The 144,179-nt window shown below is 36.0% G+C and overlaps 1 protein-coding gene across 1 annotated transcript; it reads left to right on the forward strand.

Annotated features, from left to right (window-relative positions):
* The first annotated feature begins 8,099 nt into the window (after positions 1-8,099).
* On the forward strand, positions 8,100-109,256 carry LOC149568461 (uncharacterized). Its single transcript, XM_089821388.1, has 7 exons — positions 8,100-8,301; positions 8,447-8,762; positions 17,698-17,750; positions 17,884-17,933; positions 107,098-107,416; positions 107,545-107,849; positions 108,030-109,256. The coding sequence occupies exons 1-7, from the start codon at positions 8,239-8,241 to the stop codon at positions 108,331-108,333; spliced, it is 1,410 nt and encodes a 469-aa protein (XP_089677514.1). The 5' UTR covers positions 8,100-8,238; the 3' UTR covers positions 108,334-109,256.
* The last annotated feature ends 34,923 nt before the right edge of the window (positions 109,257-144,179 follow it).

A 144,179-nucleotide genomic window follows, 5' to 3' on the forward strand; every position in this document is an offset into this window, starting at 1 on the left:
CATAGCAATGTGACTCATCATGATTGGGATTATTACAATAAGAACACTTTGGTCTATCTAGCTTTGGTTTATCCCCCTTAGGAAGAGGTGGGCCTGATGAGATGTGAGGGGTAGAATCAATATTAGACTTTGTAGGATGTGACTTTTGTTTCTTCTCCTTCTTTCTAGAAGATGTCTGACCTACTAATGCATAAGGTTGTGAGCTTGTAAGAGAATCCAACTGAGAGAGCTTAGCTTTCTCTCAATTCAAACGATCACAAAAAACCTCAAAGGATGGCATGGTAAATATATTACTAAAAGCATCCATGATGACATGGAAGGTAGAAGAAAAAATCTAAAAGTTTCCACAAAGCTTAGAAAGAATTAGGTAAATGCACTTAGTGTCAATCTTAGTTTTCCCACAACCTTGCAATAAAGACATCTATTGTTTTAAATTCATCAAGAAGTCCTTAATGGAAGGAAAATAATTTGGTATACGAGAGGTAAGCTCTACCTTAATATGAAATGTCATGAACTCATTCACTGTACCAAACAAGCCATGAAGCTTGGTCCACATAGCTAGAGGGGTATTGCACCCATAAGGATGAAATTGTAGACTATTGAATACCTGTAAAGCAATCAAACCCATTGCCTCATCCATCTTGTCCCTATACTGCATAACCTTAAAAGACCTCTGTAAAACTAGATGCACTACATCTAAACAAGACCATAACCCCTTTGACCAAAGAAGTCATGTCATCAGGGATTTCCATGTGTGATAGTTATGAAGGCTCAAAAGTTTTAGACAAGAAGAGTTCTCATCCATTGGTTTAAGAAATTATTTTAATTTTTTTGATATACAAATATTGTATAGAAAATAATTGAAAAAACACCCCTTACAATGCAAAAATTTGAACCTTAGCTACTAGAAGGACTGCGTATACAAGAAAAGATAAAAAACACATCAATTTGAGAATTACATGTACCTTTGAAAAATACTAATGAAAATAACAATGAATCTAGATAGTGCTCAAGAATATCTTTCTAGCACTTCTTTTAGATTGGAAAACAAATCTAAAATAAGCAAGTTATGCCCATTGGAAGATAGAAAGCATCATCTAACTTCAAGCAAACAAACAAGTACCAAACTGAAAAAAATTCAAATAATACCTTCACCAACATGTTTGTCTTGAAATCAACTTTCTGAGAATATTTCATTTTTCACAAAACAATACCGTATGCTCAAGTTAGAGCCAAAAAATCGACAGGGCCTCTGGAAGTGCAATAAAAAAATAGATACCCCTGAAAAATCAAAGGGGCTTAAATTTTTGGTCCCTATCCCCCCACGTGACCGTAGGTTGGGTGGTGGTGAGCCAACAGTTGCTCATAGTGGAGGAGTGGTGGTGAGTGGTGGTGACACCGATGGAAGAGGCAAGTTTGGTGGTGCAACATGAGCGAAGGTCGGGTTGCAATGGTTGGAGGGCAGTGTAGTCTATGAACCACCGATAGTGACCTCTGCAACTACTAGTGACATGGTCTGATCCCTGCACGGTTAGTTAACCACAACGATGGGTAAAGACCATCGTGTGGTTTAATAAATCATAACGAATTTTCTAGCTACATTTTTAAAAAAATTAAAAAATGTCACAATCGCCTCTTAGATTATGTGCCAAGGTCATACAACCCTGGTATGCATTTTTTTGCCTCCTAGGTCAACATTGTCCAAAATTGACAAATTTAATATGAAAATAAGGGTTTTGATGTCCACTAAATCCATCTGTGAGGTCTATTTGCCTGAAAGTGCTCCAAGATTCAGAGAACCCCCTAGTTTCACAAAAAAAAAAACTTCAAAACAACCAGATCTGATCCAAAAAACCCTCATTCTTGCTTTCTTCAAAAACTTAACAAGCTACACCAAATCTGTCTCTGATACCATGAAGGATTTGAGCAATACAAGTCCACAAAATCCGAAGAACACCTCAATGTAAGAACCTATTATAGAGAAGAAAAGACAAAGAGAAGGCAAGGGTTTGGCTATGAAAATATGAAAGAATATATTATTAGACTGAAGGAATGAATGAAATTTACAATTGATCAATCCTTATAGAAGGAGATCGTAAAACCTAAAAGGGAAACCCCAAGAGGTAAATGAAATTTAATAATTAATATTTAATTATTAAATGGAAATGCATGTACATGAAGTGAAATTTTAAGAAAGGAGTAAAGGTAATTTAATAAATTAAATTAAATTAACCCTTTACTCAAACATATTGTTTAGTCACAATTATTTCATTCCCAACCATTGTGATCCACTCACATGTATTTTGTGGTGAGAACCAATTCTGTTGTGTAAGCTCATGTTGTGATTTTCGTGATATAACCCTTGAGGGTTGATCATTTATCTATGGTGCTTTTCAGTTGCTCATATAGGATTCATGTGGTTATTGTGATTTTTGTGAGATATTATGTTATGATCTTAGGGTAGGTTATCTTTGTTTATGTTAGGAAGTGGCTTGCAATGGAGGTTGAAGCCCTAAAGAGGCTTCTTAGGTTACCCATTGTAAGTTGTATTAATAAGTGATAATATTTCATTAATGGGGTTAAAATGAATTTACAAAAGTCACTATGTTACCTTGCCCATGCCTTGAGTGCTAGTACATGCTAGGATGGGAGTAGAGTGGATGGTTGGTTGTGACCTTGCCTCATTAACATGCTTTGTCTATAAGAAAGGATATCAATGCCACATAGAGTCACTAGGGGGTTAGAGTCCAGACATACTATTATGGTAACCTTAGAGTTGACTCACATGATGAAAATTATCCACATGCATATTAGATTCCCTACGTGTCTTTGTTGCCTCTGGGATTATATATTACTTCTGTACTCAGTACGTTTAAGACAGATTGCTATCAAGATTCCTTGCCTAGATTTTTTTTATGACTTTTTGATTGTTATCTATTTGAGACTTGAGATTATCTCCTCAACATGATGGGAGTGGGCCATTTAGGTTCCATGAGGTTGGGTGGTAGTGTTTCTTATACCATTGAGATCCAATAGTTGGATACCAATGTTGGATGTACCTTATGCAATTATTCTATTCTTTTGATCTTGTGATTATGTTCTATGGTCATATTCTAGTATATTCTACTTTGAATATTTGAGATCCTATGAGATGTTGTATTTTATCATGATATATATTCTTTTAGCATTTCATACCCTGTGACTTGTATAGAGGATGATTATGCATTTTGGTTATGCCATGTAGCATCTTAGGTACTTGTATATTATTTCATGTGATTTTGTACTTATGGTTATTCGATGACATGGACTTGGTTACTTATCAGATTAAATCTTATTTAAAACTTATGTGTGTGATTCAACATTATGGAACCTTGGAGAGATGTAATTGTTATTGTATTGCTTATGCATGCATATGAGTTATTGATTTTGCTATGTTGTCTCTTTTTTGTTTTAATCTTTAAAAAAAATGTTTAGCAAACTTAGTGACATTATAGGTTAATTTCTCTTGGGTTCCATGGCGGGACATTGCAACCCCTATCTCTACATAATGTCATCCTTCATATAGGGGAGTTATGTGTTTGCTATTGGGTAAGGGATAAAATTTTCAATCAAATTAAAAATAATGGACCAAGGAACACTGATATTAATTTTATAATATGCTTTGTACTTCAACTTCTATTATGAATCAAAGATGCATATGAACTTAGATGTGAAGTTTTACCCCTTTAGATTGAGATTGTAGATTTATGTGGATGGGAAAATCATGCTTTGTACCATGAGATTCATGATATTTATCTTACATGATGAATATTTAAAATCATCATCAAGCCAATATTAAATATCAAGAATCTCTCTCTCTCTCTCTCTCTCTCTCTCTCTCTCTCTCTCTCTCTCTCTCTCTCTCTCTCTCTCTCTCTCTCTCTCTCTCTCTGTGATGATCTCAATCTAAAGTTTATGAAATTGCATAAAGGAGAATCTAAAATTAGTAATCACAAGGTCCCTCTCAAGGAATGGTTGATTGCTACTCTTAAGTTTGATTACACTACCACATTCATAGTACATCGAATCATTTCATCTTTCATGTTATTGCACACATATTATGGGGTACCTACATTAATTGGCACGAAGTTTTCTCTATTAATTAAAGCTCAAAAAGCTCTTCTTGGAAATGTAGAGTTATTACAAGTGCATCCATGGTTGAAAACATGAAAGTATTCTATATATTATTTGACAATGTGTTGCCAACATTTTGAATAATAGTATTTTTTATCGTACCCAATTTTGGAATGACTATTAAGTACTACATTGTTAATAATTGTGATACATTATGTCAAAATTTGTTTAAATAATTATTAAGTATTGAATTATTAGATGATGCTCATAGTTTTTTTCACTATTGCTTCAGTGCGTACCAATTGTTTGACAATAGAATGTATAATTTTTCTTTAACTACTATAACATTAAATGATTGTCTATATGATTTCAAAATTTCCTTCAATAACTTATTTTTTCCTTTAATGCATAGTTTTAATTACTTATTGTAATGACTATCCAATTTTAGTTTGACTTAGTTTCTTTATTTTATAAATATTGGCCTTAATTTTTTCTTGTTCAACAAATCATTTTATATATGGATATTTTAGAGAATGAATCATAAATCACAATTACAAGCCCAAATGACTTTAACTCAAGTGGTTCTCTTGAAACACATATTAATGAATATGAAAGATCTATTTTGGAGTATTGCCACAAAATCCTCCAAGATCTAGAAAGTAGAATCAAATTGATTGATTATGTTGAAGAGATGGAAATATTGAGAATGAAAAATGTTGTCAAAAAGGTTAAAGTGACATATACAAAAGTGGTTGCATTTCCAAGTTTTATGAAAGAAGTACATCATGATCACATAGACAATGAAGCTCACAATACCATTCTCATCATTGATGAATATTGCATGTATTTACATCATTACAATAAAGGATTTTTTTTAAAACTTTGAGATTATTAATTCTAAAACATATTTTATAGCTTGTACATACCATTTATAAAGTTTTATATTTTGACATTGTTTGTTCGAAACCCCTTTTATGATTTTTGATATAAACTATAAAGTGTAATTCCCAATAATTTGAATGAAAAACATATATTTTTATTGTATTAATTGTCACTTATGTGGTCATACAATTTTTTATATTTTCAAAGAGTTTTGGTTGCACTATACATATTTTTGAAGAGAACACATAAAGTATATAAAAAATCATATATGTGGTAAATGATGTATTAAATATTATATTTATTATAATTCCCTCTATGACCTTTGCCCTATGTTTTATTTAACCTTAACAATCAAACTTATATATTTGACACTACAAACGAAAACTCCAATTTCAACCTTAAATTGAATTCTAATTATCTAACTCCAAAATATATATTTTAATGAGATTATTTAACATAAAAATAAAAAATATATATTAAAAATAATAATAATTAAAATTTACCATTATAAATTAACTATAACAAAAATAATATTATTTTTCATTTTTCATTGCGACTACCAAGGGACATCCTTCTCAAGACACCTATTTTCATGAATTATCCTAGTGCAAAATGCATAGGAGAAGGATATAGTTTAAATGCTATATTAAATTTTATACCAAATGAGATTTCATAGTATCAACTTTCTACCCAATCATTACAAACTTACAGTGTATTCTAACCTAATACATTCTAGTCTACATTTTCTTTTGATGGAGGACTCAGACATGTGAGGCAACCCAGTGAGGGACGAAGCTTGCCAGCTACCAACCAGTGAAGGCCACCACATAGACTTTTTGGGGACATGATATGGCCCACTCATGCCTGAAACCTATTCAACTTAGAGCCAAGGACCGAGGGGCATCCATGCCATCAAAATCACTTGGGGCATGTTCCCGACCTCATTCCTTATGATGTTAGAACCCATCACTTAACAAAACTCGATCCCTGGTGGGCTCTTTGTGAGCCATTCACTTCACCAGTAGACCAAGGGCCCAGTGACCTAGCCTACATTATTTATGAATGGATACTTGGCAAATATATATTTAAAATAACAAATGAGGATTCCAAACAAACTTGGACAATTCTAATATACAAAAATTTAAATATTTTATATATATAAAAAGATAAATACTAAATATTTTAAATATGTTTATATACAAAAAGTTAAATAAAAATTATATATCTCATTTGTACATCCTCTTGTCTTAGCTACTTGAGGGTGTTCTCCCTTGCCCTTTCTAAATTGATTTCTCCTTTCGAATTTGGCCCATATGACTTGGGGCTTTGCCCACTTGACTTGCAAGAAGTTACTTTTCTTCCAATTTTCATTCTAAGTATATGTACACTGATACTTTTTTTCATTGCTAAAAGGCTAATGCCCTATTTTATTATTTTTCAAAATAATTTTTTTACAATTTTACAAATTTACCCCGTTTTAGTACAAGTACTGAGGGAAAAAAATAGAGAAGAAAATCCTCAGTGTAGCCGAGGACAAAAGTCCTATTCGAAAAGTGCAAATTCCCCATCTAAATCACGGGGTCTTTAGAAGGCATACCTTCTAATTATAAATACAAATAATTATTATTTAATATTATATCCTTGCTAGGAGTTTTAGAAGATTTCCTTCTTTACATAGGCATTTGGGAAATGTTTACAAGTACTATCGCCCCATTGAAACCATGGGTCTTAAGGAGGCTTTCCTTCATTTACAATATCTATATCTATTAATAGGTTTATATGGTCTTCCTCCCTTGCACAACTTTTGTGGTTTTAAGTTGTCTATTTGTTTTATGCCCTGGTTCTTCTAGTCAAAGCTACACACTCATGATAAAGGGTTAGCATGATAAATGGATTCTTAATAAATATTAATTCTAAAATTGGGAGGTTACTTTGGGACATAGGATATGAATTTAACATTATTATATCGAAGAAGGTAAGTGAAAACATCAAAGTTGAGAAATATCTTATTTTTAAGAGAAAAGAAACAAACCTTGCTAATATGGATTGTAGAACGTGTGAAATATTTTTTTACACTCTCAATAATGATTATCAATTTCAGTTAGGATGTTTGCTAAAGAGGTCATCAAATTGAGTTTAAAATTTACTTCACTATAATTTGCATTAATGTTTGTATATAAAGTCTCGAATTTCCCATATACTAAAGTGGACATCCATAATTGATCTTTTTACATTATTCAATTATTATTTAAACTTGTTTATAGTCCAATATGTTATTTAAATAAGATATTAATACTACTATTATGATCCTTTCTCTATAAATATGTGAAAATTATGTTTACCTTGAATATAAGTCATTTCCTAAATCATCTAGGGACAACACAACTTATAGAATTTTGAGTTAGCAAATGAAAGTCTAAAAGACCTTGAATGAAATTGTTGCCATTTCTACCACATATGATTCACAAAGGGATAGGGTGTGTCAATAGTTCTCAAGGTTAACATATCCATCAAAGGTCATCAAGTAAGGATTAATCGTTCTTCTGTGAGAGTGTAACTATATGCGATGACCGAAAATAGGGGCATCCAAAGACTATAAATAGAGGAGAATCTTAGAAGACTTCATGTTCAAAAATGTTTAATCAAAGTAAAGTAATTCAATAATTTTTTTAACAAGGCAGATACAATTAATCCACATGATTTATCATTATAGCAACCATATTAGTGATTTCCTCAAAGACAATTACATATGAAAGAAAACCTTAATGATTCTAAATTCACAAAATTTACATATTGATTTATTAAACCATATTCTTATATACATTGATAATTAAGTTAATTTAATTTAATGAATAATTTTATTTATAACTATCATACTTTCGAATATTTTAACTAATACATAATTTTCTATCAACTTCATCCTTGCACCTCCTGAACTGAAAACACTACTTGTTTACTAGGCGTTTTAAGCTCTCCATAAAACCCTACTCTAATGTTGGATACAATCGGTTTGAGCCAAATCAGTGACGCGAGATTCATCTAATAATACGTGTTAGGTGTATTCACCCAAGGTTAAGTAATCCCTTAAATCCCTTGCGAGGTAAGTCGTAGGCTGGATACTTCAAACTCACAGCCACATACCAGCAAAACTTAGCAGAGCCCCTGCTCAAAACATTGAAAACATACAAATTGATTGCTCTCACAGAACAGAGAGTATGCTCTAGCTTCTGCATCAAATAGAGTATGATAAAAACTGCGACTGTCTCTGGCTATGCATTTCGTGTCAATTACTCATGCTTTCCTCAGGTATTCTACTTATTTTACGTTCATCCTTAATAAAAATAAATTACACATTTGCATTAGTCGTTTTGTTCTCCTAATTCTAGGCTGTTTCTTGTGTGAAGAGTAATACTATTCGACTGCTATAAATCTTTAATGTGAGTTTGTGCAGCTGCAAACAGTTGCAATGTTCATTACTCCACCTTTTGGAAACTTTACTCACCTCAAGAAAAGTAAACTGTGTTTCCAATGGAAGCAAGTTTCAAAAGTAGACAGACATTCTCTTGCAGCGATCCAGACCGCTACCGGGCTATCTGAAACTACCTTTGAAGAGCAAAATTTGGGACGCGATGTGCAGGATGACTGTGGGTATGGTTACAGTGAGGATGAGAAAGAACTTGACCCAAAGGAGGCTCAAAGGAGAATGAGAATTGGTAAAGCCAACAAGGGAAATGTGCCTTGGAACAAGGGCAGGAAGCATAGTCCAGGTATTTCATAATGAGAATGGTTCCCTCTTTTTTAAATTTCGTTGATAGGCAATATTTTAGCAGGGATTAGGGCAAGCGTTTTGTGCTTCATTTCACAAGTTTTTTAATCCACGAACAATTTGGAGTGAATACATACTGCGTCCCGTTAAGGCTTCTGTAGTCATGGATATCTGACAAACACTTATTGGCAGGTGCTGGTAATATAAAAGAAGCCTCGCTTCGTTGGACTGCTTCCTCAAAACACATTCAATTCTTAGACCTATGTGAATCTGGAAACTGACTCTGACATCTCACCGAATCTACGGCATTAAAAGAATTGAATGTGTTTTGAGGAGGCAGTCCAACGAAGCGGGGATACTTTTAATATTACCAGCACCTGCCAGTAAGCCTTTTGCTGTATATATTTAATTATTTGTTAAATTATCCAAATCACGCGTAATGTCCATATGTGGTAAAAATTTGGCAATGCGATTGCAAAAGAGTGCATGGCTGAAAAAGAATGCAATGATAATTAATACTACGTTTCTAACTAAAGAATATGAAGCTCTTGAAGAAATAAGATTCAAAGAAACAAAAACATGGAGTAGCAATGCTTTCCGAACCTGTGTGAAGCAACTGTTCTCGCACTGTTCAAGTCCAGAAAAAATTGATGACAGGCTTCATATGGATCCTTCAAAGTGCAGCTGAGATGGGCAGTTTTTGTGAAAATTTCTATTGCAGTCACTGATTATTAATCTCCTATCGTAAATGATTATTAAACTGCTGAAAATAAATTCCCAACTAATATCGAAAAATAACACAACTGCAACTTCACTTATAAAATACGGAAAAAAATTCACAACACAAAGAACACAATGTTTTTGGACAAATCGTTCCTGGAGAAACCCTTAAGGGAAAACCAGTTCTACAAATGAGGAAATTATATTAACTTCAGCAAATCAAGAGATACAAAATTCCTTGCCTCTCACTGGCAAAACTCAGACAACCTCCTAATTTTTCCTGCTGATATTCCTCCGCTGTTATCCCCAACGCAATCACTACGCCCTTGCTAACACTGCAAGACTGTTTACTATCACTGCAAACTCATTTGCTAACACTGCAAATGCTTTCACAAACTTCTTGTTCTCCAAATGCCCCCCAACCCCCTTTTATACTACTCCTGTTGGAAAACCAACAGCCGAGATTGATTCTCAATCGATGGTCGAGATTAAAACAACTTAACAGCCCTAACAGAGTTGGTTTCTAGTTGCTTCCAAAAGTGGTCAATTAATTAACAAATATTTGTCTCTAATCTAACCAATTAGTTAGCAAAACAATTACCTGCTAAATAATAGCATATGGACGAACAATTGTCCAAAGCTAACTAAACTAACACTCCCTCTTAGCAAGGAAGCTGTTTTGCATGACACCTAACTTATCTTTGAAGAAGATGAATTTTGCCTTCTCCAATGCCTTAATCAGAATGTCTGGTATTTGCTCCTCTGTAGGTATGTACTGTAGTTGAACAACCCCTCGTTGTACACAATCTTTGATGAAGTCATATATGATGTCTATATGATTAGACCTATCATGAAATACTGGATTCTCAAACAACTTAATGCAACTTTGATTATCGTAGTGTATCACAATAGTCTCAATCTTTTGACCAAACAAGGCTACTGACAACTTTCAAAGCCATATAGCTTCACATGTTGCCATGCTAGCTGATATGTATTCCGCTTCTGCTGAACTCAAAGCCACAAACTTTTGCTTCCTGTTGAACCAAGATATAACTCCTGATCCCAAATTGAAACAACACCTTGAAGTGCTCCTTTTGTCTATTGTACTTCCTGCCCAATCTGCATCAGTATAGCCTATCAATCTGATACCTTCACCTCGAACATATTTGATCCGATACTTAATTGTACCACGCAAGTAATACAATATATGCTTGGCTGCTGTCCAATGCACTGTCTTTGGTTCAACCATGAATTGATTAAGTGAGTTCACTACAAAAGCAATATTTGGCCTGCTGTTGACCAAGTACATAAGTGAACCAATCAACTGCCTATATAAAGTGGGATCTATATCCTCCTCCTTAGATGTATCTACCCTCCTCTAATTCGTGATCATGGGTGTAGACATGGCTTTGCAATCCTCCATCTTAAATCTCTTCAAGATTTCAATGCAATATTTCCTTTGACCAAAGAAAATCTCTCCATCTATTTGCCACACCTCCATGCCTAGAAAGTAGTACATAAGTCCTAAATCCTTCATCTCAAACTCTTTTGCAAGGTCCCTATTGCAATCCTCTATGAGCCCTAGTGCACTTGTAAGAAATAGGTCGTCCACATAAAGAAAAAGAATGAGAACTTCACCCCCAAGCATCAAGTAGTAGAGGTTAGCATCCACTTCACTCTTCAGAAAGCCCATTTCCTGCAAGTATGTATCAATGCGCTCATTCCACGTTATGGGAGCTTGCTTGAGTCTTTATAAGGCTTTCTTCAATCTGTACACGTGGGTCTCCTTATTGTGTGCTACAAAGCCTTCTAGTTGCTCTATGTATACCTCCTTTAACTCACCATTGAGGAAGGCTGTCTTGACATCCATCTGATGGATCTGCCATCCCGTCTGTGCTGCAAATGAGATCACAGCTCGTATAGAAGTATACCTGGCCACTGGTGCAAATGTCTCCACATAGTCTATTCCCTCCTTCTGAGAGAACCCCTTGGCCACGAACTTTGCCTTGTATTTCTCGATGCTACCATTTGCACCGTGCTTTATCTTATAGATCTAGCGTGATCCAACTACTGCTCTATCTATTGGTTTAGGCACTACTCCCCACACATCATTCTGCATAATTGAGTTATACTCCTCAACCATAGCATCCTGCCATACTTGATGTCGTGCAACCTCCTGATAGTTGGAAGGTTCACTATCTACCAATTGACTAACTAATGCCACATAGTCATTGAACTTCGTTGGTTATCTACGCTCTCTAGTACTCTTCCTAGGAGCTCCCACAAATTCTTGAGTATCCCTTTGTGTCTCTTGAACCTCACGGTTCCTGCTGCCAACTGTAGAGGATGAAATATCAACCTCTAAGTCTTCTAGATGCATTTCTTGTTGTACCTGTTGCTCCATGCTCTGTGAAACTTCACCACCTAAGCTTACACTTGTATTGGTAACTGTACTTGTGCTTTTTGGCCCTTGACTAGGCCTTGGAGCTTCTGTTGGTTGCTCACTCTAATCATCTATTGGCAAATCTCTGGACCTTCTACATGCCTTGTCCTCCATGAACTTAACATCATGTTTGACAATAATTCTTTTGGTCCCGGAAATAAAAATCCAATATGCCTTTGAGGTTTCACTGCACCCAACAAAGTACCCCCTCTTTGCAGTCTCATCTAACTTGGTACGTATATCTCTTGGAATATGACAATATGTCAAACTCCCAAATATTTTGAAGTGACCAACATCTGGCTTCTTTCCTTTGAAAGCTTCTTTTTTTGTCATCTTCCCTAGTACCTTGTTTGGAACCCTATTCTGAATGTAGACTGCTATACTACATGCCTTTGCTATAAATAGTGGGGCATGCCTTGGTCATGCAGCATAGCTCTTGCCGCCTTCGATATAAAATGATTCTTCCTCTCAGCAACTGCATTCTGCTGTGGATTGTAAGGAACAATCCACTCTCTCTTGATTCCTTCTCTTGTATAGAACTCTTGGAAGTTATTTCCTTTGTATTTGCCTCCATTGTGTGACCAAAGAACCTTTATCTTCCTTCTTGTCAAGTTCTCCACAAGAACCTTGAACTCTTGGAACTAACTAAAAACCTCATCCTTTGTCTTCAAGAAGTATATCCAGATCTTTCTGGAGAAATCATCGATAAAAGTAACATAGTACTCATATCCTCTAAGAGATTATGTTGACATCGGTCAACAAACATTTGAATGTACTAGATCAGAACACCTTCAAATTTGGTGTCACACCTTGGAAAAGATGCTTTCACAAACTTCCCCAACACATATCCCTTACACATCATCATGCTCTGTACTCACTTTTGGAACACCTGTCACTGTCTCACGAAGCAATTTGAGTGCTCCATGATGAATATGGCCCATCCTCCTATGCCATAGCTCTCCAAGATCTCTAGGATTATTGCTGCTCATGAGTGCCTTAGGAGTATCAAACTACAACCTATAAAGGCGACCACTCCTAACTCCAATAGTTATGGTTGATTTCCAATCCTTGTGCTTAATCAACACTTGTGTCCCTCGAAAGAGTACATTATACTGCCTATCCTAAAGAACAAATACAGAAATCAAATTCATACCTATGCGTGGCACACGCAACACATCATGAAGTGGAATTATCTTTCCATTCTCCCTCTAAAACTGAACAGTCCCTTTCCCAATTGGGTTGAGTTTGGACAAGTTTCCCATAAAAATCTGGATATTGGTGTCCTCCTCCTTATAACTGGAGAAGTACTCTCTAACTCCTGTCATATGAAATGACGCCCCACTATCTATATACCAGATAGTCTGTGAGGTTGAGCTCACCATACAAACTGTAAGTGCAAACTCATCTTCCATTCTACTGGAGAGTTCTTCTGCACTTGCTGAAGCTGCCGCTTGCTTCCTTTCTGGGCAATCACTGACACAGTGACCATACTCATGACAACCAAAGCACTTGACCTTAGAAAGGTCCTTCTTCTTTTCACTTCGTGAATTTGATCCTTTGCTAGACACCTTCATTGCTGGACCCCTTCTAGGGCAACGTTTTCCTGTTCCACCACACTTTTCTGACTCTTGTTGGTCCCATTGACAAGTCATAGTCTAAACTCCTCCTAAGTGAAATTAGTCCATAGTTGATCCCAACTTGGTAAGAGGATTGCCAACTTGAACAAAGACACTCCATTGTTTAGTAAACCCATTTAGGGCTATTCTCACTAGCTCGTCATCACTAGGGCTATCTCCAACAACTTCTAACTCATCCTTGACAAGTCTAAGCCCGGTTAACAAGATTCAAGAAGAGTTGGCAGATTAACGGATTTCCGAATGATTCATTGATTAACAGAGGAACAAATGTGTTCCTTATAAAGAATTACAAGGACGTTGTTTCTAAAAGAAACAACGTAGACTGAAGACGAAATTAGAAACAAAACTAGAGACAGGATAGGAAACATTCCTATCTGGACTGAAGAAAAAAGAGACGAGATAGGAAACATTCCTATCTAGACTGAAAGACGGACTACAAACAAGTAGTTGACTATTATAGAAAGTATAAGATATTATCTTAATAATCTCCAACAACTTCTAACTCATCCTTGACAAGTCTAAGCCCGGTGAGGTAACTTGTGACGTCTTCTCCTTGGTTATCTGGGTATTCTTCATCGTCTCTCTGAGAATCATCTTCCTATTGGTGGTAGCATTTTGGTACAGATTCAGAATGACGTCCCACATCTTCTTCACTATATCTAACTCGGAGATATGTGGAACAATATGATCCTTGACACCATCAAGCATTATCATCCTCGCCTTGGCATCTTCCTTCTTGTATGTTGCAAGCTGTGTAGCATCTGTAGGTATAGCTATACTAGTGGTAGCATAATCTTTGATACCATTCTCTTCCAACAATAAAGAAAGTTGGGCCTTCTAGACACCAAAATTCGAGGCACCATTGAATCTGCCCTGATCTCTCAAACCAACTGAAGCCATCTCAAGGGATCAAAACAATAATAAATCTAAAGAGATTAATCTAGGTTTCATAAACCCTGAATTGCTTTCCCAGGGAAAAACTCTTCTACCCTCAACACCGCTTTGATACCATGTGAAAATTCCTATTGCAGTCACTGATTATTAATCTCCTATTGTAAACGATTATTAAACTGCCGACAATAAATTCCCAGCTAATATCGAAAAATAACACAACCACAACTTCACTTATAAAATATGGAAAGAAATTCACAACAGAAAGAACACAATGTTTTTGGACAAATCGTCCTTGGAAAAACCCCCAAGGGAAAACTAGTTCTACAGATGAGGAAATTATATTAACTTCAGCAAATCAAGAGATACAAAATTCCTTGCCTCTCATTGGCAGAACTCAGACAACCTCCTAATTTCTCATGCTGATATTCCTCCGCTGTTATCTCCAACGCTATCATTGCAAGACTGTTTGCTATCATTGTAAATGCTTCTACAAACTTCTTGTTCTCCAAATGCCCCCCCCCGACCCCTTTTTATACTACTTTTGTTGGAAAACCAACGGCCGAGATTGATTCTCAATTGACGGTCGAGATTAAAACAACTTAACAACCCTAACCTAGTTGGTTTCTAGTTGCTTCCAAAAGTGGTCAATTAATTAACAAATATTTGTCTCTAATCTAACCAATTAGTTAGCAAAACAATTGCTTGCTAAATTATAGCATATGGACGAACAGCTGTCCAAAGCTAACTAAACTAACAGTTTTTCGCTGATCTTGTATAGGGTGTTTGGTACCAATTTTTTTCATGACTCGAGCCAGCAGAAAGTATGAACTGTAATTTCTACTCTGTTGCTTATACTTTGAGTCTCATAAAATTACAATTAAATAATTTGGGAGGAGACTATCAAAATATTCTAAACTAAATTCAGGCTGTCAGCAATAAAATTTCTCAAGTTAGTGCTGTAAACTTTTAATCCCACTGCCATAGCTGCTGGCAATGCCCCTTCAAACAGTAACCTCTCTGACTTCTGCATTTCCACTTCCAGGATAATCACGTTACGGGGTGATAGCCTCCTCAGTGGTATCAACTTCTATGTCATACAAAAGGTAATGTAAGATTAGTATTCAATAATAAAAACAAACAAATGACAAGATATGATAAATACTTGAATAATAAACATTTAATAAACAGTAAACTATAAATGTGAGTTTAATTGGCATGATTTAATATATCCGATCAAGCAATATCTATCAAACGAATCCAGAATATATTTGATCAAGTTTTTTGCTGTACGTCAAAGCTACTTTAAGGAACATCTGTAAGCAGCGGACTAGGTAAGGTTCAGTCTTTTTATTGCTGTTTTTGCACATTAAACATTTAAAAAGATTTTCGTTTAGCGAGGCTCTAGGCTCAAATGCTAATTCATGCTTTTTAGGATGTCTGAGTGTATACTTTGGCTCCAGAGAACTATCTAGCAGAAGATATGCACTGGTTTCTGGAGGCCAGTGAATCTGTATCAAAAGAAAATTACACATATTTGCTAGAGGAATCTCTCCAGCTCCACAAGTGGTGAAATCCCAACAGTCTTATCTTTGCATACTTGAACATAAAATTTGCCTTCTCCGATTGGTCTTCTGCTTGAACAAGAAGACTTTCCCTGTCAATTGGGCTTCTTCTCAAACAAGAGGATTTTCTCTACCCGGGGGTTGGAAGAGCAAATTTGTTTTGGTTTTACCATTTTTTTTTTTGAACCTTCGTAGTGATTTCTGTTGGAAGATTCTATTAGAGACAAATCCAATTAATTTTGAAGGATGAAAAAATATGTGAAGCCCTAACTGACAAATTCGTATAACTGAGGGATACTTTTAATACAGATTGTTAGAGTAAAATCGAAATGTGGTTTCCCTAGTTGTTTTAAACTTTTAAGTATAAATTGCCTTATCTCAAAAAATGAATCTTATTTGCTAAATGAAACTTTCGAAACATTATAATTTGGTTGTTTACAGTGGCCATATACTTAAAACAATTTATGCTAAATATTTCCGAACAATAGCATAGTAAACAAAACAATATCCTGCTATAAACTTATGCAAAGGCCTTAGGACATGGGTCAAAGTAGATTATTGATTGCATTAGGAACGGGAACTGGAAATCACATAATTTTGTGTGAAGTTTCATCACATCTCTTTTAACTCAGCAAATTCTTTATCATTTCTCCATTAAAAATTTCAATAATAAAAAATAAAGTTAATGAAAATAAACGATGTGGAAGATTGACTTTATTGAGCTGTAGCTAACACTAGCTGACTTTTATAACACAACACTATGCAAAATGGAATTATAATATTATATCAGTCCTGATTCATGAATTTCATTTTTTTAAACCTGTCCTGTACGGTGGCACCCATACTGCTATTTTAGCTATTATAATTTATGTGCATGTTTATTCTAGCCTAAGACTGGGAAGTTGGCAGCAAGGAAGAGCAATTTATGTGCATGTTTATTCAGACCTTGTACATAACCCAAATATTGCTGTCTAAAAGGGGCCGGAAGCTATCAGAACTCACATTCCTGTAATTAATGACTACTCTTCTTTATCCACTTAAGTAGCCTCATTATCTGTAGCATCTTTCCTAGTATAAGTCAAGCCTGGGTTCTGAAATATAACTGTTTACTTCCCATTTTGGCCATCAACATACTTGTTTTTTAAATCCCTATTTTTTATATTTGTTCAACCAAGTCATCATATTTCCAACCATTTCAATCAATCAGCTTTCAAGTATGCATATTAATTTGTATCTCCCGGTGTTAGTGGTGTGTAAAACTTTCATTGGCTGATTACAGTCACTGAAACATTATTATTATTTTTTTTGTACAACCTTTTTTAATATATGCATAAGTTAGGCAAGCTCTACTCAATCTTAACACATAATAATAATTAATCTAAACAAATTATAATAAACAATCTAGACTTCTGCCCATTACCTATCAAAAAAAAAGAAAAGAAAAAAAAAAAAAAAAAATATATATATATATATATATATATGCATAAGTTACTTGAAACCTGACCTGGTCCTAATCCAGGCTCGTGTTGATGAATAGGTTTACATTTATCATTTTGATCACAAGGAGAATTGAAGGTGTATTTTATTCTCATTTTGGTTGTATCAGACACAGCACAGAAAATTTGTAGCTGTAATTTTACGCCATCCAATATAACTGTCTTTCATTTTTCTTATTTGCAGAGACACTTGCACGTATCAAGGAGAGAACCAAACAAGCTATGCAAAACCCCAAGGTGATGTCATGTAAGAACTCGTAGTTGTGCTTGGAAATTGAACAATAATTCCTATTTTCTTAGTTTTAAATGCACAAAGAATTAGACATAAAGTTGACTAAGCTTTGGGTTGAATTGACACTTGAAATTGCAGGTGAGATTGAAGCTTGCAGAAGCACAGCGTTTACGAGCAACATCGGAAACGTAAGCTCCATTTGCTTAACTATCTTGATCTTGTTTAATCTCTCTCTCTCTCTCTCTCTCTCTCTATACATTAGACTGGGTATCTTAGAGTAGCCTATTATTTTGGTCTTATCAATAGTTTGCAAACTCTGGGAGACTGCAAGTACTCTCTGAAATGCTGATTACTTTCTATTTTTTTTGGCTGGGTATGTTTTCACAAATTTAACTCTCGCATTTTTATGGATGCAAAAAAACATGGTTAAAAATGTTGACACTGGTAAATTAACATACGTTTTTTACATCATGTTTTTGCTGTAACTGGTTAACATACATTTTTTACATGCTTTTTCTATAAAGTATAAACTATAAAGCCTTGCATTTTCTTTCTTGGGATGTTGATTTTCTAGTAAAATACATTTTATATTTTAATTTTACAAGAAAGTTATGTTTCCTTAAGAGATTTTAATTTTTAGTACATTCTAACTTGCCCAGTTTTTCCTCAGTTTTTGTCAAGTTTTTCCTCTCTGTGTCTGAGGCTGTGAACTATAGTCTTATCTATCCCATGTTCTTTTGAGCATTTGTCACATGTCCTGATTCTCAATAGAACTCCAGATATGTGACAGTTGGATCATTTTCTAATTTTCGTAAGCTTCTAATATTATGATGTGCCCTTAATTGTTAAACCTAAACAGTTTGTAAATGATGTTCACATACCATAATATTAATATACAACGTAATGATTATTGATTAAAATGGCTATAGGCTAACACGATTTTGGCTTGACCTGACTTAGTGTACAGACCCTTTAAAAAGATAATTTGGAGGATGTCTTACTAAATTGCTTATATGTGGGGATTGCATTTCTCCAAATTGGGAAGACAAATTGCAATCAGATGGATCTGTCTTGGAATTCTGAATTGTTTCACTGTCTTGGATTTTAATGTAAACTCCTTAAGAGCAGATGAAAATTTATGGAGACATCTCCAGTACATCTCAAAATTTTTGCAGCGGTGTATAACAATGCACAGAGTTTGTGGGGGTTTCTTTAATTGGAACTTATCTAATGGGGAAATGACAGGATTTTGTGAAATTTACGACTTCACTTTTAATAGTTTCTGGATGGTTGCAAGGAAATATGGACTTTTGAAGAAACATAAAATGGGTTTACAGGGAAATGACAAAATACAAACGTTGGTGTTCAGAAATACAAAAAATTACTGATTTATATATGAAACTTAATGAGGATGCTTCATACACATTCACCATTACGTTCTGTAGATCAGGAAAATCAGGGGTTAGATATAAGACACAATTGGCCAGCCATGAAAGCTATACAGTTGTGTTAATCAACAATCATGAGACAACCATTAAGACTATTGAAACTAAATTCATAAATTAATGAAAAGCACAAATTGAAACTTTTGCAAACCCTTCATTCCACTCTACTGTTTTTCTTTCTCCTCTAATTGGATGTTGCTCTCTATTTTGACAAATGCTCAAATATGGGGAAAAAAGGGATAATTTTGACGACATAATGGTGAGGATACTAGGAGAATTGTGGTTAGCTAATAAGTAATTGAGAACCCAATTTATAGATTTCCAACTTGAATTAAACGGTCAGGATAAAAACAATGGACTAACAAGATTGCATAAAGACGAGTAGAGGATTCTGATTGGACAAGTGAAAAGGAAGGGCCAAAGGTCAACAATAAAATGAAAATAATAAAACCTACTTATTACTTCCTTCCAAAATGAGAAAAGGACAGGCAAACATTTCTTATTTAATTGTGACAAAAAATGACAAAAGGCATAAATAAATTTCAAGGGGACATGCTAGGACATAGGAGAAGCAATTGAATGATAATTCTCCTAGGGACATTAATGACCTGGATTAAATAATTGTAGAGTTATTAATTAGACAAGCGATAAAATGTGATGACATGATAAAAAATAGATGACAAGATAAAGGAACAATTAATTGATCAAAATTGGTAAAAAATTCAAACAAATGACCAAGACTAGACATACGACACATTGAAAATTAGAGTCATAGATGTTTACCATTTGTAGGTGCCTACATTTTGCCCTTCTTTGAGACAATGCAATTTTTAGCATTGTTTTAAAGAAAAATTGAGAAAAGTTGCATTTAAAAGTTGGCTTGGATACAGGAGGCTATAATAGTAGGAACAATAGGATCATTTAGAAAATAAGATCTCGTGGTTGACACGGAGGAGGAAGACATGGACATGAAGGGATGGAGGGATCTTAAGGATGATGGGTTCTTGTGGTGGACATGAAGATGAAGGGGTGCTTTGATCTTGACTTGGAAGGGGATCATGAGATTCCATTTGAATTGTGTGTAGCTCTTGGTTTCGAATGGAATCATGTGAAAGAATGAAGGGACATCATGATCTTGCTTAGGAAGTGGAAGGTCGATGGCATTTGTGATGCAGAGTGGCAAGTAAAAGGTGATGGATTCCCACAAAACTTGTTCAAACCCACAAGGATCCTATTAGGCTCTAAGACACCTCAAAGGGCAAATCCCCACAAAACACTATCTATTGTCGCCAAATCTTCAAGATTGATTTGAAATAGGTCAAAAAGGTTAATCACATAGGTTTCAAGCAGATTCAACCCTTCAAGCTATGTCACAAGGTTCGTCGAATTTCATTCATGAAATTCGAAATCTTGCGAATTTTTAAAAACCCCAAAAAATTCATTTTCGTTCGCCAAAAATTCGTACATACTGGTCACCGCAACAACTCGATCTGTTGTTAATGGCTTTGGTTCTATCGTTGCCGCCTAAGGGCTTCCGCTCCTGACCTGCAACTCGGAATGTGGTGGACGCACCTTTTTTTTAAATTAGATTTTTTATAAACTTTATTTTTTAGGGTTGTTTATAATGATATAATTTATAATATTTTATTTATTTTGTATTAATGTTGAATATAACCATTTCATTATCAAACATTAATGTTAACATTTCATTATTAAATTTTAATATTTTGTTATATTTCTACACATTAGTTAGTAATATATGAAATTAACAACATTTGAATTTAAATTAAAATAATTATCTAGTCAATTATAAATATATTAAAATTTCTTTAGTTTATTTAATTTTTAAACCGAATTTAATTTAGTAGTTTTATTTTATTCAAAATTATGTTTAATTTTAAATATACTTTAATTAAATATTTGTGATTGCAATTTCTTGTGTGCGTTGTGGTTTATATTTATATTCTTGTATACATGTAATGATTTCTAATCTATTTAGCTATGTTTAATTATTTTAATAATTTAGAAGATATATTATTTATATTTTAAAATAAATAAATTATACAAAGGCGAATTTAATGTCGAATTTTTTTCGAACTTTTTACCTTGTCGAACTTCATCTGAATTTTATATTTCCCGAATTTGAACTCGAACTCGAACCTTGTGACTTAGCCTTCAAGCAACTCCAAGCAATCAATTTCACCTAAACTGCCAATTAGGCCTATGAGCCCCAATTAGCCCTCCAGTGGCTGTTTTCTCCACTTTTCACAAAACTTTTCCAAATGACTTGCAAAACCAATCACCATTCCAAATATCCTTTTGGGAGTTCTATAACATACTCAAAAATCAATATCAACTTCGTTGGAAAATGTGCCTGTAAACTTGACTGTTACTGGTTTTTAAGGGATAAAACATGAGGTTTTACAAAGCAACTATGCCAAATACTTATCCAAACTTCACCAAATTAATGGAATCATCATGTCTTGTGCCCAATTAGACAAATCCTTCATCAATTTCATCCTATGAGGACTTTTGATATGAAACCCCCCAATTCAAGCCTTAAAACCCTCAAAATCTAAGGTATCACCAATCTAGGTCAAGCACATACTTCCAGGATCCAAAACTCAGGATTCACCATCCACTCATCAAGTCTTCAAAGAATATCAAATAAAAAATACACCTTGTTAAGACAGATGTACGGCTGCATAACACCTAGCATTCATTTGGGTACCCAAATTTGTCCTTCCATCACTCAACTTTGGATTTTTTTTCACAATAACCTGCAAATCTTCACTTTCTTGCATTTTCATGGTTAGCTAGACATGTTAGAGCATTTAGGGTCCATCCTATGGATCAGATGTACAAAGATAGGATGGTACCCTCATTTTCTATTGGAAAATCAAAGCAAAACTCACAGTTTCAGTGTGACAGCAGTTGTAAAACTTGTAATAAACTATCAAATGATATGAAACAGACTCAAGATGGATGCAAAACCTCACAATATTGCCTTATCAGCAAAAATGAAAGGTTACACCATCAAATATACTTCAAATAAGCAAGAAAAACTCAGAAATCTTATTCAAATTTTGGCTGTTCGTACAATTCCTGTGTGTTTTTCCGTACAAACACTGTCTCCTCCTTTCATATGGCTGTTGCAAATTATATACACCTATAACTACTCACCCAACTGGCCAAGTTGGTTGGAAATTCTTTATTAAACAAACAAATAGCAATTTCCTTATTTCCCTCCAAAACCCAAGTGACCGTTAGAGTTTAAAATTCAAATTGCAAACTATGGTTTCTATGCATATTCTACCCTTCTAATCTATGCTACTGACTTGGAATTGATCCAATGACCTTATTGAATGCAACAAAACATGAAACTACTCCCAACTATCCCTTATGGCTCATTTGGCCATTTTTTTACATTATGTTGCCCATAGGGCTTTATCAGGACCTTTGACCTTCAATGCACTTTGTCCATTACAATATGCCATTATTGGCCTTAGAATGTTCCAATTGATCTTCAAAGAGGTCCCTGCTCCATTGTCTTCATTTGGTACCAAGGTGTTCTTCATTGTTTTGATAGGTGCCCCTGCACCAATTTGGAATGACATTTTGATTTCAAGATGGAAAGGGCCACCTTGGATAGGATGGACAAGAATGATCGGATTATCATTAAGTTTTGGGAAGATGGGATCTTGGTCAATAATTGGATGGGATTGGTCATTCTTGGGATCTTCATCTTGGTTTGTTTGAAGACTCTTCTCTTTGTGCATTTAGTCATCCTCTTGACATGAGCTATGATTTTGCATATGCATGGAGGATTTTGGTAAGGACTAAAAGTTTTGACATGAGGGAGATGGACTTTGGATGCAACTCTCGGGAGTTATTATGATTGGAAATGGAGGACATGATGGCGGTGGGTCTAGTATTTCTGAAGCATGGAAAGGACTTGGATTAGGTTGAAATTCTTATAGATAGTGCTTGGGCAGTTATATTATTAGATGCATTTTTTGATGGAGATGGTTTTGATTGCTCTTGGGAAACTTTTGGAGACGAAGGAATGATGCAAGATATGGAAACGTTTTGAGGGCCAATTTTTTGTATGAAGTAAATGTGTCATCGTGGTGATTGCTTTAAAATGAGCCATTGCTAGACAAAGGTAAATGATTTTGATCATGCTCCTAGACAATTTCTCTTGTATAACCTAGCCTTTAAAGCAAAGTTTAGAAAGTTTTGTTTCAGGATATTTGTTGTTGGGGTGGTCTTGTTTGTTATGCAACATTGACACTCATGTGTTGCAAGTTATTTGTTGATTGACATTGTGGAATCAGAGGTTACACATTGATTACACTTGGTTGATGGCTAAAGGGTGGTGTGTTTGGGACACCCTTGGTGGTGCATTTGAGGATATAAGATGAGGTTCAGTAGCATATGGTGTCATCTAAAGCAAAACTATTTGGGCAATTGTATGTGACCTTAGGAGAGATTGACTTATTTGTACAATTACTTGCGGTACCAAGCGTTGTGTGGTTTCTTGAGGAACACTAAATTGCTCTGGGACTCAATTGAGTGGGGATTGATCTAGGACTTGGTTGAATGCAAATTGATTTGGGGCTTGGTTGAATGCAGATTGATATGGGATTTGGTTGAATGAGAGTTAATTTGGGATTTGGTTGAACAATGATTGATTTGGGATTGGATTGATATCTGTGTTTGTTGGTTGAATCGGTTTGTCATATTTATTTGTGAGATCTGAAATGGAATGTATATTTTTGAAATGAGAGCTTTTATGTCAATTTGCCCAAGGTTGTAATATCCCCAGCCAAATATTTTCCCCCATTTTCTCGAAGTGCAACACAAATTTTCTCAACAATATTTACGTGCAACAAATATCTTATCATCCAACAAAATACCATAAAATACTCGTATAAAAACAGTCGTAGAAATATTATTGCTTTTCAATCTTCAACAGTACAATAATAGTATCCAACCGTAAATACATAAACTAAAAACAAAGTGGTTAATAAGAAATGAACCTGAAACACAAATTTGAACTTTGTCGCAAATCCATTGCAAAGATGAATTAGGTCTCTGACTAATCCACCAACAAAGCCTAAAGGTTTCCGTCCCCAGGTACCAGAAACGAATGCTAGAAGCTTCCCAATTGTCTCCTAGAGGAATCAGAAATCAAAACATAATCCAAGTATGTTGAAATGAGCTCCTCTTTGTTCTTTCAAGGAGCAACCCTGTGATCCTTCAGTTTCCCATTTTTATCTTTCGTCTTCTTCCTCTTTTGTCACTTTTCCACCTCTTTTAATATTAAATTAACTTTAATCAATTTGCATTGGGCTCCTATAAAGTCATTTATAATATTTTATAAAGTTGGCATTTAAAATTCTAATGTCCCAATAGGTGACAATGCAGTCCTCGCTCCTTGAAATTGCTTGTTTGGAAGAAATCATGGATCTTGTTAGGATCCCATATTAATCTGCAAGCTACTATGTAGCTCATTCTGGAATATCTGAAATAAAAGCGATCATATGCAACTCATTCATCAATTAGATCCCTAGGTCCCATGACAACTTCAAAAACACTACTTCACCGATCCCTTGCACAAATCCGATAATAACAACACTGACTTACACAGAGAAACATCTCATGATGATCCACAAGAATCAAAGTACTTATCTTGTCAATACTTGGATCCCAAACCAATCTAGCCATCCGATCCTTGGAATAGAAATAGATATTTACCATTCTTCCATCTCCCTGTAACAGCCATATAAAGAAGTAGTTCACCCAAAAGATGCCAAAGATATCTCCAATATGCATGAAGATCGACTCATTAGGTCACCAAATGTTGCTAATAAGATATGCTAGCATTCAAAATGATATTGAGGGTGTTAACACACATCTTTCCTGAAAGATAATCAACTCATAAGGAATAATATATCCCTCAAGAAAAAATGTCTCCAATAATTTTACCTGCAACTCAATAACTATGTAGACTATGTCAAATTGAAAAATGGAATGAAAGACCAAGCAGGACAACCACTAACAAGTGAAGTATGGGTGAAGATAAAATCACCAATCAATAACTAAATAACTGCCATATCATAAAAGCTCAGTGACAAATCTCTAGATAGACTATAGAAGCCTTCATTACACATTAAAGATAACTCTGGAACTTCTGATTCATTACCAAGGTCATCAATCAAACCAACCTCTTTACCAAGGAAATGAATGCCATCAAATGGAATTTCAGAACTAGTATCACTTGGTTTATCATCATCCACACGTGGAAAAGTTGTTACCTTGAGATATTGTGAAGGCATGTAACTGCTACTGCAGAAACCAGAATTCTTGAATATAACTTCTATTGCAGAAACCAGAATTCTTGAATATAGTAACTGCTATTGCAGAAACCAGAATTCTTGAATATAACTTCATGCTGGTCCTTTTGATATTCTTTAGCATAATGCGTCTCATTTGAATAGGGAGAGATGGATACTACACTCGCTTTCATTTTCACTTAGGGTATTGATCCTTTCAACAATTTATATGACCTCCTTGGTTTTAGAATTAAGTCCATCTTCCTTGGGAGTGGCTGCCATAGAATTCTGATCTTCAGCTTTGTATAATGAGTAATGTGTCATGCTTAGTTGAAGAGAAAGCTCATTTACCTCCTCTTTATCATCTGCAAACTTGATCGCAATTGCCCTATCTTTGAGCAATTTCAAATAATCTGATTTCATCTTTTCCAATGCCTTTTTAATTACGTGAAGGTATGCACTATTAATTCCACCTGATATTCCCTTTTTCTCTTCCTTAATTTGAACTTCCTAAATAGTTTCTTCAATGTTTTTATGGATATCATCAAAATGTACTAAGGATGCAACAACTATATCCTTTGCGATCTTTAGCTTATCTTTCAGATTACATGCTCCAAGTTCCTCATCTATAAAATTACTGATTGGTCTTTCAAATCAGCCCCTTTAGTGTCATCATCATTGTCTAGCTTACGTGTACAAGTTTGGACAACCCCTTTGTTGGAGGAAATTCCATTATCTGTTGCACTATTTTCAGAAATTTCCTCTAAAATTGCATGGCCTCATTTGCTATTATGCATCATTTTCAAATGATTCATCATCATGGGAAGATTCATTTTCTTCCTTGAAAATAGCTTGAAATGCCAACATGTTCTCATCATTAAATAAAGCATCCTTATCAAAGTGTTTGCCAATAACAACTTCCATATCATTAAATAATAGGCTTGTATATCCCTTATCATTAACCGTAGCTTAATCCGTCTCCTTGCAAGCTTTGGTGTTACTCTGTTGGAGCCAAACTATTGGATTTTTATCTTCTTCAATGCTGGTCTGAATTTCTTTGGCTGCCACTTCTTCCTTGTTGTTGCCAAAAATCTGCTCTCTTCTCATTTGGTTCTTGCTCATTTTCAGAGATACTGCAATTTGTATGCCTACTGATATTAGCTCATTTTCAGTCGTGTGCTTCTTGAACCTTTCAATGTTATGCTCAGTAAATTTGTTTGAGAGCTCATAAGCCATAGGTGAGATTTTTAAGTTCCCCTCTCCAAATGGCCAGCAAATCTGATTGCAACTGCTTGCAGATGTTATCTTCTTCATCTAGAATTTAGGACATGATAGTTTGCATACAAACTCTCACATTGCCTTGATGATGCTTCCTGAATTCACTTAAGAAACATTTGAAGAATCATTTTTTCACATTTGAGATCCAACATGATTATAAAAAATCTGACTTTTCCATATGTTCCAAGTTTTAGCCGTCTTACCAAAGGCAGGGGCTTTGACCTCCCATATTCCACATAGGCTGTTCAGAATTAGTTGTAGAACCTTCTTCAATATGCTATAGTTATAAGGTGCAATACGAGCTGTTATTCTTATTGTTTCACTGTGATAGGAAGCAACTATTAGTTTCACATTTTTACACGGATGCTCCATTAAGTATGCTGGACTAAAGCAACCATTGAGGGCTGCGAAATCCAATTCAAAACCTTCAATCTGCTTGGTCTACTCTAGATAAATGCGAATCCAATTCTGTAATATCCCTGATTTTGGCAGGTTTACACAGTTGATGGAGTTAGCTCATCATAGCGACCCTCGTGAGTTGACAAGGTGTTTTGGGGGTCTCAGTTGTGGACTTGCTATTTTTAGTAAGTCTATTTTCGGAAGTTGCTATTTTTGGTAGTGTAGTGGGTGGCTTTAGCAGTTGGTCGTCCCCTGTAGTTAATAAAGTAATAAATTGCATGAGTTCTTATTTAGTTATTAATCATTGAATTGTATTATTATAATAATGTTTATATTATTATAATAATGACTTTAAGAGATATTTCTTAATGGCAAGTTGGAAAGTTTTTAAGTGTTGAGTTTTTTGGGGAAACTTCCACAATTTTTGAAGTGGAGTTTTAGGGAAACTTTGGCCAACGAAAGCTTATAAATAAAAGCTCATTTCATTGGGAAAAAGCACGCTTGATTATATATCTGATTTTGTGCCTTTGTGGCTTCTTTTTTGGGTTCTTAACTGTATGCCCTTGCTGATGTATAAGGGTTGGAAATTCTGATAATTGCACTTGCAATTTAGCTGCTGAGGTATAGCTAAGATTGCCTAACTTCTCTACTGTTCATCACTGTATCTGAAAAGTGTTTTATTCCACTGTTGAAGTATAGTGGATTTGTCATATTTCTCCTACGGTGTTCACTGTGGCTAAGGAGATGTACTTGCTGGAGATTAATCAATTGTTATTGTTTGGCAATTGAGGTGTGTTCGATTCAGTGGTTTGTGGTAGCTGAATTATATTCTGGAAAATGTGTGGAGTTCTGAATTTTTCTGATTGAATTACGGCTGGCAAGGCCAAGTATACACTTGGGAGTCATGTGAGGAAGCTAGAGCATTTTAATTGACAGCCAACGTCAATTACCTCTGCTGACGTTATTGTTGGGGCCAGAATTCATCCAATATAGCATTGGACGTGGGGAGTTTTGCTGGCTTTAGGAATTGAGAGGTGGCTGCTGCTAAACATTGGATGCCATATAGATGCTTTTGGACATTCTTTGCAGATTGGTGTTTCCTGCATTCACAAACAGCAATCAGGTTCATTTTGGCATTGTAGATTTTGAATAGAAGTTTGTTCAAAGACATTTGATTTCTTTAAAAAAAGGTAAAATCCAGTGTAATATTGGAGTTGTCTTTCATGATCATAGAGTTCTCTGTTGTTAACTTATATTCTGAAATATAGTTTTAAGAAATAAAACAAAGGAAAAGAGGAATTTGTTCATTAAGTTTTGCAGAGGAAAACCAAGGGTTATTTCAAATTATTCCAATGTGGAAAGAAGGCCATCCAGAGATTTCTCAGACTCTAATTGCAATCCAATTATACAACCCATTCCCTATCTCTTTTTCTTCTTGTAAGTCCCTTAGTTGTTAACCATTAAATGTGTCCTTGAACTCCTTCAAGAAAATATAACTTTTCAGATATTCCATTATATAATCCTTAAATTAATATTTGCTAACAATGTTTTCACTGAAAATTTCTCCCTCAATCTTACTTAGAACCCTCTAACAAAAATGTCACTGGAAGAACCCCTGTTCTGAAACTACTTTGAAATTTGGTCAAACTGTTTGCACTGCTTTTGTCAAATTCTGTTATTACAACTTCAGGAATCTTGCCCAAATCTGATGCACACTTCCAGTATAAGATGCTGCTGCCCTGTTCCGGTACTAATTTGTTTATGGAACTTTGACCCGTTCAGCTTGGTGAGCTTTTTGTCAAACAGCTTGCATGATCTCTAAATATGAGAGCTTTCAATAGGGGCGATATTGTTTCAGATTGTAATGGTTTCACATAAATCCAGATTCTTTAATTCAGAACTTGCACTCATAATGAATGTAAAAGTAAATGACAATATTAGAAGATTCAATACAGTTAAGATTCTTGAAGTTATTCAAGTAACAGTTGATGTAAAATTTAGCACCCTTACGTTTCTCAGAAAATCTTCATTGCTACATAGAAATATACAAACATCTCTAGTCAACTATTTCTTGGTCTTTATAAATAGAATGGACGAGAAAAGGCAAACCATCCTCTTAAAGGATAAGTAGGAGATAATTTCCACAGCAAGTCAAACTGTGATATTGCCATCAGGACTTAACTGTGTAGTTTTTGGGTCAAACTCATTGACCCGTGTTTCATGAGTAGTGATTCAACATGAATCCATTTCTCATGAGAATAAATGGAACACTCAGCACTCTTTGGATCTAGGTGATGCTCATAGAGTGAAGCACCAGGACTCCCTGGGAGGTCACCCATCCCAGTACTACTCCAGCTTGAGTGCACTTAACTACGGAGTTTCCTCCATGGTTAATGTTCAATTCCAGCCACAGATCATTCCTCCATAATAGTAACTGTTCCAACCTCAGAAATTCCTAGCAATGAGTTCATTCAACTGGTGGCGTAAGAGGCAAGCATTCTCAATGACACACACATCTCTGTATTACTCTGTTTTGAGGGCTCCAACATCAATGAGAAGACAACATCAAGATTTTAGTTCCTTCAGTGCTTAGATGGGTAAAATTTATGTTCTATCAACGTTAGCAACAGTTTCAGAATGTCAACAGTAAGAGAGCCTCTGACCCAAATTTGTATTCTTTGCAATGGAGAGTCTCCGACCCAGACTTATATATTCTTCAACAAAAAAGAGCCTCTGACCCAGGCTTGTTTTGCAACGATTGAGAAATATGAGCAGAGATTTCCACTGTGTTCATACATAGAGCAATACTTGGTTTGCTCAACTCTCAAATCTCCTGTATTTTCATAGAAATTTATTCACCTGGAGAAGTAGAAGCTGTGAATGGAAATAGTCTTCAAAAACAACTTTTGTATTGAGTTAATGTTTTCTGGAGTTCATGGAAGCCAACATTTCCATATCAATTAATGTTCTCACATTGGGAGGCAACAGTTATTGATGCAGGAGCATCCAGAGGTATAAGGGCAATCTTGTGTCACCCAAAAAATGTACTTAGACTTAGTTTCTATTCCATGTGTTTTCATTTCTGGATACCCATTTGGGTCAAATAAAGGTTCCAACTCTCATAGTTCCACTATCAGTGTTCTAGGATAGAGTATTTGAACACCTTGGGATACGTGTAAATGCCAAAAAAATAGGAGTATGTAATTGGGCCATGATTTTGGTGAACTAGAAGGTGTAAATTGGCCATATGAATGTAATTGTAATTTAGAGCATTCCAGAAAAAGAATCAGGTCAAAAGGCCCCACGGTTTGAAAGTTAATGCAGTTTTTCAGGTTTTGGAGGCCTCCTAAGAGTGCTTCAAAGTCAGGTTAGGGGCATTAAATGACCTAGAAAAGGGCCGAAAAATGGGGGACGAGCAAAGCTGGTCCATAGGGCTATAGAGCGCTTCAAGAGCTTTCCGGAAATGTAAACGGTTCGTCAATCGGAGCTATGGTTCAAAAGTTATGCCTCCCGGAAGTTCGGTTACCGTTTTTGGATTCGTTACCGTTTTTGGATTCTTCTAGATTTGCACCAACTTCTAACGCGGCTTCTGGAGCCTTCTACTAGGTCAATGGATGCCTACTGACACTTTCTAGAATGTACTCCTAGTCCTTAACCCTCCGGGGTCTATTTAAGGACATTTTTGGCATTGTAAAAGGCAGTTCGGAGTGGAGTTTGAGAGGAGGTACTGAAAGGAGAAATTATCTCTAGATTTGTGCTATTGTAAGCCCTTAGGGCATGTTTTGAAGTCTATTTTCTTTGTACTGGATGTATTAGCTTATTTACAAAGTTAATAAAATTTCCCTTTCCTGTTGTGTCCATTATGTGCTTGGGTTGTGTCCCCATCAAGTGGTATCAGAGCTAGTTTTCTTGAGTGTGTAGACAGAGCGCCGACTGTGAGGCAGTTTGCACCAGGACTGTGTGGTTGTGGGTTTGAGTTAAGAAGATGCCTCCACTAAGAGAGCGTGGTGGAAGGGCCGAAGCTGTTAATCCTGAGGAGGTTAGAGCCCTCCAAAGGCAGGTACAAGCATTGCAGGAGGAGCTCCGTAGAGGAACAAATGTTGCCGCAGGTGACAACAGTGAGGATGACAATGAAGAAGAAGAAATTGGACCAGAAGGGGAATTTGACGGGGAAGTTCTGAATCAGGCAGAGGAAAGGCTTTTTAGGGCCATTACTAAGTTTGGAAAAAGACCTACAATTGATGTGGGTGTATTTTCAGGAAATTTGAAACCTGATGAGTTGATCGATTGGATCAATGAACTGGAAGAATACTTTGAGTATGAGGATATCAGGGACCCAGATAGGGTTAAGTTTGCAAAGGCCAAACTGAAAGGCCATGCCAAAATCTGGTGGTAAAAGGTCCAATTGGAAAGAAACAGAAGAGGAAAGGAGAAGATCACAAGGTGGGAACGCATGGTGGACAAATTGAAGAAGCAGTTCATTCTTGTGGACTACGAGCTTGATTTGTTTAAGAAGATGCATGGGCTAAAGCAAGCAGGAAGATTAGTTCAAAAATATATAGAGGAGTTTTACCAACTCTTGATTAGAGCAGGGCATGTAGAAACAAATAAGGAGAAGGTTGCTCGTTATATTAGTGGGTTGCGACCTAGCATCCGGGAGGAATTAAGTCTGGTAAGAATGACCAGCGTTGAAGAGGCATACCAATTTGCCCTACGAGTCGAAGAGAAGCTGAATAAAAGGTTTGAAGGGAGACAAAGAGGGCGTGGTCAAGGAGGAAGGGGAAGCGGTAGGTCATCTGGAGGCCGAAATGAAATCTAAAAGAAAAATGAAGATGTGGGTACTAGCAGGAACCAGAGGAACGAGGGTTTCAACCGCTCTCGTGATCAAGACTTTGGAAATCAGAGAGGAAGAGGTAGAGGACGTGGACAAGGAAGAGGAGGCTTCCGTGGTACCTGTTTCCATTGCAATGAAGAAGGTCATCGTGCCTTTGAATGCCCTCAACGACAAGGAAGGGCAGATAGGAGAGCTGAGGGTCAAGCTAGGGTTGCTCATATGGATGAGGATGCACAGTCATCACATTCAGAGGATGCAGAAAGAGGAGAGACTTTGGTAAATGAAAGGGTCCTACTAAGTGGTGAGATTGAACCAGGACAAAGGAGGAGTTAATTCCGTACCAGGTGCAAATGTGAGGAAAAATGTTGTGATGTGATCATTGATGGCGGTAGCATTGATAACTTGCTATCAGAGGAGATGGTCTCTAAGCTGAAGCTCAAGAGGGAGAAACATCTCCAGCCCTATCGGATTGCTTGGGTGAAAGATGATCATAAGGTCCTGGTAAGTGAACAATGTTTAGTGAAATTCAAAATTGGGAGTTACCATGGTGAAGTTCTCTGTGATGTTATTCCAATGGATGTTTGCCATCTATTGTTGGGTAGACCATGGCAGTTTGATAGACATGCAGTACATGATGGACATGCAAACACATACTCTCTAACAAAGGATGGAGTTCGCCACAAACTGAAGCCCATGAAAAAGGAAGGCGAAAAGGTATGTAGCAGTGCTAGGATTTGTCTTGTTGATGGGAGGAAGTTTTTAGATGGCATGAAACATCAGCATATGTGCTATGCTTTGATTCCTAGGAAAGATAAAGAAAGTAGTAGTGAAATACCACTTGAAGTTTCAGATTTACTAGGTGAGTTTGGAGATATTATCTCTGATAATGTTCCAGAAGGATTGCCACCAGTAAGGCAAATCAGTCATCAGATAGATTTAATCCCAGGAGCTAGTTTGCCTAACAAGGCTGCTCACAGGATGACTCCTACTGAAACTGAGGAGCTAAATAGACAGGTTCAGGAACTGTTGAGGAAGGGCTTGATTCGGGAGAGCCTGAGTCCATGTGCAGTACCTGCAGTACTAGCACCAAAGAAGGATGGAGAGTGGAGGATGTGTACAGACTCTCGAGCTATAAATAGGATAACCATCAAATATCGGTTTCCTTTGCCAAGAATGGATGATCTTATGGACTGCTTGAGTGGAGCTCAGTACTTCACAAAGATAGATCTCAAGAGTGGTTATCACCAGATACGGATTCGAGAAGGAGATGAGTGGAAAACAACCTTCAAGACCAAGGAGGGTCTTTATGAGTGGTTAGTCATGCCCTTTGGATTGACGAGCGCCCCAAGCACCTTTATGCGGCTTATGAATGAGGTACTTAAGAAGTTCTTGGAAAAATTTGTTATTGTCTATTTGGATGATATTTTAATTTTCAGCAAGACTTTGGAAGAACATTTATTGCATATTCGTAGTGTCCTTGAAAGGTTAAGGGAAGAGAAATTGTTAATTAATTTGAAGAAGTGTATCTTTGCAAAAAGGGAGTTAGTCTATTTGGGGTTTGTTATATCACCTGAAGGTCTCAAAATGGATTCAGAGAAGGTAAAAGCCATCTTGGAATGGCCTACTCCAAGGTCTGCTACTGAGGTAAGATCATTTCATGGTTTGGTTAGTTTTTACAGGAAGTTTATTAAGAATTTCAGTGGCATATGTGCACCCCTAACTGACACAATAAGAGGGGATAGAAAAGAGTTCAAATGGATTGCAGCAGCTGCGAGAAGTTTTGAATTGCGGAAGAAGGTGACAGAACAGCCTGTGTTGGCACTTCCAAATTTTAGAAAAATGTTCTAGGTGGATTGTGATGCTAGTGGCAGTGCTATTGGGGTTGTATTAAGCCAATAAGGTAAGCCTATTGTATATTTTAGTGAAAAATTGAATGATGCAAAGAAGAAGTATTCTGTTTATGATTAAGAGTTCTATGCAATAGTTCAGGCCTTAAAGAAATGGAGGCATTATTTATTGCCAAAGGAATTTGTTTTGTATATTGATCACTAGGCATTACAGTACCTAAATAGCCAAGGTAAATTGAATCAGAGGCATATGAAGTGGGTAGAGTTCTTGCAGAGCTATACATTTGTGTTGAAGCATAGAAGTGGAAAATCTAACAGGGTTGCAGATGCACTAAGTAGGAGACAGTTGTTGCTTACAGTAATGCAGGTTGAAGTAGTTGGGTTTAATGAACTCAAGAATCTGTACCCTGATGATCCTGATTTTGCTGAAGCATGGAAAGCTTGTAAAGAGCCTGTTGCTGTAGACAGAACTAAGTGGTTAGACTATCTGATTCAGGATGGTATGGTATTCAAGGGCAGTCAATTGTGCATTCCAAGGAGTTCCATGAGGGAAAATCTGATTAAAGAGAAACACAGTGGAAGGATGGCAGGACATTTTGGTCGAGATAAGACCATTGCCATTCTTAGAGAACATTATTATTGGCCTCAGATTTCACAAGATGTGAAGAAATGTGTACAGAGTTGCCAGGTTTGTCAAGTTGCCAAGGGATTTAGCCACAATACTAGACTATATCAGCCATTGCCTGTTCCATCAAAGCCATGGGAGGACATAAGTATGGATTTTGTTCTTGGATTGCCGAGGATACAAAGGGGTAATGACTCAGTATTTGTGGTGGTTGATAGGTTCTCCAAAATGACACATTTCATTCCATGCCACAAAACTCATGATGCTGTCCATATTGCAGACTTGTTTTTCAGAGAGGTGGTAAGACTACATGGTCTTCCAAGGAGTATAGTTTTTGATAGAGATACTAAATTTGTGGGGTATTTCTGAAGAACATTGTGGAAAAAGTTGAGAACAGACTTGAAATTTAGTTCCACACATCACCCACAGATTGACGACCAAACGGAAGTGGTAAACAGAAGTCTGGGCAATTTGCTGAGATGTTTAGTTGGGGATAAGCTCAAGAGATGGGATTTGATTCTACCACAAGCCGAGTTTGCTTACAATAACTCTGTAAATAGGAGTACAGGTAAATCACCATTCCAAATTGTATATGGAAGTAGCCCAAGGACTGCACCAGAATTGAGGAAGATAGAGCAAGGGGAGAGGACAAGTGCTGAAGCTGAAGAATTTGCTGAACATATCAAGCGTCTACATGAGGAGGTTTAAGCACACATTACCAAAATGAATCAAGAGTATAAAGCTAGGGCTGATCAAAGGAGAAGACATAAGGAATTCCAAGTAGGGGATCTAGTCATGGTGCAGTTACGAAAAGAAAGATTTCCAGCCGGGACTTACAACAAGCTGAAAATGAAGAAATTTGGTCCTTGCAAAATTCTGAAGAAACATGACTCAGGAAATGCATATGAGGTGGAGCTGCCAGATAGTATTCACATTTCTCCTATTTTCAACATTGCAGACTTAACAGAGTATCATGATGATGGTGCAGATGAGGAGCTGGTGTTAGAGCCATGTCCAATTCCTGCTTCTGAGAAGGAGGAGATAGAAGACATTCTAGATCATCGTGTGGGTAGGAGTACCAGAAATAGGCAGTATGAAGAGTATTTGGTCAAGTGGAAAGGACGGCCGATAGAGGACTCAACTTGGATTTCAGCAGCTGAGGTTTCCCATTTGGGATTTCCTCTACCATTCATAAAGTGACAGGGTCACTTTTCAATCTACCCTGGGTGTTTGATGCAGGAGCATCCAGAGGTATAAGGGCAATCCTGTGTCACCCAAGAAATGTACTTAGACTTAGTTTTTATTTCATGTGTTTTCATTTCTGGATACCCATTTGGGTCAAATAAAGGTTCCAACTCTCATAGTTCCACTATCAGTGTTCTAGGATAGAGTATTTGAACACCTTGGGATACGTGTAAATGCCGAAAAAATAGGAGTATGTAATTGGGCCATCATTTTGGTGAACTAGAAGGTGTCAATTGGCTAGATGAATGTAATTGTAATTTAGAGCATTCCAGAAAAAGAATCAGGTCAAAAGGCCCCACGGTTTGAAAGTTAATGTAGTTTTTTCGAGTTTTGGAGGCCTCCTAAGAGTGCTTCAAAGTCAGGTTAGGGGCATTAAATGACCTCGAAAAGGGCCAAAAAATGGGGGACGAGCAAAATTGGTCCATAGGGCTATAGAGCGCTTCGAGAGCTTTTCGGAAATGTAAACGGTTCGTCAATCGGAGCTACGGTTCAAAAGTTATGCCTCCCGAAAGTTCGGTTACCGTTTTTGGATTCTTCTAGATTTGCACCAACTTCTAAGGCGGCTTCTAGAGCTTTCTACTAGGTCAGTGGATGCCTACTGGCACTTTCTAGAATGTACTCCTAGTCCTTAACCCCCCAGGGTCTATTTAAGAACATTTTTGGCATTGTAAAAGACAGTTTGGAGTGGAGTTTGAGAAGAGGTACTGAAAGGAGAAATTATCTCCAGATTTGTGCTATTGTAAGCCTTTAGGGTATGTTTTGAAGTCTATTTTCTCTGTACTAGATGTATTAGCTTATTTGCAAAGTTAATAAAATTTCCCTTTCCTGTTGTGTCCATTTTGTGCTTGGGTTGTGTCCCCATCAGTTATCAACCAGATTATAGCCACAAATTTCCACAATGTTCCTAAAACCATTCAATGGTTAAAATGACTATTGTTTACATCCCAAAATATCTCTCAAGTGCTGCACCCATGAAATTCTGATAACCACAAGCAGAGGCATTATCTTTCCCTTCTAGAATACCCTCTCTTTAGACACGACACTTCACACAACTTGACCCAACTCCATAATGACATAAGTAATGCTCAAGACCTCATCAATAAATGAAACGACAATAATAAGAGTGCCCCCTGTGAAGACTAGCACTCACATTCTCAGTAAGCCTCGCACTTTGAGAAGTTGAAACACATAGGAAATGGGTCTCAACCTTGAATGATGCATACACATAGATTTTGAGTCATATGATGACATATTTCCTCAAAAGCAAAGTATGGCATCTAATATTATTATAAATTTTTCTTGTGCCGATTTCCCTCACAACAATGTATCACCACATAGACTATTCATATTCCTTACGAAATATACTCCTTACTTGACAATGTAAGAAGTAATCAAAGTCTACTTATTTGGCCCCTTGATGCAGCAATATTATTTGTGTTTTGAAAGTTTCTGCAAAAATACGAATCAATTCATGAATAGTTGCTTTAATTTATTAATGACTTAACTAACGTTAGTTGGGGATACGTTTCTAGCAAAATTTGACCTATCCCTGTTTCGGGACATCTTGAAAACTTCCGAAAACCTTTCCCTCGGCTGTCGCATAAAATTAATGTTTGAGTTTTCATAATTTGTTTGATTTCCACTCTCATGTGAATTGCAAAGTTAAATTAGTTAACACAAACATTGTATGTTAAGATTCTATAATTCATATAAGTATGCTTTATTTATGTTTTTATGCGAATATTTAAAATTTTCCTATATATTTGAAAATTTCCCAATTTTTTTTTAGCTATTTCCATTGCTGTCACCTACTCCGAGAAAAAAAATCTGTCCTTTAAACCCAGTGCCCCATCACCTCGTCCCCTTGTCCTAGAAACATGGGGTAAAATAGGACTTAACACAAGTCGATACTAGGTATCTCTTCAAAGTTATATTCGTTAATTGCTTTAATAATCCGCTAAATGAATATAAATTACAAATGTTTTATGTCACTTTAACCGCGACAAGACTTAACACTATTAATTGTCAAATAAAACATTGCCCGAGTCGGCCAATATGCAATCCAAGCTTATAATCTCAAAGCTCCTTTATTTATTCCACTAAATTTTATTTTCCATTATATATATTTTAACTCTGCAAACTCTCTCAACCAACATAGTGATAATTTTGATTACAATTTTTTTTTTGTAAACTTGTCTTTAATGTAACTTCTCGGATTGGCAGGAAAACCAACCTTGATACCACTGTAATATCCCTAACTGAGTATTTTCCTCAACTTCTTTGAAATGTAACACAAAAATTGAACAATATTTGCATGCAATAGATTTCCAATCATCAAGCAAAATACCAGAAAATACTTATATAAAAACCAATCTAACACTAGTTTGGGATACATTGGGACGAGGGGAAAATGGACCTCATTTTTGGGATGGCGAGGGGATGACGGCAAGGGGAGGAAGGGGTAGGGAGGGGTGTTGTATAGTATACATATAGAACTTGAAATACTTGTTATGAAATGATGTAATGTCCCCCACTTAGCCAGTTTGGAGGTATGTTGTCGTTAGCCTATTCTTGTATGGTCCCGATGGCTAACCAGGACTTCAAAAGGGATCCTGAGGTTATTTGGCCTAGTCAAATTTAATTACAGGCCAAACGGAGTTCGTTTGTTGGGTTGTCAGGAAGACTTACTATTTTTAGTAAGCCAATAGGGGGATGCAGTGCCTTCAATTTTCAGTGACAAGATGAGATGCATTTTGTTGGGCTCTTTCTAATGAGCTATTATATGTGGGATTTTGAGTTTATTTGGTATATTATTTTAATGTTTGAAGTTACAACGGTAAAGTGACTATTTAAATTAAATATTATAATGTTTCATAAAGTCACTTTATAAAAATCAAGAGTCCCCCTTTTGAGTACATACATGGACTTAGTAAAAAGAAAAAAAAGAAGTAATATTAAAAGTCATGTATTATCCCACATTGGCAAGACAGAAGCGTGGAGCAAGTGAGGAAGGGATTAAAAGGAAGAGGATAGCTCTCATTTATTCAGGCTTGGAAATATCAAAAAAATTGGAGAATTTTTTGGAGATTATATCTCAATAGTTTGAAGGACAAAATCCCTTCACGCTGGAAATTTTGACGCCATTGAAAGATATGGTCTTGAGATTCAACATGGTAGCAGTCTGAAAAAAACAGATACGAAAAAGCAGCCCGAAAAAAGCGGAACCGAAAAAGCAGGCGGAAAAAGCAGTCCGTAAAAGCAGTTCAAAAAGCGGAACCGAAAAAGCAGGCTGAAAAAGCAGTTCGAAAAAAGCAAAGCAGAAGGGGCAGCATAGAAGGAAATTATTTCAGCCATCTACAATTAGGTTCTTTTGTTAGTATTGTTTTTAGGGTGTTATAAGCTTTCAGCTGTAAGTGTGCATTATACCAGCATTATCATTTTGTAATCCATGTAAATGCCAAAGTCTTGGCCATATTTCATGAGCATTGTAATTTTTCATTGTCATTTAAGCAATTTAATATCATTATTTATCAGCTAGTTAGTTTGCATACCAACTGTTTATAAAAATGCCAGTTGGCTGTAGGTGTTCATTTCTCATGCTTAGATCATATATATGCACTGAATATTGTCAAAATTAGTAGCACACTCATGTTAGGTCATTTGTGTAGTCCATTGTAGTCTTCTAGCACAAGATTTTCATTGATGCAAATTGTAAAAAGGTCATTTGAAGCTAGCTGAAATACTATATCAGTCATACGTCCCTTGCATGTGAATTGTTTGATGAAATTCCTTGAGCTTTCATCAGCATTTTTGAGGGCAGATTTGAGGAGGGTTATTACAGTGGTATTAGAGCTATAAGTCTTGCCATCTCGTGGAGGTCTTATAGGGAATTTGGAACAGCCAGATAGAGGGGAAAGTGTTTGACGAAATGTCAAAACACTAAAATCAGAGCATTTATGTTTGAGCATGCGACAGGGGCCTTATAATTTCCGCAATACCAGAGCAAGACAAAATAGGATTTTAGACCTGCAGAGCAAACAGTCTAGTTCATCCGTGCAGGTGGACATAGAATCCAGTTATACAGACACAGAGGAAATATTCTTTGATCAAGGCGGCAATATGGGAGACAGGAATGCTCGGGATCCTGGAGAGGAAAGATTCTTACAGTTATTAGAGACCTTGGCACAGGGACAACGATTAGCAGAACAGAGGGCACAGGAACAAAATCAGAGAATGGAGCTTATGATGCAGATGATGGCTCGTCAAATGGGGTTGAATGCTAACATGGGTGGAGGAAATAATCAGAATGGTAATAATCAAAATGGTAACAATCAGAATGGGAACAATCAGGATGGGACACATAATGGAGGTGAACAAGTTGGGAACAATTTCGGTCATGCACCCCAGCAAGCTAGGACCGTGAGTTCAAGGCCCATGATTCCCACATTTCCTCCTAGAGCCCCAGAGCAGCCCGTACTAGAGCCCCAAATCACTGATATACAGGACCAGTTGAGAAGAGATTGGGAAGCCGGAGGTCCAGATTTTACTGCTGCAATTACCTTTAGGGAGTATATGGATGTGCAGATGAAACATATGCCACGTGGACATGACAGGAACCAGAGCTATGAGCTACGGAAGAAAGTAGGGAAACTTCAGTTACCATATTATGATGGCTCGGGGAAGTCTACAGCAAGAGCTTGGGTTCAAAAGCTTGATACATACTTTCAATTGAACCCTATGCCTGAGGAAGAAGCTATTAAGTATGCAGCAATTCATCTGGATGGGTTAGCACACGAGTGGTGGTATCATGGTATGGTCACTATGGGTCATGCACACAATACCTCATATCTGGAGTTTACGGAGAGACTGATTGAACGTTTTGATAGGAAGGATCCAGAACTACATTTCAAGGAGTTAGCTCAGCTTAAACAATGGGGATCATTGGAAACATACATTTCAGAATTTCAGAAACTTGCAGTGTTGGTAACAGATGTATCTGAACGAAGAATACTGGTTCTATTTATGGATGGGTTAGCTGATCCGTTGAGAGGGTGGATTAAAGCTCTCAACCCTCCCACTTTGCAGGAAGCCATTAAGAAAGCTCGTGACATGGATTCCTCTTCAGCTTCTAAAAATAAATTCCAGGCAAAGAGTTTCCCTTCGAGGAAAGATAAGGACAGTAAACCTTTCTGTAGAGAGGGTCAGCCACCTAAGGAGAAAGTAAGAGGTTGGACAATGAGACACTTAATGATCTCAGGAAGAAGAAGCTTTGTTTTCATTGCAGGGAGCCTTGGGATTTGTCACATAAGTGTCCATTGAAAGCAAAAGCCAAGCAAATGGAGTACTTTTCAGCCGAAGAGTCAGTGGATGGAGATTCAGAGCAGTCATCAAAATCAGATGGAGATGATAATTCTTCACATGAGGAAGCACACAATGATAGCACGATAGCTCAGTTGTCCAGTATACAGGAGGCCGTCACTTTCAGAGTTAGGGGAATTTTGGATGGACAAAGATTTGTGGCACTCATTGATACAGGGGCAACACATAACTTCATTGATGAGAAGTTTGTGACACGTAGAGGGCTACATACAGAAGAGCATAGGGGATTTAAGGTGATGGTTGCTGACGGCTTCAAAATCGACTGTACCAAGAAAATCTTCAACTTGCAGCTTCGTTTGGGAGATTATGACATGGTGGGAGATTTCTTTGTTGTCAACATTGGTGATTAGGATATGGTGCTTGGGATGAATTGGATGAAATCTCTGGAAGAGTTTACATTTAACCTCCAGAAAATGGAAATGAGGTTTGAGGCAAATGGTAAGAAGATAGTACTCAGAGGTTTGTCAGATGGGAGACTACGAGTGGTGTCACTCAAGCGGATGCAGAGTTTCTTCAGACACGACCAGGTGCAGTGGACAACAGAGTTCAGAGTAATGCCTGAGGTGACAGAGCAACATAAACAGGAGTATCCCCCTGATGTACAAAAAACAATAACCAAACATACTAAGGTGTTTGGTGAGATACCTCCAGGGAGACCCCCGGATAGGGGAATTGAGCATGTTATTGAGTTAGAGGAAGGGGCTAAGCCAGTCATCATCACACCCTACCGCCATCCAAAGAGATATAAAGATGAAATAGAAAAGGTAAACAAGGATTTGATTGACATGGGGCACATACGACCAAGCAAGAGTCCTTTCGCTTCTTCAGTAGTATTGGTGAAGAAGAAGGATGGTACAATGAGGATGTGCATTGATTATAGGGAACTAAACAAGAAGACAATCAAGAACTGATACCCTATTCCGCGCATTGATGAGCTTATTGATGAATTGCACGGTGCCTGCTACTTCTCTAAGATTGATTTGAGATCTGGCTACCACCAAATACGGGTTAGAGAGGTGGATGTGGAGAAGACAACTTTTAGATGCCACTATGGACATTTTGAGTTCTTAGTCATGCCCTTTGGGTTGACTAATGCCCCGGCCACTTTCCCGTCCTGTATGAATAGAGTATTCAGAGATCAGTTGAGAAAGTTTGTGTTGATTTTTTTTGATGATATACTGATATACAGCCGTACTTGGGAGGAACATTTGAAGCATATTGATGCAGTGCTCAACATTCTAGAGAGGGAGTCATTATATGCCAAGATGAGTAAATGCGAGTTCGAGATGACAGAGTTGCTCTATCTAGGGCATATTATTAGTGCAGGAAGTGTTCGGGTTGACCCAGACAAGATCAGGGCCATTCTGGATTGGCCACCGCCGAGGAACATTTCGCAACTCAAGGGATTTCTTGGGCTTTGCGGGTTCTACCGCAGATTTGTGAAGGGATTTTCACAAATAGCAACACCACTTACAGATTTGACACGGAGAGACAGTTTCAAGTGGTCAGAGAAGGCTCAGGATTGTTTTGACAGGTTCAAGGAGCTGATGAGTACATGCCCTGTTTTAGCCATTCCAGATTTCACCAGGCCTTTTGAGTTGCAGTGTGATGCCTCAGGAGAGGGCGTAGGAGCTGTCCTCATGCAGGACAAACATCCCATCGCATATGAGAGCAGGAAATTACGAGGTGTTGAGAGAACTTACAGCATCTATGACAAAGAAATGCTAGCAATCATGCATGCGCTAGCTAAGTTCAGGCAATACTTAGCAGGGAGCCGATTCACAGTAAAAACAGATCATAACAGCTTGAAACATTTCCTTGGACAGAAGGATCTCAATGACAGGCAACAGAAATGGGTGAGTAAGTTACAGGCTTATGATTTTGACATAGTCTATGTCAAAGGGAAGAAAAATAACGTCGCAGATGCTTTATCCAGAAGGCCTCATTTGCTTGCTGTTGGGATAGTCATGGACGATTGGAGAGAGTTGATCTTGGCAGAGTATGCCAAGGATAGTTGGGCATCTAGTTTTATTGAAGGAACTATTCAGGATAGTCGATACACTGTTGTAAATGATTTGATCATCCACAAGGAAATGATTTATTTAGTACCTGGGTCTGGTATGAAGCAGAAGATTCTGAGGGCATTTCATGATTCACCATTGGCAGGACATCCCAGATTCTTTAAGACATATCGGCAGGTGAGAGAGCGCTTCACTTGGAAAGGACTCAAAATAGAGGTGCTTCAGTTTGTTAGGGAGTGCCCAGTATGTCAGCAGAACAAACAAGAACATTCCTTTCTAGGTGGTTTACTACAGCCCCTACCCATACCAGAGAAGAAGTGGGATAGCATTTCCATGGATTTCATTACAGGCCTCCCCAAGGTACAAGGTCGGCATTGTATTTTTGTTGTGGTAGACAGATTGACGAAATTTGCACATTTCTTTGCGATTTCGTCCACATATTCAGCAGTACAAACAACAGAGCTATTCTTTCGAGAGGTATTTAGATTACATGGGATGCCATGGAACATAGTTAGCGATAGGGATAGTAGGTTTATGAGCCACTTTTGGCAGTAGTTGTTCAGGTTGTGTGGAACAGAGCTAACTCCGAGTACCAGTTACCACCCCCAAACTGATGGGCAGACAGAGCTAGTGAATAAATGGGTTGAGGGTTACCTTCGAAACTACATTGCAGGAGAGCAGAAGGCTTGGGTGAAGTGGCTGCATCTAGGGGAGTACTGCTATAATACCTCTTTCCATATGTCTATTCAAATGTCCCCTTTCATGGCACTATACGGGTACGATGCTCCTAATTTTCTGGATTTGTTATTTGGGGACAGTAGGGTGCCTAAGGCCAAGGATATATTGCAGGAGTGTCAGGACATTATGCGATCCTTGAAGGAAAATTTGCAAAGGGCACAAAATCAGCAGAAGCAATATGCTGATTAGCACAAGGTTGAGAGATCTTTCGAAGTAGGAGACATGGTGTACCTCATGTTACAGCCGTATAGACAGTCCTCTCTCAAAAGGAGTGGAGCAGAGAAATTGAAACCACGCTACTATGGACCATTCAAAGTAATCATGAGAGTGGGTGAGGTAGCCTATGAGTTGGAGCTGCCTGCGGACAATAAAGTACATAACGTGTTCCATGTGTCACGCCTTAAGAAGGCATTGGGGTATAATGTGGTGCCTTCAGTAGTATTGCCACCTCTCGATGATGAGGGAAAACTTATCTTGATTCCTGAGGCCATACTTGACTCCAGGGAGAGGGTGCTTCGCAGGCGGACTATCAGGGAGTACCTAGTAAAGTGGAGGAACCTACCAGTTGAGGATGCGACATGGGAGGCAGAGGAGATTATTCAGCATCCTGAGTTGAGATTGCTTGGGGACAAGCAATTTCAAGAGGGGCGGACTGTAATGTCCCCCACTTAGCCAGTTTGGAGGTATGTTGTTGTTAGCCCATTCTTGTATGGTCCCGAGGGCTAACCAGGACTTCAAAAGGGATCCTGAAGTTATTTGGCATAGTCAAATTTAATTACAGGCCAAACAGAGTTCGTTTGTTGGGTTGTCAGGAAGACTTACTATTTTTAGTAAGCCAATAGGGGGATGCAGTGCCTTCAATTTTCAGTGACAGGATGAGATGGGTTTTGTTGGGCTCTTTCTAATGAGCTATTATATGTGGGATCTCGAGTTTATTTGGTATATTATTTTAATGTTTGAAGTTAAAACGGTAAAGTGACTATTTAAATTAAATATTATAATGTTTCATAAAGTCACTTTATAAAAATCAAGAGTCCCCCTTTTGAGTACATACATGGACTTTGTAAAAAGAAAAAAAAGAAGTAATATTAAAAGTCATGTATTATCCCACATTGGCAAGACGGAAGCGTGGAGCAAGTGAGGAAGGGATTAAAAGGAAGAGGATAGCTCTCATTTATTCAGACTTGGAAATATCAAAGAAATTGGAGAATTTTCTGGAGATTATATCTCAATAGTTTGAAGGACGAAATCCCTTCAAGCTGGAAATCTTGACGCCATTGAAAGATATGGTCTTGAGATTCAACATGGTAGCAGTCTGAAAAAAGTAGATACGAAAAAGCAGCCCGAAAAAAGCGGAACCAAAAAAGAAAGCGGAAAAAGCAATCCGTAAAAGCAATTCAAAAAGCGGAACTGAAAAAGCAAGCTGAAAAAGCGGGTACGAAAAAGCAGGCCGAAAAAGCAGTTCGAAAAAAACAAAGCAGAAGGGGCAGCATAGAAGGAAATTATTTCAGCTATCTACAACCAGGTTTTTTTGTTAGTATTTTTTTAGGGTGTTATAAGCTTTCAGCTGTAAGTGTGCATTATACCAGCATTATCATTTTGTAATCCATGTAAATGCCAAAGTCTTGGCTATGTTTCATGAGCATTGCAATTTTTCATTGCAATTAAGAAGATAATAGTTGCTGGTGTCATTTAAGCAATTTAATATCATTATTTATCAGCTAGTTAGTTTGCATACCAACCGTTTGTAAAAATGCCAGTTGGCTGTAGGTGTTCATTTCTCATGCTTAGATCATATATATGCACTGAATATTGTCAAAATTAGTAGCACACTCATGTTAGGTCATTTGTGTAGTCCATTGTAGTCTTCTAGCACAAGATTTCATTTATGCAAATTGTAAAAAAGTCATTTGAAGCTAGCTGAAATACTATATCAGTCATACGTCCCTTGCATGTGAATTGTTTGATGAAATTCCTTGAGCTTTCATCAGCATTTTTGAGGATAGATTTGAGGAGGGTTATTACAAATGATTTTTTAGTAGAATATACCAAATTAAAATATTTTAACATAGTAAAATTGCAACATGAACTAGAACCATTGAACATTCAACATAGTAACATATTACCCAATAGTAACATTCGAAAATCAAAAATAAAAAATAAAATAGAAATCCAAGTCCCCATTTCAGCGGCATATTATTTCTTTTCAATCTTTAGCAGTACAATAACAATATCAAACTGTAAATATAGAAACTACAGCCAGATTGGATACTAAGAAATGAACTTAAAACAAGTGTGAACCATGTTGCAAATCTACCTCATAGTTGAATTGGGTTTCTGTCCAATCCACCAAGAAACTTGAAGGTTTCCATTCTCAAGTTCCAGAAACACACCTATCTAAGAGACTTTAGAAACCAAAACATAATCAAAGTATGCTGAAATGATCTTCCTTATTGTTTTAAGGAGCAGCCCCGTGACCCATTAGTTTCCGTTTTTGTCTTTCCATCTTCTTCCTCTTTTGTCACTTTTCCACTTCTTTTAATATTACATTGACTTCGTCAATTCACATTAGGCTTCCATAAAGTCATTTTTAATATTTTAGAAAGTTGGCATTTAATAATCTACTGTCCCAAAAAGGGGATAGTGCAAAGGTTTGGATTTTGCTCCCAGATCTCTTTTTCTTGAACCAACTTTTCTTTTGGTGATGGTGGTCTTGGATGAACATTACTGCATCTTGCTGCTTTGGCATGAAAATTGGTTCAAGGTTTCAAGGTGGTCCTAGTTGAGCTATACCTCCTAGTTGAGCTATACCAAACTTTGGTTGAATTTTTAGAAACAGGTCAACATTATTTTTGAATCAAAACCTAGTTGTATGATGTAGCCTTGTTGTTGTATTGGATTGAAAGTTGATTGTGTATCACCCATTGAACTATGTGTGGGTTGATGTGACGATTCTTGTTGTCTCTTAGAAGCTCAAGATCTTGTTTTGTCAACCATTTTTGTTGGGCTTCTATGAAATAAAAGGTAATGAAGTGACGAGTATGACTATAAAAAATGGAGAGGATAAGTGAAAACTAAGGGAGATAGGGTGCAGCCTATGTTTTGAATGTTTTGAGAATGTAAGAGAATAGACAATATACCCACAAAAATGTGGCACAAGATACCCACATGAGAACCTTGCCCGAGGGAAAAAACCCAGCCTCCAAAACACCTATCATTATCTATTATTCAAAGATGTGTCATTACAATACATCCATGAATGTCTTCAAAGTCCCAACCATAAACAAGCACTTTATGTCAACATGCAAGCAACCACACATCCCATGCCATGCTTCCAACTTCCACAAATGCTAACTTGGCTAACCTCAACAACTACCCTTGTTGCCTTGTTGTTTCTTTAACAAAAACAAGCTCTCACAAAACCGCCAAGTGGTATCACATAAACCATGCGCTATCTAACCTCTTGATCCCACATTATATTGGGCACTTAATTTATTTCCCCAATATTAAATAATTACATAAATACAAGATTACCATGTTACAATCAACATCCAAGTGGCTCAAAAATTCCAAATGAATCTCTCCATGTAACATGTCTATCAAGGCCGTCTTAGGTGCAATATTTACTTAATAAATAAAATATTACAACAATATGCATTATTATGTAAGGTGTACAATGCCTATATGTCCAAAATTTTCTCACTTGTAGATATTGCATATGAGTCAATAAGTAGCTACAAAGTGAACAAGATAGCAATAACTTTGGCCTGTAGATAGTAAATCAACGTGCGAGTAGTCCTTGATTTGCAGGTCACTTCAAGTTTGTATCCCTGCTAACATATACCATCATGAATCAAAGTGCTTCGCGTGCTCCATGAGGATACCTGCAACAACAAAAGGACCACCATCTCATACATGAATGCTGTAATGCCCTACATGAGAATCCTTGGAAACAAGGATAAAACATACACTAACATATTTTTTCGTTAATTTAAGCATATAAACATGCATACACCAATGATAACGATTGCAAGTGGAAGACTTAACCAACTAATCAAAGATTCCCAAGTGTTCCATTACTTACAAATGCATACATTTTCCATCTAGGTGATTAACATGCAAGGCTCATTCCATTAGCCATAAGTGCATTAGATACGACATTCATTTTCCCAAGTACAAATTCCTAGATGACTAATCATTCAAATTCATTTTCGGCTAAAACACAAGAATAAAGTGACAACTTTCCTAACCATTGCAAAAGTGTCCGATAGTCGATTTGTTTCGGGTTGGAAAGATACAACTTCCAAATGGGTATCCAAAATACCAAATCACAAACTTCGAAAAAGTCTAGAAGAGCTCATTGTCCATGGTGTGATAAAGTCCAAACAATAATGTATGATAAAACTCCATAAAGGGTGCAATAAAGTACTTTATCATCCGAAATGATGCTTCCAAATGGTGAGATATTGCTAGTAAATGGTGCGATCAAAGGCAATTCTACATTTCATTGTGCAATACAATGGCTTACTGCATGTGATGAAATGTTCTAATTGTATGCTATCCAACATTTCATCGTGCCATAATATGCACTTAAAGGGTGTGATACAATACCTTGTCAAACGTGGAAACATGTTTGAAAGCCAAAAACGGAAATAAGCCTCCACACTGGGGAGTGCTAGATATGCACGAATCAGATAAGCACTCAATCACACCTCAATAAATAATACCACATATAATGAGTTATATCATCTATAACTAATTAGATACATGAATATCTAAGTACAAGAGAACAATCCACACCAAGAGTGCAAGTACAAAAGTAAATCAAGAGGAAAAGGGGAGGGTTAAGTCATCCATGTCTCACGTGGAAGATAACCGTCCCCATTTTCCGATCCCCAATAGTGGTATAGGTAGCAAGGCCTCCCAACCATGTAGACCCCGTAGGCCTACCTAGTCATGCTCATGGAGATAATGATCTGACCGTAGTCACAAAAGACAAAGGCATCTAAAGCTTACACACACGCCAAACAATGCAAGACACAAGAACTCAATGATCATGAATGCAATGCAATACATCAGGTCACTAGCTAGACACACTATAGGATAACTATGTAGGACTTTGGTGGAGTTGTTGCTTGTCGCATACTAGCCCATGCTATATAGGGTATGCTCCCTCGAGAGATTACATACCATGTCCTCGAACCAACTTTTGTAGAAGGTTAGCGATCATACATGCACCACATCCTCATGTCGGCTCCCTTAGGGCGCACGATGATCATACAGGTGCATCAATCACATATCTTATATTAAGTTTTATTACCCATTCAATTAAGATTGCTTATCACTTGTTAAAACCTCCCCACATTACCTTGTCAACCATTTTTGGGCCAGGGTACACTTGAAAGGCCACTCGACCCCTCTACCCTACGTACCAATTTTTGCTAGGACAGGTGCCACAAGGCAATGTAAGTTCCCAACCCAAACCCCCAATGAGCAATCGTTCAATTGGCCTAAATCTAGGAGTTGAAGTCTCCCAAGATCCTTCCATAAGCACATGTACGTGCTTGCAGGTAGGCAAAACCAACTTCACGTAATACCATGATAAATCATTGCAAGGGTTGGATTCGAGAAATGCAACAAAAAAACCAAGTGTAAAAGTTCACTCAATTAGGCATCTTGCTCGGAGTACGAATTCGCCAACACATCCAAAACCGACAAAGTAAAACCATAGGATGAATGGAAACATAAAGGACAATCCATTTCCATTATCTAAATATATGCCACAAATTCCCAAAAAAACCTAGGTGGCATGCAAAAGTAAAACGAGGCAAAGATAAATAACACCCAAAATTTCAACTTCTCGGATTTCAATGAAAATGAAAATCCACTTCCAAAATATGGTCAAACTACCAAAAATTCAATAAAATTCCCAATTTCGGCTCACATGCAAAATCCAATTGCATAACATTACCAAAACTTACAAATTAAATTACCAAACCACATAAATACTCTTACTTGACCAACCGGGCTGTGGAAATGCATGAAAATAGAGGGGAATGCTAGTTCTCAACCTCCAAATATAAGAAACAAATTAAATTAAAAGAAACATGAGAGCCCTACCTCTCACCAAATGTTGAAACTGAGAAATGCAACAATAAGACAATGAGGGCACTGGATGTGATAGAAACCTTGACAAAGAAGGAGAATCCTGCTACAAATCCAACGGGTCTATCCTCTTGATGATGCGACGAGCCAATCTCCCACAACAAACACAAGAAGAAATTCTCCGAAAGGGGTTTTGGAGCAAATTCTTTAAAACATCAATTGCAAAGTGAGAAGTGAGTAATAAAACTCACTTTTTCCTAATATAAGCAGTTTCATTAAAGTGACTTATATATTAGATTATTAAATCACTTGATAATATAATTGGCCCCTTTCCCAAATTAAATTAGATAATTCGAGGCACTTTTGGAATCAACTACAACAAATTAGCCAGTTAATAAAATAAATTAAAGCAAATAAAAATTCTTCAAATCAATTAAACCGGCATTTTATTCAACATTTTCTGCGACAACTGTGAAATTCTAAATTCACGGACACGCTCGCAAGTCTAATCACACAATGCATTATGAATCCGGATTTACCGATTACCAAGGAGTTAATTATAACAAATATACACTAAAGGTCACATCTAATCAAAGGGAATGTCTCAGACTTAGACTGACTTATAGAAGGTTGAGTTGCATTCTAGCAACATAGCACACATCAAGGAAAATCAGTTTCCTTCCTCTAGACTCTACGTGTTTATAGCCTTTTCAGACAATGGTGTAGTCTTCCCCTCCAAAAATAACTGAATCTAAGAGTGACTAAAAATTTATGAAGCGATATCTCAATATGACCAAATTGGCAAGAGGCACTTGAACAAATGTACCAGATAAAGTTTTAAACATGATCTGCAGATTTTTTAGCCATGAAGGCATAAAAGGTAGACTTACTGTGCTGAGTGTGATCTGCAACAAGTGCTTGAGGCTATGAACCAGAATTCTTGGCTTGAGCAACAGAGTGTTTACGACACACTAACTTCATATGACCAAACATATTTTTTTTCTTTGGGCCTTATAAAAATTGAGCAGAGGGATTCTATTGAGAAGATTGAGATAATTGATAGTTGCTTTCGGATTCAGCTGAGAAAGCTTGTGTGTTTGAAGAAGAGTTGGTACCATTACCAAATTGTTGTTTTCAGCGATCTTGTTGTAGATGCATTATGCAGAGATCAGAAAACAGAACATCAGAATGAGTGGAAACAATGCTGAGAGTTTCAACAAAGCTCTCATAGGAAGATGGTAAGACTCTCTAGGGTCATCGCTACCATGTCTTCCATTTTGCGTCCAGTGGCTTCCAATTGATCTCGAATGTCCTTGATTTTATTGAGATGATCCTGCAGGGACACCTGGTCATCCATCATAATTATGAAAAGCATGTTCTTTAAGAGGAGCGCATGATTCTTATCAGAGGTTTCATGTAAGCCGTTGAGATGCATCCAAATTTTAGTAGTTGTTTTACTGAAAGTAACTTGTGGAAGCTGATCATCAATGACTGAGAATTTGATGAGCATGAGAACTTCTTGATTTTTCTCATCAAATTTATCCTTCTCTTTGCCTTCATCCTTGGGATTATTAGTCTTGCCCAAAACAATTTTGTCAAGACATCTGTATTAAAAAATCCTCATCGTACACTGCTTGCAGAAATTGTTTTTTTTGCCATTGAATTTCTGACTCCCCTCAAGCAAGATATTTGTCAAAGATGCCACTGTAAACAACTAAGGTCAAAGGTGGTTGACTAAATGGTGACACAAATATTGAGGCAATGTATGTTCAATACGTGAAAATCACTTTGTTCAAAGAGACAGGCAAATTGATTTCAAAACTGAATAGGGATTTCCAGGCATAGATACCAATGCAAATTATCAGAAGACCCAATTTTTTAATACACCTAGAAATCCTCCAAAAAATCCATCAAAAATCTGTAATGAAAATGTGAATCCGACTTAAAAACCAGGTGTTGAAGAAGCCCGAGCTAGTTGATTAGAAGAGGTCCAAAAACTGAGAAAAACGGTGGAAAATGGATGCCCTAGACAGTGAGAGATGAAAAATAGTTGTGTTTGAGCAAAAAACGACCACAGAAAGGGTTGAATTAAACAGAGAGCAAGAACTTAGTAGGAGCCACCTTTAAAAAAAAAAAAATACATGAAAATAAAAGAACAAGTGCAACCTAACATTGCAGAAGAATGGCGTTGGACATCATAGGATCAATCGAAATATGAAACAACTGAAATTACAGGACTTCAGGAGCTGATGTGGGGCATGTAATACTGAAGCAGGCAAAATGACACTTAAAAAGGCAGACATGAGATGGAAATCACGTGAACCAGAAATAGAAGAAAAATGACCAAGAAATGGCCCAAAATCTAACTTGCAGCTGAAAATGACCAGGAGAATGGTTGTCAAGCACAGGCACAGAGAAACAAGTGCTTTTGATCACAAAAAATGCAGAAAGGAAGCAACATGGTGGTTGACAAAAAATCCATGACGGAAAAATAGGGGCAAAGGCATGACATGCAACTGATTTGCGAGACAAAAAAAATTTAACTGCAAAAAAATGACCTCCAAACCAGTCAATGGGATTGAGAAAACCCTCAAATCTTGTTATCCTCAAATTTTTAAAAATGAATAATCTCAAAAACAAAAAATATAATTTTTTTCATAAAAATAATAGTACTTTGATACCATAATAATTTGGTAAAATAATTGATTTATAAATGAATGAGCAAAATGGTCATATATAGTTTACAGAGATGTTATAAGAAACATTCTAATATCGAAAGAGTAAAAAATAAGATATTCAGAGATATTATTCTAATAATTTAAATGAACATCCAAAGACCCTATTGACCAAATTTTTATCAAGCCTCGAATCTATAAATAACACATCATAACACCAAATCCAAACTCTCAGATTTGCAACAAACAACCTATAAAAACCTCATATCTTGCCATGTTTTTCATTCTTTCATGCATGCCATAGGCTCAAGTCCTAGGGTTATAACTCCACAACTATAGCTCTGTTATTTCTTGTAAGCAAATTTGAAGCCAACATATGACAATTTCCGTGTAACTCAAACATAAATCTTACAAATAAGTGCTTAGAATCTACACGCAAGAGAGTAGACACTATACTCACAAAAATGTGATGCAAGATATACCCTAAGAACATGAGGAAAACCCAAACTCGGTATCTATCATGCATGTATTATTCAACAATGCAACTGTAATGTTTCCCCATATAATATCCTAAAAGTATAGGACTAGTTACTTATAATAGACTTCCTTCTATCAGTCCTTGCAAATGTAAAGTTAGTTCCCTTAACAAGATTTAGATAATTGACCCAATTTGTGTAATGATGACGACTCCTGGTTTCAATCAATTTACTAGATTTTACTTGTTGAACCTATATGTATATAGAATGTATTTGCAAGGAATCAATGATACACAAAATATTTCTGCATATGCAATATAATTCTGTCTTTGTGAATCTTATTATGTTGGCAGACGTATATAAATCAATCATTGTTCTTGACATTCTCATTGAAGTATATTTAGAGTACATTCTTCACCCATATGCAAAAATGATCCTTGATAATGCTGATTTATAAGATAATGAATGTATATAGAATGTATTTGCAAGGAATCAGTGATGCACAATATTTCCGAGTATGCAATATGATTTACTCTGTCTCTGTGAATCTTATTAATGTTGGCAGTCATATATTAATCAATCATTATTCTTGACATTCTCATTAAAGTATATTTAGAGTACATTATTGACCCATATGGGGAAACGATCCTTGATAATGCTGATTTATAAGATGATGAAGTGTCCAGGATTACTTTATTTATGAAATTGCTTCCAGTAACCCTGTCGATCTGAATAGGGATCAAATATGAAATTTATAAGGCTCTGAAAGCTAAATCTGGGTTATTGTTCTGATACATCCCTTTATGCATATACCATATGTTTGTTGTATGTTTTATGGGTCTAATGTGAGTCAATTACTTATGCTGAGTTGGATGATCTAACTCTCCAGAAGACAGTGACTGTTTTATTTCTTTCCTTTTATTGGTATCTCCCTTTGAGAGATGGATGCAACTGCATTCTTATATGGTCTTCTGCCAATGAAGGGATACAGTAAATGGGACATGCCTTATTTCCTCATTCACTTTCCTTTTCTAAACATACTTCTCTATAATCCGATTGGTTTTTAGTAGTAGCATGTATTTTAAAGGACAACACTGAATGTGTGTTCAGACGTGACCTCTCTATTAAGGATATGCCACCATTATTAATAGAGTGGATCAACTTGATATTTTGATATCTTTAATTTATCTCTATATAACTTAGATAGGATTTACCACCATTATTACTAAAGTCGATCAACTTGATATCTTGATATCTTTTAATTTATTTCTACATAACTTAGATTTCTGGTTATTGAATTACTAATCAATAAGTTATCTATATTTTTCCCTTGCACTAATATTTTTATCGGCTATGTTATTTGTTCACAGATTATGATTTTTAGTAGTCTTAAATTAATGTATCTCACCGTTACAGTTGAAGGTCACTGTCATTGCTTCCCTTAGTTGTCACCTCATAATTGCTGGTAGATCACAGATATAGGGCACAGATGATCTTATTGTTGACTTAATATAATATCATCATCTCTTGGCTGGTTAGTGTTGGAACCCTTGTTTGGTTGATATCATATGACTTCATACAATGATAATGTTCAAGTATGCCAGAAAAATTGGTAAGTTGGATCCTAGCTCAATTTCCCATTGTATGATATTGACCATTATGCCTGTTAATACATTTAGGAATAAAGAAATATAATTTGTTGTTGTCCTTCATGCCTTATGTTAGAATTTCATAAGTCAACATGTTAATATTTAATATATTTTATGTTATATAATACATGTATTGTTTTGAATGGGTTAAATATAATCTCAAGTATTATTTAGTTTTATATGTATTTTAATTATTATTTATCTTATAATAATTAAGTGAATATGCAATATCCCACCCAGATATTTTTTCCCAAATTTTCTCACAAACAATTTTCAGATTGCAACAAATATCTTTATGCAATAAAATTTTGGATTAACCAGTAAGTGACCAGCAAATGCTTGAAACTACAGAATTCGATATTGCATTATAAACCAACAAAACAACACAATAACATAAATCCAATCTTACAAACAACAACAACAAGAGTCATAATCGAAAATTCATAGAAATGAACCTGTAACTCCCAATGTGAACTCCATCACAGATTCACCTCCAATGTTGAATAGGGTTTGTGTCCAATTCAGCAAGTAGAACCTGAAGTTTTCCGCCCCTAGGGTCTGAACAGGAAATTGAAAATTTCACAGGTTTCCCCAAGAGAAACTCAACCAAAAACCAAATATAGCTGCAAATGAGCTCTTCTTCCATCTTTAAGCTTCACTAGGTAACTCTTCACATTCCTCACTTTGTTCTTTCCCCTTTCGTCACCTTTTAATCTCCTTTTTAATTTTAAAATAACTTTAAATAATCTACCTTAAGCTCCAATTATTTACCTTAAAATATTTTATGCGTTTGGCTTAATTTCTTTGATGTCCCAAAATAGGGACATTGCAATTATCCTTCCTTGAAATCGCTTGCCCTCAAGCAGTCATGAGTCTGTAAACCAATACGATGGTCCCATATTCATCTGCAAAGTGACGCTCTAGCTCATACTGGTAACTATGTGATCAGGATGTGCCAGGTTGTGGAACCAAGAGTTAGGATGCAACTTTTTGATCAGTAAGACCTCTGGATCCCTTGTAAATCTGCCGGTAGCTCTATAGTCTGGAACCACTAAGATAACAATTTGTTATACTGTACAGCAAGGAGTCCAAGTGCAACTTGTCCATCCATACGATCCTTGGATCACAAGTCAACCTGGAAAACACTGCTACACCAATCTGTTGTGCTACTTTGATTACAACTGCTCAAGCCCCAAATTGTATAGCAACTCGTCATAAACCTCAAATGTAAAGCACTCATTCTTTTAACTCCTGGATCCCAAACCAGTCTATCTGTCTGATCTTGGGAGTAAAATAGATGTATATCAACCTACCATCTTCCTATATTAAGCATCTAAATGAGTGATCCACCTAACAAATGCTAAACACACCTCCAATATGCCTGATATCAACTCAATAGGCTGCCAAATGTTGCTTCCATAGGATAGGCTAGCATTGAGTACGAGGCTGAAGGTGTCACTGTTCTCATGTATATGGGAGAAGTTTATTTCATGTGCATTATCTAACACATGGTCGAGTCTCTGCAAATGCTCATGCACCTCAATAACCCCTATAGGCCAAGTCAAATCTGAAAAAGCGACATGTAACCAAGCAGGGTAGCCTCAAATATATAAAAAGGGGGTAAAGATAAACTCTCCAATCGATAAATAGATAACTTCCGTCTCATGAAAACTCAGTGATAAATCTCTAGACAAATTGTGAACCCCTCTATACACATTAAGGACAACTCTTAATTTTCTACTTCACCATAAGTGTTACCAATAAACTCTTCAGCTCCATCAATGAAACGATCAATCATCATATGAAATCTTGGAACTGGAACCACTTATTATATCCTTACCCTCACACATAAATGCTGTTGCTTCACGATAATATGATGGCATACAACTGCTGTTGTAAAAATCAGGATCCTGAAAGCTGACTTCTTGCTGGTCCTTTTGATCATTATTAACATAATATGTCTCCTTTAAATATGGAGAGGTGAGAATGATATGCTCACTTTTATCTTCACAAATGGAGTTGATTCCTTCAACCATTTGTACGATCTCCTTGGTTTTTGAATTAAGACCATCTTCCTTTTGAGTGACTGCCATAGAAATTTGATTTTCAGCCTTGAACAATGAGTATTGTGGCATACTCAATTGAAGACATAGCTTGTATGCCTCTTCTTTATCTTTGAGGAACTTCAAATAATCTGATTTCATCTTAATCAAGACCCCTTTAAGTGTGTGAAGGTATACACTTTTATCTCCACTCACTTTTCCCTTCTTTCTTTCCGCCATTTGTACTTCCCACTTGGTTTCTTCAACGTTTTTATGAGTATTGTCAAAATGCACCAAGGCTGCAATAACCATGTCACCTGAGACCTTAGGCTTGTCTTCCAAATTGTATGCTCCAAATTCCTCATCTAAACAAATATTTTCTGATTGATCATTCAATTCAGTCCCCATAGTGTTATCTTCATCATCTTGTTCATGTATATAAGTTTGGACAGTCCTTTGGTTTGAAGAAATTTCATCACTTGCTGTACTATATTCAGATTCATTAAAAGTACTTTCCTCCACCTCAAAATGCGTAACCTCATCTTCTTTTATGGATCTTCATCGTCTTGTTCATGTACATGAGTTTGGACGGTCCTTTGGTTGGAAGAAATTTCATCACTTGCTGCACTATTTTCATATTCATTAAAAGTACTTTCGTCCACCCCAAAATGTGTAACCTCATCTTCTTTTATGTCTCCATTCTTAAATTGTTCATAATCATAGAAATATCCATTTCCTTCATTTGGAACACCAAAATGCTTGTCAATGACAATTTCTAGAACACCAAGAGGATGGGTAACCCTTACCCTTATCCATAGCTGATTTCAGCTCCTTGCAAGCTTGAGTATCATTTTATTGAAGCAGAATTGTAGGATTCTTAACTTCCTCAACACTGATCGGCTTTCTTGGGCCAAATCTTTTTCCCTGTTATCCTCACAACTGTGACTAAGTGACCAAGTACGCTTGCAAGTAAAGCAAATCTGCTCTTTCCTCATTTGGTTCTTGCTCATGCTGAAGATTCTACAACTAGTATACCCATAGATATCAACTCACTACCCGTCATGTGATCCTGAAACTTTTCAATTTTATGCTCAATTGATTCCTCCACAAGCTTTTAAGCTGAGTGAAATTTTATACTCCCTTCTCCATATAGCCAACAAATTTGATTATAGTAGTTTGCATATGTCATTCTCTAATATCAGTGACATGATTGTATTATTAGTGAAAACCCCCTCCCAAATATCGAAGTACCCGTCCCTGAAATGTCCCCGCACTAGGTACCTGGAGTACTTGAGTACCCCACCTCCGTTATTTTGCAACCCCACCGCAGTTGGGATGGGTACTTTAATTTTTCTATTTGAATTTTGATTTTTGAAAGCTACTATTGGGTATTTACTATATTATTATGTTGAATGTTCAATGGTTCTAGTTTGTGTTGCAATTTTATGTTCAAGTATTTTAATTTGGTATGTTATAATGAAACATCATTTCATAACTAGCATTTCGAGTTTCATATGTATAGTATACACCACCCTATAAACATTCTTTTTTCTTTACTCCCTTATCAGTCATGGTAGGCTATCCTTTGCATAATTCCCCTATAGTGGTAGCTCAAACCAAAATCCAATGCTTTTAGTTCAAACTTTTACTTTTTGTGCAAACTGTATTCCTATTCTGTTTATCAAATACAATGGTTTGAACCTATAACGAACTCACACCGAGGTAATCCTCTTGTGCATCTTATCTGCTCACACAAGGAGTTTGTCTTAAAATAATTCCTGATTTAAAGACCATGACAATTGTAGTAGCTCTTGTGGAATAAGGAAATCAATATTTCTTGAGGTTTCGATGGCTAATACTAGTATTTCATGCCACCATAATATCGTTTACAACTTCCTAATTAACAATGAATTAATCAATGTGTCGAGTTCCTTCTCATGACAATAGATGGTCCTATATTCCTAGTCTTCGATTTCCGACAAATCAATCCAGGACCCAAAATAATAACCACACAATATCTAAATTAGTTTGTTACTTTTGTCCTTTGTTAAACAATGATAGTCATCTATGTCTTTTAGTGACAAACTACTTGAATCTAACAATCCTTATACTGGGCATGCAACATAAGATATTGTTGACCGAATACAATATTAATGTAAGAATGATCAACTCATCTGGAATAGTATTCACGAGCAATATGCACATTTTAAGATTGTCGAGACCTTATTTGTCTATCTGATAGAGGAGCTATTATCATAGACTTCTTGCGTGTTTGGCCGATAAATAGTTATCAAATATTATTCACGACAAATACAATAGTCGCGAATTCTCCATGTATGTCGTTCTTCAAACAATTTTAAAGTTTAATAATATTCATCACCAATAACTTCTATTCCTTCCAGGAATAATCTCTGCCAAGCCCAGAGAATATCTATTCAAAATCCCACTTGTTGCTATATATGAGGGCTCTAATATTCTCAAGATTTTCTCAAAACCTCATATCTTGATGTTTTAATTTTGTTTTCCTTGTTTCATCAAAACAAAGGAATTATCTCAAAATTGAAATATTCAAATTCTGCAAATTGATAACCTTGCATGTAGGCAAGATACACTGCTTTAATACTATTGTAGGATACTTTATCCTAAATTCTCTTAGAAACAATTTTCAGAATGCAAAATATAACTTCATCCAATAAAATTTCAGATTAATCAATAAATGACCAACAAATACGTGTGTTGCCAAATTTCAGTCCTCCCCTTTCAAGCTTCTAACTTGGTCAGTTATAATTGCATATATGTTTGAGTCCTTGTCTAGGTACCCCCTCGGTGGTTCCCTTCTCATCAAGCAATCCTGAGGCTAACTTGTTAAGACTTTTCGGGTTTTCCATGCTTTGCTTCCCTCGAAACCTCTATGCAGGATTCTTGCTTTTTCCTTGCATCAAGGTCTCAGGTGATCTAGGTTTGGGTAGGTTGCTGTTTAAAGCGTCTTCTTGATGAGAATGAAGCCTGTTATTCCTTTGCAATTGACTCCTATTGTTAGCATGGTGTCCCTTTCGAAATCCAACCCTTGTTGTCGAATTCCCATTGCTGGTGCGCCTCCTTAAGTAAGATCCCAAAGAAGCATTGCATATTGACATCTCCAGATAATTTCTAAGGTTGATTCATGAAGAGAAGATCAGAACAACAAGTATCCATAGCCATGGAACCCTAACAATGCCAATCCGAAGTCTGAATTTGGTCGAGGTAGAAAAACAGAGTTTCAACAGTCTGAAGTTCTCTTCCTTTGGAACCTTTGGAAGCAAATGTCTTCAAATTCATTTCCAAAACAGTGTTGGGGAGAGAAAATGAATGACCACCAAATCAATGAAAACACTTCTAGTTGTTCAAACCTTCGGAAAACATATGCCTCGATGACACCTTCCATCTTAAAGGAAAGGATGGAGTTTCTATTCCGGAAGATATAAAAATGTGAAAATATTAAATCTGGATGCAAAAGCATTCTTTGGAAATACCACAATATTGTTCCCGATGAAGTAGTTCGTGAAGTGCGAACTCGATTAAAAAAGATAAGAGTTCAAGCCCTCAAGGTGGAAATTTCATTTCGTAGCTTCTCCAAATAATGAGCTAAAATACAAAGGAAAGCTTTGTGCAGAAAAGAAAGTGATAGGATGACCAAGGCGCCAAAGGAGTATTGCTTGTGCTGCGAACCCGAATTAAAGGAAAAGGCAAGCTTACGGAAAGGTAAGTTTATGCTTCCGTTCCCCACACATAAAGAATAGTAATGCAAACCTTTGTTCTGGATTTCGAAGTGAAAAGGGTAATTTCTAATAAGCCAAAATCAACTGATTCGGTAAGTGACTAATCTCGTTACTAAGGAGATTGAAGTGAATGTTATGTTCATTGGATTTATGAATTATGATATGCGTGGAAGTCAAATGTTTTAAAGAGCCATTAACCTATCTAATTTATTACAAATCCAACCATTACGACCATTAGTTGTGAGTTATTTTGTTCATGTGGCCCCAACATTCGAATTTCCAAGTCTATATGATCGAATTTTCCCCAAGTGGAGTTTACGGCTATTTTATCAAAGCAATTTGTCTCCTCTATTAAAGAATAAGGTAATGGCAATCAAAGCAGTAGGGTATGATCACCTGATTGGATTGGAGAGTGAGTTAAAGAACTATTCTAACACTTCCTTCAAATTTTATGACTTGGGCGATTTGCACAGAAGCCTCAATACCTAGCCTATCTATCCAATTACCCAGAAATCTAACGAGAGTGGATTAGTCAAGGCTGTTGGGTTCCCTATGGCCGTGCAAGTGCCAGAATTGGTAAAGGAGTGTATTGAAAGATACAATCCAGAGACAATGTAGATATTGCTACCTTATCAATCTGTTTTGCTTTTTGTAAACAAAGAATTGGTGCAATCTGCATTCAATATCCCAATAAAAGAAAAATATTGCGACATTGACTTTTCTTCCTCTGCATCGATGTTTAATGAGAAGAAGACTTTGAGGAGAGAGAACATGAAGAAAACTTGGTTTTAGACACCTCGCTCCAAAAAGAGTAAGATGCCAAGGACTCTTTTTGGAACCAATTTAAAGAGAGAAATCGTGGACATCTTAGCACTGTTGCTAAGATTAAAAGGAAGGGAGGAGATCTTAGATTTCTTCGAGCATCACTTCTACTTAGTGCAGGCCATTTGTGCTGAGGGACTGGGTAGTTCTATATGTTGTCATATCTGATATATGCCTTAGCTACACATCATCTCTGGCCGGGTCTTCCTAGTATTGAAGACTGATGAGAACACCAAGGTGTATGAATTCTACCCTCATCTACAATTGCAGAGGAGTTTTGAGGCATATGTAAAGGTAAATAATGCCTTCACAATGAGATTGTGTCGGGAATTGCAAAGATGCCCTGAGCAGAGGTTCTCAGCAAAGGCCATATAAGCAATTAGCCAATTTGGATGCTGTTTCATCCAATTCCCATCTTTCTCCTACCTAAGGGTTGGTGCATTTGATGATTTCCCAAAGAGGCTCCCTAGGTATCCTAAAGACAAGGTTCTTCTTGTTAAGATGTGTAGGCAAATACTAGAGGTGAACACCATGTGTTCCAATGTGAAAAAGACAACCTGGATTCCTTTTCCAATAGGGGTAGGACCTTACTCTTGTGCCTCTAGATTTGATGCTTGAAATCTAGTCAAGGCCTTTGAGAGCAGAATTAAATTGATTGATTATGAGGTAATAAGACCCCAACATGACCCAGTGAACATTGTAAAAGATCATTTGAAGCTAGGGTACGCTCATAGACATGTTCCGAATATTGAAGACTATTGGGCCGGGTGTTATGATGAACACCAAACCAGGGAGAGGTACTGGTCCAGGTTAACAATAGATGAAATTAAGTTGTATAATGATACTGTTAATGTTAGTGATCTTGTAGATGATGGCTCCTACATGCATCTTTTAACTTATGAGCAAATCAAGGACATTCCTATAGTGTCAACTCCGCCTGAAGGTCCTATTATCGACACAATGGAAGTCCTGATGCATGGTATCATCAAGAGGATGAACAAATGGGTGGAGTGGACCAGAGCAAAGCTGAAGAGCACTGGAACTACAAGTTCTACTAATGGAGTAGCTTTTGGGACAGCCCAATCAACTACTGCTACATCCATGACCGCTGCTGCATCAACATCAGCTGGACCAGCACAATCTGTTGGTGGAGGAGGAGACCAACCTCTTGAAAAGAATGTTCAAATCACCCCAATCTGTGGTGGGGGATCTCTGCCAGATACGGGAAAGGTTGGAGATGAAGAGAAAGACAAGGAAAGGAAGAAGGAAAAATCAGTAGCCAAGCCCTCCTCCCTGGTGCCAGTCATCAACCTTGATGGTGACAATAATCCTTTGGATGGTCAAGAACAAGAGGCATCTCAGCAAGGTGACACTCTAGCCCTCTTTGTTACCAAGGCACTGCCTTTCCTATTGGTAGCCAAAGCATAGTAATGTTAAGATTATAGCTACAGTTGGATTGATTTAATCTTAAGATGCAATGATGTTACATATATACACACACACACACACACACACACACACAATATTATAAATATATATTATATCACACACACAATATTATATATATATATATATATATATATATATATATATATATATATATATATATATATATATATATATATATATATATATATATATATATATATATATATATATATATATATATATATATATATGTTATATTGATTTATATTGTTAATATAGATTACCTAATAATGATTAATCATAAAGACATGTCTCTTCATGAGACATGTCTCCTACTCATATTTATAAGAGTTTGGGATCTGCATTTGCAAAATATCAATTATAACGACAATATTATTACATTTGCAGAGATCCTAGAAACCAACATGGTATTAGAGCTAGGCTGCAAATATAAGAACGTAGAAATGGAGACCACATTGAAAAGGGCTAAGACCTGTGTTCGCTGTAGTTCAGATCAAGTTAGCTAAAATATAATCTGGAAAGGAGACTCATGTTATGTATGGGGAACTCAATTGCAATGTTCCGCATTAATCTACGTGAGACCCCTAAGTTATGGTTACTCTATCAATATGAACAAATGTCGCATGGCAGTAACCTTAATGAACAAGAGTTTTCTCAAGTTCTACTTCATATAGACTATAAAATAAGTTATACTTCATAAAAGCATATCGTGCATATACTGCTAGTAATAAATTGAGTCTATGTCACGTAGAAACAACAAATCTATATAACCTCGGATACAAATTGGTTTGTAGAATACGAAAATACGCTTTTGGGCAACAAAAGGCCTGTGCATGAATGGAACAATGGTGTTTGAAAGTCGATGCATAGTGATAGGAAAATTCCTAGAAGAGCAATATGGTGTACAGTTTGTCTGATCCTTTAAACCATAGTAGTTCTTGTAACTGATATCATTGATCTCAAGTTGTCACTATGGGATGGATACCCCTTGTCAATTACAAATGGTCTAACAATATTTACGACAGATATCTTATTAAAACAGAGAATAGTTGTATAATCCTCCACCGAAACTTATATATAGATATAGTTCTTATTTGAAGGCATACATTTTTCAATGTTAGATAATCTACTAGGAAATATTCATAAGTTCCTTGCAACTACGATGGACTTTCGAAACTAAAACATTTTGATTGTTGAGAGGATTTCATCATCAAAAGAATCTAAGAGCAGACCATGATCTATATATATACACTAAAGAGCATAAAAGTCAAAGATTATTTGAAGAGAATATTGTATCAGTCAAGGTTGACACTGGCGTACTACATATACAATTGAATTAAATAACATGATGTCCATAGGACTGTTTAGATGAAGTTTTGCTAAAGTTTTGGCAGAGATTGCAAAAGTAACAAATGCTGAAGGGTCATCGAGTAACAAGGACAGGGGCGACAAGGAGGAAGTTGCAGACCTACACAACAACCACAAAGAACATTGACGGTGGCAAGAAGGAGGGCATCCAGAGGTAGCAAAGGACTACAATCACTGATAGGGCTAAAACAGAAATTGATAGGTATATAAATAGCCACCGATCGATCTCATACAAATTGCATTGCCAATATAGAGGACATAGAAAGAGGACAAATAGTGGTTGAAACAGAGAGAACCAAGAAGATAGAAAAAGTCACTAATACCAAAAGGCAGAAAATAAGAAGGTAGTCATCCAAGGCATGACCATCTCAACACAAACAACGGAGAACAGAACTTAGAAAAGACATATTATATGTGGGATTTGATATGACCAAAGGGGTGAATTATCATCAGCGAGTAATTAAGGACTTAACACCTTATTCTATTCAAGTTTAAGATTTAACTTCACAAGCACCTTGATATATATTAAAGGTGGGAATGAAGCGATACTACCATAACGGGTGAAGGCTTTGGGCATTGACCCATTAAAGATAAGTATTAAGGTATGCTTCATTACTAATGATCAATTATAAATGTCCATTTCTAATTCTAAATAAATATAATATTAGATATATAATTGAGAATATATGTGCAATAAAATATATATATATATATATTCAATCAAAATGATATTTTAATATAGTGTTTCTTAAATACAAAGAGACTTATTATAGGAGTCCTATAAAAGGTAACATTGTGTATTATGTTATCTTATTTGTATTATTGAAAATATAAAATAAAGAGTTATGTTGCAATAATTTATGATATTGTTAGTGATAGGTACGAGTTAGATTACTAACATCCTAATAAATGTTGACATTTTTATTTCTATTTTCAATACGTAATATAAAAGCTACGTGCCTTGATATGTTCTTCCAAGAATGTTCTTGTAGGAAAAGTAGGATTGGTATTAGGTTTAGAAAGAGTCTGACACCTCATCAGAAGCGTCTTTGGATGAGGAGCTCAAAAGATTGAGATTCAGAGGGAGTTTGACATTTTAGGAAACCTTGAAAGAGAGGGAATAGATAAAGGATATGGTTCAACCTTTAGTGATTCGGAGGGAGTAAACCATGTCGAGATGGATTCTCCAGTGATCATTAAGTTTTAGAAGTCGAGAAGATTGTGATTCATGAATATACCTCGTGTGTATGTGTTTTTAATGGGCCTACCCTAGTGTACATCATGAGGAAGTGATGACTTCTAAATGGTGTCACTTGTATTTGTAGAAGTTACTATAAGGAAATTTGAGTTGTTGTGAGATGTTAATGAAGTTTTTAAAAAAAATTCATTTGAACCATCTACGAGTCTCTCGTTGATGAATGAAACTTGATGTATGAGTTGTGTAGTCATTCATGTGGCACAATCATACTCAATCAAGATATTTGTGTATTGTGGACGAGTTTGAGAAAATGGAAGGACATGTTCGCTTCTATTGTTAAGCTAAATGAATGTTTGGACCTTCAATGGACAAAAAGAGAAAGTTGAAACTAAGAAAAAATTTGTCATATTTGATACAAAATTGTTCAACAATATAAGAATGAGTGGAAATTTTACATTTTGAGGAGAATAATAGTCAATGTTCCATTCCCACTTGAACTTTTTTAGAGGGGAGATGTTCCATTCTCAAATAATCTAAGAAGACAATTTTGAATCTTCATGTGCAAGTATTCTTATTTTTTACATTTATCTCTCTCTTATTTGTAGTTCTATACATACTATAAGGGTTATTTGTCTTGATCTTTTCCTTTATGTTTGAGGATATTCTTATAGGAAAAGAAGGTTGGTACTTTACATATGCAACCAAATATTGTGTAGATGCAATCTAATGATAGTAGCTTCAAAGACCCTAATGATCATGATGGATAAAGTGAGTCTCTTGAAGCAAACATCTTTGATGTTTGAGATTATGAGATTCTTCTACATTAAGAGGGAGTTTGACACTTCTTCTAAGGTAATGTAGGAGCTTAGAAGATTGATACTCAGAGGGAGTCTAGAAATACATGTGGGTAACTGCATGATTTTGATGGGCCCACTCCTATGTATGTCATGAGGAAGTGATGACTTATCACCAGAAAATTAGATATCGGATTCAGAGTGAGTCTAACAAGAATCCTTGGGGAAGAGAGCCTCTAAGGTAGTAACTATTGGACCTGACTTCCTAGGATCATTGTTCAGAGGGAGACTTTTTTGAGGTGGAATCCTTTGTGAATGATACCTTCTATGAGGAGAAGTTCTAAGTGAAACTCCTTGTAATGCATTCTTCTCTGTGAGAGAAAGTTAAGGTGAAAGCCTTTGTACCACCCTCTGATTGGGTTTATGGTGGTTACTGTTTCGCATATGATATGTAATGAAAGGTGATGATCTTTCATTGACATATATAAACAGAGGGTAACCATTATAAGATGGCGATCTTATAAATGGTAGACATCTTATCATGACAGACTTCATTAAATTGTTGTCCAAGAGTGCTGGAAATTATGATAATGAACAGACAGAAGGTAACCATTATAAGGTGGCGATATTTTAAATGGTAGATCTGTTATCATGGTTCTTTGGGCCGGATTTTGTCAGACACCATGATAACCAACATGTTATGGTTCTTTGGGCCGGATCTTCTCAGACACCATGACATAGTTACTATTATAGACCACACTTAAGTTGGTGTTTTAAAGTTATGGAAATTGCTTCAATTGTGTGTTATGAAAGGTGACAAATTTAGCCTCATAGTGAATTGAATATCATACTGAGATGATGTTTCTTCATACTCTTGAGAGCATAATGTGTTCTATAAATCCTCCCTAGCTAAGAGGGAGTGTTAAGATTATAGCTATAGTTGGATTGATTTAATCTTAAGATGCAATGCTGTTATATATATATAATAGTATAATTATACTATATACATACATACAATATTATAAATATATATTATATTTTATATATATATATATATATATATATATATATATATATATATATATATATATTATACATATATATAAATCATATGTTATATTGATTTATATTGTTAATATATGTTAACTAATAATGATTAATCATAAAGACATGTTTCTTCATGAGACATGTCTCCTACTCTTATAAGAGTTTGGGATCTGCATTTGGAAAATATCAGTTATAACGATAATATTATTACATTTATAGAGATCCTAGAAACCAACAAGTAACACTTCCAGTTGTGAGGAAGCTCTTTGATCCTACAACCTTGCAGTTAGCAATCAATGTCCATTCAACTGAGTCATGGTTGGAAGAGACTATTGATCAGAAAAAGAGAAGATGTAAGGAAGCTGCTGCATCTAAGGAACTCATTGTGCAAGCAATGTCAGCTTAGCCAACATCAAAGAAGGAAAAGAAGCAAAAGACTATAGCAGCATTGGCCACCGATTCCTCTACTGGTCATATGCTAGTGGAAATTGCAAAACCTCAAAAGGAGGGAAAGTTTCATGAGCTAACTACTAATGATTTTCAGATCAAAACAGTTGACATAGGCATTCCAGTGCATGATTCTATGGTCAACATCTCGAAATCAACACATGAGAAAATTGAGGATAGATTGGAGGAGTTAATGTCTAAAAAAGAGGTACTAAAAGCCCCGAACAAAGAATTGATGGATTACATCAGAGCTACACTTGGAAGTACCTCTACAAACACATTTGACCCAATTGCAAAAGAGAATAAGATTTTGTTACTTAAGTTACAGTAGGAGAGACAATTTGGTCCTGGATTGATGAGATTAAGGCCCAAGGTCCCCCTTTTATTGAGAACCTTGGGAATCTGCTATTAGACACTAACAAATTGAGAGAAGCAGCGTCAAGCCACCAGACTTCGATGCAGAAGGCATCTGACAGCCTAACAAAGCAATTGGCTTTGTTGCAAGAGGTGATTGACATGAAAACTACTGTTGCTATGACCCACAAAATACTCAAAATTGGCCAAGAACCATTGCTTCATTGGAAGCAATCATTAGAATTAAAAATTGAGAGCTTAGTCAAATATGAGCATGAGCTGAAAGATGTCTATGATTTAGTGAAGAAAGTAATGGACAAGATATTCAAACATTTAAAGGTTTTGCACATTGAATCATATGTTACTAGTAATGGCCAGTTGGTAGACATCGAATGAATGAAGACTAAATTCTTGGCATTCGTTGATGAGGATATTGATCCATCAAACTTCCAGGTGGCAAAGAATCCGGAACTCTCAATAGCGGTTTGTGTTCTGAAGCGTGCAACGGAGAAGCTCCAATAAAAAATCTCCAGAGTTGAAGAATTGACAAAAACGCATGAATACTAGATGATTAGAGTTGACAACATTCTCATTCTAGGTGTTCATGAGCTGAAGAGTGTAATTGATGCAATGAAGGCATATAGAGCCAAGGCTGTAACCTCAAAGGAAAATTGATGCTCCGACAAAGGATTACACTCTCCCTGTGAATGTATGACATGTGTCACCTTCTCTCTCTCTCTCTCTCTCTCTCTCTCTCCCCCTCTCCCTCAATCATATTGTAGCCATATTTGGCATTCTCCTCGTAGGATAAAGTTTTGTAATGGATGACTAATGAGTCAATTATATTATTAGGATCATTCAATGATGCTCTGTTGAGTAATTATGAAATGTAATTGGCCAGCTCTAAAGGGGCCTATAAATGTAACTTTTTGAGGAGCAAATAAGATTGACAAAATTTGGATTTGGGCAAACCCCTGTAGCTGGGACTACTGTGCGAGACTTTGCATCCATATTTTAATTCTGCCATTTATATTAGCCTAGCTTTAGTTCTTGTATGGTGGTTGGAACGAAATGTGCTGTTAATAAAACCGTGGGATTGCAAATGAATTCAGTTTTATTTCTTTCTTATCAGTGGTTATAAGCTTTATGTCCCATATTTGTAGTATATCTCAGTTCCTCTGTTCTATACAAGTTAGTTCATTTGCATCTTCATGGCTATGTGAGGAGTTCAGGATTTATTAATCTAGGCTACTGAGTAAGAAGCAAATAGTTGTTGTGAAACCTCAGTAACTTAGGCAATCTAGGCATTGCAAAGTCGATTATCCTTCTTCTTATGTAGTATGCATTATTAGTTAGTCTCGCATTGTTGCATCTTGCATTCATTAGGTTAAATAAGCTCCATTTAGGTATCAAAGGAACTTAAGGTGACTCATATGCATATATGCATTCATAGCTGTGGAGCTTTGTGAGCCATTATCTGAGATTCGCCTAGATTGTTTAACGTTTTGGGCAATTTGGTCATATCTCTTCTGCTCTCTGATTAAGAGCACACCCCTAAATCTTGTTAATCTACTAAAAACAACATTCATTGCAAATCTTTGCATACAAGGGAGCTTTACCTTTCAATTTAGGGGTCCTTGATAGAATGCCTACACTGACCCATTCTGTTGCTAACAACTTTGTCTTTCACCACATTGGGCGTATTAAGAGTCAGGGCATAAACCAAATCAAGGAAGACAAACTGTTCACCAATAACTTGCAATGAATGTGTAACTCCCAATGTGAACTCTGTCACAAATTTACCTCAAATGTTGAACTGGGTTCATGTCTGATTCGCCGGGTAGAGCCTGAAGGTTTTCTTCCTTCGGTTTTGAACATGAAGTTGAAAACTTCACAGATTTCCCTAAGAGAAACTTAAAACCAAATCAATAACCAAGCATAGCTACAAATTGACATAGATATATGGTAGGAGTAAAGATCGAATAAATCCAAATTAAACCTACTAACACCCCAGCTAAGAGTTACTCACGGAAACTTTATTCATATAGATCAACAAAAAACACAAAAGCCATATGCAACAAATCAATAGTGTAATTATTTCACTTCAGATATATAGAAAACATGCCCAACTGTGAGGCCTTTCGAGTTGCAACCTTATACAAAGAAAATTAAAAAACTAGAGTCCAAGCTCGCATCTTCTATCTTCTTCTCTCTAAGATGATGCTTTCCTACATCTAACCAAGCTTTATATATATAGCCAACTAACCCACAAGTCGGTTAGTTAGGCATTTAATTATATCATGGGTCCAGGCTTGGAAGAGTAAACCAAAAGCCAAGCAAAGGGCCACATAAGATCATGCACTCTTAGGAATAGGTCCAAGCACAAGCTAGGAGTCAGGCTCTCAACTGCACAAGACACCATGTCAGCATAGGAAAATGTGCCAGAAGAAACAATGCATCTCGCTGGATGAAAATTGTAGGAAAACAAAAACCGCAAAGAACAATGCATAACTCGAAGAATATGAAACATCATAATATGCACACTTAGGACAAGGATCTAGGATAGGTCCTTGACATGATATCAACTGCGCACACTATGAAACCAAAAGCAACAACAACTACTTTGTGAACAATAGACTAGTACAAAAAAACAAGAAATATTTTTGGTTGATGTAAGATTGCTCAAAGATCCAAGATGCTTTTGCATCAGACACCTGGGGTTAGTAAAGAACTGATGTCCTTATTAAGCATTCCTCGTATTCTGACGTGAATCGTAAAGATCCAACTTAGCTTGTGTAATCCATGAACTGGCTTCAATTGGTTTGTCTTTCCACTAAACTAGGTAATCCGTGTAGTCTTTTCCTCTAGTGCTTTTGCTTATTTTGCTATCCAAAGTCTTCTCAATGCTATTTGCCTTATTCTTAGGACAATCCAGGTTATCTTTTAATTCCTCATCTATCTCAAAGTACTAAAAGATGTCCCAATGTTGAATATAGGCGAACTATCCATGTCTTCAGGTAATTCAACTTCAAAAGCATTTCCATTGTCAAACTTTCTTAGAATCTTAAAAGGACCAAATTTTTTGTTCTTTAGCTTACGACATGTACCAACAAGAAATCTGTTCTTGAAATGAATCATCACTTTATCTCCAACTTCAAAAGATTTATGTCTTCTCACTTTATCGGCTTTTTATTTATATCCAAGATTACTATTCTCTAGATTATTTTTCACTTCATCATGCAAAGTCTTCATGAAATCTGCAAATTCTTCAGCTTCAACACTTCTCTATCTCTCAATAGTTAAATCCCTTAAGTCAGCGGTCCCTTTAGGATTGAAGCCATTAGCAATTTGAAAATGTGTCTTCTTGGTGCTTCTATTCACAAAATTATTGTAAGCGAACTTTACTTGTACCAAAACCAAATCCCAATTGGTAGGCTTATCTCCAACCGAACATCTCAACAAGTTACCCAAATTTTTGTTCACAACTTCAATTTGTCCATCTGTTTGTGAATGAAATGTAGAACTAAACCTCAACTTTGTATTCAACTTCTTCCAAAGTGTCCTCCAAAAATTATCGGCAAACTTAGTATCTCTGTCCGAAACAATAGTCTTAGGCAAACCATGCAATCTCACTATCTCCTTAAAGAATAATTCAGCCACATGTATTGCATTATATGTCTTCTTACAAGGTATGAAATGTACCATTTTGAAAATCTGTCAATTACTACCAAAATAGAATCATTATATCTGTGAGTTCTAGGCAAACCAAGAGTAAAGTTCATGTTGATATCTTCCCAAGGCTTATTAAGTATAGGCAATGGTCAATACAATTCCAAATTCAGACTAGTTCTTTTTGCCGTTTGACAAATTCAGCAACCTCTAACCAACCTCTGTACATCCTTATAATCTGTGGCCAAAAGTACCTATCAGAAATTAACTTAACTGTTTTATCAATCCCAAGATGTCCAGCAAGTCCGCCACAATGTTTCTTCTTCATGATGTTTTCACTCATAGATCCTCTAGGTATGCACACTTGGTTCCTCTAAGTAACATGTCTTCTTGAATGAAATATCTAGTCCACTTATCTCTTACCATCTGATCTTTACAAGCTTTCGAAGGTTCAGCAAAATCAGGATCAGTTTCATACAAGTACTTCAAATCATCAAAACCAAGTACCTCAACTCTCATTTCTGTCAGTAAATTCCTCCTTCGACTGAAAGCATTATCTAACTATACACTCTTATGTTTCAATGAAAAAGAAAAGTTCTCCAATACTCAACACACTTCATATGTCTTTGATTCAACTTATTTTGACTTCCCAAATATTGCAAAGCTTTATAGTCAGTGTACAACACAAAATATTTAGGCATCAAATAATGTCTCCATTTCTTCAAAGCTTGAACAATAGCATAGGATCCCTGGTCATAAACTGAATCTTTTCTTAGCATCATTCAACTTCTCTCTGAAGAAAGCCACAAGTCTTGCTTCTTGACTCAGAACAACTCTAATAACACTTCCACTAGCATCACATTCAACTTGAAAAACTGTACTGAAATCAAGCAAAGCAAGCATGGGTAATTCTGCAACCCTTTGTTTCATTGTCTCAAAACTTTTATGCACTCCATGTGTCCACTTGAAATCCTTTTTATCCCCTCCCAAAGTCTCAATCATAGCATTACAAGTAGAACTGAAATTCCTTATAAACTTCCTATAAAAACTTGCCAATCCATGAAATGATCTTACCTCTCCAACATTCTTAGGTGTACGCCAATCAAGATTTACTTTTACCTTTTCAGGATCCATGTTCAAACCATTAGCTGAAATTACAAAACCAAGATACACAATCTCTTCTTTCATGAATGAACATTCTTCAAGTTAATCAACAATTTCTCTTCCTTCAATCTCTGCAATACTTGTTTGATATGCTTAAGACGTTCTTCTTTAGTCTTATTGAATATCAAAATATCATCAAGATATACAATCACAAACTTACCCAAGAATTTCTTCAAAAATTCATTCACCAGTCTCATGAAAGTACTAGGTGCCTTAGTTAAACCATAAGGCATAACAAACCATTCATACAAACCTTCTTTATTTTCAAAAGCAGTTTTCCATTCATCTCCTCTAATTCTGATATGATGATAGCCACTTTTCAAATCAATAATGGTAAAATACTTTGCTTCACTCAATCCATTATGTCATCCATCCTAGGCAAGGGAAACCTACACTTAACTGTGATTTTTTTAATAGCTCTTGAATTGATGCACATTCTCCATTCTCCATTCTTCTTAGGTGTTGACACAATAGGTACTACACAAGGACTCAAACTTTCTCTAATCAGGCCTTTCTCAAGCAATTCTTGCACTTATCTGTTCAACTCAGCATTTACATCAGGTGTAAGCCTATGTGGTGCTTTGTTAGGCAAACTAGCGCTAGGATTTAAATCCATACAATGACTCATACTTCTTATTGGACGTAAACCATTAGGTACATTATGAGAAATAATGTCTTGAAACTTCACCAACAAAGATTTAGTCTCAGGGGCATGCTCTAGTTCATCTCGGTTCTCAATCTTTCTAGGAATCAAAGAAAAACAAACATTCTATTCCTCCGTATCCTTAGCAAACTATTTGCCTTCAACCAAATGAACTTTAACCGTGGTACAATAGTTCTCATCAGGTTTTTCTACCAAAGGTAACAAAATTTGCATCTTCACATCAACCCAAATAGTATATTGATTCAATCTACCATCATGTAAAGCTTTTCTATTGTACTACCAAGGTCTACCCAAATAGAATATGACAACAATCCATAGGCATAATATCACACAAGACTTCATCATGATAATTCTCAATTCTGTATTTAATAGGACATTGCTCATCTACAAGTAAATTGCGCTCCTTCGAGATCCAAGGAACACGATAAGGTTTAGGATGTCTCAATCTTTGCGAATGCAATTTGTTGACCAACACCTCAGATGCCAAATTATTAGAACTTCCACTAACAATAATTACCTCGCAACAGTTTCGAACGAGTTTACATCTGGGCTTGAACAAACTTATTCTCAAAATAGGGTCTTCATCAGCTTTCTCATTTCACAAAATTCTTCTTATCATCAAGTTCTCACCATGCTTAGGTTCATTAGGTGTTTCAACAACTTCTTCACAAGCCAAAGTATTTCTACTGCTACCTGCAATCTTCTTGCCAAAATTATTGCATTCAAAAGCTCTATATCCTTTTCCACATTTGAAATAATTGCCCTTAAACCAAGATCTCTCTTCTCTCTTACCACCATTATTGTTCCTAGAGTAACTAGTATAGCTATCTCTAGTGTAATTACCTCTTTTTCCAGTAGGTTCTTCTTTCCATTCCATCTTTCCTTCATCTTGCATTTCATTGTTAGATTTGCTACTTTCTCCATAGGTTCTGCATCTACTTTTTTGAAATTTGCCACCTCTAACTCTGTCTTTGATCATGTTTCTTTGCCAACCTTTCTTCACCTTTCAAGGTGTACCAATATGCTTCTTCTACACTATCCTTCTTAACATAGCTGATTTCATCTTGAATAGATGTCCTCAAACCATTCAGGTATCTAGCCACCTTTTCAACTTTATCATCCACATGTCCAGATCTGATATCCAATTTGTAGAATTCTTCAGTACATTCCTTCACACTCATGTCCTTTGGTCTCAGATTTTGCATTCTTCTCCACAGGTTAACTTGGTAATCTGTAGGAAGGAGCTTCTTCTTTAGTTTGCCAATCTTCTTCGCCCATGTCTTGATCTTTTCTTTTCCTCTCTTCTGTCTTTCAGTTTGCAAGTGATCCCACCAAAGTGAAGCATGACCCTTCAACTTGGTGTTTTCTATCTTAACCTTCCTATTATTAGGCATACTTTCATACTCTAAGTATTTATCCATCTTAGAGATCCAATCCAATACTGCATTGGTCTCAAGTCTTCCATCATAACAAACAACTTCAATAGCAGGTCTAGAGGTGGCCCTAGATAGATCTTTCAAAAGCCTTTCTTCATCTTGTTCAACCTCAAGCTCAAGATTAGCATTAGGTGCTTCTTCTTCATCATTACTAACATCTTTAAGATGTACACCTCTTCTCTGTGCTGTCTCAACAACTTAAAGCCTTGCTACAATTTGACTCAACATGTCCATTATAGCATTGTTCGCATTTCCTCTACCTCAAACTATCTTGACAATAGTTCTTGTGAGATAGTAACCTTTTGCAAGTTATAGGTCAGATTTCAGATCTGCCACCCTACAACTAATCCAATAAGGTTCCCAACAATCCCAAATTCTCAAGGAGAGCTAACCTCGCTTTGATACCAGCTAACTCAGGGTTATGGTAGGATTAAGATGGAATAAATCCAAATTAAACCTACTAACACCCCTACTAAGAGTTACTCAAGGAAGGTTTCTTCATACAGATCAATTGAGAACACAAAAGCCATATGCAACAGATCAATAGTGTAATTGTTTCACTTTACATTTAAAGAAAACAACATGCTCGGTTGTGAGGCCTTCCGAGGTGCGACCTTATACAAAGAAAATTACAAAATTAGAGTCCAAGCTCGCGTCTTCTATCTTCTCTCCAAAATGATGCTTTCCTACATCTAACAAAATTTCATATATATAGCCAACTAAGCCACAAGTTGGCTAGTTAGACATTTAATTATGTTATAGGTCTAGTCTTGGAGAGTAAACCAAAACCCAAGCAAAGGGCCATATAAGATCATGCGCTCTTAGGAATAGGTCTAAACACAAGTTAGGAGTCGGCTCCCAACTGCACAAGATGCCACATCAGCATAGGAAACGATGCCAGAAGAAACAATGCGTTTCGCTCGATGAAAACTACAGGAAAACATAGAATGCCACAAAACTCGAAGAATATGAAACATCAAAATATGTGCACTTAGGAGAAGGATCTAGGATAGGTCCTCGACATGATATCAACTGCGTAAATCATGAAACCAAAAGCAACAATGACTACTTTGCGACGAACATACTGGTACAAAAAACAAGAAATATTATTCGTTGATGCAAGATTGCTCAACAAGGTATTTTTTAGTGGCTAATATTTGCTAACTGGCTAATTTTAGGAAATTTTGGCTAATAATTTAGTTCTTAAAAATATTTAAAATCGCCACATTTTTATAAAATTTAGTTATTCGCCAATTAAATAATAGAAATTATTTTTATTTTTCAAAATAATGTAAGATTTGCCAATATTTTTATATCTCTTTTTCAAGAGGGGTTGCTTAAAGTTTACCTTGTTGCCCAAAAATCCAAGATGCTTTTGCATCACAAATTAGCTCCTCTTGTAATAACCCCAACTGGTTATAACTTCGTCAAACACTAAATTCTTTAATAATTCAGTTATTTGACATTTTGTCAAACACTTTGCAAGCAAGCTCTGATACCACTGTAATAAGCTTTGCTGGCTCTCAAACAATTTGTGATGAAGAATTGATTCATTTTTTTGTTTTTGATGTTTTGCAATTTTTGATACAACAATATAGCAGCAAAATAGAAGATATTGCAATAATAATTTGAACTCAAATATTTGGAAATTACATAGGGAATATACAGATGAAAATTCCAGATTTTTATACCAACTTCGATACTGAGTATTTTCACAAATATCAACAATTTAGTTAATAAAATATCCCCTATTATCTAAATCAACAATACTCAAAAAAATTAGAAGTTATAGTCCTTGAACTTGCATGTAGACATGCTTTGAAAACTCTCTGAAATGAAGACTAGCAGCTGCAAAATAATCCTCCAACAAACAAATGCAACTGTAGATATGTTGCTCCCAAAGTGCAGATAGAAAATAATGCCCGACAACAGTGCCCAACCAACTCCAAATTAACCAGCACATAATTTGATATAACAATTCTAGCGAATGCCTTCACAAATTCCAAAACAATCTCCAGCAGCAAGAAAAATTAAACTTTCCTTAGCAATAGTTAATACAGTAGGAGAAAAGGGCAATTGTATACCTCAGCACAATTGCAAATGCAATCCTTAGAATGAAAACACCCTTATACTTTAGCAAGGGCACAAAATTTCAGAACTTCGGAAGCGTCACAAAGACAACAAGAGAAAAATAATATTCAATCGGATGCCTTACTCAATCAATGGGCTCATATTTATAATCTCCAAACGGCACAAAGTTTTCCAAATGAACTTCACTTAAGAAGCTTTCCACACAGAACATTAAAATATAATAAAGTGCTATTATAATCTAATTTATTAATTGCTTTTGGCTCCAAAAATGACCTTTTCCACCATAACTTAATATTCTGACACGTAAGGCCACTGTTTCTTGTTCTCATGATTTAAAACTTTTTGTCCTAGTTCCAATGAGCTATGATATTGAGGTGACCAACCAACAACACCAACAACAATAGTAACCTCAAGGTATTTAGATGAATAATAATAATAATTCACTTGTCTTGCGAAAACAACTGAAGAAGCATCAAAATCGAAATTTGACAACACCAAAGTGATCCTGATGATGAAAGATGATGAATGAATTTGACGTGGTGACTTACTATAAATAGACGCTTCCCCAATATTCTTGGAGCTCAAATTGAAAGCCCAAAATAAAAACTGAGAGCATCCTCTAACTCTAACTCAACTGAGCTCATCAGAACTAATAGATTGACTTACTATACATAGTAAGTTCCTCAAATGGAGCCAAACACACCATAGGTTGCTGGAAAGCCTATAACCACACAACTGAGACCCTTAAATTGTCATGTCCCCTTCTCAATGTTAGTTTTGGGTGATAGAATTAATCTATCTTCACATCCGGATAGATTAATACCGACTTCTGGCAGGATGCTATCCAGTCACAAAAAGGGGATTTAATTTAATATATATTCCAGGACGTTATTAAAGGTACAGAGTTAAGTCACTTTAATGTTTTAAAGTTATTTACTTTATAAATAGCTTTAAGTGACTATAGGACAAAAATGACTTTTTAATCCCACATTCTTGGCACGTGGTACTTTTCCCTCATTCCGAGGCTATAAATGCACGAGTTTGCATTGGGATTTATATAGAAGAAGTTTATGAGAACAAATCTACTAAGTTTTGGATGCTTTGATGTGTTTGGGGAAGGCTGAGAGGATGAAAACCCTCCAGTTAAAGGCATAAGGAGCTGGATGTTACCCCATGCTTCCTTATAAATTTGCAGTTGTTTGATTTGGACAAAATTCGGCAAATAGTGTTGTTCTTCAGGACAGGAAGAAGTAAGTTTCTTGTTCATTTCTTTTTTCTTGGAAGTTTCAACCATTATTTCAAGTACAGTCATTCGAATGGTGCATGACGGCAGGAAGGTCTGAGAACAGTTTTAGTGCCAATCCCGATTTCATTCAAGAAGAAATATTTGATTTAGTCTTTCTCTTCTTAATTTGCGTGGGAAATACTGGGTGTATATAATGTGGCATTGCAAACGTAGAGGCACATCTATGGTCGTCACTTTTGCTGAGGGAACGTAGTTTCAGGTCGGAGGCATTCTTTCGGGTGGATATTGAATCAGAGATAAACCCCGACCTCCTACATCTGACGGCAATTTTTCTACTCGCGTTCAAGCTGGAGACACGAAGTGGTGAGGGAGTAGAATATTGACTGGGCGGGAACCGATTTGTGGGTTAATAAAAACAAGGACGCCATTATTTTCAGTCGGGTTGCAGAAGTGAGTGTTGTTTTACTGATTCTTACGGCTGTTCAACCTGCCACGGGATTTGAAGGTCATTTTACGAGTTGTTGAGACACCAACGTTTCTGGAACAGAATCGTGTTTGAACGTGACTAGAGACAACAACAATGGCCGCCAGATTTACAGGTTCAGTGTGAAGGGTCGAAATCACCTCAACTCAGCGATACAAGATATACACCTTCCTGAATTCGGCAAATAGTGTTGTTCTTCAGGACAGGCAGAAGTAAGTTTCTTGTTCATTTCTTTTTTCTTGGAAGTTTCAACCATTATTTCAAGTACAGTCAGTCAAATGGTGCATGACGACAGGAAGGTCTGAGAACAGTTTTAGTGCCAATCCAGATTTCATTCAAGAAGAAATATTTGATTTAGTCTTTCTCTTCTTAATTTGTGTGGGAAATACTGGGTGTATATAATGTGGCATTGCAAACGTAGAGGCACCTCTGTGGTCGTCACTTTTGCTGAGGGAACGTAGTTTCAGGTCGGAGGCATTCTTTCGGGTGGATATTGAATCAGAGATAAACCCCGACCTCCTACATTTGACGGCAATTTTTCTACTTGCGTTCAAGCTGGAGACACGAAGTGGTGAGGGAGTAGAATATTGACTCGGCGGGAACCAATTTGTGGGTTAATAAAAACAAGGACGCCATTATTTTCAGTCGGGTTGTAGAAGCGAGTGTTGTTTTACTGATTCTTACGGCTGCTCAACCTGCCATGGGATTTGAAGGTCATTTTACGAGTTGTTGAGACACCAACGTTTCTGGAACAAAATCGTGTTTGAACGTGACTAGAGACAGCAACAATGGTTGCCAGATTTGCAGGTTCAGTGTGAAGGGTCGAAATCACCTCAACTCAGCGATACAAGATATACACCTTCCTGAATCACGCTAGCAAACTGTATCGGTTCTGGGAATTGTTGACAGCAGGCGTGGATACCTTAAGCATTCTGGAGAACATTTTTTGGTACGTATCTGTGTTTGGGATTATTTCTAACAAATTCCATTAGCTGTGAATTTGAGTTTCGGTTCAGGAATTGAAATGAATGATTCAGGCTCATATCACTAAGTGTCATGATTGTATTATTGCCACAAATGACCTTCCTTAGAAATTAAACCAATGCTATATCTTGTTATCGGGCCTGGTTCAGTTTATTAATGAATACACGGATTGCAATATCTGTAACGTATAAACACATCATCGGTGTTTGATTGAAGAAATCGGGTTTTAAAATGAGCAGAGATTGTGCTGTTGTATATTGCTATACCATGTACCTTGCATTGATTTAACGTCTCCTGCAGCATTGGACATTAAAACTTAAGGTTAGATTATTACATAAATCCCATTGTCAGCTCACGAGGGTCGCAATGAATTGACCAAAGCAACTGTAGGAACTTGCTAAAAATGGGGACATTACACCTCTCCCTTCTTGAAGCTTCACTTGGTGACTCTTCACATTCTTGTCTGTCCTTCGTCTTCTTCCTCTTTTGTCACCTTTTGATATCCTTTTTAATATTAAATGACTTTAGATAATCTGCCTTAAGCTCCAATTACTCACTTTAAAATGTTTTACACATTTGGCTTAATTTCTCTAATGTCCCAAAATGGGGACATTACAAATAATGATATTATATTATTATTTATATAATGATTCTATCTTAGTATTAACCATTACTAGCTTATTGATTATTAAATCTTATTCCAATGGGAAATCACACTTCGCCAATTCTCTAATATTGCTTGACCTCAAGCAATTGTCCATTCAATGTGAGTGACTTCTGCCAACTTGATATCATCTTTACAAGTTTAATTTGATAGGCCTTGTTTTACAATAGCACTTCTTTGTTGCTGGATGGTACTTTACTCCTGGGTGGATGGGAATATAATGTTCCCATTCTCTACACTCACTAAGAATGTCCTTGATTCTCGATAGTTATTAAACATTGTTGGCAATTTGGCTAAGGATAGTTGATAGGGTTGTCATTTATGACAACATAAGGCTAAGTCTGAAGAAAGAATACTTAGGAAATTGACCAAGTATAAACTAAGATTACAGGAAACAATTAACTTATTTTGTTTGGCGAGCTTCACTAGAAGCACATGAAGTTATGCGCACTTAGAGGAAGGTAGTATAGACACTTGAGAGCACATATGCAAGAGTATTGAAAGAGATGTTAAGTTTTGGATGAGTTATGGGCAGTTTACCGAAAATAGGTTTGATAGGACAAAACAGGGTAAACAACAAAGTATTGATATTTTGGTTGAGGAATAATTTTGTCTTGCAAAATAATTACTTAACAAGGTTGGGATGACATCCTAGATGTAAACCCACACATGGCAGAACCTAACTTGAATATTTGGTCATGGGCATGGCAACACAAGGCCGACTGTACTAATTTTTTTGGTCTAAAAGACATTTTTTTGTTTAGCGAATTGTGGCATTGTATTGTAGTGATATAATGTTTCTATGCGCACTTTATGTGATTGGTATAGATGCTAATTTGACATTCAGATCAGACCAAAGAAGTTGTATGAATGTTTTGTGAAGAACTACAAAGACTGATCATATATTGCAAATATGAACAAACAATCAAAGGTTTTTGTATCGATCTCCACAGATAGCTTTGTACAATTGTATATGCATGTTTTGAGTAGTGGGCTCATCTTGCTCTTTGTATTGTAATCACAACTCCTAATAGGGCTGAGGCTTCTAACAAGGTTAGTTCTCGAACAAGGACAAATACACTATACGGATGTAATAGACTCCTAACAGGGTCAATATCTTTCACAAGATACCTTTTGATTAGTGGATAGTGGGTACCATCCTCACTAGGGTTTTCCCTTGGCCAGAGTTTCCCTAGTTAGCAAATAACAATGTTATGAGTTTCATTGTAATGTCCCTTCTAGATATTATAAGAACTTTGGGACAAATACTTGAATTCTTTTATTTTATTCCTTGCAACTCAATATTAATAGCAAATTATTAATATTATTATAAAAATAGAATTATGATAACATGTGAAAATGTACTCTTAAAGAAGCAGAAGAATTGTATCCGAGGACCAATCCTTCCTATGTCTGAAATATGCAATTCACAATATTTATGGTCTTTCACAGGACAGAGTGTTGTCTTGCAACTGATGGAACTGTTATAAAAGATCTTTAAGACTTATACTATAGAAAGAATTATTGTGATCAACAGATGCTTCAGTATTAAGTATGCGGTTTGATAATGTGGTGTCCAATTGGGTATCTCAACAATATAGAAGTGGTTGAATAACGTCAGTTTGATTATTAATTTACACAGATTTGTGCCCTCTTGATATGAGGTGTATCTTCAGCACATCATATATTGAACTTGTGCTAAGTAGACTTGCATTGGACTACATTTGTTGTTGTTTAAATATGGTCAAGTTCCCTGACTATGTATTATATTCTCCTTTCGATAATCGTTGTTACTATACGTATTCTATATGTCATCCTCAGCTGTGGAATTCTGAAAGAAATTAAGATAGTGTATGGGAAGTGTTCTTCAACGTCGAAGGGAGTGCTCTATTTGTATCTGTATCTACAGGAAGAATATAGTATGTTGTCTTCACTATTGCTGGGATGTCCTCGTTGCCAAAGTAATGTTTATCGCTTGTCCAAGGCAATTATATTACTGCTTTTCTATCCTTTCCTTATGGTTCCTCTGATCACGTTGTCAAGAGTTTTTTGTATTTATTTTCTTTTCACTCCTTATTTAAAATGACGACTTTTCTAACGGTTCGATTATCTATGCCTGGCGTGGCTCGTTGAGTGCCTCTTCCTTCTCTTACTATAATTAGACTTTTTCGTATGTTTTCCAATCATAATTATTTAAATAATCTGACCGGTCTCTTCTCTTTATATGGAATATTACTTTATTGGTGGTAACCATGATATTTTCATTAGATCAAATTATATTTTCCGCTCTTATCGATTAATAAGCTAGAGACATGATATGGTTTCCCTTAAGTTTGAATTTGAAAGGTTACCATGCTTGCAATATTTCGATAGGGTTTCAATTAATATATTTTATTATTTAAAATATAATTTGGTGTCTATTAATTCTAATGATTTAAATTAATATTGGCTAATATTGTTTATTAACATAATTAATTTAGTAATGGATATGTACTCTCTTTAGTTTCATAAGGTGATATACATATATTTATGATCAAATTATAAATTAGTAGATTATATTGTATTATAATAATATTATTATATTTATATCGTAATTATATTCTATTATTATATTATTTAATTCATTTCATAATTTATTTTTTACTTATTATATTGATCATTGTGTCATTGTTTTAACCAATTTTGACCTCTTAGATTAGGGATATCACATTCATCGTGTTATGCTCATGTTTACTTTTCAATTTGTTCATCTATGCAAGTTTAAAGATTGTTAATGATATCGATAGTTGGGCAAAAGTTTGTTGAACACTAATTCACCCTCCCCTCTCAATATTCCCTCTTTCTAACAATTGGTATCAGTGCACAGTTACTCAGGGAAGGCTTAGCAACTTGAGTAAGATCACTACAGATTTGGAACAATTACAAAAGAATCTTGAAGAAGCTCTTGAGGAACTTGATACAGTTGCTTATAAAGAAATAAACTGAAGATCGAGCTTAAAGATGCACAAGATTTCATACTGGAACTGAAGGAACAAATTGAAAGCACTGAAGTGAAAAAGTTTTCAAATGATCAGATCAAGGTTGTGAATCAGCTTCAAGGCTTAAGAAGGAAAATGAGATTATGAAACATGAGCTTGGAATTACAAACTTGAAAATGAGTATGATGGAAGATGAGAAGAAAAAATTAAATCCCAGCTTATTAAGGTGACATTTGAACTTGAGACTACAAAATAACAGTATGCAAAATTTGAGAAATACAACGTTATCGTTGAAGGAGAACATATACAAAGTAAACAACATCTTGAGAAGTTATATTCAAGCACTAAAAAGATTAATGAGCAAATTATGACACAGACCTGTTGGAGATATGACAGGGATTGGATATGTTGAAGGAGAATCATCTAAAGGATTTGAAGCTACTGAATGAACCAACCACCTAATCATCAAGAAGATCTGAGCAAAGAAGTACCTATTCAACCCGAACAACCTAAAGATACAAAGAGACAATTCAATGGAAGATGTTTTGCATCTAATCAACTTGGACACATGAAGGAGGACTGCATAGGTAAGTATTCCAAACCCTTTTTTGGTTATTGTTATAATTGCTTTATTTATGGTCAAAGATCTTTTGAATGTACGAAACCTAGATTTGATAATAGTATGCTTGAAAGGATTAACCTTGTACCTAGTAAACCATTGGGAGCAACAAATATTATAAAAAATGAAGTTGTGTTATAAGTGCAACAACTTTGGACATATTGCTAGCGATTGTAGATTACATACTAATAAGCTTGGACCTAGATATGGAAGCAAAGTTGTGGCATGCCAGATTTGCAACAATTTGGGACATACAACAAGATTTTGTAGATTGAACAATTTCAACAAATTGAGAACACCTAACATGAGATCATATAACACGAGAACACTTAATCTTAGAAGGAATATAAATAATAATGGAAGAAGGAATGAAAGTATAAAGGAAAGCAAGTAGAAAGTCTTGATAAAACATTTGTTAGAGAAGCGACACCTGTAAATACTAAAGTATGGATTGAAAAGTCAAAAGATACATCTAAGAATAAGATGGGAACACTACCAAGTATTGAACCCCTTGCATCAACTTGAACAATCAGTTTACAAGCTAAAAATAGGGGATATTGCACCATATAATCACTAGACCCTTGGACAGAGGAATTTAGTTCTGCACAATTAATGGTAGCTTGGAATGGATGAGTTAATGCTATGGTTAAGTTTTGAGAAAAAGTTATGGTCATATATGAGGTTGCAGATGAATTGAAGCTTACTGGATTGGATATATTCTTTTTTGATTGTACACACTTGCACAATTAATGAAGATCCGATTTTGCAAGGATTTAATGGTTGAACTTGAGTTAATTGATCACCATTTGAACGATTGAAGAGTGTAGAAGACTTAGCAGAGCGAATATAAGGAGATTTCGAGCGTGTGAAAGTATATTGGAAGGATTTTCCGCGAAGCCCTAAATTGTGAATTAAGAGGTATTTTATCTTTTTGAATTGTAGCAATGGAATCTCTAGGGGTGTGTGATGTCAAGGAAAGATGTAGGTATAAGTTTAAGAAACTCCCTTTTGTGTCTTTGGGAGATGATCCGGCAGGAGCAATTTCTCAAATTTCGGATAGGGTTTTACATGTTGAAGATGTTTGTGCATATATTCACTATAAGTTTGAATCAATCAGAGACAATGACATACATGTGGACATGAGAAAAGTTTACAACGATGATTTATCATTCAAACCCGAGTTTGAGCATTTGTGTCGGTTAAATATAACACAGTACATGTTTTATGAGGAATTTGAGCAACCTAAGTGGACTAGGGTTATTTTTTCTCAGAATTCACAAAAATATGTTTTGGGTAGGAGATATACCAGTAATGATCACTAGTGACTTATTTCAACAAGTGACTGGTTTGAGAAATGAAGGAATTATGCTTGTTAATGAGAAAAATGTGAAGAAGCTTGCTAATTAGAATACTGAATCAGTTTGGGATGGCAAAGGCATGATGTTGAGAAAGATTAAACAAACTGATGTAAGACTGATTAGCAAAATTATTGGATATAAGATGAATTATAGTTCAAGGAAGAACTCTGTATCAGCTTGGTTCATCCATGCTGCATATAAGAATGACAGTAGATAAGGTTAAAGTAAACATGTGCAAGATTCTGTAGAAACAATTGTTGGATAACATTTCAAGGATAAAGAAGGACAAGTATGTTGGATTTAGATTTGAATCTTTGGTAAGCAATCTTTTTTTTCATATCATGAAGAGATTTCTAAATATGCTTACATATGAATTGAACTCAAACAGATGCGCAATGGACTTGATTACTCACTGGTTTAGGAAGTATCCTAGAGAAACTATGAAAGAGAATACCACCAAGATGATGAAATCTTTCTAATCAGAGATGAAACAGAGAGTAAGGATACTTGCATCAGTTGTGGAAAAGTGCAACAATTACATTTGTTTCATGGAAGACATGTATGGAAGTAGTGAAACCTAGAGTTAAGTACATTGATCCTATGGGTTATGAAGTAACTAAGAAAATAGTTGATGGTTATGCCAAGTTAATTCTTGAGTCCAAAAGAGATGAAGAGTGCCCTAGATGGGGTACTTATGAGGAAAAGTATAGTGAAGTGACATGTCACTTGTACAACAAGGAAGCCAAAAAAAGAGTCGATAAAAAGATTGATCAGATGCTTTAGGATTCCAGGATGATGGGGGAAGAGTTTGAAGAGGCAAAGCAAAAGGCATTTGAGATGAGGGCTAGTGGTCTGTCAGACATTCTATTAGTGAAGCCACTAGCTATACATACTTCACCTAGCACCCTTGCAACAACAAGTTCACCAGTAACTCCCACAGTTATAGAAGAACAATCACCGTCAGAGGAAGATGTGAAGATTACACATGTACAATCAACAACTTCAACACTTACAAGAAGGTCTACAAGGACCTCTCCTACAGAGAAGCCACTAACAGTATTAATAACAAAGATTAAGCAAGAAGAACAAGAAACACCTAAAAGATCTAAGAGGGTAAAGAAAATGGCAGTTGGTCCAGGACCTAAGAAGAAGCCAAAGATTGAAGTTGTCTACAAGGTAAAGAAGAGGAATCAGGAAGAGACTAAAGTAACATTATAGAGATACCCAAAATTTGAAGGCAAATACTAATGCCCCAAAAGATCATCCAGAGCCAAGCAAGGAGAAGAAGAGCTGGAAACCTGAATTGGGAAGAATGAATAACATGATTATTCTAGATGGTAATTTGGGTTAGTTGTATAAATATTATGATCTTTATGATGCTAATCAAAAGAGAGTTAGAAAATGCAGTTATAAGGTATGATTGATTAATTTTAAACAAAACTTTATCCACATTCATGGAAATGTTCATATAAGGAACTGTATGAGAGATTGGAAGCAGGATAGAAAAGAGCTAATGAAGAGGAGAAGAAGATGAGAGAGAATGTAGTTAGAAAATTGTGTATATTGAACAGTGAAGATTAGTTGCAAGATATTTTGAAAAGATTAGAGCCTTACCTAAGGAAGAAGACTAGACCTATTCAGATTGTGGGAGGTCTGTATGAGGAAGTAATCAAGGAAACAAAAGTAGTGCACAAAGTTCAAAGTGAACCAAGTGTATCTTAGTCGAAGGAAGAAGAAAAGAAAGATGAAGATACTACCTTGCCCATTGAAGTCACTTGTTACACAACATGATGATAACATGTCAATTGATGGAGTACATATTACATTGGATACATTAGAGGATCCCTTCAAAGTATAATGTTGTCATTTTGGTCATAGATAATGTTGTAGGCTTTTCCAGTGATGAGGAAGAAGAGGAAGATGGGAAAGAGAAGAAAGCAAACTTACATCCAGTTGTTGACACTCCAAAGGAACTATCTTTGATTTGTATACTAGTTTTACCACCAAGTCTTATGAGCGCAAAACAAAGGAACAAAGATAAGCAGAACAATTCAGTCACTGTTTATATCAGCCCCTGAAGAGAAGAAAGCAGAGCAAAATTCAGACGAGAAAGAAGAAAAGAAGAGAAGAAGGAAGTTAGACAAGAAACAGATTAGAGGATAGAGGAGGTGAACCGAGACAGCCAGATTCAACTATTTCAGACCCCTGCAAAGGAGAGTAGTAAGAGCACTTCTAGTACTTCAAAGTCACCATTTGCAGCTTTATTTTCAAATTCACCTAATATTTTACCAACTTTTGAGTCAGAGGATATGGACAATCGACAAGTTACTTCAGCTTACAACATTTTCAATTTCTAAGATTGCTGAGAAGTCAAGTAAGTTGAGTAAGAGTGCTTAGAGTACTTTAGAGTACTTTAGAGAAAGATTATAGAGCACAATATCTATGCAAATTAGTGAGAAAGATGTAGAAGAGAGCAGAAAAAGTGGTTAAGGCATTTGATGAACACTTTTCTACACTTGAAGAAGCAACTAACACCAAGGTACAAGCCGAGCATGATGTGAGACTATTTAAGGAATGATATGATAGTCTTAGATAATATAAGGAATTATATGACAGTCTTAGATGTCTGTATAAAAGAGTTGAAGAGATGCACTTATGAGGGAAAGGACTTATATGTGAAATGTGCTTTAGCACATAAATAAACTGGGAACATTTCTAAGGTCATCATCATAGACAAGGAAACATAATTAGAGAAAATGGGAGAAAATTTGAAGAAACTTGATACAAAGATTATTGCATTTGAGCAAAGAATAAGGAAAACTCTTGATGAGTGTTAGTGAACAGATTTGTCCTCTAGAAAGAAATGTACATAATGACTCAATATGCCCAAAAAGAAGAACAAAAAGTACTAACAGTTGGATGAGTTATCATTGATTGATAAGCATCCTCTGAATTGAGAGGTACAACTCCCTCCTAGAAGATATACAACGAATGTGCATAACAACATGTATTTTTAACCTGAAGACACGAAAGGGTTTTTTGACATTCATCCATCAACATGGAGTGAATACGATTACAAGATTTACGAACAAAGAGAGAAGTCAAATAAATAACCTTATGATCACCTATTTGACTTTCCACATTGCAAAAGAGACAAGAAGATTTGCAAATATCATTATGCAAAAATGTGAGTATGTGGACATTACGTACATCACATATTTGATGTAATAATGCAAGACTGTATCTAAAGCAGGAAATAAAAGACCACAAGATCCTTTTAAAACCGGAATATGAATGCACAAACCATAGGATCAAACACATGCATATTCCTCTTTATTTCAAAAACATAACAAAATAACAATAGTATTATTTCATCCCTCCATTACAATCAGTCTGCCGAAATTAGAACAACTTTCCCTTCCATATTACAAACTACACTGCCTTCTTCCCTCCCTGTAGCAGCCTTAGGTTCAGCAAAACCCGAAAAGAAGAACCTTTACTTTGTCTGTCTTAGGCATATTTATATCCTTGTCTTGTCAGTTCTCTTTCAGTTACAAAAATTGAATCTTGAAAAAGGAAGAACTTACGATGAGGACATTACATTACTTCCCATATTTTAACATAGTCATGTGATGTTTAAAAGTTTTTCCAAAAGGTATTATATAGTTTCAATGTGTGAGTATTTTATCTCCTCGTGAACACATATATTTCCAAGACTGAGCCAACCACATGTTTATTATTGCCATTTGGACTTTCTCATGAGGCAAGTATTAGGTGCCACGATCTTTTAATTCATAGTCAGAATGCTTCTTCGAACTGATGCCTCTGATATTGTTAACTTCATTGGAAGATTCTAGTCTTCATTGCGGGCAAGGGATGTCATGACCTTTACTAGGTACCTAGCTGCGAGCTCCTTACATGCCTATCAGTCTCAGGCCTCTTCATCGGGTTCAGTTACATTCTTCCTATTGGGTTCCTAGATGTGATACCCGTCTTCTTTTATTGACATGATTGTATGCGCAGACCTTGCCACCGAACACAACTTGAACACTGGAGGATGGTCTTCTCAATTAGTTCATTGAATTACATGCTGAGAGGATGAACGGGGTTTCATCTAGCCACAGGGGCACGAGAATCTCACATAGTAATCTTCTTTCCACATAGTTCCATGTTTTATTGACTATTGTCTTCGGGCATTCTGACAAATAGTTTGGGTCTAAGATGATCCTTACTAGCAATTTGTCAAATAGTTAGCGCGTGTCCTTCATGCTTGAACAATATTTGGTTCCCATTTAAACTAAAACTCATAATTAATGAATCTGAAGGCTATATTAGAATATCTACTATTGGAAAGTGTACGTTCATAGCTCTGTCGGCTTCCATGGGTATCTGATTGATGACATGAACTGTACCATAGAGGTCTCTGAGCATGGTGTAGATGAAATGCTTCACCAATTATGCTAACCATTGCCTGGATTAGGTTGCCTAAAATAAGCTTCAATCCGTAAGCTTGAGTTGCAATCATGAGTTTCATACAAGATTCCTCATTGGCACCCATGCTTGTTATATTGCTGAGTTAAAGCATGGAACCATGTATTCCGATGCATGTTCTTATCATTGCTTATTACATCCCGATAGGATCCATGTTATTTCACATCTTGGGGTTGCTAACTAATCTCGAGGTTCAGAGGATCATTATCACCTCGCATGGGAGTGACGGGAATGATATAACTTCATGAGTTCTTACTATGTACTAACTCCCTTAGCAGAATATTAGAAGGGTTTTAATGGGACATTCCATCTTTTCTTGCATTACCATGGTGACACGAACTCCATTTTGTAAAGCATGAGTCACAAGTGTCCTCACTGAAACACGTATCGAATGACCATTTGACAAGTTGACTACCTTATAGATTTACCGGTTGACAACACAAGGCACTTTGACTTCAAGATTGAGACTTCACTATTCAATAGCTTCAAATCATCATATCGATATTGTGTGCCAAAACCAATGAATAGAATCAGTGATGGAGCCTGAATCTTGATTTTGAAAGCCGAAATCTTTGAATTTGAAATTTTGAACATGGATGTCATTCATAATTGAGCTTTTGAATTTAGTGCTTGAATACTTGGATCTGCAATTTTGAACTTCCAGCCGCCGATCCCCTGAATCTGCAAACTTGAACCGATGAAGCTGAACTCAAACTTGAAGTTGTGAACTTGATGGTTCAAGTTCAACATACTCCCTCAACACTATCTTCTTCACAAGTCAAATTTGTAAATCATCATTAACAATTAAAACCAACCAAAATTTCTTTTACGGAGCTGAATTGGAAGTTTAGAATGCGGGTGCTGAAAGCACACTAACAATGAGTTAAGGTTACTTGAGCATGACAGAGAAGGAATCTTGAAGAGATTCACCTTGCTAAGAGAGTATCTTACATTGAAGATGTAGTACAGAAGTAGTTGGAAACATTGTTGGAAGCAAAGAAGTCATATGACAAATTTGCTTATTCAGACCTTAATGCAACAAAAGTAGCAGCTTATGCTTGTAATAACCCCAACTGGTTATAGCTTCAACAAACACAAATTTTTTTTAAATTTAGTTGTTTGAAATTTCGTCAAACACTTTGCAAGCATGCTATGATACCATTGTAATATCCCTTGTCAATTTGAACCTCAACTTGTTGATTTGTAGGTCAAGGAATATTGTCAAACACTTCTAATATGATTTTTATCCTTGCTGTTTCTGAGTTTCAGACTGATTATGCTTGCTTGAAATGATATCAAAGGGAATCTAAAAACTTGTAATTGATTACCACTATCTCTAAGAAAAGAACTAAATGCATATGCAATTCTCTTTTGGCATTTTAAATGCATCTAGATGAATTCTAAATGAAAAATGTACACTTACAGCCAATTAGTATTTTGTCAAACACTTGGCATACATACTATTTGATCAATCATGAAAGATATAAATATGCACATTACATCAAACATATAGACCTGCAACTTATCACTCCTTTAGTGTGATATTTTCTAATTCAATGCTTAACATAATATTCCAAGGCTCTTTGCTTTGCAACCCCAAAAAATAATCTGAGTACAAATGACATTATAAATCTGATATAAAATGTGCATCTAGAGCTACTTATGACAACCACCTTTACAATGCCAAGTGACCAATTTAAATGATGCAAATTGATTGTAGAACCTAATATACAAATCGCCCAATGAAGGAGATGAAATTGCAATCATAATCACGCCAACTACTGTAGCGCGGGTATTGTTCACGACACTGTTCACGTCACTCTTCATGACATTGTAGTAGCCAACAATAAATGTATTCTCCAATTTAAGCACAAATGAAACTCTAGAATGAAGCTCTCCTGAATGCCAAATTCAGTGGATATTTCACCACCTCAAATTTTTGCAACACGGAAGAATTGACACTCTTCAATGGCTAATTGAAATCAGAAACTCTTAGTTTCTTCTCCCAAGTTCATATAAAATGCAATTGACAATAATCGGATGCCTAACAATGAAGCTATCATCTCTATTTATTCTTTTCCTTCACCCCTTTTGGAAGGAACTAAAATATTATTTAATTGCACAATGAATTCCAAGTTCCTCTTGGATCCTAAATGAAGTAGTATGTGACATCCCTGTTAACATTAAACTAACTGCATACCACTAACATCATCAGGACCAACAACATAACTTGTAGTATAGTACTCAAAACCTGTGCTAATGATGTAGGAGTTAGAATATCACCAGAAGAAAACCCAACAAGAAATATCTTCCACCTGGTCCCCACCCATATAATATATACTGGACTGGAATCCTAATCAACAATCTCTCGAAGAGACGTAGCTACATGATAACCATATGCACTCATGCCAACTGTATCAACAATAGGTGTAGCTACATCAAAATTTGTGGACATAGGAACATTACCAATTGTCGCAACACAAAATTGAATCTTTACAGATGGTGAAAACTGAGCCCAACTCCACTCAGGTGAGTGATAAACATCAATTTCAAACAACAGATTGTCATAAGACAATGTTGCATCCATGTCGAACATTGGATTGTCCATGTAGTGAACATCAACACTTTGTTGATCGATAGTATAACATGACTCTGTCACTATATCACTCACCTCATCAACAATAACAAGTGTACTATCATTAGAGCACACATCTACAACCGCATGCATACTGTTAAACTCCTCGTTGGATGGCTCAACCGACACCGAAGTGGCTGCTCATATGATAGTATCCTCACATGTTCCTACTCCCACTATCGCTGTATCGCTATCAAATACATGATGTAGGGAACTCATGCCAACAACTGCATCATCTAGCTTAACTTGACATTAATTTTCATCACATTCCACCTCAATTGTGTCCAACTCATGCAGTGTCTCATAAGAAATGTACCACAAATCTGAAGCTACAACTATATTATCACATTTCACTCTTTGAAAACAATATCATGCTCTGCTCAATTCTCGGATTTGAAATTAGTTGGGTGATTCGTTTGTGGTTTTGATTCATCTCATTCTCTAGCACATCCGACTGTATTACAATACCTTGTATCTTAAAATCTCCATCCATTGGTGGAGAAGTACACCCTCGGTGGGTATAATGAATACCAAACCTTGTGTTACCATTCATAATGCTAAAAACCAAGTCCTCTACCTGTGGGTCAAAAGAAAAGTGATGAGCACTATTCATAGTGCAATGCCGATAAAAACTCCCAATCTCTATCAAGGGCTCATCATCATCAAATTGGAAATCAAAAGAGGGATCCAATCTCTGATTTCGAACTATTGGTTGTGCAGGATCCTGGGCAACCCTCCTAGCAAACCCAAACACAAAATCGCTATTGGGAAGCATTGTAGCCAAGGTCTCTACAATCTTCCTCACCAAATCGTCGTATAGCATGAGAGCCTCAAATGAGAGTACCTTTAGATATACTATATGAAACCTCCCGCAAATCCAAGCTCTCAAGCAAATACTCCATGAATGACTTAGTATAGTAGAAATTATGTGGAAGTATCAATCTGCTTCCCCGCAATCCACAATTGATCCCTCTGAAAATGTGACAATCTTGACTATCCAATGCTACCAGTCGTATGAAAAGAAGAAATAGATTCACTTCCAGTAGAAGGAAGCAAATCACCATGAGAGCTCGTTTCCATTGATGCTCTCACCTCCTTTGTACATACTACACTCATATCCTGTACGAATGTGTTCGCCACATCATCACGTCCCTAATCCTCAACCGTAGAAGAAAAATCACCACCAACCACAATATGTAACTGAACAAGGGCTAGTGTCGACTATACCTGCTCTAACTCCATGGTAACCTCATCCAACTGAGACTATAACTCCCAAAGAGCCAACTGAGTATACTAAAGAGAGTCTACAATCCCCTCAAGCTCTTGAGTGAGCTCAACCACCTCCTCTTTCCCTAACAACATCTCATAGTAGGTGGTACCCCACTCTAGAAGGTAATATCTGTTAGCAACTAATTGAGAGTAACTGTGCTTCAAGATCCTAACAGCCTCTTGAAGCGCATGAACCTCTACTAGAGAAAGAGTACTATCATCGTGCTCATCAAACATAAGAGCACCCCAACTAGACATAGCTAGCATTTGAATAGCATCATAATGATCAAATGCTAAAGAAATGTCACTATCACTCACCTTCAACTGACAAGTCACATGATGCCTCTGTAATCCCCGACTCCTCTGTCTCGCTAACTGCACTGAGATAGGAAACTGAATCAGACCTCTCCACCACAAGATTGCTCATATGTGGGCTATCTTCCTCGCACAATTCTGCATCCGATATACAACTACCATGTACCTCAACCAACTCCTCATCCGAAGAAATGTAATCCCTTATCGTATCAATCTCCTCGCATGTCTAAGCTTCCACCTCAATAGTAAGATCTTGTAAGCATCCATCCTAGGACCCATCCAAAACTTCCTCAAAGTCATCACCCAATATCTGACGAGGGGTGGCATACCTAGTACATCTCATAGCATCATCAAATGGATCATTAGATGTGTCCATACTATCTGCATCGACATCTCCTGACAAAGCCTTAACTGCAAATTTTTGACTCTGCACACATGACTCAATGTCAGGTTATGAATCGGTAATGCTAGAGCATAAACCCACATCACCAACATCATAGCTCGGTGACTCTATACGTGCCTCGGTCCCACTTGAGGAATCAACTACCTCCTGTACTAGAGCAACTCTATGATAGCTGACATATAAGTCTCCAATAACAACTCCCTCCTCAGGAGAGTCTGAATAGTTAGTGACAACTACATCATCATTTGCCTCTGAACTAACCGTAGTGACTACTCTGGGAGTCTCAACCTGTAGAAACTTAGTGCTACTATCCATTGATGTAAAAATCACTTGAGGAGATTAATCGCCTAGGCTTGAAAAAGTTTAATCGGGAAAAATCAGGGGAAAAATCGAGAACTCAAAAACCACTAAATTTTAATAAAAAAATTTGATTTTTTAGAGAATTCAATTTTTTTTGCATCTAATGACTTAATTACTAACAATACATAAGAAACAATCATGTTTAGATATATATCATAGTTACACTGCCTTGGGGGATGGGGGGACGGCGGAACGAGGGGACAAGTTTCCGGGACAGGGGGACAGAGGGGCCTTAATTTGGGGATGGCGTGGGGATGGTGGGGGGACGGCGGCGGGGGACAAGAGGGGTGAATATATCTATGCATATGGTACTTAAAACTACTAGTTATGAAAATATCTATTGCAATATAGGATATAAAGATGTAAAAGAGTGAATATTTGAACATTGCATTGAATTGGAACATCGAACATTAAACATAAATAGTCAAATCTGCAAATAGTGAATATCAAAATGTTCCCCATCCTCGGTGGAGTTGGTGGAATCTGGTGGTGCCGTTGGGGACGGGGAGACGGAGTCCCCAAGTCTCTGGTGCGTTGAAGTCTCCAAGACGTCGGGCAAAAAGGGGGGGGGCGCGTCCCCGTGTTACTATGATATATATCAATGCATAAGGAGTTATTAATCGGTAAATTACTAACAAGTAAGTAGTGACAAGTTGTAAATTACTAACAACTAACAAGTTCACAACACATGAGAAGTTGTATTCTCATAAATAAAGTGTCAAATGTAAAGAGTTCAAATAAGCACATCAACATGACTACAAATAAGTACAAATGTCAAATACAGGACTACATCTTCCTCTTCCTAGTCGCTTTACTAGCGAGTGCGGGAGAGGGTAAAGCTCTAGAACTAGAACCCCGTAGGGTCTGTGCCTGTGTCTGTGTCTGTGTCTGTGTCTGTGCCAATGTAGGAGATAGTGTAGCTATAGAACTAGATGTCAGTAGCTCCACATTTGCTACTTGCAAGATGTCAAGGTCCTCTGCAGTAAGCTCAATGTCATCATCCTCATCATCGCCCTCCTCGATGTCATCCAAATCGATGTCATATCCAGTTCCACCCCCTTTGTCCTCCGCAGCCTCCTCCGTGGCCTCCCTCTCCAAATTGGAGATGTCCTCCTGTGTAAATAAGGGAGCCTGCTCCTGTGCCGTCCAATCATAATAAGGATCTATCTCATCCAAATTGATTAGCCTAGGAGGATCTTGTTGTGCCCTTTTCATGTGCAATTTAAGATTATATTGCACATAAACCATGTCATTCATCCTCTTTTGGGACAACCTGTTTCTTTTTTTTGTGTGGATGGCCTCAAACAAACTCCAGTTGCGCTCACAATGTGATGCGCTATAAGGCTGTGATAGGATTCTGAGAGCAAATTTTGCAAGATTTGGAGTGCTTGCACCCCAAGTGGTCCACCAAGCCACTGCATCAAAAAAATTGTACAAGTTAGAAAATACTAATAGACAACAAAATGTGAAATATAAATGTTAATTTAGCATTTGAGATTCAGAAGTTTGCAAATGTATTACCTGGGGTTTGTGTAAGCCTTGCTCTCTTGCAGAGAGGAGTGGAGAACACCTTGCCCCCTACTGAAGTGAAGATCTCTTGCTTAGCGATGATTTTATCTCTTGTTTCCTTGCTGGTTACCATCTTTTGGCTGCACTCACTTAGGCCTTTGATGACCTCTCCATCAGGATCTGCATATGTACCATTAGCCCTAAAACCAAAAACCAAAAACAAATAAGTCTTGCAATTTTAGCACACACCCAACACCCTACGAAAGCAAAATGAACTCAAGTCTTCGTTAACTTAAATTTGAGTAAGAATGAGCTTACGGTATACCTAAAACGTGGGTTGAGGAAATATCCTGCTGCATGAATGGGTTGGTGGAGCCGATTATTCCACCTTCTATCAATGATCTATCATCTGCCAAATGGCTTCATATTTGATGCTTTCCCCCTTGTAGTAATTTTTGACAGATTCTTTGGCCTTGTCCATGGCCTCATATAGTTCACCCATTGGCCTTTGGTCTCCATCAACGAAACGCAGAACTCTGACTAAAGGCTCAGACACCTGCAATATAAATTTGAAATTAGTTGACAAGTTACAAAATTATTATTTACCTAAGTTACAAACTTAGTATGTTATAAAGTTGTAAAGTGTAAACTAAAACTTAAAGTTTTGTAGTTACCTTTACTATTTCATCGGCCTTATCTGCAAAATATTTATCAAACACAATCCGCACAGCATTCTCTCCTTCACTCTTCTTTGAAAATGTGGAATCAAGCCATTTTTTGGAAACAAACATTTGCTTCAAAGAAACCAAATTATCGAGAATGCTTTGCAATGTCAAGAAAATCCTTGCAAACCTTGTGATGGCAGGCTTGACAATTTCTTTGCCATAAGTGTGCTTTCTTATCAGGCTAAGGACCCATGGGTGATTGTATATGTATTTTGTCATCTGCCTTGCATCCTCCACAATTGGAGTGACCCACTCAAGTTTGCCCATGTCCTCCAAAAGAAGGTCAAGGACATGTGCTGCACACGGGGTCCAAGAGAGAGTGGGGTGCCTCTGCTGTAGGAGTTTTCCTGCCAATTGTAAAAGAAAATACTAATTAGTTTCCAACTTTTCAAAAATATCAAACTATTAAAAATTCTTCTTGTGAAATTCACAATGCACATGCAACATAAAATTACGGTTTACCTGCTGATACATATGCAGCAGCATTGTCTGTGATGATTTGCACCACATTTTCAATGCCAATCTCTAAGACCATGTTCTCCAACATCAATGCCAATGTTTGAGCATTTTTTACCTTGCTGGAGGCATCGATTGATTTCAAGAACACCACATTATCATTACAGCAGGCCAAAAAATTAATTATGGTCCTGCTCTTCCCATTCGTCCACCCATCAGAAAGAATGACGCAACCAAATTTTGTCCATTCTTGTTTCTGTTCCTCAACAAATGCTTTGGCCCTCTCAACAACAGTTCCAATAAGCCTACAAAAACAAAATTTAGTTGTCTTAGATTCTTAGTAATTTTAAATTGATTTAGACTTTAGTAATGAACATTCTAATTTCTAGATAAATTAATTAAAATTTAGAACTAAGTAAAAAGTTAAAAATTAAAAAGAAATCGAGTGTAATAAAATTATTCGCTTACCTGCCACCCAACACAAAACGAGAAGGGGACTTGTACCCCTTTCTTGCAATTGTCAACCCTGTGGCCAAAGCCTCCCAGTAGGGACTGTCAACAACACTAATAGGAAGGTTGTTGAAAACCCAGAAATCTGCTAGTGCATTGTCCACCTGGTCATGGACCTCCTTATTCCATCTAGGGGCCTCTAATGAAGGTTGTGCACTAGGTGTGTGCCTCAGCACAAAATAGCTCCCTATTCCAGAAGCACCTGTTGATCCTGACAGTGCGGAAGTGCTAGGAGGTGTAGGAGTGGAAGTGGGAGCGGAACTCGTGAAAGAAAAACCACCCTGTTTGCGAACACACGGCCCGCGATAAGAGTGGCCATGCTCTCAATGGCTGCCTCCTCCTGAACATCAACGAAACTGCCCTGGGTCTCTGCTATGGCTGCCCTGACATGCAATTTATTCCGCTCTCTTTGCAATTTCTTTTGCTCTCCAGCTGTGAGCAAGGCATTTGCAAACTTTTTTATTTCTTCTGTTGTACTCTCACAAGGATTCGTATCATGTTTTGAGATCCTTGCGATGTGATATTTGAACCAGTAAATGCCCCCGGATATTACTTTTTCACATCGAATGCAAATCACTTTGGTTGGTTCATCGGGTGCTTCATAGGCATATTGCCATGCCTGATCTCTCACATTCTTTGGCCTGGTGTCAATGTAGCCTGAAGGGCATGGAGTCAAAGGCCATTTGTCTGCCATTTAAAACTGCTGCGGGCTGCCTTACGCATACAAATTTAAAAAAAAACTATAAATAAATTATAACAAGATCAAAGTTAACAGTTAAACAAAGAATTCAAGCAACATTCCAATAACAACGCTAATAAATTGAAATCCAAATAACATTCAAACAAACTAGCTGCTAGGGTTTCAAATTTTTCAAAAAAGTGCAAATTTCTAACATAAATTCTATCTAAAATGGAAAAAAATGCAAATGAATGCATTTAATCTTGCTTACATTCATCAAATGCATTCCTAACTAATTAGGAATGTATTTTTATCCATTTACATGCAAGAAAAAAGAATACAATCTCTTGCAAAAATAAAAAACAAAGATTCAAATCACTTACCTAGTAACGAAGAAATTGAATAAAAAAGCCTCCAAATGCACTCGATTCCGCCTCTTGCTTGCCAAGAACTCCTTCTCTATCCTCTCCTCTCCAAAATGCCCTAAGCAATTTAAAAACCGAATGGAAAAAATATGGTTTTTTGTCACTTTATGTGACTGTCGGGGGTGGGCAATTTTTTTCCAAGAAATCGCGATTTTTAGGCGATTAATCGTCTATTAATCTGCGATTTTTTTGAAAAAATCTGCAAAAAAAAATCGCGATTTTTGGGGCGACTAAATCGCCGGCCCCAAAAAATCGCAATTTTTTCTAGTATCGCCAATTAATTGGCGATACTCACTTCTATGCTACTATCCACCAAGAGCACTAACACATCCACATGTCCCTGTGAAATAAGTCCATCATCAACACTGTGGATAGGACTAGATGGTGTCATATTGAATAAAGGTACATCTGCATCATGGACACATGTTAGGGAAAACTCAAGCTTCCTTCCTTGCAACCTCGATATTGGCCTTCTAAAGGAAGAAACCATAGACCTTGTTGCTCTTTCGATTGTCTTTGGATCCGACAAACTCTTCATCAATCTCTGTTGATGAAGCTTAAGTTTCTCCATACTTTCCTGCAAAGTATTCATCTTCGCACTAACTTCCTCATTACTCCACTGACTTCTAGAACTGTCAGTCCTCCTATATCTGGTCATGGCTGACAAATGCTACAATGCTGGTCACTCCAAATGCAATAACAAATCTGACAATAATTAATAATTTCCTACCCCATAAAATGGCAAGAAACCGCTCTGATACCACTATAATGACCCCAACCGGTTATAACTTCAACAAACACCAAATTCTTTTATAATTTAGTTGTTTGACATTTCGTTAAACACTTTGTAAGCAAGCTCAGATACCACTGTAATATACCTTGTCAATTCGAACCTCATCTTGTTGATTTGTAGGTCAAGGAATATTGTCAAACACTTCTAATACGATCTCTATGCTTACTGTTTTTGAGTTTCAGACTGATTATGCTTGCTTGAAATGATATCAAAGGGAATCTAAAAACCTGAATTGATTACTACTATATTTAAGAAAAGAACTAAATGCATATGCAATTCTCTTTTGGCTTTCAAATGCATATAGATGAATTCTAAATGAAATATGTGCACTTACAGCCAATTGGTGTTTTGTCAAACACTTGACATGCATACTATTTGGTCAATCGTGAAAGATATAAATATGCATATTACATCAAATATAGAGACCTGCGACTTATCACTCCTTTAGTGAGATATTTTCAAATTCAATGCTTAACATAATATTCAAGGCTCTTGGCTTTGCAACCCTCAAAATAATTTGAGTACAAATGACATTATAAATCTTATATAAAATATGCATCTACAGCTACTTATGAAAACCACCTTTACAATGCCAATGAATTTAAATGATGCAAATTAATTGTAGAACCTGATATACAAATCGCCCAATGAAGGAGATGAAATTGCAATCATTATCAAACCAAGTACTGTAGTGCAGGTGTTGTTCACGACACTGTTCACGGCATTGTAGCAACCAACAATAAATGTATTCTCCAATTTAAGCACAAATAAAACTCCAGAATGAAGCTCTCCTGAATGCCAAATTTAGTGATTATTTCACCACCTCAAAAGGTTGCAACACTGAAGAATTGACGCTCTCCAATGGCTAATTGAAATCAGAAACCCTTAGTTTCTTTTCCCAAGTTCATATCAAATGCAATTGACAATAATCAGATGCCTAACAATGAAGCTCTCGCCTTTATTTATTTTTTTCCTTCACCCTTCTAGAAGGAAATAAAATATTATTTAATTGCACTCTCTAGAAGCTTCCCTCTTCCAATACAATAATTAGTTGTGCTTCTAGAAAAGGCACTCTCTAGAAGCTTCTCTCTTTTCAATACAATAATTAGTTGTGCTTCTAGAAAATTAAATTAATTAAATATAAAGTCATCTTTAGATTTATTTATTTATTGACTTTAATTTAATTTATTTCTCCTTATTTCTCCACTTAGCCTTTGGAAAACGAAAAACTAAGAACTCCATTGAGGGTCTAAAAGATGGGGGACATTACATTGTGTGGAGTCACAAGCATTGCAGATGCAGTTAGAAGTTCTCGGGATACAAATTTTGCAAACCTCAAGAACTTTTTAGATTGCATCAGTCTATTGGCAAATCAATCAGCTTGAGAACATAGAAGAAACACCAATTTTTGTCATGTATATAGTTTTGGACTCACCTTTGCCATTGATGTCAAAAAGGGAGAGTGAGTGAGTGCTGAAAAATTGTAAGTATATTATATGCATAATATTGTAAGGAGGAATTATAAGTTAGATAGAGTATAATCTAAGGGGGAGCACAGTATATGTATAATGATGATGGAATAAATTTTGAATTATCCACAAGTTTTGTAAATTTTCACAAGACCACATTTTGAAATTTGAAGGAGTTTTGCATACTTGACCAATTTTTCCCACATGCTGCCATCATTTCCAAAGGGGGAGATTTTTGACAATTTGGCTAAGGCTAGTTGATAGGGTTGTCATTTATGGCAGCATATCACTTATTTTGAGAAGACAAAACTTAAGGTTAAGTCTCAAGAGAGAATAGTTAGAAAATTGACTAAGTATAAAGCGGGATTACTGGGAACAATTAACTTATTTTGTTCGGCAAGCTTCACTAGAAGCACATGAAGTTATACGCACTTAGAGGAAGGTAGTACGAACGCCCAAGAGCACATGTGCAAGAGCACTAAAAGAGATGTTAAGTTTTGGATGAGTTATGGGTAGTTTACCAGAAACAGGTTTGATAGAACAAAATTAAGTAAACAACAAAGTATTTATATTTTGGTTAAGGAATTATTTTGTCTTGCAAAGTAATTACTTAACAAGGTTGGGACAACATCCTAGATGTAAACCCACATGTGGTAGAACCTAACTTGAAGATTTTGTAACATGCATGACAGCGCAAAGTCAATTGAACTAAAACTTTTGGCATAAAAAACATATCTCTTTGTTCAGCGAAGTGTGACATTGTATTTTAATGATATAATATTTATATGCGCACTTTATGTGATTGGTATAGATGCTAATTTGATTTTCAGATTAGAGCAGAGAAGTTGTATGAATGTTTTGTGAAGGGGAACTACAATGAATGATCAGATATTGTAGATATCAGCAACCAATTAAAAGTTTTTTAATCCCTCTCCATAGATAGCTTTGTACAGTTGTATATGCATGTTTGAGTAGTGGGCTCATCTTGCTCTTTGTATTGTAATGACAAGTCCTAATAGGGTTGAGGCTTCTAACAAGGCCTGGTCGGCTAACAAGGAAAATACACTATACGGATGTAATATATTCCTAACAGGGTCAATATCTTTTAGAAGATACCTTTTGATTAGTGGATCATTTTGTGGTACCATCCCCACCAGGGTTTTCCTTAGTTAACAAATAATGGTATTTTGAGTTTCGTTGTGTTATGCTTATGTTTACTTTTCAGTTTGGTCTTCTATTCAAGTTTAAAGATTGTTAATGATATCCATAGTTGGGAAAAAGTTTGTGTAACACTAATTCAACTCCCTCCCCCCGCCCCCCCCAACTAGTATTCTCTATTTCTAACAAAAATGTCCTTGTCTCTTGCATCATTTAGAACAAACTTTAGCTTGACACACTAAGAATGTCTTGATTTGTTTCAATGCTCACTAAGAATGTATATGATCTCAACACTCACTAGGAATGCCTCGATCTAGCTTGACACTAGTGTAGAATGTCTCATATCCTTAACACTCACTACGAACGCCTTGAATCTTTGAGACTTACTAAGAATGTCCTTGACACTCTTTAAGAACGTCTTGATCTAGTTTGACACTCACTAAGAATGTCCTTGGCACTCACTAAGGATACCCTTGATCTTGACACTCACTAAGAACGTCTTGATTTGGTTTGACACTCACTAAGATGTCTTGGTTCTCAACACTCACTAAGAACACTTTGTTCTGATTTGACACTCACTAAGAATATCTTGTATCGTCACAGTCACTAAGAACGCATTGATCTCTTTCTGGGTGCTCCTTTATTTCAATTCTTTTATCTTATTTACTTGTCCTTTTTTGCAGTTATGATTATGTTTCCATGGTTCTTTACATTTGAAACATACACTCTTCTTCATCAATTCATCTCTATCTTGGCATTGATGTACAATACTCCATTCTTTATTACATACATAACATTTTTCCCCCCTCTATTGTCCTTTGAATCTTCATGCTTGTATTCTATCCTAGTTGAAAAATCCCAAGGTCTTTCTTTTGAAGTATTTGATTCAACTTTCCTTGCTTTTTCAATAGCTTCCTTCAAGTTTTGGGGTTCAAATGGCTTACAAAAAACATACAAGTGAGGCTCTTTTGGGAAAGATCTGGTACTATAATATATAACCCTTGGAATTTGCGGGCAAATTGCTCCATAGTACTAAGTTTGTTTGAGGTTAGTTTTTTGCAAATACCATTCGGGGTTTCTTTCACCAAATATACTAATAAGCTTTTGGTAAAACACCCCATAGGAGTCTATAATTTGGCTGCCTAGGGAAACAGGCCCATGATGCCAACATTCATGTGCTGTCCCCCCCCCAAATGAAGTATTGCAAATTGGAGTGCATCTTATTTTGTCATCGGGCTTAAGGTGAAGAAGGTTTTTAATTTGTGCAACCCTGCGTGAGCTGTGATTTTTCTTGAAATGTGGAAGTGTTACTTTGCTCATTTTGTGTTTGAGCTCTTTGTTTTTGTGCCTCTGAGGTGCCCCTCGTCATTTGCTTTCACAAAATTCTTTAAATGATACAATCTCTCTAATGTGGGCTCGAGATATGCATAAGCTCTTGCAATTTCTTCAGTGCTATTCATTGGTTGATCTATTCTATCCTCCTCCCTCGGTATATCTTCCCCAGGTAGGAAGGGTGGTATGCGGACTAGATGAGGATGACTCGTTATTTTCTGAATGGTTATACTTCATATCTCTTCCATTGGAAGAATTGTTTCTGAGGTCATTAATTCATTTTCCCATATTTTGTAAGGCTTGTGCAAAAGCTTGATTAGACTTTTCTAATCTTTTGTTTTGACCCATAATAGTCTGATTTGCTTGCTCCATAAAGGACCTTAACTCATTAGCCATTTCGTTCATGTCTTCTTTCATTTCCTTTGAGAAGTTTGCATAGGCGGCTATTCACAGAATTATAGGACTATGCTCAGATACCACTGTAATGTCCCTACTTATAAAATCCTAAAATTATAGGACTATTTACTTAGACTTCCTTCTATTAATCCTTGCAAATGTAAAGTTGGTTCCCTTAACATGATTTAGATAATTTATCCAATTTGTGTAATTATGATGACTCCTTGTCTCAATCAATTTTATAGATTTTATTTTTAGAACTTATATGTATATAGAATGTATTTGCAAGGAATCAATGATACACAAAATATACGAGTATGCAATATGATGTGCCATCTGCGTGAATCTTATTATGTTGGCAGTTGTATATTAATCAAGCGTTAATCTTGACATTCTCATTGAAGTATATTGAGAGTACATTATCGACCCATATGCACAAATCATCCTTTGATAATGCTGAACTATAAGATAATGAAGTCATCCAGGATTACTTTATATACAAAATTGCTTGCAGTAACCCTGTCGATCTGAATAGAGATCAAATATGGACTTTATAAGGATCTGAAAACTAAATCTGGGTTATTGTTCTGGTACATCCCTTTATGCATATACGGAATGTTTGTTGTATGTTCGCTGCCTCTAATGCTGAATCAATTACTTAGTATGCTGAGTTGGATGCCATATATCGAAATCTCCACCCTGCCATGTATAACCTCCAAATGTTGAGAGAAGACAGTGACTGTTTTCTTTTTTTCTTTCTTTATTGGTTTCCCCTTTGAGAGATGGATATAATTGCATTCTTATATGGCCTTCTTCCAATGAAGGGATACAGTAAACTGGACTAAACACACCTCTCTATAATCTGATAAGTTATTAGTATTAGTAACTATTTTAAAGACAACACCATACATGTGTTTAGACGTGGCCTCTATATTAAGGATGCACCAGCATTATTATTAAAGTCGTTCCACTTGATATTTTGATATCTTTTAATTAACCACTATGCAACTTAGATTGCTGGTTATTGGATTACTAATCAATTAGTAATCTTTATTTTTTCCCTGTGGTAACATATTTATCAGCTATTTTATATTTTAATAGATTATGATTATTAATTGTCCTAAATTGATGTATCTCACTGTTACAGTTGAAGCTCACTGTTATTGCTCCCCTTAGTGGTCACCTTATAACCGCTGATAGAGCACAGATATAGGGCATGAATCGTCTTATCATTGGCTTAATATAATATCATCGTCTCCTGGCTGGTCAGTATTGGAACCCTTGTTTGGTTGATATCATATGACTTCATACAATCATAATTTTTCGTATGCCAGAGTAATTGGTAATTTGGATTCTAGCTCTATTTCCCATCGTGTGATACCAAACATTATATTTCTTAATAAATTTAGGAATAAAGGAATATGATTTGTTGTTGTCCTTCGTGCCTTATGATTGGTTCTTAGAATATTCCAAAGGAATCTCTACATATTGCACATCTGTTTAGGTACTCTTATGTGCAACATTTACATAATAAATAAAATATTAGAATTAAATGCATTATTATGCAAGTTGCACAACACCTATTTTCTCAACAATCTCAAACAAAATCGACCATAACTCCTTACCCTCTACAATTTTCTAGGTGAAGGCTCTTTTCTATCACTTGGAGAAGTTCAAAATAAATATTTTATGGGACAGCCGTGCTTAAGCTACATATTAAGGAGCTATCAGATATGCATGGAGGTCTCTTTCTAATTATTAGATCAAGCGCACAAGATTTTGAAGTACACCCTAATTACAGGTGACGACATTATAACAGAACATCTGCAATTGCACAATATTAACTTTAAATGACCGACAGCTAACTTGATCTTGCACAATATTAACTTTAAATGACCGACAGCTAACTTGATCCAAATGTTTTGTAAAGATCTTTTGAAAAGGTTGAGGAGCATAGATTTTTTTTTTTGTATTTTGTGAACTTATTAAAAATTGCAAATGCAAATCAGGAAACATTGTACTTTTTTAGCACAACCTACAAACTTGGAGTACCACTTTTTCCCATTTTGAACTGCACAACTTTTGTGCACATAGACATCCTAAGTTCTAACCCTTCCAAGTGTTATCATTACTCGCTTTGATTTAGGTATGCTGCAAATATGCTAGAATTTCTCATGCAAAATTCAGTTTAGTACATCTTTCTTTTGCGTCAGCTAGTGGTTCACAAAAATCTTTGTAATATATAGGACATTTAGAAACTTCTGTATGAGGCTTCCAAATTGCTAATGGACATTTCCAAGATATGTTTGTGGATGCTGAAAGATATCAGCTGAAATATTTGTAAGTATGTAAACTCTCATGCACTTGTTTTGGAAATTGGAGATCAATGCCAGGGCTCAGCATATGAGGTTCTGTGCAGAAATGGTTTCAGTTTCTTTAACTTGTGTTACTGTTAAATGTAGATTTCCTGTTTCCTGAAGAAGTTTACCCCAATGTTTCTGCTGTTCCCTAACATAGTTATCCCTACTTACAATTCATCCATTTAAAAATATTTCCAATTACTCATTTTCTATTCTTAGTGCAACATATTATTCTATAGTTTGTAAATTTTAGTAAGTAATGAAGACCTTTTCATCCATTTGCACATCACCCCTTCTTATCATTGACAATGTATTTCCACTGAATTGTTTATAATTCTTTTTGTATAGATTAATAACTGAAAGATTTACTTGTGCAGGAAGGAAAGAAAAGAAGAAATGCGTGCAATTCGGAGGGCAGCAGGCAAAGCACGTCGGGAGAGATCACTGTTGCTACAAACATGTATAATTGAGTGGAAAGAGAGCATTGCAGAATCAGCAAGGAGTGGAGGTGATGGTGAAGATGAGTTACATTGGGATAGTTATAATACTTTGAAAGAAGATATACACCAGCAGTGGTTGCAGCCTATTGCAGCCAGCAAGTCCATTCAAAAAGAGAAAGGATGCGGGGGAGCAGCAAAACCAGCAGAACAACGGCAAAAAATAGCAGAGTCCATCAAAACCAAATGGGCAGATCCTGTAAGGGCTTTTTGAAATCTTGAAGAGGCATGTGTATGCATCTCTTGTTTTTTCATTCTTTTGTCCATAGGCACTTATCTGCATCAAACAACTTGTTTATTGCTGGTTTTTGGATTATCTGTTTTCAGGAGTACCGGAAAAACGTGATGATTGGAAAGGAGAAGAGTGAAAAGTTAAAGCATTCGGCAGCATGTAGACGTGTTGTGATAGAAGACAAAAAGAGAGAACAGCGCTCAAGACCAAGAAAAAAACTGAAGGAAAATTCTGATTATAGAAAACAAAAAAAATCAAGAGAACCTTCCATTCATAAGATAAAATTGCAGCCACAATATGTGGACCCACTGGCAGAGGTCAAACGACAGAAGTTAAAGATAATTCGAGCACAACGAGCAGCCTTGGAATTGGATAAAAGAGAAGCTACAGATCAAGCAATGTATGGCTTGATATTTCAATTTTATCTTTGAAGCCCTTGGCTTTTAATAAAATACATGTCTCTGTATTCATTTATTGTCTCTGTAAGGATAGCAGACTAGTTTTGAACAGATTTAGGAACCTTATAGTAGATTGCATATATGCATCATTCTGATATGTGGATGCATGTATGGATGAACAGGTTGCTAATATCAGAAGCAGTAAAAGCAGCAAAAGCCTTGGAGTCTGCTGCAACTGTTCATGCTTCAGTACAAAGTTCTCTTTCAGAGATTCATTTGCTCATTGACGAGGCCAAACATTCTATGCAAATTGCAGAATCTGGCAGAAGTACCAATAAATCTATGATAGAAAGTATTTTTGATAGACCAACTTATAGAGCCACTCATTTTGTGGACAAATTGGAGGTAGCTGATGCTGCAATAGCTGTTTCTGATGACAATCAAGGAGTGCATCAAACATCCGACCAAAAGCAGGAAGAAATATGAAAACACTATGCTTGCATACAAGTCAGAAACACACATAGGAAGTGAAATAACAAGAAGCTTCTACCATAATTCTTTTGAATCAAGTCATCCCATTTCATCCCCTAAAATTGGCTCATCAGAAGTTGCTGGGTCTATTGATTCTTGTACAGGCTCTGAACCTGAAAGAAGTGACTTAGTTAATGAAGAAAATGCTATGTTTTCTGTACAAAGAAATTCTATTGGGAAAATTGCTACATCGATTGATCAATAGGACAATCCTGTTTGAAAGGTGACAGTCTGCAGAGAACATCACAAGGGACACAATGCCATCTATACTATGCAATATGCCTGCTACAAAATACTCAACTCATGATACTGATGAGAAATAAGGACTAATGCCTTTCCAGACGGTAAAGCAGGAGAAAAAATTCTTGCGAAGCAGACCTAATTGAGGTGGAAGAGGATTAAAAATGTGTAGCATACTGTGTTCTATTATTTGAGAAGACAGAATCCATTAATTATTTCCATTTTCTCTCTTGTTTAGAATCCTTTATTTTGGAGAAACTGGTGCACTATGAGAAGGGTTGCAAGATATCTGATTTTCATCCTATTCTGTTGCCCCTCAATTTTCGTTAAGCTGTTGTAAAATCAAACAATGTATGTCCTTCGACATTGGAAACAAGCTTTCTTCTGACTCATTAACCCCAAAAAATGATAGGTACAGAAATAAGTAACAGTTCAGAATTGTCTAGCTCATGAGATTGGTCACAATTCTGATACTCGTCTCTCTTATTCTTTTCTGAGACCTCATAATTATTGTTCTTAGTGTGCATGGTTAAGTTAAGCAGAGTCCAAAATGCATTGCTTGCTTGCACTTCAATGAGATCCTTTGCTTAATAATTTTGTTTTTTAATTGATAATATCATAGTTGGACTACTTGCCAATTGGTGAGTCTTTGGTTGCTGAGCTTTTCAACCAAAACTTGCCACTAAAAGTTGCCGAGTTTTTCAGAAAAGAACTTTGTGATTTGTGGCAAAAATTCAGCTGTATAAAAAATGATCAGATGTGTCGAAGTATTGTCTAGCCTTGAGATTGGTCACAGTTCTCACTCTCATCCCTCTTTCTTAATAGTTATCATTCTGAGTGTGCATGGTTAGGTTGATCAGTGTCTGAAATGCATTGCTTGCTTATACTTCAATGAGATCCTTTGCTTCATTTTTATGTGAATTGATAATATCATAGTTTGATTACTTCCCAATTGGCGAGCTTTTGGTTGCTGAGCTTTTCAACCAAACTTCGCCACTGAGTTTTTCAGAAAACACTCCAATTTGTGCCAAAAACTCAGTTACATATAAATCTCGCTGGAGTTTTCAGGAAAATCCTGCGATTTGTGGCAAAAACTCAGCTGCATAAAAAGGACCAGATGCATTGAAATATATGTATATTTTCTGAACTTATATTCACAGCCCCCAAATTCACCCTCTGATCTGGAATGAAATTGCTGGTTTTCTTACATCTAACATCTTGTGCAGCTTACCATTGCTACCCCTCAAACCCATTAGGCTGCACTCCTGAACTCCACTGGTTATTGGGATATTTTGACGTCTAAGAATTTTGATTTCAACAAGCGGTCTAAGATTGGAGACAATTCAAGAACATAGACAACTAATTTTTATCAATATCATTGATCAGTAATGGAATATCATAATATCAACATCCAAGATTCAAATGTTATTGTTAGAAATTTAGATCCTCTTCCAAAGTTCTAACTAGACTAGAGAAAATAAAGATGTAAAATATTGTGCTATGCAATTTATGATCTATGTTGAATCATAATGATGTTTAAAGGTAATTGTTATATGTTTATAATGGTAGTTAACTAATTATTCCGCATGAGGATACAAGTTTGTACTCAATTTACAGTTAGATACATCAAATTTAATGGAAAACACTTACATATTCATTGGGCACTTCTTCAAATTGCCTCTAAACTCGATTGTGCAGGTTTTGTTTTGCATCATTGTTAAGGATCACACTATGTGATCCATCATTATCATTTTCTTCTTATGCTCTCTATTATTCATCCCAATGATGATCATAGTGTGTAATACGAAATGTTGATGCAAAAATTACCTGCACAATTGAATCTAGAAGAAATTTGTGTGAAGTGGTTAAAAGTGCAAAGTGGAAAATATATATATAGAAAAAATAGTATCGACGGTCAAACACAAATTTTTAATGGTGGTTCAACATATAAATGCTTACATCTGTAATACCCCAAAATTGACACATTGACATTCTAAACCAATTTGGGTGCATCAATCTTACAACACCAATTCCTTGATCAATTAAGTTCTATTGTGGTAGACATTTTTTATTTTGATTGGCTTTACTTGACGTAAGTGTCAAATGCAAAAAATATCTAATCTGTATTAATCACATACTTTATTTAATTCTTAAATATTGACTTAAATTGGCTAAATTAACCTTCTAATTAAATCAATTTAATTACAAGTTCTAGCACTTAAATTAAATTAAATCCACCCCCTTTAGCTAATACACATGAAAATTGAATTAATTATATTTAATTTAATTAAATACTCTCATCTTAATTATTGAATTTAATTATTTAATTAATTAGAAAATTTGATTATGAGGTCATATTTAATTGAATAAATCAATATTTCTTCCCAGTTCATCTCATTCAACTCCTTCAATAATGGAAACTTGCTATTATCATTTAACTCTCTTCTAATTTGAACTATTCATCTAGTTTGATCTTGACTGTTGATTGTTTCTGAGATTCTATAAAAGAGACCCTCGACCTCTCATTTGGGAGGATGCAATTGATGAGTATTGAATCGTTGTCGGATTGAGCACTAGAGCATTTTGCATTCACAGCTCCATTTCTTTCATATGCTTTCTCATATAGATTACAATGCATCCATTTAGAATATTTTTCTTATCTTGTTCTTAGAGTAATTTACATACATTGTAGCTTAGTCTTGCATTCATCTAGATTAAATCCTTCATTTTTATTTGATCTGGTTATTAAACTCTTGATTTTGAGAGTGCATAGTAAAACCCCGTCTAGATAGAAGACAACAAATCACCTTGTGTAGACATTCAGGATGAATAATCTCATGTTCACTCCTAGATGTACCTGACAAACAATGACCATGTTGAAGTGTGTGGTTAATTCAAAGACCCATATTTAACACTCACATTTCTAGTGCCCACTGTGGGGTCAAAAAATTAATTTTCTAGCCTAATTTATCTTTATTTTCATCATTTTGGATTCTGTTCCATACAATATAGTGAGATCTCGCACGAGAATTCTAATTACTCATGCCATACTATGTACTTGCTCGTGCAAGAATTGCAAATGTTCGCATGAAGAGAACATTCTCTCGTGTGACACAAAACATATACTCACATGACCTTGTGCAAAGCCTCGCATGAGATTTGACAACAGAGTGTTTAAATTTTGCACTTTTCACTTTTTGTCATTGTTATTTCTATTCTAACCTTTGTTTCTGAAGCATTTATTTCATGATTTAAGATCTCTGGAACAACATAACAATGGTTTGCAGGACAATTGTCGAAGACACCTTGAAACAAACACACAAAAACTTGCTAATGGTTTGATTGTGGGACACTTATCAAAGAATTGCTTGTTGAAGGCATTTAAAACCCACTCAAACATTCTGTCTTTTTACATGCTTTCAATCCACATAGTTTAAATAGGCCTTGTGAACTTCTTAGGGCTCTAGACAATTGAATAGGGGATTATGGTCTTTGCTATTTGGAAGTGATGTCCAAAAGTAAATAAAAAACCTTGACCCCTTTAGAAGATGGTACTTGCAGAAGGTAAGGAAGGTAGTGGTTCTACCAAGAAAATCTTTTAGTGAAGAGATTATGCCCTTTTCCCTTTGGGAAGATCAGAAACCTAGAAGCTTCTAGAAGAGTTGGGATTGATAAGCTAGCTCGGTGATGAATATGTTTGGTGTGTTTGGGTGAGGTGAAAATGTAGAGGAGTATTCTCTTTTCCCTTTGGGAAAATAATTTTTTTTTGGACCCTTGAATCCAAACCAAGTATTAGTCAAACCTCTAGTGGGCCTGCCGGAGTGATCCAACCTCTGGGAACGACCAACTGAGCACACACCTTTCGCTAGTGATTCCAATTCACTATTATAGAGAAGCTTTGTAGAGTCAAAAATTCCAAAGCCATGTTAATTTCTTCCTTGTGTTTCTTGATATCACATTTCACGAGGAGGCTATGTCTGTTGCACTAAGTGGTGCCACTCCCAATCTTGTTGGCCAAGTGTGCACTTTCAGATGTTGGTGTGGTTGAGAGGCCTTAACCTCGCTTGTGAGGCCACTAGAGATTAATGTGAACTGAAGCTTATTAAAAACTTGTAGTCAGTAGCTACCGAGTCACTTCCGAAAGGGGACATAATCTTTGTGCAAGGAGGGAGAAAAATCTCAACTGTAGATCCTCATGTTAGGCATGTACCTGGACGTTGGAAGGTGGTATATGACATTGGCCCCTGCCTTAAGGGTAACCTTTGAACATATATGCTATTTAATCCTTGGAATACACAAAAAACATAGAAGCCTTCTAGTGGGGTGACATGATTGTGTGAGGTGAACAAGTGCACATAAGATGTGAGACAACAATTTTTCTTCCTCTACCATTTTTAGTTATAAGGATAAAGCGTGTCTTTTTCAAGTCAACTATCCAAACTATCCAAAATAAAAGGTCAAGACTCCCTCGTCCCTTCGAATTTCTTTGTCCTTAGTTGGACTGTTTACGACTACTACCTGTGTCCCACTCTCTATTTTTACAAACAAGTATGAAAAACCAACTGTTGTACTTGCAAATTAGTCCAAACTATGTCAATCTGAAAACAATGTCCAAATCTGTCTAAAAAATAGAAATGTTGTCTAAAACTTGTCTAAAACCTGTCAGAACGGATCAAAATCTAGTCCAAACTAAAAAGTCTGTCCTTTTCTCACCTAGTTTGTTGCAAAATTTTGCGAGCCAGGACCTTAGGGTCTTACAGTCTACATTTTCTCGCGCCACTCTCTACACTTTTTTGCACAAGAAGCTTTGTTTTCTTGCACGAGCTTGTGCAAGAACACTGTCTAAATTGGTCCAAATTTGGTTAAATTGGGAAGTTTGTTACTTCTTCGCATGATTTTTGCAAAACTTCGTGCGAGACATGAATTTGGAATTTGTTGTTCCATTTCCTTGCGCCAGTCTCTATACTTCCTCGTACTGGTCTACTAGGATCCTCACGCGAGCTTTTGTCCTCAAACTATAAAAATAGGATCAAATCTGTTTGTCAAGTCCATTTGCTCACCTCATAAGGCATTTACTGACACGGTCTGTGTCATTTACTCGCCCTAGAGAGCATTTCTTCACGTGAGTGTCATAATTTTTTAAAAATAGAGCTATTCTCATCTTCCTCGTCAAAACTCTGTCCAAATCTGGTCTTTGTCTAGGCACACCAATATGATTCTTTGTCTACAATTTTCTCATAAACTTAAACAAAATTGCTTGGTTGAATACTTGTGATCCACGTACGAACTAGTCTCGTCACTTTGCTATCTCATTTGTTATACTATGTTGTCATAGCTTGTGTCACAATAGTCAATCTCTCAGCTGTTCTAGCCACTTCTCTAACTACTTGTACCCTGGTATACATCATGCTTACTATTGTCACTTACCTACTTTGAGTTGAAGCTCTGAGTGTGGTCCTCGTCTAAACTTTGTCATACACCATTGTCTATGACTGTTCCAACTAGGAGTGGTGTTTCATTGCCATCGACCTAGACGAGGCAGAGGCAGAGGTAGGAATCATGTAGAGGTTATTCCCAGTTCTATACATAGTCTGAGTGTAGTGAAGGATCCTCACAGTCTCCTTCACTTGTTGCATCTGAGGAAGGATCCTTTAGATCTCTGTCCCCTGTTGGTCCAACTTACTTCAGAAAAGTCTTTTCCATAAACTTACAAGTTAGGAATTCAATATTTCAAGAACATCTAGAAACTGATAGGTCATCTCCTCAACCTGATTTGGACAATACAAGCAGGACACCTAAGTTTTCAAAAAAAAACACATTGAACCTCTATACAAGACACCTATACGTTCTTGATAGATTGAAACCTTGCAAACTGATAAGATGACCAAGACCAAGAAACTGGTGAAAACACTAGGAGAGAAAACAAAGATGAATTCCAAAGAATTGAAAGGTTCAAGGGTCATTACACCTACACAAATGATTATGGGGATATTGAAGCAATAACCTAGAAGATATAAAAAATGTCATACAGACAAATACTTCCAAAAGATGATGGAGATCTTATTCAATGAAACGAAAGAGAAGTATTTCCTCAAACTAGCCCAAGAAGGAGCTAAGCTACCTCAAGACTACAACAATGAAACTATTGTCATCCAAGAAGAGGAATTTGAAACCTCTAAACTGCAAAAATAACTCCAAGCCATGCAAGAGAAATTGATACAAATGATGAAAGAAAAAAGACAAACCTGCTAAACAATACACATTAGATGCCATTTGTCCATTTCCTTTTGACAAGGATATGTACATGCCTCCTTTTCCTAGAGGAGTTGAGCTACCTAAATATGACAAGTACACTGGTATGTCTAATCCCCAAGATCACTTGAGGGAGTTCATTGCCTTGTCCATGGTGTTTATACATGATCAAACATACTTCATGCGCTTGTTCTCATATAGTTTGGGTGGTCAAGCTATGGAGTGGTTCTCACAATTACCTACTAGAATCAAAACTTTTGATGAGATTGCCAACATGTTCATACAGTAGTACTCGCATAACATCCAACGTCTAGTTAACATAAGAGTATCTTTGTAACCTCAAACAAGGAGTTGGGGAATCTTTCTTAACATTTCTCCAAAGATGGAGGCAATTATAAACCAAGTACTCACGAAAGATACCTGCAATTGAGAAAATTGACATATTCATTGGTAACCTTTTCTTGATTTTGGATGCAAACTACAACTTCAAGGTCCACATACCTTTGAAGACATGATTACACAGAGTAGTCGCATAGAGGAATTCATGGTTAAGAAATGTGAGTTAACCCTTTGAAAAGACACCAAACAAGGGTCCAACTCTAGCAAAGACATACCCAAGTATGTTAACAAAAAATGAGATGTAGTACATGATGAAGTGGTGGACAATATCACTCTTGAGCCTCTTAAGGAAGCTTTCAATCTCAAAGATAGAATACATGCATCCATAGCCATTGAGTAGGTTACTACAAACAATAGAACATCTGGAAACAATGCTAAGAACACATCTTGGGCCTCTAGACCTAGACACAAATACACACCTCTGGGTGAACCTCTTGAAGTAGTCTACACAACTCTTCTTCAAAATCAAATTCTCACTCCTATGGACAATTCTCGTCCATATCATCAACAACCAAGACCTAAATGGTGGAATGAAAATGCATACTATGAATACCATCAAAACAAAGGTCATAAAACCAACAACTGTATTAATTTGAGACATAAGATCCAAGACCTCATTGATGATGGTGACTTAGTTGTGGGAGGACACAACAAAAACTTGGATCATAAAGATTTTAAGAAACCAATTCCTCCATATGAAAAGGGAGAAATTTTTAAATTGAAAAATAACAAGGTCAACTGGAAATATACCAATGATGACAACATAATCAACATGGTTGAACCTTTAGACTTTGAATACTGTGATGTAATCACAATCAAAGGGAAAAACGACAATGCAAAACCAAAAACTCCATTCATTCTAAGAGGTTCTACATCTCTTGAGTTTGATCATGAACAACCACAATTTTGTGCTAACTCTATCACACGTTCCCATGCTAAGATAGTGCTCAAAATACCTGCACTTTCTTCTCTTGAAACTGAACAACATTAAGACAAGTCTGTTGCTAATCCAACCAACACAAACATGAAACTTGTAACAATCTCTATTGCTGCAAACTATAGCATACTCGAACAATTACAATGCACTAATGCCCAGATAACCATTTTTGAAGTGCTTAAAATATTGCCTTCTCATAGGCAAATTTTTGACAAAGCTCTTGTCGAGGTAAGCATGCTTAATGATCTTGATCTTGATTGGTTTCAATCCATGGCAGGCCACTTTTCTTCACCTCATTACTTGTCCTTCGAAGATGATGATAATTCTTTGAGTCATCCTCACAATCAACCACTACATATCAAAGTCATCTCTCCATCCGTAATTGCATGCAAGTAATCCCAACGAGAAAGTGTCAGGCTCCACACATCTATCATGGATCTCCTAGGATCCAACCTCGTAGACCAACCCTTCTTCACCTCCTCAATGAAGCGAGGCTATGCACAATACTCTTGCAAAATTTCGTGAGGGTGGCCATATTGCCTCCATACCCATGTCAACGCGAATCTCTTGATCACCTAAATAGATTAGTTGATCAATGACCATGAGGCGAACATGTAACCCAACTATGCTTTGACATCATCCCAAGATTCTACCTCCCTACAAGGTCTCCATACTACTGACACTAGGTCATTTAGTTGAGATCTCCATTTCCTAGTCTTACCTAGCTCATGAGAAAAATATAGGGCTCATAGGCTGTCTCAGATCCTTGCAAATAAGTCTCTGTTAGCATGAATACTGATGATATTCCTTTGGGAGAGTATCCTAAGAATTGAAGAATATTGACATGTTGCATTCATGATTATGTTTGTCATTGATGTCAACATAGCAATAAATCTATGAGGACTGACAAAGATCTTAGTTGTGCAAACAATGTTTTGATTTTCTAGTGACATGTGTTCCTAGACATGTTCTATAATGGGTCCTAATGCTAAGATTCAATGCACAACAAGAAAGTCGAAGACATACAAAAGTTATTCCTAATTCATAGAGAGTAGTACAGATACATAGTACTTGAGAAGTAGTTTATGATATTTGCATTATATCTTCTAATAGAGATATAATCTGATGATGCATGGTCAGCCAGTGGCATATGATAGTCTAATGATGATGTCAATAGATGCACAAGCCCTAGTATTGCACATGTGAGAAGTTGTATAGACTATGAGCCAATAGTACTATTGTAATTATAAATTAATTAATTATCTTATTATAATTAATTGGGAAAGCCTCAAGGCCAACTCAAGGAATTATTTTTAAGATACAATATAAAGGAAAGATGTTTTACTTGTTTGTAATGTGTAGTAATCATTGTGTTGAATGTGACATGCAAAAAGGAGCATAGTGTTTAGTGAATGCGAGTAGGTGATCGAAGGGATTATTGGATGTGAGTTGTGTGATCTGGTTACAAGATTAGAAGGAGCAAAAGTCTAGTTGACATGATAGAGAGAGGAAGGAAAAACACTATTCATTTCTATTATTCTGCAAGGAATAATATAGATATCGTTTGGACAATGGGTTCATTGGTCTTGCCCCTAAATCTATTTGGACAGTGGGTCCATCTATCTTCTACAACTCCTAACAAGGTTGGAATCTCCTAATAGGGACTGATATGTACTAAATGTTGTTATAGACTCCTAGTAGGGTCTATCCTCTAACAAGGAGTATTTATATTAGCACATTATCTTGTGGGTACCATCCCCATCGGGGTTTTCCCTCTGATCAAGGGTTTCCCTAATTAACATATTTGGTGTTATTGTGCATAAGTATCTTGTTGTGATTTTTGATTATATTGCTCATATGGTCAAAGTTTATTAAGATTGATAATTGTGATATTAGTTGGATAACTGATTCACCCCCCTCTCAGTTATATTAGTGGACTATAAATTCTAACAACCTTGTTATAGGAAAGTGCTCCCATGCCCACACTTGTAGCACATAAACACCGACCACCATGCTCTTTGCCTCTCTATATGTGATCTCATGCATCTCATGGAACATATGAGCCACCATGCACTGATCCCAATTAAAATGAGGGGGTTTCTCTATCATGCACTATAACATCCAACCCTACCCACACTCTAATCCATGTTGACCTTTTTCAGGCATCAGGTAACAACCAAGGAACATACTCAGTACCATTTCCAGTTTGTGCGTAAGACCTTTTTTTTTTACCAGCTCCTCCCAAGGGATGGCCCTGCCTATTATGATATCATCCTGGAATATCACCCTCAATGGTAAGGTACTCGACCTTGACTATGTGTCATACTTGATGCACAAGCCATGAAAAGGAATCCTAAGTATTTGATATATATCTTAGGAGTAACTATTGTCTCTCCAAGTGGAAGGTGGAAGTCTTTGAATATAAACACTCAACCAATGTTGTCAATAATCCATGATTCACCCGAATGTTGAGGATATCCTATAAATGAGTGAGGCCTAATGAGTCAATATGTGTCAACGCTGCTGCATCCATTTGTCTCACTAAGGCCCCAATGACTAGATAATGTGATTAGAAACCAACATTTGGGAAGTCTACCTAAAAATAGTCGAATAACATAACACAATCAGTATGTGATCCATGAACATGCTACCTCTAAACACTACATAACACTGCTACAACCACCTAGAAACATGCTACAATGATGCTCAAACAATGAAAATCATAAGATTCGACTCACTAATTGCCTCAATATTGACCAAAAGCTCATACGAGATACCACAATCTTGTGCCAAATATGTATTTTCTCCTATAAGGATTGTTTACTAGCTGAATCTAGCACCAGATGTGCATTTTCTCACTGCTTAAGAAACCTCGCTCATGCGAGTTTTCCCCGTGTGTGTGCAAGTTTTGACCCTATTAGAGGGTTTCTTGCATGAGATATGGGTATGTCTCACATGAGGGTTTCCCATTGATGGCACGATATTGTGCTATCATAGCACTTCTTCGCTAGAGGACTCTTGTAGACTCATGCGAGGAAACAAGTCCTCATGTAAGGACCCAACACCTCACAATCTAGAATGACATAAATGAAGTAAAATTTGACCAAAATGCATAAAATTTATACTCAATAGGAGGTTTATTGACTACTTACATGTGGTCTATAGTCTGTCGGTCGATTGTGATGCCTAGATCGCTTGAATTGATGAGGATGGATGGGAACCACCATTCTCACCTCATAACTCCTCCACAAAAGAAAAATGATGAAATGATTTGAAAATGACCTTTTGATGCTTTATATAGGTTTTGACCTAATTTTTCAAAGTACTCCAATTGGTGTGAAAATCACCCCTAACTAATTGGGCCACTCTAAACTCATTTTCAAGATTGAAATCAAAATCTAACACTTGAACAAGTCAAAATTACATTTTAAATTTTTGGGACTGATGCGATTGCACGCTTGTGCAATCTATCTTTCTAATGCAATAAGAATCTAAGAATGACATCAACTTAAAATTTCCTCAAAATTTTCAACTTTTTCATCCAAAGTCAACTCTAGTCAACTATTCTCAAACTTGGTCAAACACACCCTTGAATCGCTCTGAATCGACTCCAAAATTTATACATACTCTTCTGATTCATTCTACATTCTCTTGAATCTCTGATTACATCAGTATCTTCACATCTATTGCTCTTCATCATTGTTTTGATGTGTCATCTTCGATTTCACTCATGAAGGGGTAGGATGATTACATCATTGAATTAATCAAATCTTGCTTCAATCTAATATGAACTTAATGAACTTATTGCTAGGGGAATCTCATCACTAGGGGCATCTTTTTTCTCTCTATATGGCATCATATGCTATTGAGCTTATTTATCAATCAATTGATCAAACTTATGGCAGTCCTTCTCTTAGCCCAATGGACAAGTATCCAGGCGTTCTATCTAAACTCTTGAGGGTTAAGCCTCATTTTCAGGATAATCATACGAATCATGATAAGTCTTTTTATCTCATTTATGGACCAATATTTAGGTGTTGTATCTAGACTCTAGAGGATTAAGCTTCATTCTGGAGATAATCCTAAGCTTTCTTTTAGTCAATTTTTAATGGACAGGTATCGGGGCATTCTAATCCTGACTCTTGAGGATCAAGCCTTATTCTAGGGACAATCCTATGAATAATGATTGATCTTGTCATCTTTTAATGGAAAAGTATCGGGGCATTCTAACCCTGACTCCCAAGGACCGAGCCTTGTTTTGGGAATGATCCTATGAATCATGACAACAATATTTGTTCTCTTGGACTGGTCTCTAGGTGTTCTATCTGGACTCCAAAGAGGTAAGCTTTGTTATGGAGATAACCCTAAAAAATCATCAATTGGTTTCAGTATCATCAATCTCAAAACCAATCTCAGTTCTCATTATATGCTTTAGACTTTCAATTTCTTTTAATCAATGTGCTACTCACACATTAATTCAAAGAGGGGCAGTTGTAGTACCAAAAAATTGGCACACTGGCATTCTGAACCAATTTCGGTGCATCAATCTTACAACATCAATTCCTTGATCAATTAAGTCCTATTGTATTAGACATTTGTGATTTTGATTTCCCATGACCTCTTCCACCTTGCTTTCTTTCAAACTTCTTGTCCAACTTTTCTTCTGCCCTTAAGGAAAATTGGTGTGCCTCTTCAATACTGGTAATTCTTACTAGAATCAACTCCTTCTAAATACTTTGTCTCAACCCATTAAGGTATGATACAATTTTCTCCTTGTTATCTTATGCATACCCTCTTTTGATGACAAATCAATAGAACTCTTTTGTATACAACTGAATAGATCTTTATTCTTTCTTTAGTCCTTTCATTTTTTTTAATACATCGAGTGAGCATAATGAATATAAATGAATTATCTCTTCAATTTCTCCCTCATTTAATCTCATCTTTTGGTTTTCACCTTTCCTCTTCTATTTTGTTCCAATTGAATCTCTTGCCACTAAATATTTCCATGCCCTTTCATTTTGGCCTTTGGAAGTTCGAACCTCTCAAAATCTTTGATGGCTTCATACAAAATATCCTCCTAGATTATTGATCCAGTTAATCAGCTCCTCTAGTTTGAGAATTAATGAAAATGCGGGGACATCAATCTTGAGTCTTTTTACAATCCTAAAAATAACTCTAAAAAATATATTCTCCTTAGGATCCCTAGCTTCTTTTTCTTTTTCATGTTTCACATGTCCTTCAAATTCATCCTCAACTTCATCTGCAATAATTATTCCTTTATGGATACCATCTTACAATGCTTTCACTTGCCTCTATAGGGCTCTAAAATGCTCTTTTATCATGCCTCTAGATCTCCCATCATGTTTCCTCCATGGAGGCATTTTTTTCCTTCTCTCTCAAACCCACAACCATAGTCGTAGTGCAAACTACCTCATAGTTAGTGGTATCCTAACATACTCATGAACTCCCATTATGATACCACTTGATGAAGGGTACTCCCCTTGGTAACATTCACATATAATAGAAATAGAAAATTAACAAGTTGCCAAGAGGAAAAAATGGGCTTCTTATTATCTTCAAAATATGAAATTAGAACTTTCAAAAATAAAGCTTGCAAAGCCACAAGAACATTTTCATTACAATATTCTGTAAGAAAGAACATCCATCAATATCCCATAACTATCCTAGACAACCCTACAAACTTTCTTATATAGGTGATTTTATATCGCCAAAGAAGGCTCTAGAAATTTAACCCTAGACCATGAGGTTGACCAACCATAAATTTTTTTTAAAAATATTTTTATTTTGAGTAGGCCCCAACCACTATAAAAAATAAAAACAAAATGTGAAGGAATTACATTTCTCCCCTATTTTAAGTGGCTCAAATTTCAAAGACCATAACTCATCACTAGTTGTTTTGATTGACTATTATGACCCCATTTCATAAATTCCACAAATGTCTCTACAACATTTGACTATGCAAACTCTAGCAGACTGAGATTTGATCCCTTTTTAGAGCCTCTAAACTCTAAAGCCTTCAAAACTGAGTTCAATTTTTTTTTTTACCTTGTTACCAATACCAAATAATTTAAATAACTTCACAAATAGTCTTAGATATTGTAATGAGACTTTGTTGGAAGGACAATCTATCTTAAACAAACCTTCAACAATGAAATAAAAACATTTTGAGCCCTAACAACCAACTTAGAAGCAACTTTGTACTAAGATGACCCTTATAGAAATATTTATGGGTGATGCAAGATTTCTCTTACACCCAAGATGCTTCTGCATGAGTTATAGTTTAACTTAGTTTATTAGTGGAGATATTATTCTATACGGTCTAAGGTTATAATTAAATTTGGCATGGTATTTTTTGAGCTATCATTTTGCATGATGCTGAATGACAACGATCCTTTCAAATCTCTCTCTTGAAAAGCTAATCAATGACCAACTCTAAGGTTTTGGATGGCTATTTTTCAACTGTTGGATAATCCAATTGAAGATAAATGTGTATGTTCACAAGGGGGCCTTTGCTGGTACCAACTAATTTGCAAACCTATTTCTGAAATGTAGTCATAAAAAGATATATTTTTGTATTTTCTGTTCTATGATGAATGCAATTTAGCAATGCAAATACATGAATTCCTATTTTAACCACATGTTTGAAAATAAAATAAAAGAGATAGAGTGACAAGAGATTTTAAGAAAATAACTTAAAGAGAAATTCATAATGGACATAAGCCAAAGTAACAACACTTCTACGAATTAAATTATCAAAAGGATCTGGTAAGAAATCAATAAAATTAGGAGCAATGCTTCCTCAACTCCACTAATGAAATCATAGATTGGAACTTCAATAATAACCAAAAGATATTTAACATTTCATCAAATCACAAGGCCACAAAAAGTTTCTTCACATGAGACAAAATGCTATGCAAGAACAAAGATGATCCTTTCTCCAATTTTTGATAACAACAAAATTCGTAATTCATAGAAAAAATCGGATTTAAAAGATCACACAATCATAACAACACAATAAAAAAATTGGCTCCATTATTATTCATGAACATACATTTACAAAAATAACACACTCTGGCAAGAATAACTACACATAGAATGAGAGCACCAATAGCATATATTAATGCGTCAAAATAATGACCTGGATTACATATTACATCCATGTATTTAAACAAATCATCTCCTCCCTTTATGTTAGGAGTGAGATCTCTTTTAATGCAAAGTCATGCTAAAATACTAATAAAAAAAAGCTAATTATATATGAACTGACTCTCTAAATGGTGCTAAGTAGGTCTCCACCCTTGTTTATATCAATTAATTGGTGCATGAACCTTTACATGACTTAAAACAATAAAATAATGAAAAGATAAGAAGATAGAAGCCATGAGATGATTTGGAAATCTCTAGGAGCTCTAAAAATGGAAGCTCAACCTTCTCTAGGTGTTTGCAGGAGTTGAACTACTGTCAAAATATGTTCTAATGCTTGGAATGCTCTAAAATAGCAACTGACAGTTAATTGTCGGTGTACTGCTTTTTCAGAGCTGTCTACACACCTATGAGAAAAGTGCAACTCTAAGAAGATCACACCTGTGTACCTATTCACCTACACACCTTGGGGACAGGTTCAAAAAATCCAAAAAATCTTCTAAGTGTCAAACCTAAATTTCCAGCGTTTGGGTTTTCTTCCTCTTTATACCAAAATGATGTCTAGATGTTTTCCTTTGAACTGATCTATTATTTTTGCAAACTCACTAGCCTCTGGTAAATCTAATGAATCATACCTGTTATTAACTACTTGCTAGTAGTTGCTTACTTCTATCTTGGTATCTGCAAAATGCTCAAGCTTGATGTCTAGTTCCAACAATGCTTCTTCAGTTTTAAATCCTTATTATACATAATCTTCTAATGAAGCATTTTGAATGTATCTCTAAATTGTTGAACCAGTAATTGCATTGAGGAAATCTTGATCTTCAACTCATCTTCAAAAATATAAAGGCTAGTAGTGTTATAGTACTTATCCACTTCCAAAAATTGCTCTTGAACTTTATTATTTATATGTTGGATTCCTTCATGCAATCCCTCCATAACCTTTTTTCTTGATGATATATTCTCCATCTAATCATCTAGCTTATTTAGCTCCTCTATCGAGTATATGTCCATTAACATTTAACACCTTTGCTTGTTTATAAGTTCGAGTGCTTATAGATTGTAAGCCCAAGTATGCACTTCATCCATCAGCCCAAAATATTGGTTTATAATGGAAACCACTTTGTTGGCATTAGTTTGGAAGTTGTGAAACAAGTTCAAATTGCCTTGTATTATTTTCACTCACTTCTCTTCAAAACTGTGATGCCATTGTTAACATGCATCCAAAAATGAATCCATTTATGGCTATGCCTGTTTCTTTTCTAACACGGCTCCAAGAGCTATTTTAGGATTATCCAGGTCTATGGGTCCTACGACCTCATTCAAGTAGCCTTTTAATAGCTCATTCTACTTTCACAACATTATCAAATTCAACTCATCTTGATCCATGTGTTTGAACACTTCCTTGAGGCTTTTAGTGATCAACACCTTTGTAGTATCCACTATGGACTTTTCCAATATGATTTCATTCATTTGATAATCCTTTGGAGTCAATTATTTAGTGTCGGCTTGAGGAGGAGGAGTGTCAATAGGTGTTAGAAGATCCCATTCTCGATTCTTCATGATGAAGGAAAGTGTTCTAGTATCACCCTTAGGTGGCTCATGCTTCTTTATTTCTTTTATTAGTTCATTCATTCCCTCCTCTTTGATCACTTCCATCTTCTTCTTTGTTGGAACATGACCCCCTTTTACAACCATGATGGTGTTGTCCCCATTGGTGACATATATTTTGTTGAAGAAGTTGGTTTAGAAGCAAAATCCTTTCCCTTATGACTCCTCTCCTAATTCGGGCCAAGGGAGATCTTTAGAGGGAGTTTCTGTTCTTTGTTGGGATAAGAATCTAGCCTCTTAATTTGGAGGAGCTTGTTGAGTTTCTTTTGCTATATGTCCTTCTTTAGATAGTTTATCGACATGTAGATTTACACATATACTTCCGTTATATTTAAACTTTCTATTTCTTCTTGAGTTGTTAGAGGAGGTGGAGCTACTGACCCTTTATCCATTATTTTCATTGTGTCCTATGTTGGAGGTGGAAGAATGGTGAGAGGTCCTTGAAGTAGAGGAGGCAATTGATTCCAATCCTCTCCTAACAAATCATTTGTGGTAGTATTCCTTATTTTCTCACTATCTCAGTGCCTAAATGCATGAAATCAAAATCTTTGACGTAAATTTTTTTGGCTCCTTCACCCTCCCTTTTAGCCATCCATTTTTTTCATCTTCTAAGGTCTCAACCTATATAGGATCCCTAGGGACAAATGAAGGTGTTTGAGTTGAGCTTCTTCTTCTCTCCTCCTCTACCAGCTTAGCCAAGCAAGTTCTTTCATTCAAGGGGACAAATTCAATTTGTTCCTTGTCTTCCTCATCCTCTACTTTAGGATTGGTTCATGGCACCTGTGGTGATGGATTTCTCTTCTTGTTTAATTTTTTTCTTTTAACACACATCACCATTGTTTCTATTAGGGCTCTCTTAGGAATCGATGAGGAAGCTTCGTCCTTTGAGGTTCTAGGTGGTGGGACCCCTTGGTATTATGGAGGTTCTACTTGTTATTAGTCCTATTGTTGCTTAGGCTTTTGCTGGGCATCTACTTCTTGGGCCTTAGCCACTTGCTTCCTTTCCCTAGGGGTCATTATTTTCCTCTTACCCTTTCATTTTTCGATCTCAAAATACTCAACCTCCCACTCATGCTGATGTACCATTTTTGGCCTTAATGGTGATTTGGTAGGGTAGGTCATTATTGTGACTTTGGTTCCCTTTCCTTCCTTGGTCCTGACTGTAGCCTAAAGAGGTATGACCTAGGGATATGGATCCATCTAAAATGGCTCCTAATCCATTCCTTGTAATTTCCACTACATGTCTACCCCGATGATCAATGTCATCATTATCCTCATGCCTTATTTCTACATTCAAATGAGCCTATAATAGATTTTATCCCTATTGTACAAGGGATCCATGATCTCTAACACATCCTTGTCCCAAACCTTTAAGGGCATTTCCTTATTGAGTACCTTTTATACTAGATGTAGACTCATTCTACAATAGTCTCTAATGCATAAATCATAATCATCTACTGCATTCATCCAGTGGCCCTCAAGGGTTTCCTTATGTACAAAATTCTTGCCTACGAGATGTTGGACCATCCTATATTATCAAAAGTCAAGCATAGAGCTTGATAATCTTCCAAAGTATACTAATTCCATTTTGGGTGGAAGGTAGCAATATCTTGCTTCTTCTTTATCTTGAATGCTCCAAAAGTGATCAACCAGACCCATGTTTTCTTATGTTGTTTCCTCACTCTGTCATATGCAGAAGTGAGTTAGTGAGATATCTCTACCAGTATGAGCTATTTTGAAGGGCACCTTGGGAGCTTCTTGGGACATAGGAGTGTACCAACTATCCAAAGATAGGTAAAGGTCTTGAATTGGATGCCGTAGGCCCCTATCTTGGTTATCCTTCCTGCCACCTTTACTAACATCCTCTTGGCATAATCGCCTTTGATAAATATGATGATGGAAAATATGAAGCCATCATTTAATACCTTATATTCCATACTTTGTAGTGGGAACTTTTTCTTCACCAATTGTGGATACAAAAAATAGGGCCAAGCATTTGTATCTTGCATGTTTCCCTTCCTATACAATCTCGAGCAGTCTATGGTTTTGACTACTAGTAGATACAACATATAAGATGTCATGGAAAAAAGGAGATTAGTCTTGACTAAGATTAGCTTCTCATCCAAATTGTCACTTAGGATGGTGGTCCGATCAATAGGAAACTTAATGGTTTTGATGGTCTCTATGAAGTGCACCATCCATGTCTCTATGTGACCTACTGTAGGAAGGCCCATGGATTTGTTGAGGAGAATAATTAAATACCCAATATCATTTGTCATTTACTCCTAGGTCATATCCACCTTTCCTACTTTTTGGCCCAAAGGTGCCATGTCAATCAAGAATGTGGACTGTACCAATTTCTTGGCCTCTTTCTCATTTTACCTATACCATCCATTGACACCTTCATAAGCTATCTAGAGGTATTGGTCTACCCTTGGGAGGTGGAAAATCTTCTCAAAATCTTGTGGCTTGAGGTCAAGGACTATCTCTCCTATGACAATCTTCACGATCTTCCATCTGGCATGTAATATTGGGCTAGTGTAATAATTAGTTTGGAGGATTGAACTAATGTAGGGTGTGAAGCGGCGTTCACTAACCCACTCTAGATTAGAGCTGACACCATCATTGAGCTTTCATTTGGTTTGTTATAGAGTGTTAGTAAAGTGATCCAATCAATATGGCCAAATTTTGTATCTTGAATTTCTATGTATTTTTCCTAGAATCTGGACTTCTCAAGGGATCCTTGGTAAATGAATGCTACTAGTTTTGATGCCATATTTTCCACCATGGAGGATGATGATGACGCCATTGTATATGCACAAAAGAGGGAAACATTAGTATCTCAATGTCAGAAGATAGAAATAGGACTCAACTAGTGCCCAAGCTAATGAAAAAAATGAGTAAAACCAACTAAAATTGACAAAAACCCCTTAAAGGCATGAAATGTGCACTAGCGCAACTAGTGCACCTATGCAGGTGTGCAGGGTGTGCTAGTGCATTCTTGTTTTGCACTTTAGATAGAAAAGTGCACACTTGCACACTTGTGCAAGGTGTGAATGTGCGTAATTGCACACATGCACTTTTATGTTTTGCAAAAATTCAAGGGGGTTTGTTCTTATGTTCTTTGATGCGGATGTGCACAGCTTTACAAGGTTCTCTTTACCTTTGTAAAGATGAGAGCTTGGAGATGCGAACTACAAAGCTGCGGAGCTAGAGGAGGTGTAAGGGTACATAACTAGAGAGGGAGAGGAGACAAGTGAGGAGTGGAGGTGAGTCCAGGGTCTATCTGTAGACCTCTAAGGGTGCGCAAGTGCACACCTTAGCACTCTTTAAGAAAAATCTACAACAAAATTGATAATTTTATCTCTCTAACTTGTTCAACAGTGCTCAATCAAAGATTGAGGCTTGACCTAGACCAAGGGAGGGTCCTAAATGACCAAGACACTGAGCTAGGTACCTCATAGAGAACTTTGAAACTAGGGGGTCCACATTTTGTGACTTGTAACGTCTCGCCAAGAGATCCAAAAGAATTAACCTAAAGTTTTACTAAATTTGCTAAACATTTTTTTTTTAAAAGTAAGAATGTATAACATACACATCAAACACATAGTAGTAGAAGCAATAACATGTAATCATCAACAATCATACATAACAGGTTACATTCCTTAAGGATCCCAAGACATTGAGTCACTTTTAAATTTAATTAATTCTAAGTCTAACAACTACCACATCCACATGAAAGAATAATACTAAAGTCCAATGTCCACAATATACATTTGTTCCGAATGCCTCTTGGCAAATTAATTCAAAATGCTCAATCATCCACTGTACATGTCACAGGGTATGAAAGGCTTAAAAGAATATACATATGTAAAAATAGAAATGCATCAACCTCCACGAATCCATGATACAAAGTACAGTAAAAATATATGAAACCATTCACCATACATGATACATCCATACATCCATAATGATAAAACATCTATCATAAAATCTAACCATCCATCATAATAATCCAAGAACATAGTGAAGGTAAATGCCAACCAAGAAAGCTCCAGCCATGGCGACTACAGACGGATCTCAATGGTAAGAGTAAAAGCACTACCACCCGACCGTGTGGAACCTAAATGGTCCACTCCCACCGCACTGAGGAGATAGTCTCAAGTCCCAAACAAGGTATCAAAACACAAAACACAAGTACTCTCTAAGTCTGGAAAATCCTAAAAGTACACTAACTCAAAGGTTCCAACATAGATAGACATCTAGACCCAGAGGCACACAAAGACACGTAGGAAACCTACTATGCAAGCGAGAAAGTGTCATCGCAAAAGTCACGTCAGAAGTTACCTGAGCAATCCCTTAAGAATCCCGGGTCCCCTGTGATCCTGCGGCCACTAGTATCCTCTCATACTGACGAGGCATACTACGGAATGCAAGGCCGTAACCAAGCATTCTCTCTACCCCATCCTAGTCTGTACTAGCACTCAAGGCATGTGAGAGAACATACAGTTATCTTATTAGGTTCATTTAAGTTAGTATTTAGGTGAGATGTTTTCACTTATTAAAACAAAAAACTTACAATGAGTCATGCCCAGAGCCACTTCGGGTCTCCCGTCCCTCATTGCAGGCCACTTCCCGACACTACACATAGATAACCTACCCTAGGCTCATGACAACACAAATCAAAGAATCATAATAAAATCACCTCAGTCTTATACAAGCGACTGAAAAACATCATAAAAGATAAGCCACAATAATTACATCAGTTCTTCATGAGCAACTGATAAGCATCAAATAATAATCATATGATCACATCAGTTCTCTTATCAGCAACTGAAGGCATCAATGATAAATCACAATATCCACTGCTTCTCCAATGAGCAACCAAAAAGTATCCCAATAGTAAATCACAATACTGATCGAAACCCAAAAATGGTTATCAAATATAACTGATCGATGACTCAAAAATGGTTAAGTCAAGTATCACATAAACATACACCTCAACTTCATACAAGGAAACTGAAAAGCAATAATAACAGTAAATGCATCCATCATAGAGCATATCACACATCACCATGGTTGGGTTTAGAAAGATCGAGAACAAATCATCATAACATCACAATCTCATAACCCTCGAGCCTCTGGTAACAACCTAAACTGGTCAAGCTAAAACAACCGCAACACCCCCAAACATACACAGTACAAAGAACACATAATAGGACAGTCCATAGTTTGGTTGAATTAGAAAACACATAGTTTGAGTTAAACAAGAGGGTTTTAGTTTCAATGTTGGGTTCAAGTAAATAGTCTCATATTTCAAATTGGTTGATAATATACTATTGAGTTAATGTGAAGTTTCCGTTTCGAGTCGAACGTAATTTTTAAACAAATAGAACTCATAGTCTACCCTTACAAATAAAACCCTTTCTATATTTAAATGATTCAATGATTACCTTATAGAGAATCGAAAGATAAACAGTTATTTTAAATTAATCGTCATTGATTTTAAATAGAATATCTATCAAATTCATTAAAACCAAAAATCATTGAACATTCAATGACTCCATAATTCTATTAACTAATTAATCTTAATTAAATTTTATTCAATTAAGTCAATTAATAATTATATAACTAATCTTATTAATCCTTCATTAATTATTAATTAATTAATCCACCAAAACTATATTAATATTAATAATTAATAAGTAAAATATTATATAAAATAATATTAAAATTTAATAATTAAAACATAATATAATAATAAACATTTAATAAACCATATTTAAAATTCATATTAAATAATATATAATACATTTAATCAAAATTAAAAATAACAATTAAAAAAAATGATTCATATCCATTTTTAAAAAATTAATACTGGTGCTGTTAATAACAGTCACCGACCCTTTAATAAGGGTGGTCGTGCGGCTCTACCACGACAGTGGCCTACCGCGCAACCTTTAAGGCTGCCGGCAGTCCACTGTCGTGGACAGTGCTGCCGGCTGGGGGGTGGGATGTGACTGCCCACCCTCCAATAAATTTTTTATTATTATATATATATATTTTTTAAAATTTATAAAATACCTTTGTAAAACGTTTTTTTTTAAAGTTTATACATTTTCAATTTAAATTTTATTAAAAATTAAGTTCACACATAATTTTTTTTTGTTAATTAATAATTTAATTTAATTCTTTTATTTTTTATTTTATTTATTTATTTTTTAAAAATTATTTTCCAATATTAACATGATAGGAAACTACAAACATCCTTTTTAATTTCCAAACTAGAATTTTCTTTTTAATCTCAAAACTCTCCCCAATTAATTCTATCTCTACTCCATTTTAATTCAATTCTAAATCCCGATTTAATTTTGATGAAGGATGTTCCTAAACAGTTTTTCAATCTAGATTTCAAATGAAATCGAATAGCAAAAGATCCAGAATGAAGAAATGATACATTCAAGAAGACAAGATTCTTACAATCACGAAGTAGACAGAACATATTTAAATTTCTTAAATCATTTAGGGGTCAAAATACCAGACCCTACCTGAACCTGATGCTAATACGCAATCCCCAAAACTATAAGAGAACTCGCTCCTCTTCAATAACTTTCTTCTGAAAATCTTTCCTAGAATTCTCCTTCTGAAATTTGCTTCCAAAAACTCTCCCCAAAATTCCTATCTCCCAAAATTCACGGTCCAAATTCGTGTTTTTCCAAAAATGAACCCCAAAGTTGTGATAAGGAGTTTTCTCCTCAAATCGAGGCACTAATTGTGCGTTCACTCGAGAGGACTCTTTGCTCAACTGAGTTAACTCAAAATTAAATTTTATTAATTCTTTGCTTTATCTTTTTAATGCACATTAAGTTGAATTATTAAATAACTTTATTTAATATTCCACTTGACTTCTATTTTAAATTAATTAATTACTTTAATCTCATGTGCACTTTATGAAATTAAAATAACATTATTATTTCTACTTATTTTATCTTTTAATTTATTTCTTTTATTTTCAACTCAAGCTCACATCATGCGATCTAGAAACTTTAATAATTTAATATCTTTCAACTTTTAATTTATTTTAGAAACTTAATTGATAAAATATTTAATTAATTTAAATAACAATAATATTTAGCATTTATTTAAAAATGAACTCTAGATATATTATTATTAAATTAAATAAATATTATCATGTTCTAAATTATCCTTAAACTTTTATCTCCAAATTCAATTCTTTTCATTTAATTAATTTCTTAATTAATTAAATATAATTAAATATTAAAATATCATAATAATTTTCTATTAAATTAAATCATTAATTAATCTTTTTAATTAGACTTAATTAATAGAAAATACATCAAGGACTCATAAAGCAACATACGAAAACCCACCATAGAAAAACACATACTAAATCAAACAAAAGGGTTATAATCACGAAATTACATCATTTGATGCATTCAGAGGGTACTTAACTCAGATACTTGTCCTAATTATCAATTAGGACAATTGGCTAAAGGGTTTAGGATTTGGACTTAAGAGTTTATCTCCCCTCTCTTACCATTGAGATAATGCGATAGGGTACGCTCATCTTGAACAAACACAATATTCTAAGCTAAACAAACAATGGCAGGAAGTGGTGCATCGTGTAGATCCCGACTAGCAGGTGACTACGACTCCCTTCCTTAACCACATTAGAAACACCATTCATAAAGAAAACAAACACGCATACCATACACATGCAGTATGGGGTAAGTATCCATGAGAAAGTACATGTGATAATAAACCATCTAACTAATCATCATCGATAACTAAAAACATTGAATAATCATCATACATGCATGAAATATAGAGTACCAAGTAATCTCATCATATAATAAACTGAGTGTAAAACAACATCTGATAATCTCTAAAATAATAATACTAATCATCAAACATAAAATTGGCCTAAAAGAGTTTGGCAAGGATGACATAAATGCGACTTAGGGGCAGACACTACATGACTCAAAATGGGGCGTGCATTATGGGACCACAACAAATAACCCCAACAAAAGGGAAGAAACACCAAATGCATTTGTTCATGAGAACACATTCTTCTAACATGTGTCAAGTGACAACTGGATTCCAAAATTTTCAAGCAACATTCAAATCTTTTGGAAGTCAAAACTTTAGAATCTTAAATCTTCAAGCTCAATGTTCCAATTTTCTGTTGATGTTTCAGCTGCCATCAATCATGAGTATCTAGCAACTTGGATAAATCTTTTGCTCTACCGGTCTAGATATTAGAAGTCCTTGTAAACCTGTTTATCCATCACTGTCTGACAAGATGAGAGAATCCATTTTGAGGGATCTTGGCAAGCTATCAATTTCTTTTCTTTAAGTCTTTTGGTAATCTTTTAAACTTTCTTCATGAAGGTAGCATGTTTCCACTTGATTCTTCCTTGAAGCCTTTTTCATTTGTTGTAAAGAGTAGGATAGCCATTTTGGAATGCATATCCCTATATTTAATTACCTTATACATTTTTATGAAATATTTAAATGTGATACCCTTGTAATTCTCTTTTTTTCTTTTTCTATCCTGACCACATTTAGATTGTGTGGTAAAGGTGTTGGTATTCATTTCCAGATCTATACTTAGTTTGGTAACTCTTATGTTCCTCTTTTACTTAATTTTTGGGAAACTATCACAACAAATAGTGATCTTAGCATTTCTTTGAAGAAAACCTTTATCTGAACTGATAATTTTTGAATTATCCCTTGCTACTGCTAACCTAGATTTGAAAACAACCAAAAATCCCAATTCTTTAAATTTTCAAAGTGTCGAGAGAAATCAATCTTAGATTTTGACTTTAAGATAAGAAGTCATCTACAAATGCAAGTAGTACCTATTGTTCAGTTGTTATAACTAGAAACAAAAAATCCAAATTCTTTGACAAGGAAATACCTCTTCCCTAAAATCAAGGCCAAATAGTGTGATTTTGGTTATGCATCAAGAAGAAATATTGATTTTACCTAACCCCTAGATTGACAAGAAAGACACTACATTTAAAAGAAAACACATTACTAAAATTAAACATACATGCATAAAGTAAACACATAGATTTTTTATTTTTTTAGGAAAATGTTTACGGTGTTAGGCTTCGAAATAATGTTTCCAAAATTGGCCATTAACTAGAAATGGGACCAATTCCCCTTGTAAAGAACTTAGCCTAGAAGTATTTTCTCCCAAAATCTCTACAATTTGATAAGGGCTAATCAATAAGCATTGATACTTGGTATGATTGCATGCTTTTTCTTTTGTCTTTGTCATACCCAAAGATTAGGGCAAAAACACATGTACAATTTATTTATTTAAAAAAGGGGTAAATTCAACTAAGTTAACATATAACCATGTAGACCATCATTTAGTAAAATATAGAAGAGTGATAATAAGGTGCAATTAGTTTTCAGGTTACTTGGTTTAGGTACATAGTTGAGTTTAGATTATGTCCAATGAGGATGTAGAAATAGGTCTTGCATCCTATTGCATGGGTTTTGAAACCCTAGCTTCCAATGCTACAGGAACACCTAGGGCATGTTGATTGAATCAATTGATTGACTAATGTGACATAATGGTTGGAGCACTTCTATTACAATCATGAGTTAGGCTAGATTGATTTTATACCATTGTACTTAATTGATTTTACAAGTTAAAACTATAGGAGTACTGAATTGCATTTATAGGTTGTCCTAGAAATACCTTAACACTTTGTCCTGATTATAATCTAACCATTTAGAACTAAAACAATATATTTAAATATTCATTATTAAGTTGATTTTGACATACCTATTACCTTACAATGAAATCATATACCACTATATCTTATGAACTACTACCCTTTAATACATTATTAATCTGCCATTACATTCTGTTGCACTTACTTTGTTTATATCACCAAAATTCTATTAAAATAAAGCCAAACACTATTCTTATTAAAACATTAAATTATTAACTATCCAAGGAAAAATAATTACTAACTAAAATAACATTACCAACCTATGTAATTAACATTGTCACTGCAAATTTTAAACCACCAAATTCCAAAAATCACCTTTATACTACACCTTATTTGCAAGTACTAACCAAAATCACTAATTCACTAAATCTAACTAAATTTAAAACTAACTATAAAATAATTACTAATTAAAGATTCCTAACTAATCTACAATTTACTAACCCAAAGTAATCTCCTAACATAACCCTAAGTAACTTACTAACACCTAACAGCTAAACATTTAAATAGGGAAAAAACCATCATATGCAAGAAATTCTTATTACTAACACTAAAATTACTTACTATAAAAATTATAAAATAAACATTATAAACTAACACTAATCACAACTAACTTATCTTAACATCTTAACCAACCCACCTTTCTAATCACCGAAGACATCCTACCCTTACCAATTGGCCAAGTGACCCCTTTACACTCTACTCATCACATCTTCCTAGGGCCACGTACTCCCCAAGGATCCTTGTGTGTTGCCCAAGGGGAGACACATACCACCCAAGGATGGTACAAGACACTAGTACATTTGAGAATATTTTTCGACCATTAATGGTCGAAATTTTGACCCAATTTTTGACCAAACTTCGACCAACTTCAACCAACCCATTGGTCGGAATTTTTTCGGTTGAAATTTTGACCAACCTTATGTTGGTCAAAATTTTGACCAATACTTTGGTCAAAATTTTGACCAATACATTGGTCGAAAAACCTCAATTGCCATTTGCAAGTTCTGATAGGAATTGGTCAAAATTTCAACCAATAAAGGTAGAAATTTCCACCAATGAAGGTCAAAAGGTTCAACCAAGCAAGGTAGAAATTTTGACCAACGAGCGTTAAAAATTTCGTGGATTAAGGTAGAAATTTCAACCAATGAAGGTTAAAAATTTTGACTAGTGAAGGTCAAAAATTTAGACCAATGAAGGTAGAAATTTCGACCAACGAAGGTCAAAGAAGTTGAACCAAAAAAAGTAGAAATTTCGACCAATAAAGGTCAAAAATTTTGACCAACGAAGGTAGAAATTTCTACCAACAGAAAGGTGTAAATTTTTTTCAGGCATTCTATAAAACAGTCACATGTCTTGCATATGATATGACATTTTGCATGCATCCTGCACTCTCTCATCTGGCTGATGATGGATTACGGAGAGTGATCTGAAACCATGATGCTAAAAAACACACACAATCAAATCCAAAATGAACTTGCATTACAAATGGATTGTGGAAATCTGATATTGTTAATTTTGCATGCATGTCTACCAGGACAAATATATGTTTAAGTTGTGATTGTCCTGGTAGACATGCATGCAATTTTACCAATATCAGATTTCCACAATCCATTTGTAGTGCATGTTCATTTTGGATTTGATTGTGTGTTTTTTAGCATCATGGTTTTAGATCACTCTACGTAATCCATCATTAGCCGGATGAGAGAGAGTGCAGGATACACGCAAAATGTCATATCATACGCAAGACATGTGACTATTTTATAGAATGTCTGAAAAAAATTTACTAGTGAGTTGGTCAAAATTTTGACCAGACAAAATTTTGACCAATGGGTTGGTGAAATTTGGTCAAAAGTTTGATCAATGAAGGTTGAAAAATGAACCCAAATGCACTAGTATGCTCGCCAAGTTGACTCTTTGAGTTCGGTCATCAAGTCACCCCACCAAAGTGCCTCAACAAGGTTAATCTTTAGGTCTGCTCATCGAGCTTACTCACCAAGTCAGCTCGCCATGTCACATCTCTAAGTGGCCTCGCTAAGTCGGCTCGCCAACTTGCCCCACCAAGTTTCCACTTTAAGCCCACTCACCATGTTAGATCGCCAGGCCGGCTCCCAGCCAAGTCAGCTCACCAAGCTAACAATTGAAGTATGCTCACCAAGTCGACTCTCTAAGTTCGCTCACCAAGTCCGCCCCCTAGGCCAACTCTCTAGGTCAGTTCACCAAGTCACCCCCACCTAGTCACCTCAACGAGTTGACTCATTAAGTCAGCTCACGAAGTCGACTCACCCAATGGTTTTACCACCTTGCCCCACGAAGTGAGCTCACTCAGTGTGCTTATGAAGTTTCCCCATACAGTTGCTTCTCTGAGCTCGCTCACCATGTAAACTCACTTGGTTGGCACGCCAAGTTTTGTCATCAAGTCACCCCACCAAAGCACCTCATCAAGGTTAGTCTTTAAGTACACTTAGTAGGTCAGCTCACCAAGTTGCTTTGCGAAGTTGCCTCACCAAGTGGCCTCGATAAGTCAGCTCACCAACTTGCACCACCAAGTTGCCACTTTAAGTCGACTCACCATATCAGCTTGCCAAGCCGACTCTCATAGTCAGCTCGCCAAGCTAACAATTCAAGTACGCTCATGAAGTCAACTCTTTAAGTTTGCTCACCAAGTCTGCCCTAGGTCAACTCTCTAGGTCAGCCCACCAAGTCACCCCCACCGAGTCACCTCAACGAGTTGACTCTTTAAGTCAGCTCACCAAGTCTACTATTCAAGTATGCATGCCAGGTCAGCTCACCAAGCCCACCAAGTCATGTCACCAAGTTGATTGTTCCAGCTTTGTTACTTTTATACCAACTAAAGCTTGTGCTTGGACTATTGACTTGACCTATCAGAGGCTTTGCAAATGATTCTTCTTTTACATTGACTGAAGGAAGTGTATAGCTTGAATTTTTTTTTTGTACTTGCAGAGTTAAGGGCACTACTGAAAAATGGCCCAATTCTTGATGTTGATGGTTGAACTTCCTAAAATAAGAAAAGACGACATCAATGCATCAAGCAAATTGTTATGTGCTCTACTTTTCTAATAGAAATATTGGAAAAGCACCCAAATGCTATTGTAATAATCAATAAAGCAAACAAAATAATAATATGAAAGATTAAATTGTATAATGAACATATAACCCAGTCAGACTTAAGCCAAGAAATATGACATAACTTCACATTTCATTACTTTGTAAATCCAATAAGCAGGAAAGCCAACCTGGTTTAATATAGTTTTTGCAATTATAGTTACCTTTTGGTCAACTTAACTAAATTGCTAATATAATAATATTTTTAGCTCAAAAAAGGGACATGTCCCCTTCTCAGTCTTAATGCATATTAAAAACTTGGTGTATGCAATGTAAAGGCGGAAGGCGATTCAATGATCATTAGCCATGCCATTCAAAGTAGGAGATTTTCAAACTGGACAAGCATCAATATTAAACAAAAACATTGACTTATCCTATATCATCAGAGCCCTTTCCCTACACCATGTATATAGACTTTAGAGAAATCAATAATGAAGCAACTAATCAACTAACTATACCATTGATAAAGAAGTGGAGTGCGTAATTGAAAAACATGTAGATGCATAGAAATCTTTTGATACTACGAAATTATTAAAAATTTGCTATCTCCAGCATTGATCTTCAATCATATAGTTTGGCAAAGGGTAAAATTCCATAGGATTTGGCCTTACACGATAAATTATTGATGAGCAACATTGGTGACTTGAGAAGCATGCAAATAAACTGATTTCATAAAGAAACATAATGGGTGCAGGAAACAAAGATCAGCAACCATTTGAGCATAGAAGGTGCCAATTTAATATACAAATATGTGCACTTGCAGTTTGAAACTTGAACCCCAAAAAGACACACACCTTTTAGTACTATTCTGTATGAAACCTTGTTGTTGATTTTGAACGTAAGACTTATAGCTACAACATCAGAACCATTTGCCTTTTTTGAGTTTTTAGAACTTGATTTAGCTAGAGCTGGAGAATCAGAAGTACCATCATTAATTCATTTACTCAAAGACATTAATTCATTAAAATTTTTTGTGGTGCTTGCTAGATAACGAAGAAAACCAAATACTCCATATAAAATTACACAATGGATAAACAGACAGAAACAATCAATCTCATTTTTTCGTTACTTGATTTAGAAGTTTAAAGGTTCCAATTACAAAACAATTTTTGTATCCTTCAGGGAACTTTTGAAAAAGACCAAAAGCCTTTACAATCACAAGAGATCAACTTATAGTATACTTAAATGTTAGTAAAGATCTACATTGTAAAGTTTCCTGGAAGTGACTGGCGCACATTACAATTACTATGCCACTTAGGCACCACGATATTGCCACATAGGCACTACGATAAACTTAACCATTTCTATTACTATGCCACTAGCGTAAGAGTCCTACACCTTATCAGTCAAATCCTACAACTCTTTTCATCTTGGTGTGACCCTTGACTATAGGTGTATCCAACATCTTAGGATTGTCCTACAGTTGAACTAGTGTACCTAGGCAAAGTATTTCAGAACTATGAAGTTAACCTCTCATCCTATCCCACTTGAACTTAAGTCATGTTAGATCATGGGGTTACTAAGGAATAAGATTCCCTCCTTTGGTATTCAAATCCTAGAGATACATGAATTTAACTTCTAATTACAACTGCTGAAGAACATCATCTCATAAATAATAATGATTCTTGTCCATGGATTAGTTTGGTAAGTGTAATTGTAATTTAAAACTTGGCTCCAATGGATCAAATGTCGCTATACTTGGAATTGCCCCACATCTTGTCCATTTGTAAGTTTGATCTGATAATTTAGAATTCATAAAATAGTTGAAAGTGTTATAATTTTCTAAATAGAAGAAATATCTTCTACCATCATGCTACATGCTAGAAGGGAGAGAGAACATACAAAATTTAGTTGTGTTACTGGTAGAGTCATTTGAGTGTTAAAGTATCACTTTCATATGCTTTGAATTTTGAGACACAAAAATTCAAAGCTCATTGTTAAGATAGTTTCATATTATAGCAGATGATTTTTTTTCCATTTACATATTTTATTTTCACATTAAATTCAGTCTCTTTGGTTTTGTCCATCCTATTGTCAACTGATGCAATGGTTTCTTCTTCTAGAGTATTTAGTCAGTTTTCTTATTTAAAAACTATGGTGATTAGCACTACCATTTTTTATTAACAAAAAGGATATACAGCATACTAGTAAATGATGTCATTACAATTTTCTCAAGGTTTATTATTTCTAGGTTGTGTATGTTACTATCTAGGCTCAAAAGTTTAGTCTTTTTGAAGATTATCTTATAGGAAGAATTATTAATGTTTATATTTCAAGAAGAATGTAAAGTAAAAATGTAGACATGAATACCTTCTTGGGCATGCTATAACTATAGAAGATTCAAGATCACATATGGAAAATTTTAAAGTAGAATAAAGAATTGATAGTCTCTAGGGAGCTACAGCTAAGAGGTTAGGAATTTTGTACATTCTAACTATATATGTTAAGGAATCTTAATGGAAAGATCAAATTAAAGTAAGATTTTAGAGAGATTGGCTACAATTAACATGCCAAAACCTTTGAGAGTTATACGAGGCATAGGTGACTTGTAGATAGAAATGTATGCTAGAAAACTTGGTGCAGTTCTTTATTACTTGAGAGGGGATCTTAGTGATAGCAATCAGTCACTACCTGTGCAGTATTCTAAATTAATGCAAACCTGCACCGAACACCAACAAAAGGAAGGAAAAAGAGCTGAATTTGCATAGTCTACTCACAGCACCCACCTGTAGACAATTGGACCATTCTTGGCTCAATTTGTAAATCTTATTAAGAATGGTTCCAATTTTTGCCATCGCTAGATAACAAAGAGGGATGTCAGAGTCATTGCCAATTTTTTCACCATTCTTTATGCTGAAACAGAGATTTAGAAATGCCTGTAATAAAATCTATCGAATCGCACATGTAAAATTCAAAATAATATACATGCACTATTCATGTCACGTCATCCCCAAAATAAATGAAGATGCATAAAATAAATGCAACAATACTAATAAAAAGAGGACGAGGATAAACTAAACATGGAAAAATGCTTCTAAATTGTCTGAAAGGCTCACTTAGATATAAACAGCGGGGAAAGACTTCTTTTGAAGGCATGGAAGACTGGATAATCATAAGATAACCATAGTAAATTCTGGCCTAAGATATAAGATAGTTCTGATATGCATAAAGGGAGCATAGGAATTAAGGAAGGATTGATGGAAGAAGGGAGGGGAAGATAGTAAGGAAGTACCTTCATTTGGTCAACAATGATGAAGAGTTTGACCTTATTTGAAGGGTGGTAATTGTGAAAGGCTGTGACCAATGCAAGGGGCACATGTGGTGAACAGAAGTGACTCTTACATTGTAAGATATAAAGAAGAGGTTTTGTTTGAGGAGGGCATCCAAGGGAGATAAAGTTGGGGAATAACATATTAATTTAAAGTGGTGATTCAATTTTTATGACAGGTGTTGAACCTTGCACGAATAATATATAAAAGAAGAAATTTTTTTATGATCATTTACCATTCATCACTTCCAAATACATTAAATCAACACACAATCATCACTCCTCAATTTATGAATTACAACATTCATTTAGTTGTACTTGCATCATGTGTCTTAGTTTTTTTTAGATTAGTGGAGTTGTGCTTGCATCACCTGACTTGTATTTTTCTAGTTTGGTGGAGATATTCTGCATGTATGTGACAACATCTCCTATCAACCCACATTGGTTCTACATTTGTATCTTTTAATGGTGTATTCTATATATCCCCATTTGCATCTTATTGTGTAAAACTGATAATAGATTTTTTTGTATTGGTTTTGTACATCTATTTTATAAATTTGTAGAATTTGGTCAAGGTGTTTGATCTCTTTAGAAGTTTCAAGAATATAGTGGTGAACAAGAGAGTATTATTAGAAAAGTTATGGTTTATTGTGGTTGATTCCTCTTTTAATTGTTGGGTGTTGTATTGCTTCTTTTATTCATTAGTTTCAGGAATTGTTCTACATAGTTTCTCCCACATTATTATAAATAGATATGGGCCTAGACATATCCTTTTTTGAGTTCTTCAAAGAAAGCAAAAATTGTCCTACTTCTCCATTAAGCTTAGTTCTGTAGGTGGGAGTGTAGGTGCAATAGTCTATCCACTTGATTGCTAACTGATTGAAATAAAAAACCCATAGTTTAATGTTTATGAATTGTTGGTTACACAGATCTAAGGATTTAAAGATATCAAGGTGGGTCTTAAACTCAGGCCGAGTCTACAAGAATGAATCAATTTTAGTATTTGATTCCTTCTCCAATTGTTGGCATGCCATTATGTTTCATTTGTTCCTTGGCTTGATACAATATTTTAGATAGATTCTCCTATGAGGGGCTCAAGGGATCTTCTGGTTGGAGCTCTAGAGGGAAAGCTATATATAGATTCTCTGATCTTAGTATAAATGGACAGGGACTCAAAGGATCTCTTGGTTGGAGTCTTGTAGAGAAGGTGATAGATTGTCTCATTTCCCCATCAATGGTAACTTTGTGCATATGCAACTATTTAGCCATTTCATTTCCAATTTATTGAAACAAAATGCCCAAAAAGTTTCAACTTTTATTCATTTGTTATGGACTGAGTCTATGAAAGGACTTGGGGATATTTAGCTTGATCACAAATTGGGGAATTTTTTAATTTCCTAGAATAGATTAGATCCTTTAGTGTGATAATATTGTTTTTAATTTTTTTCTAGGTGGAATAATTGAGTGTTTTCACTCTCAGCTCAACAAAGTGATGCTTTATCCTTAAAGCCATTAATATTGGCAGAAATTAACAAGACATGCTACATTGGCTATAAGGTTGTATTGTTCCACTTTTGTAGCTTGGGTAGCCTCTAGGATAAGAGTAAGCTTTAGTATATTTAAAATAGTTGAGTATCTTCTAATTGATGATTTATTGTAACTTCAAAAACTTGATTTCCTCCTCAATCACTAGTTTAGCAGTGTATTGTTGTTCATTTAATTGATAATGTCAGGGTGCCAAAGTAATTCCTATTGGAAGATTTTTTTTTTTATTGGTAGGGTTTTGGCTGACATCTTGGAGATATTCTCAAGGACTTTAAATGTAATGCCAGTTTCGGTCCTTTAAATAAGGTAGACAGCTCTACTAATGTAAATAAAATCAAGATAAGATATTTCCACATTTCATTTATGATACATTGGGGTCCCAATGCAGACCCATCACTTCTAATGCAATCAAAGAAAAACTAAGTGAAAGGCCACCTTTCAAGTAACTCTTTACACACAATCTCTTCTAACATAAAGAAGGAATATAATTAACTCATAACTTGCGTTTCATTTGAGCAACCAAGATCAACATAACATAAAAGTATTCAAAACTCAAGTTCTAATTACAAGTTGTGATCCATGAATCTAGTTGCAACTACATTTATTGGCACTTAACCAGCATACAAGGTCACCAAACTTTAGTACCCTTATTTTATGTACTATACTGTTAACAAATAACATCATCCTCAATTTCTTTTTCTAACAACCCTTGTTGTTCTTTCAACACCATAATTGATAATATCACTGTTTACCTTCAGTTTTACCTCTATCTTTTCTTATTTTTAATCTACCTTGGCAGGATTCTTGGCTTATAAGTCCACCAAAAGTAACCCATCTTTTTCAACACTTTTTATCATGTATAGTATAGTCATCTACATACATGGTCAATATTATCAGATGCCAACAACTACACTCAACCTCCACTAATATTAGTTGTAGATAATTGTAGGTAATAAATATTATTATCTATACCAACTTCATAGTCAACAGTTAGAATATTGCCTAAAATTCTTTAAAATGCTCAATAGTATAGTTGTTTCTATCATAATAGTTGCCAAAGGTCATGTAGTTCATAGGCTATGCTTGCAGAACTATCCCATTAAGAGCAAGTAGACATGAATTTTGAAATGATAATATCCAATTATAGTTCTTGCAACAATAAAGAGAACCCAAGAAATTGCAACAAAGAGAACATATAAACATTCAACCGGATTAGCAACAACTTTTAGTAGGAATGCACAAGAGGTCCAAATGATCTTGCACCATCTTATCCTTATTGAGATTTCAAGTCATTGGTTCTTTTCTTTCAAGAAAACTAGCTTTTAAGTCTTGTCTTTGCAGGGGTACACCCTATTCTCCATTCTAGAATGTCCATGCTTTTTGGTACATTTCCAAGATATCTCTTTGAACAAATGATTTTTAATGCAATGAATAACCATGGTACTAAATGGTGCAGACGTTTGAGATCCCTGCTTGGGGTTTACTG

The sequence above is a fragment of the Cupressus sempervirens genome, chromosome 3 (genome assembly GCF_028749045.1).
Source record: "Cupressus sempervirens isolate cs-2001-9-10 chromosome 3, ASM2874904v1, whole genome shotgun sequence".
Classification (NCBI taxonomy): domain Eukaryota; kingdom Viridiplantae; phylum Streptophyta; class Pinopsida; order Cupressales; family Cupressaceae; genus Cupressus; species Cupressus sempervirens.

Excerpts from the sequence above, each read along its gene's own strand:
- LOC149568461 (XM_089821388.1), top strand. The coding sequence starts at position 8,239 with ATGATAAAAACTGCGACTGTCTCTGGCTATGCATTTCGTGTCAATTAC. Across the intron at positions 17,751-17,883 it reads AAGCTATGCAAAACCCCAAG|GTGAGATTGAAGCTTGCAGA; the intron begins GTGATGTCATGT and ends TTGAAATTGCAG. Across the intron at positions 107,417-107,544 it reads AAACCAAATGGGCAGATCCT|GAGTACCGGAAAAACGTGAT; the intron begins GTAAGGGCTTTT and ends ATCTGTTTTCAG.